We start from the raw sequence: 109,111 nt of genomic DNA, 5'->3' as shown, positions 1-109,111 counted from the left end.
GGCAAGTCAGACTCGCCTGTTTACTTTGTATCTGAACACAGCCTATTGCTATGGTTTCTCAGCAAAAAAGGAGAAAAGTGATGTGTATTTAAGCAATTTTACAGCTGATACCAATCAGAAATCTGAATGCGTCCAGGGTGTTATTATGCTATGCTATTTTAACTTCCTGTTGCCCCTTGAACCTTTAAAAAAAGACAGTTCAAAACGCAAGTAAAATAGAAATAAAATTATGCCTTTAAGTGCTAAATTAAACTATTAAACATGAAGTTGAAAAGGGTTTTGGGGTGTGGAAAAGCACTCAAGACCAAAAAAAACTGTAACGCAACCGTTCTTATACAGGTACTGAACTGAGTCAACTGTTGAAATGAGTAAGCAGTTTTTGGAGACCAAAAGCCTTCTCTGGGGACAAATTCAATACTTCTGAGATGCTGAAAACTCAGAAAAGTCATTCTTACTGAGCTAATTCAGTTTGTCCTTTGACTATGAGGAAAGATAGAGGAAAGGTAGGGGAAAAAATCTACTACATATTAGGCAAGATTAATTACTTTTCACAAAAAGTCTGAAGAACCACCTCAACATATGCAATGCTGGTTGCTTATATTTTAAAAGTCACTCAAATTTTATGCCACGCTTTCCATCACTTCAGAATTTCAACAAATCCTCACAGCTCTGATATTTTTGTTTTACAGCAAAGAAAGGGCTTAAATTGTACTTGATGATCCTAACTGTCTTTTCCAACCTAAATGATTCTATGAAATATTTACTTACCTACATTAACAAACTCTAAGTGAAAAATTGCAGTAAAAGATCCCTTTAGCATTCCAAAAATTTCACCAGAGCAATGAACTCATCGCCTGAACTGGCAATGAGTGCAGTGTCCCACAGATGATTTTGGGGAGAAATCAGCAACACTCTAGCCAGGTTAAATATGAAATCTCTCAGCAACAAGGAAGAGGTAATAAGTAAAATAGAATTAGGGGAAGTGTTTTCAAAGAATGAAGCAGAAACTCATAAAACTACAGTTCTGGGGAAGAGAGGCATCTCATTCCAGTGACCAGTCTCAGCTGAAGTGTGGAGTGACTGCAGCATTTGCAAGTGCAGTGTTTATGGGGCAGTCAGTGCTGTTTGGCATCATTACGTGTGGCAAAACCAGTGAGAAATAACACACAATCAAATCCTGCATTTAAGGACTGCTGCATTGGATAGGAGCAATGAGAGAAACACTCCCAGGTAGCTTTTCACTGCCACCAAGACCCTAGAAGCAGCCAAACACATCTCCTTCTCCGTGAGGAAGACAAGCAGCCGCTGAGCTGTCTTGAACACTTCCTGCCATGTGTTTGCTGTTTAAGGCACAGTGGTGGCCCTAGCAGAAGTCTCAAAGTGGGGCAGATGTACAGCATGAGTAATTTAATAGACAATCTTGATATCAAAGATGCTGGTCAGCGTGAGTTATCAGAGCAAAACCAGCTTCACACAGATCTGCACAGGGTCTGGGTCTCTCACCAGCTCCCAAAGCCCATCCTCACTTAAGGTCCAATTTCTCATATCCTGGAAACCACAGAGCAGTTTCTCTGGATAGAAGCCAAGGCAGGATACCATTTCTTGCTGGCATTAATATACACACAGTATTTTGTTAGGAGAAATATAACCTCTGTGACTGCAGTTCTAGAAGCAGCTGTGAGTTCATCAGTCTCACTGCAGTGCCCTGGAGCGATTTACATAAATTATGAGTGAACCTTGCAGAACCTGAGGGGACAGAGCTGTTGGTGGTGGCTTTGGCCCAGACAGCAGAGGCCAAGGAAGTGCTCATTAATGAGCAGAAGCTTGATGCTGACACTAAGTCCCTCTACACAAAGAGGCCTAAAAGAGCAGGCAGCTTTGCACCTCCTTGCTTTACAAGATAGAAAGAGAGCTCTTCAGAATCCTAATTCAAGCAAATATTAACTCAACCAGGCAACTGCATCTTCCTGTTTCAAAATATTTCTGGACAAATCTCGTTGAAGATGTCCCTGCTTTTGCAGGAGGGTTGAACTAGATGCCCTTTAAAAGTTACTGTCCAACTCAAACTATTCTATGAAATAGGAGTCTCATTAATTTCTAGTTTTCCCCTCCACAAGGTGTATTGGGATTTAATGGGCGCACGGACTCAGCTCGGTTTAGCTCAGTTCTTTCCTCTGAAGTACATGAATCTAAATAATAGGTTTTATTTAGTGTTATCTTTTAGCTTAATGGCTTGAAAAACATGTTTTGGTAAGAAAAAATGCTGTCAGAAAGGGGAATATCAGCTCTCAAGTCCTCTCTAGGTTTTTGTCCATGAAACCTTGCTGAACTCAGACGCAGGGAGCAGCACGACACTGGGTTTAATTCACTGTTGTTCTCTACACACAGCAGAAACCCTGAGTTTCTTTTCCAGGAGTCTCCAAATGGCTCACCCACATTGGTGCTGGCCTCACAAAGCAGCAGTTGAGGCAGTGGAAATATAGAAAGGGCCATGCAATTTTCACAGGGCAAAGCTGGAACACAGAGGGGTCAGAAGCACCCTAGAATGAGTTAGGTGATCTTTTTGAATTGTAGAGATCTTTGTAAACACACGTGTGACCACACTCTGGTTTTAGCAGAATTACAGCTGAGTATTCCTGTTCCTAACTGGGACAGGAGTGAAAAAGTGGGTGTTCGGCCAATCTGCACAGGCAATAGGCATGCAACCAAAACCAGTTTATTATCTCCAGCAGTTCTGGGCAGTACTATCTTTCTCCTTATATTTCTGTGTGGATAACTCAGACGGGAGGCAACCACATTTAGCAGCTCCAGTTTACTAACAAGTCTGACCCACTGAAGCACAATGCCACCCTATCACTTCCAGCACAGCATTTTTTCATCTGTTGCAAGGAGCCTTTACAACAACAGGTATTACATAGTACCAGATATGAGTCACTCCTGCAGTACTCAGTGAGTGCCAGGTCCATTGCCTAGATAATGCCAGCAACTATCCCTTACAGCTCTATTAAACAGGGTCTCCCCACTCACCTGCATGCAGCTTCCAGGACAGCCGGAAAGAACTAGCAGGAAAGCAAAAATCTCTGCAGAATTACATGAGCCCCATCTATTCCTGCCTCTGCACAGCATAGAGGCCTGCATTCAGACCCAGAATTCAGCTCAATCCTCTTGAACTGCCTGCTACCCCTACCCAGAAACACGACTTGGAAAAACAAGCATTCCATGCTCTTGGCTTGGAGGAACCATCGTTTAATTTAGGGATTAGTCACTGTGGGAAGCACAGGGTTGCTGAGCCAACAGGAGTGTCAGCTTCACTCTGAGCTTTACAGCTGCAAGCATCACTCTCGCTTGTTCCACTCTGCCAGCAAGATTGAGAGATAAAGGCTCTTTTCTCTGCTCAACACTCAAGAGAGCCTTAAGAGCAACACTATCAGCAGAAAATCAGCCCTGTGCAGCCAATATTGCAAGATTTGTAGTGATAGAGTCTAAAGGCAGGATGGAGACTGATGTAGATGCTGTGGATACTTTAACAGTCTGTTACAGTCTCCATACAAGCATAGATCTGAGGAGCCATCATCAGAGCCACTGGATTTCCACAGTATCAGCTCAGACTGATCTATCTTGTAGGGGTATCTTTGAATTCTCCCTGGCTTTCCTAAAATGAGCACTGTTTAAGGCCTGCAGCAGGACATTACTTCCAAAACAAAGCAATCACTTTATTCTTATCAATAGCTGTCATGCACCCAAATAGAGCAGATAAGGCACTGCTGCACTTCAAAATCTTCACCAAAAAGAAAGCTGTTTAGGAAGAACACCCCCATTTAAAAACGTCAATGTAGCTTGCAAGCTCAGGCAGAGAGTGTTTTGGCATGAGCTTGAGTTGCATCTGCTATACAGAAGCTCAGGGGCGAAGTCCAGACAAATACTATAAACCACAGCAAAGAGTAAAACTGCCAGGGAGTCCAGCACTTGCTTCCTTCTGTATGAGTGCATTTTTTCCTAGGGCTTGAAAGCTCTGCTTTGCACTGGGCAAAACCATATGCCCCGGGAACATGACAGATTCAAAAGGATCCTCTTGTCAAGAAGATAACTTGCCTTCTGTTCCTACAGTGGTACTGCTAAACTGCATAAAGCAGCAATAGTGTTCTTCTACATCACTGCTCTCCACAATTCCACTCCAGCCACAAACCACTCCAGCCTCTCGGTATCCAAAAGGAGCCAGAAATAACTCCTCTCCAAACAAGCCCCGCAGCACCAAGAGAGTTGCTCTTGCAGCACATTTTACAGGAAAGTTTGACCCCCATCTATCCTGCTGAGTAATCCTACCCCTAAGGAGAGCACTTAACACCCAGCTCTCAGGCTAACCACTCTGCTCCACAGCTCTGTTTATGCTAGGAAAGTGCTAGCACTTCTCAGGGCTCTCCAGGCTCAAGGTGCCTAAGCTGCGCTGCAAACAGTTGTAGAATCATAGAATGGTTTGGGTTGGAAGGGACCATAAAAGTCATCTCGTTCCAACCCCCCTGCCATGTCCCTCAGTGACTCCAAAGCTAAGGCAGCAGCCCTAATATCACCCAGCCACCAGGTCCCCAGCCACCTGGCGGCTGTACCCATCTCCCTGCACAGTCATTGTCACCCTCCGTGACACACTCCACTCTCTGTTGGCTTACCCTCACCGTGCCTGAATTTTTAACGTGGTACCCAGGGTAACGAAAGAAACTGAACCAGACTTGGTCCCACTCACTGAGCAGGAAAAGCTCAGAGTCCCAGGACAGAGACTCAGGCACAGGCCACCACCCAGCCTGCCCCCCCGCCTGCTGCTCCCTCCTTTGGAAGGGAGATCTCTGCTTCGAGGTGAGTGAACAGCTTTGAGTTGCTGGCTTTGAACAGCGCTTCATGCACCGGCACGAAGGCTGCATGACCCACGCAGGGAAGGGATGAGCACTAACAGAGCAGCGGGGATCTGGCAGGAGCAGTGCAGCCGCTTGTTGCAAGGAGCCGGGGCTGCAAAGCGCTGTTGCCACCTGCTGGCACCAACACAGAGCAAACCAGGCTGGCTTCCAAAACCTCAACCTGCGCCAGAGCCATCAGTGCTCCCTGACAGCATGGTCAGCACGGCCAGAGCGCTGGGAGGGCTCTCCGGATCTGCCGCACATGTGAGGAAGGGGGAACAGGGTGGAAGGGCCTGAGCTGCTGCAGGCTGAGCTGCCCCAGCACCCTGCACCAGGCTCATGCCCTCGTCTCAAACATTTACCAGCTGTCCCATGCCCCAAGGACATGTCACAGCAGGCCACATCGCACCGCCCTGCCCAGCTCTCCCAAGGATACCTGCACAGCCTCCCCGACAGCGCTGTCATGAAAAGTTTCTCAAGAGAGGCAGAACAACGTAAATCCGGGTATTTTGAGTAATTCATACAGAAAAATCTATCAGTGGTTGAACCACCCGTGAAGATTTCACAGACCAGAGCATGTAGGATGTAAAGCACTAGCTCTTGAGGTCCTTTCCTCATGGTTTGTTTTGGCCATAGCTAGAGCAAACCTGCACTGGCACTAGGCACTGTCTACTAACCAGAATTCTTTGCTTTTATCACTCCATGGGGCTCCAGCTGAACCTTCCCTGAGAGGAGCATGTACAAAGGGGGGCAGTGGAGCTGGGGAAGGCTCTGGAGCACAAGTTTGGTGAGGAGCAGCTGAGTGAGGAGCAGCTGAGGTAGCCAATGGGAGCTCAAGCAGGACCTTCTCCCTCTTTACAACTCCTTTACAACAGGAGGATGGAGTCAGGTGGGGGGCGGGCTCTGCTCCCAGAGAACAAGGGACAGGACAAGAGGAAATAACCTCAAGTTGTGCCAGGGGAGGTTTAGATTGGATATTTAGGAAAATTTCTTCCCCAAAAGAATGAGCAGGCTGTGGCACAAGCTGCCCAGAGCAGTGGTGAACTCACCATTCCAGAGGGATAGTGTAGATGTGGCACTTGGGGACACGTGGTGGTGCTGAGGGAACAGTGGGACTTGATGGTCTGAGAGGGCTTTTCCAGGCTATAGGATTCCATCATTCTGTGTCTTACCACAACAGAGCAATCATCTCTAGGCCCTGTACCCCAGCTTGTCCCAACCAAAGTGACCAGCTACTGATCCATAAATCATTTCTTCCAGGTGGTGGCCACACCAAAATCCTACACACAGTCTCTCCTGCCCTATCCATGGAGCAACACGCTACGAAGCAGATGTGGAAAAACACCAGCCCACATTTGAAGCCCTCTGTTTCCTGTGCTCCTGAGTCAGCTTTAGCAATTTCAGAAGGAACTGCCATGCTAACCCCACGATAGTCACACCTATGTCACTTATCCTGAAGTGACAAAACAAATTAATTGCTGCTCCTGTGTGTTCAGACTTGGCACATTAATTAACGTGCACTTTTTTTGCTAAGACTGCTGCCCTTCGGCCTCATGCCAACAGTGGCTAAATTAATGACTGTCCATGTGACAAGAGGTGGAGAGCTGAGGCACTGGAGTCAAATGATTATTAACATACACAGGGACTCAGAGAACAGTTCACCCCTTGGTCCTTGCTGCAGTGCAGCCAGAGCAGAACTTCATTCTCCTTCCTTTCCTGCTTCACATGAAGCTTTGATTTCTCTGTCTGTTCATGGATCTCCTAAGTAAAGATGTCATGCTGGAAGAGGTTTGTTTAGGAGACAAGATGGTCTGATTCTGTGGGGCTAGAAGGCTGCAGGTATGAACTCAAAGCTCCAGCAACCCAAGGATCCTACAGGCAAGAGTTTGTGAAAACCTTCCAGTGAGGCACAGATGATTTAAATACAAAACCAGAATCTCATTGCAGGAGTTTTTGATACCTGTACTCTATCAGTTTGATGTTTTCACTCAAGTACCTCCAAGCGCTGGTGGATTTGATCAGCAGCACGGAAACAGAGGGAAGGGAGATGGATGCGGGAGGCAATGCAGGAGGGAATAAGACGAATGTGGGGGAGCTGCTGGCTGCTGCCCAGACTCATCTGTTCATGCAGCAACAGTTCCCAGGGTTGCTCCTCTTGCTACAGCTCACCTGTGCTTCAGAGCAGCACCAGCTCACCATTAGAAGCAGCAGGTTGTGACAAAGGCATTGTTTGTCAGCGCCCGGGAAAAGCTGTGCCTGGTTCGTTCGATGCGGGGAAGAAATGCAGGACCAGCGTTAAAGGTGCCTGGCAAGAGGCTGAGAGAATGGTGTTGTTTGTTTTCTTCCTTCGAAAAACGTGAATCAGTCACTGACACAACAGCACGTGAAGGAAAACCCAACCCCGCAGACGCAGAGCTGACAAGGAGGCCCTGAGGGAACTTCCGTCCCCTGGCCTCCCCTCGTCCCGCTCTGCCGGCTCTCCCGAGGGAGGGCCCGGCGTCCCCCGGCGCGGCGGGGAGGAGACAGCCCCTCACCCTCACGGGCAGGGGAAGAGCTGAGGGCGGGCCTGCCTGGCGTCACCCGGGGGGCTCCCGGGCACAGTCCCGTCAGGGCTGGCGAGAGGAAAGCCCCGTGAGGCTGGGCTGGGAGGACAAAGGCGACTATCCCGCCACCTCCTCCCCCGCCAGTGCGCGGGGACCGAGGGGCCGCCGGGCCGGGCAGCGCCCGCCCCCCGCGCCTCAGGACTCCCCGCCCCAGCCACCCCCGCGCCGCCGCCCTGCCCCGCGGCTCCACCCCGCCTCTGCCGGCGCGGCATTCTGGGTATTGCAGTCCAGGAACTGGGTCCCACTGCCGGGTGGCGCGGGGTGGAAACTACATCTCCCGGCGTGCCTCGCGGCGCGGCCGCCCCCGCCGCCGCGCCGTGTTGTTGCGCCCGGCCCGGCGCTCCCCCGCCGCGCCTGGTGTCGCGGGGCAGCCCGGGGCGGCGGCGGCTCCGTGCGCCAGGGCCCGGCATGGCGCTCCCGACGGCGGCGCGGCGCTGCCCGTAGGTGCGGCGGCGCTCAGGGCCGGCGATGCGCCACAGAGGGACTCTGAGGGTGCCGGGCGGGGCGGGAACCGGGGGGGGCGCGCTGAGTAGCCCATGGTGGCGAGGGAAACGCGGGAGAGGGGAGATCTGTGAGGCGGGACGAGTGGGGAGTATGGGCGGAGGGCAGCTGTGGGGCCGCACCGTGACGGGGGAGGCTGGGTCGGGGCTCTGGAGAGGGCCGGGCCGGGTTGGGGCTCAGCTGCTGCTGGAGTGGAGGGAAGGGCCGCTGAGGAGAACAGAACGGGGAGCAGCGGAGAGGGAGCGGCCGGGGTGGAGCAGCGCTGGGGTTCCTGAAGAGGAAGGTGTGCGCTGAGCTGAGCTCTGCCAGGGGCTGTGCCGGCGACAGTGGCAGCGGAGGAGTGCTCCAGTGAGAAGGTTGCTGAGGAGGAGCTGGAGGAAAGGAGTGTCTGAGGACGATGCTGGGAGTGGTGGTGAGGCAGTAGAACTGTGGGGTTAACGATAATACTGGGGAGCGTGCTGAGGTGATGGTAGGGAAAATGGAGCCTGGGACTTGGTCAGTGTGTTACGTTAGAGTTGGGTTCCTTGACACATCTGGAAGGCATTTCTGTAAAGATTTCAGAAATGTGGTGTGCAAGGAGGGCCTAGCATACTTAGAACGTGTTGGCAGGTTCCAGGAGCGCTTCAGATCAAGGAGTGAAAAAAGATGCAGGTAGCTCTTCTGGGGACTGAGCCAGCTTCCAAGAACCTCACTTGAGAGCTGTGTATTCTTGCTTGTCACAGTTGACCAGTGGAGGAATCATCACTTTCCTGCTGTGCTGCAACATCCTAATCCTCCCTGATTTTGCAAAAACCCCCATCCTGTAGGCATGGCTCACCTGAGAGAATTTGCTAGCCAGGTAAGTGGTGATTAAAAACCCTCTTCAAGGGTTACATAATGGTGTTTGCTCTTTATACAAGGCTTTCAAACAAATAACCAGAAAATCACTTTTTGCCACTCTTTATCTCTCTTGCACAGGTTTCAGCTTACTCCTGTTAGCTGATTGACCTGTGCCTCACTCTGTGCTTGGTGTTGGGCTGATAGTGTTGTGTTGCCAGCCATGCAGAAGGTGAATTCTTCACCCACTATGGAGCTTTTCTCTGGGATTAACTGTGTTCTTTTTAGGGAGACAGGAGTCATTGGCTTTCTGAGTATTTTTGGAAGGGGAAGTCTAGAAATGGGAACAGAAAAACTGTGTATGCGCTGTGCCAGACATACCTTGCTAAAGTGTTCGTGGCATTAGTCTCAGAAAAATGGTGCTTGTAACTTTGCTGCATAAGAGGCAGTGATATTTGATACTGGGTCATAACTCTTCCAAGAGATTTCGGCCTCCGTGGATGTGGTTATGTGATGACATTTTCATAAGAGGAGTGTGGAAGGATGATGCCAGGATTTGGGACTAAAAGCTAAACCATATTAACTTGCATCTTCTTCCCTCTGAATTTGCTTCTGGGTGTGCTTGATTATTGGCAGATATCAATACTAAACACAGGTCTTCTTAAGCCCTGTTTTGGGACTTTTGGGGCATTATTCTGTTCTGCTCCTAGGTGTAAAATTACTAAAAGCTTTAGTGGTTTGAGCTAATGCTTTGTCTGAACCTTTACTGATTTAAAATTGATTTGCAATGCACCTTAGTTTGCATGCTGTCTTTCACATCAACTGTTTCCTCAAAGTGTGTATGGAATGAAATGTAAATATAATGCCTGGCTGAGTCACTGTACAGGGAGAGAAAGGGAAGGATACTGTCTGGTTAGGGCTGAAAACTGAGTAGCTGCAGAGGAGGTTGCTCTGAAGCTTTTTTTGTACACAGCATTCACTCATGAGGCTTATCAGCATTCTAGTGGTCTCAGCTCTGTATTTATTATGGAAATGTTGGGCATTCTCAGACCCTGTCATCCCACGACTCTGTCTGGTCTTGGAATAGGAAACCAATCTGTGTTGTCCATTCCTCCAGTCTTTTCAGGAATCCCTGGTGGAATCTGTATAACTGAGGCTTGCTGGGAGGGCAGCAGGAACTGGCCTGAAATTTTCTTCACTGGGATTTAGGGAGTGGGAGAAACACAGTGGGAGGTGCTGTGAAGAGACTGAGACTTGCACTGGGATGCCAGAGGCTTGACTTGTCTCTGGTTCTCAGTTCTGGTGCTGATGGGCAGAGTTACCTCAGGCCACTGCCCAGGCTGCTCTGCCTCTGGGCTTCCATTTCCCTGCGTCACCTGGTGTCTCCTCTCTTTCCTTGGCTCCCTTGTGCTGTGAACATGCAGCACTGCAGGCCTCTGGTCTTGGTGTGAAGCTCTCTCCGCCAGGTGATGTATTTGTGTTAGTTTATGTTTAAAGCTCTGATCTGAGCTCTGTTTCTAGATTTGCTGCTCCTTACCTGACCTTGGAGAAGCCCTTTAGGTTTTTTTGGCTAAGTAATGCTTCACCTCCTGAAGCAAAAGAATACTGTCTGTGAAGAGAGCTGGCAGTCTCACACAAACAGGTGTGTTTCAGAATGTTGAACACAAGCTTCCCTCTTTTCTATACCCCAAAAATTCAAAACTGTCCCGGGTTTTGGCAGTTGCATAGAGCTGTGCACAGGTTTCATATAGACAGGGAAGCTTTCAGATGGTTCCAGATACAAAGCTGATTTCACCAAAGAGACTTGGTAGCCCAGAGGTGAGTGTTCAGCATGCTTGGTGGGAAGCTGGGGAGCAGAGGAGGTAATGAGGGAAAAAGAGCAGATGAGTTCTGTTGAAACAAACTTCCTTGTTTCACTCTGTTTGGCAGAGCAAAATTATGTTTGTTTGTTTGTTTGGCTGGTTGGAAAGTGATCCAGTCAGAAATAACACTAAATGTGGCTGTAGTTCCACATAGACCCTTTGAAGTGGCCACATTCCTGGTCAGCTTCAGCTCATAAAGTATTGTGGCCTTGGCAATCTTCTGATACAGACCTCTCCCATGTAGAGCAGTGATTCCAATTCCAACCAGCCCCAGATTAAGGAGTTCTCATTTCCAAAAGGGTTTAAGGGTTTTAAGCTGCCCTTAGTGTTTTATGCAACAAATGCAGGCATGATTCTTGCTCTTGAATATTTTGAGAGTAAGATCCAGCTGGACACAGCCCAGAGAGAAGATCTTCAGCTGGTTCAAATGGTGTTTGCTTCTGTTCCCAATATGCAGCTTATCTTTCCAGGCAGTAGCTTTGAAATGAGGGCAGATACTTAGCCTTCTTCTCTAGTACTTATCCAGATCTTCTCAAAGACCGTGGATATCATGTCTCCACAGCTGGAGGTGGCAGAGCTGCCAAACCATTCTTTCCCCATGAAGCAGCTGGTGTTACTGCCAGGCTTGTCTCATAACACACGGCAGTTCCTAATTGCTGATGGCTGCCGTGAGTTGGTCTGTTTTAAAACATGGTATCATCAGTCAGGATGGCAAACCCTCCCACACCTGTCGGGACAGAGCATCCTTCTTTCCTATGCTGGGAGATTGGATCCCTGAGGGCAGAAGGGGAGCACATTACTAGGAAATTGTCATCATCCCTCGCATCCTTACTCCCTTCCTGCACTTACAGCTGGGATGGTACATTGTGTGCTCTCCTTCCAAAGCCTGCCCAGGCCTGCCTGAGCCATCTCGAGTGCCTGACTGACTGCTCTCAGTGGAGGGGAGCAGCAGGAGGCTTTTTGCTTCTGAACTGCTGTGTAACAAGCGTTCAGTCAAGCAAAAAGTTACCATGTAGTGACCATCCCTTAAGGGCTTCACATGCTGTAGTAGAACAGGGAGCCGCTGCTGCTGGCCTGGGGCTCCATTTTTCAGCTCTGATGGGTTCTGTAAATGTGGAAGAAAAATGGGAAGAACCCAAGCTGGTGAGCAGTTGCAAAGGTGACAGGTCCTAATAAGCTGCTTTGGGTTATCTGTGTTAATTTAAGCAAATGTAAAGCATTTCATCTGGATTCTGTTGGTTCCTATTAATGAAGCTTTCCAGGTGTGTTTGTAGCAGTGCAATTCCAGAAGATGGATTTCCAGCCAGGGTGGTTCTCCACAAGATGACTGATACTGAGATAATTCATATTTAGGAGAGAGAGGGGTGGTGCTTGTTACACCTTCACCGTGGTGCTTTGCAGGTGCAGGTATATTGGGGAGAGTCAAACTCATGGAGTGCATCCTTCTCTCTCCTGAGAGAGAGTGCAGTTCTGCAGCTCTCCATTATTGGGGGAACTGCATTTTTGCTGCTCTCTGATGAGTGCTGAGGCTTTTATGCCCTCAGGTCTGAACGTTTTTATCAGCACAGGTCACCGTGTGGTGTCTCAAACTGGATGTTTTTAATGGACAAGGGCTTTTGAACCATGTCCTGCAGACAGGACATCTTGTTTGTTGTGGAAATTCAGAGTTGCTGAAAATGCCACCTGGTAATTTCTTTTGTGGTGTCCACAATGGTAGTTCACAAGGTGTTCTCTTTAGCAGACACTGACCTGCTTGAATTGGGGATGGGCCTGTTTCCTCCTCCCTGTTTACAGAAAGGGAAGAAATTCATCAGCAAACTGTGCTCCTCCAGCAGGGTCCAGAGGCAGTAACTGTGGCTGGAATGACTCTGTACCCCTTGGCCCTGTACTGGCTCCCAGGATTCTTCTGTTGCTGAGTCTGATTTCTGCAGTTTTGGCCAGTGCATCAAGGGATGTTTGTCCTTGGACCCTCCACAGAGTCAAACTCTTGCCCTGTCACCTGCGAACTCCAAAGCATTTCCTGTCAGTACTGGGAAGGTAAATCACTACCTACAAAGGAAGTGTTTCCACCCTAATGGGGGTGGGCCTGGCTCATCTGCCCATCAGATACTTTGTTTTCCTGTGTCCCTGGGGCAAAATTTCTGTCTGCTTGTCAGGAAGCTTTGTCTCCTTCACTGCACCTACCTGAACTTCTTTGTTCTACTGAAAACAGGATAAACCAACATCCAGGTCTGGAAGCTTGTTTACAAAACTGTCCATGATTACACAGCCTGCCACATGAAGTGGTGGTTGTCCCAAAAGCTGCCTGCCACAGCCGGTGCTCTTATGTTTCATGTCTTGATCTGGAGAAATCAGTCCTGATTCTCTGATGTGCCATGGAAAAGCTCCATGGGAGGGGAGGAATGTTTTCTTGAAGGTTTGCTTCCCCGCAGTATTCATGTGGGTAGTGTTTCTTTTCTGAGCTGAGCAGGTGCTTCTAGGAGATGATCCTCTTTCTCTCCCTTCTCCCTGATGTGTGGGAGTGGCTGATGTGTTGATAGGCGTTTTTAGGGTGCAGTAGGTCACTGTGCACAGTAATGTCTGGGGCACTTTCTTGCCCTTTCCTCTGAGTCAGTCAAGAGGTGGAAACTGCTCCTCATGTGTAGTGAACCTGGACCAGTCAGACTGTTCTCCCTGCCTGCAATCATCATTCTCGTGTTGTCCCCTAACATTCCTCAAGCTCAAATCCTCTTCCCTCCACCTCCCTCTCTCCAGACTCTGCTATGTATCTCCAGTTCTTTTTATCTCTGAACATCCCTTCTAGTCTGTTATTTGTTCAAAGCACAGCCTGTTTGGGTGTTGCTATGGATGCAAAGGGATTATTTGGTTATCCTTCTGTATCTTGGGCTAGAGTTTGTGAGAAATCCTGTTGAGTGAGCTGCCTGTAAAGCTCACCTGGGCCTGGCTTATAGCAATGCACAGAAGGCAAACAGCCTGTGATGACAGGCTGGCTTAATCATTAAACAACACCTTGGGCTGCTCAGTGATGGCCTGCTGCTAGAACCTGGTGTGAGATGGAAAAATGCAGCTTCTGTGTTCTCTGATAAAATCTGCCAACTCAAGGCCCTTGTGAGAGAGCACTCTCACTGGGTGACGTGTTGGAGGTGAGATTGAGAAGTTCTGGGTGTGGAAAATTCCTTCTAATGGCTTGGCTACTTCCTAAGGTCAGGCCATATTTTCCAGGGTTTTTTTTCAAACTATTTTAAAAAAAGGGCAGAAAAACTAATCACAAAGAGCATTTTAGTAGCATGAAAAACCTCCTGGTGTGAGGTGGACTGAACTAAATAGCATGAGAAAGTGACTGTGATTTGTTCCCTTTCTTACCCATACTCACCTTAATAAAGAATTAACTGTGCAGCTGCTGTTAAAAAGTCAGTACTTCTCTGTTAGTAACTGCCTAGTTGATGTGCTTATTTAATGAAGGAAATGCTATTTGCCTTTGCATCTGGGTGTGCCAGCCAGAGAAGAGGCTGGTACAGAAAGCAGGTCAGGTAGATGGAGTGTCCATTCTGCTCTTCTGCCTCCTCCTTGCTGCTGACCTTCCAAAAGATGTGAGGCTCCATCTGCAAATGTCTGAGGAGAGCTGGGCTGGGTGCTGCCTGGAAATCAGGCTGCAGCAGAGAAGACAGTAAATGTGAATTCATATTAGTGTAACGTTTCACCCTCCAGACAAGAAGGGAAGGGTGCAGATCTTTCTAATCATTTCCATCTTTGAGTGCAGGAAGGCTAGCTAGGGAAACATTTTTGTGGCTTCTTGCATGTGCCCATTTTCTCATCCAGATCTCCAGGAGAAAGCTGGTTCTGGTACCCCTTACTGGTCTGTATTGAAGTGTGAACAGATGCCTGCTCGTGGAGCACCAGTTGGTGCCTGCAGTTGAGCAGCCCTGTCCCAATGGAGCTGACACTTTCCACAGCAATATTTGCTGACATTCTCATGCTGGGCCTCCCTCCTTTTCCTCCCCCACTGTGGTCTGCAGGGTTGGAAAGCCTGTGGAAAAGGTTTCTTCAGTTCTAATCTTGGATATATTCTGTGCTAAGTTTCCAAGACTGTTTGGAATACATGAGTTTCAAATGCCTTTATCCACATAGTAGGTGCACAGATACGGAGATGAGCTGCTCTGGGGACTTACTGGAATTTTCCCATCTCTGGTTCGTGGTTTAGCACTCCAGGGTGGATCCTGAGGAGCTGTTCACCAAGCTGGAGCGGATCGGCAAGGGCTCCTTCGGTGAAGTGTACAAAGGCATCGACAACCGCAGCAAGGAGGTGGTTGCTATCAAGATCATCGATCTGGAGGAGGCTGAGGATGAGATCGAGGACATTCAGCAGGAGATCACCGTGCTCAGCCAGTGTGACAGTCCCTACATTACCCGGTACTATGGCTCCTACTTGAAGGTAGGACAAACCACGGTGATTCCTTGCCAGAAGTTTGGGAATGGGGAGGGCTCCTCTGAGGGTGCTGCAGTGGTGATGGCACGTGGCACTGCACAGTGATGTGTGAGTGGCAGCAGGAACTGTGGTGGCTCTGTTCACTGCATTGATTTGCACTTAACAGCAGACTGGACTTCAAGGCACTTGCTAAGCACATGGAAATGAGGTACTTTGGGGTACCAAGAGCAGGGTACTTCACTGGAGAGCAAATTATTTGTTGAAGACTGAACTTTCCCTGGTCTGACAGTTCTGGAAAGGAAGTTGGTGGAATACTTTTCCAGAATAGCACAGTCTTAAGGCAGTACCACTGAGGGATTTATGCCTCTGAACTACTTCATCAGAAATGGTGAAAAGAATATGAACTGAGTCTATGGAGGGCTATTAAAACTGCTTCCATTGAGAAGAGGTTTAGGAATCCCTAATGGAAGTAGTGTTGATCAGAAGTGGCCTATTTGTGCTGGCTGCTGGAGATGAATGTAACAGTGGGACGGCAGCAAAGAGTTCCTGAGCTCTTTGTGTCCTGAATATTCCTCCCTTATTTTTCAAAGGCCATCATGCATTTTCTCAGCCTTCTGCTGTAGTTTCATGGACCTGCTGCTTATCTTCTGTCGGGACCCTGTGAACCTCAGCATGGAATCTCTTCTCTGAGTAGCAGGGGTGTTTTGCTGATTGTACCCTTCAAGCTGGCAGCCTGTTAATGAGATCAAAGGCTGCAATGCTCCCCTGCCAGTGCCAAGAAGGACATGTTGGAGAGATGTTAAAGGGCTCCAGTCTGGCAACAGCTTATCTGTGGGCTGGGCAGTCTGGGACACTTGCCCAGGTAAAACTGCAGACTGAGAGTTAGAAATGTGCTGGAGGCATGTCCACCTCTGTAATGTTGTTTTAGCAGAAAAGAGGGAGTTTGGATCTCCTTCCTTAAGCCCCTGAGAGCTGCAGTGTGCAGCATCTCTTGGATTATGTACAGGACTACTCTTGTATCTTGCTGCCTCATGAGTGTTTGACCTTTCTGTCTGCTTTTATTACTATCTCTGCTCTTGATTGCAGGGCACTAAGCTGTGGATAATCATGGAGTACCTGGGAGGAGGTTCAGCCCTGGATTTGGTGAGTAATTGGCAAGTTCTAGACTATGAAAAATACTGACTGAAGACTTGGTTTGTGAAATGCCCACAAGCCAGACACTCACTTGCCACAAACCATCTTTTTGGCAGCCCTGTGCCCGAGGGGTAAGCAGTGCAAGACAGACATGCTGATTATGCTTATCCCAGGACAGAAGGAATGTTTTCATGGAGCTCAGCTGTCCCAGCACTGTTGTCCTGCTGCTGTATGATGGAAAGAACCAGTGAACTGAAGAGTGAGCACAGCCAGTGGTTTTCGAGCAGTGCAAATCTGTGCTTCACCTAGACAGTCATTGTATTGCTCAGTGCTTGCAGAGCTCAGTAAAGAACATGGTCTATGGTTAGGTTACCCCAAATTTTGAGAGAACACAAATGTAGAATTTACCCATAGGCAAAGGCCTGCTGCACTGTATTCTGTCACAGCATTTTTCTCTTCTCTGTGGGACAATAATTCCCATTTTTCCCTACTAATGATGTAGGGAAAACTGCTGAGCCTACAGTGACTTGGAGGAAGGTGTAGTGGGGGGCTGTCATCAGCAGAAGTTATCTGAGTGTCAGAACCTCAGTTACTGCACTGAGAAGGCGGGGCTTGGTTAGAGGAGAACTGATGGAAAGAAGAAGAGCTTTGATTCAGTACTCCACAGCCTGAGAGCTGATGTCTCAGAGGCTGAAATTCAGTACTCACATGCTGGCAGAGAGACCTGAACGAGAGAAACTGTTAAAATGTTCTGTTGGCCAATGTATTTCCAGGCCAAGGAGAGAGATGAACTGCTGTTTGTTTGGAAAGCCTTTAACAGACTGATAAACTAGCAGAAAATCTCCCCAAGGTTTTCCACTAAAGGCCAGGTGCAAATACCAGCATACCATTCTGCTTGTAGCATGTGCATCAGGTATGCAGGAAGGTGCTTCCTGCTGAGTACAACCTGCCTGGCCAAGATTCCCAAGTAACAAACTGAGAGCCTGGAAAAACCAAGGCATCAGTCACCCTCTTTTAAGTCATCTTTCTGCCTTTTATCAGCTGAAACCAGGACCACTGGAGGAGACTTACATAGCAACTATCCTGAGAGAAATCCTAAAGGGTTTGGATTATTTACATTCAGAGAGGAAGATCCACAGAGACATCAAAGGTAAGATTGGATAGCTCAGTTCCCTTTCTTGTAAGCCATGTTAGTAACATAATACTCAGAGGTATTATATTCACCATAATCTGCAAGGTTTCAAAGAATGTTTCTCAGTGCTGCTTTTCTTGTTGAGTTGCTGTTTTTTGAATCTGATGCTTGTCACTGTATCACGATTCATGCTTTTCCTATCTTTAGGGTTTAGAGTAACAGTAAGGATCTGTAGCTCTCCTCTTGGAGTTTGGACAGTCAGGGAGCTAAAGCAAAGCAGTCAAATGAAAGCATGCTTAGATATTAGCTGACTTGTGTCTGGACATTTGCTTTGCTGCTGGACCCCAAGAGTGTGTGTGCTGGTCGTTATGGTTGTAGCTCACAGCAGAAGGGAGCTGTCCTCATGCAGGGTTCACAGCCCCAGAAAATCAGGACAGCTTGTGTCAGCTTATCCTGCTGCTGGTTTTTATAGTCCCTGGCCACGTGCAGTGTAGAGAGAGCTGGCACCTGCCTCTCAAAGAGCAGTGTCCCAGCAAGCCCAGGGCATCAAAGAGCTGCAGGAGGGTGGAGGGACAGTGCTGTGGAGCTGGGACAGTGCTGTGGAGCTCACTGCCCTGACCCACAGCAGGAGGGGGTGTGAGCAGGCAGGGCACAGAAACCTCAGGCAGGGAGATGGGGAGAAAAGATATTGTGTATGTGAGACTGCACATTTCTAGCACTGCAGGATGTGTAGGGGTGTTGGCTGCCACTGGTGGGGAAATGCTGAAAGTTGATAGGGAGGGTTTTAGAATGAAAAGTCCTATGGAAAACCTCCATTCCCACACCTGCACAATGCTACAGTCTTATGAGTGAGTGGGAACTAGTACAAGAGCTCTTTAGAGGGATCTGCTATTTAACCTGTGCTGAATGCTACTCTGGAAAAAAAATCAAGAGCATTAGAGACTGTTTTGCCCTCCCTTTTTTGTGTAACCAGGAATCACATCTAATTGATAGTGTGACCCTTCACATCTGTTTCCTGCTCCTGCCTTAGCCATATTCCCCTTCTGATCCAGCAAAGAGCATGAGCTTGTTCCCTGTTACCCAGTGGAGTTCAAAGCATGGGAATGGGCCTGAGGCTGGAAATGCAGGCTGAGGGTTATCACTGGGGTGGAGGAGGATGGCACAGGAGAGCTCTGCTCAGTATTCAGGTCTGTGTGGGCTGGGAGTGATTCATAGGCCAGCAGACTCAATTGTTTATTTGTGTGTACAGCTGCCAACGTGCTGCTCTCGGAACAAGGAGATGTGAAACTGGCTGACTTTGGGGTGGCTGGACAGCTGACAGACACCCAAATCAAGAGAAACACCTTTGTGGGGACTCCGTTCTGGATGGCACCAGAGGTCATCAAACAGTCTGCTTATGACTTCAAGGTGAGCTGGGAGCACGAGGGTTACTGCTTGGAGCTACTGTACATGAAGTGGTGCCAGGACAGAAACAGGGATTGGAAGTGCTGCTTACTGCAGGAATTATTCTTTTCTGTTATGATGCAGAGTCTCCTAGAGAAGTTGGTGTATTAGACATGAGATGCCTCATCAGATATATGTGATTAGCTGTCCTAAAACTGTGCTTTCATGTTGTAGAATTGCTCCTTCCTGTTCTGTGTTCTTCTCTTTTCCAGGCAGACATCTGGTCCCTTGGGATTACAGCTATTGAACTAGCAAAGGGAGAGCCTCCAAATTCTGACTTGCATCCAATGAGGGTTCTCTTCTTGATCCCCAAAAACAATCCTCCAACACTTGAGGGTCACCACAGCAAGCCCTTCAAGGAGTTTGTGGAAGCCTGCCTCAATAAGGATCCTAGATTTGTGAGTATTGCTGCCCACTTGTGAATTTGGGTTAAGGTAGCAAAGGTCAAAAATTCCTTCAACAAGAAGGTTCCAGAATCCCGTAGAGAGAGAATTGCTGAGCTTACAGGATGGACACATGAGCCTGGCATGAGGGGACGTGGAGGGGCGAGCACTGATCACTTCTCTCTGATGACCAGCAGTAGGATCTAAGGGAATGGCATGAGAATGTGTCAGGGGAGGTTTAGGTTGGATATTCAGAAAAGGCTTTTCCCCCAGAGGGTGGTCAGGCACTGGAACAAGCTCCAAAGGGTCATGGCCCCAAGGCTGCCAAGAGTTCAAGGGGTGTTTGGATAACACTCTCAGGTGCTTTGTGGGGGATTGGCAGCATTGTTGGGGGCTGTCCTGTGCAGGGCCAGGAGTTGATTTGATCACTGTGCATCCCTTCCAGCTCAGGGTATTCTGTGATTCCAGCTGAAGTCAGTGAGTTGCATGTTTAGTGTGCAGAGATGGTTATGTGACCTGCTTTCCTTGTGTGCTCCAGAGGCCAACAGCTAAAGAATTGCTAAAGCACAAGTTCATCACACGCTACACCAAGAAAACCTCATTCCTGATGGAGCTGATCGATCGGTTCAAGCGCTGGAAGTCAGAGGGCCACGGAGAGGACTCCAGTTCTGGTGATTCCGATATGTACGTACATGTTTTGTGTTCAGGGATGCCCCTGCTGGCCCCAGGGCAGCCTGCTGCAAACAGCTCAGGTCCTTTTCCCACCTGAGATCTTATCTTGGAGCTTTCAGGTGTGGGAGCAGTGAGGTCTGCCTGAAGAGCCAGGCTGTTACCTCCTGTTCAGTGGGACTCAGTTCTCTGTTCTGGCCTTAACCTGTGGAGCCTCTTGGACTCAGAGTACTGACACAAAACATTTATTCTGCATGTAACGAGTAGAACAGGGCTCTTGTTGCCTGTATTCATGCAGCTTTCATTAACTACAAGAGCTCCAGGCTGTAGTAACTGTGGCAAGAGCTGTGTTGGTGTGTGTGTGTACTCAGGTAAATCTTTGCACTGCCATACAGGACAGTCATGTTATGGGCCTTGGGTGTGGAAAGGGCACCTCATTGCCAGAATGGTGTCACAGAGCTCTTCACCTCCAGTGGCAGTGACTCAAATTACCAAGGGCTTGGGGAGATTGGTTTATAGCATCTAAGTCTGCCCCTCACATTGTGAGCTTGGCTTGTCTTGAAATTCCCCTAACTTTAACTAGCACTAGAAACTTCTTGAAGCTGGCTGGATCAGAGAGATGAATGTGGTGATTTGGAAACACAGTGTAGTACTGTGCTCAGATCTCTTTGATGCTGGATTTGTGCTGTAGAGACTGAAGTGGTTTCTCTTCAGATTTTTTTCTGGGATGGGGAAAAGCCTGAAGGCTTGTAGCAATATGGCAGTCAGGTGGGGAGAACTTGTGATTCTGGGAAAGTATGGGCAAACCTCCAATGTATGGGGGTGAGGCTTTGTCTTGACTTTCCCCTTTTCATTTGCAGTGATGGAGATGCAGAGGATGGAGACCAGGGTCCAATCTGGACATTCCCACCAACCATTCGCCCCAATTCCTTGAGCAAGCTGCACAAAGGAATGGCTCTTCATGGTTCCCAGAAGGTCTGTGTGCTGTCTGCTCTTTCTGAAGTGGACTGAACTAACAGGAGCTTTTGGGTGTCTTGGGGAAGCCACCAGGCACTCATCCTCTCTCTGAGATTTCCTTCAGTCTGGCACCAAGGGCTCCAGAGTTGCCTCTTCCACATCATCAGGGTACTGTGACTTGTGGCTTTCCCAAGATCTGGTGATGGGGTAGCCATAGAGGTGCTGAATTAACCAAAGGCCTTGTACCTCCTGTGTCCTGGAAGCTTTTGCTGGTGCTTGTAACTTCTTTTGTTGTTGTTTTCCAGCCTACTGAGCCCATCAAGAGGCAACCACGGTCACAGTGTCTCTCCACACTTGTTCACCCAGTTTTTGGGGAGGTGAGTAGAACCTTCTTGATGTCTCTGCTGTTGGAGATGAAGAGGTACCTGGCATAGATAGCTAAAGGGGAAGGATTTGTGGAAGGGAGGTGGTGGTGAGGTGTCTAGTAAGGTTAAGGGACTCTGAAGCATTTGCACCAGTTCAGAGGGCTAGACCATATGTGGGGAAAGTGTGTCCCTGGCATGTCCTCCTGAAAACACTTGTGTTTGGAAGAAAGGCAGATTCTGGTAATCTGTGTTCTGGTAAGGATCTGATAGAGAAGTATCTGTCTCTTACCTGCATCTTAGGCTTGTTGATGCCTGGGCAGCTCCAGACTCTGATGTCCATGGCTGAAGTGCAGTTCCTGTTAGAGCAGAGAGGTACTTGAGCCTATCACTGTGCATGTCCACAGCAGAGTTACTGAGGGGAAGGTGGGGTGAGAGCAGGAATTGGCTTTGCTGGTTACTAGGCCATTTCTTGATCTGTCATTGGTAGAATCCCAAGACGAAGGAGCTCCCCGACACCTCTCTTCTGGAAGGCAGGCAGAGGAAATGGGTTAGAAAACCAGCCCAGTTCCCCTGCCTTGTGGTCTGGATGGGGCTGTGGAGTTGAAGTGAGAGCTGCCATTAACGATAGGATGGTGTCTGTATCAGCAGAGAGGTGACAGCTCACCTTTCCGGCTGGGTGATGTTGTCAGGGAAGAGGAGGATAAGGGGGCTGCTCTTATGAGCTCTGGTTGCTCTTTCCAGCAGAGGGGCGTTGGAAGAAATCAATTAGATGCTGCATGTCAGGGTTCTGTTCTTGAGATGCTGGTGACAGATACCCCTTCTGTGGTCCTGCAGAGTTACTCTTCTGGATCCTGATGGCATGAGAGCTCTCTGAGCAGAGAGCTGGGCTTTCTCCAGGGGCTTAGCTCTTTTCTCAGGTCTACTGCTATGTGGAGGGAGGGTTTGGTGCATGGCAGCAACCAGAGGTCATTGTGAAGATCAGGCTCTTGAGACTGCTCTGCATTGGAAACTGGGAGTTTATCTAACCAGCCTCTTGTGTGCTCCACGGGGCTTGACTTTCAGAGATCAGAGCATGAGGTCCGTGACCTGGCTCTTGTAGGCCTAGAGCTGTGAGAGGAAACCACATTAAACCATATTGTTTTGTGATGCAGTTTGTTTGTGCAGCACAGTCACTGATGTCTGGGTCTCTGTTCAGTGTAGGAGCCTCCTGGGGCAGAGTGCTCAGGGCTGTGACTGTAAATGCATTTTTGTGCTTTTCCTTACTCACCTTGCTGCACCAGTTCCAGGCAGGAAGTGGCTTCTGGGACATTTCATTTCTGCGAGTTTGACTCCCTTGCCCCAGTTTGTTGATCCCCCTTTCCTTTGATTAGACTTTTGCTGGCTCTGCAGATCTCACTGAATGAAATTGGGAGCAGGAAGGGTTCTGTGCAATCTCTGAAATAACCTGGCTTTTGTGTGCAGTAGAGGGGACTTGAAAGAAAACTTCTCCAGGTGAAATCTGCTTCTCTGCTGGTTGCATGTGTTATTCTTTGCTATTGGGAGGAACTGAAAACTTTGTCCTCCTCTCTGTTGTATTATTGCATCTTAAACCAGCAAGGCTTGATGCTCTCTTTTGCTGAAGAGGCTGAACTTTGTGAATGGAAATCTGACAGAGATGTTCTTTGTACTCTTTCCATCTGCCTTCTCTGCATGTGTGTTTTTGGATTTTAATGCTGAAAACAGCCTGTGAGTCATTAACAGATTGGACAACTGCAAATCTGGGAACAGTGTGGGGCAGGGAGGTAAAATGATATTTGGGCCTGGTGAGGTTGAGCCTGAGCTCCTCTGCAGTGGGACAGCTCCTCTGCAGACAGCCCAGCACACACTGCTCCCATCACAGGCTGCTGGGCAGGCTGAGGGCCAGGGGCTTGGCATCAAAGGCTGATGGTAAACTGGCACCTCCCCTGCAGGACACACCCTGTGCTTGTTCTGAGGTGGGCAGCCTTGGGTAGCACACATCAAATCCTTGGCTTTAACATCACAATCATTTTTGGTCTAAGAAATCTGTATCCTTGATGTGTAACTTGCCCTCCACACCCTGACACTTCTGACTGAGCAGAGGTGTGTGGGGGGTGTTCCCACACCCTCAGGTGCCCCACTGAGGGGACAGTGGCTTTTTTTTGGCTGGGAACTGTTTGTTCCCAGCAGGGCACTTGGTGCACAGCAATGACTGCAGCTGGGGATTAGCAGTCACATTGTTCTGCTTTCTGAGAAAAGGTGAGCTCCAACAACAGGAAAGGCTGAGCCTACAACTGAGGCAAAGAACTCTGAGGCTTATGTAAAGCCCTTTAATCAGCAGGGCCTAATGAGAGCTTAATTGAACTGGACAGTGGTAAGCTGGCAGACGTTGCTTGTTCAACAGGATGCTTGATTGTTGTTCAGCTCCTTGTGTGGTGGTGCCCTGGGGAAGGGGCTGTGATATCAGAGCTTGTGGGAAGAAGGTAGGGAACTGCTGCCTGGGGTGGAAATGTAGGATTTCCAACAACAGACTCCTCCAGGCTCAGCACCAGTGACCTGTCAGGCATTCCTTCTCAACAGAGCTGTAGCTATTTCAGACTAACAGCTGGAAATGTGTGCAAGTAGAGGCCTAGATAGAGTGCACTGACCATGAGAGATGTGAACTGGGGTGGGTGCTGTGTGTGGAGGTCTTGGTGTGTCGTGGACTTTCTTCCCCTGCCCCCCTTGGTAAAGCTCTCTTGGAGGCCAAGGGGCTCAGGATCCCTGTGGCAGTTGTCTTCCTTGGCCTCCCAGTCACTAGAAGCAACTCAGGACTCTTTTGTGGTTATTAAAAGTGGTGGTGACTGACTCCTGGCGTTGGGTATATTCTGCCCAGCCTGCCTGTGAGCCTGTGTGTGTGTCTGGGTGCTGGGCTGTCATTAGCAGCAAAGGTGATTGTACTGCCTGAGATACACCTGGAGTTCTTTGTGCTGTTACTACTTACAAGTTTTCAGGGCTGTTGATCCATTTCTTATAACATTTAGTTTGTTTAAGAGTACGTTCTGCTAGGTAAGGGCTTCAATTGCCATTAGTACCTGGAGGCAAATTTGAACCCCAGACATTGGACTTCTACCCTCCTGACCTACAAATGAGCTCTTTTCGGTTCCTTTAAGTGGAATGTGGTGCCCTCCTACACCCTGGTGGAGTCATAATGAGAGGGAAAGGGCCTTAATGTCAGTGCTGCACTTCTCAACCAGTGATTCCTGCAACAGAATGAGGACCTAATGCCCTGTTTGTGGTTACAGCTCAAAGATAAGCACAAGCAGACGGGAGGCAACGTGGGAGCCATGGAGGAGCTGGAGAACGCCTTCAGCTTGGCCGAGGAGTCCTGCCCAGGCATCTCTGACAAACTGATAGCACACATGGTGGAGCGGGTCCAGAGGTGAGTGACAGTCCCCAGTGAGAGCTGGGGCGGCTCCTGTGCCCCGGGGCTGGGCAAAGGTCAGCGCCGAGCAGCCAGGACAGACTGAAGGCAGTGCTGATCACAGCTGCCCTGACAGCTCCTGTGGCACTTCTTTGAACTGCTTTCATTTAGTGGAAACAGTTCCTGTGCCTCAGAAGCCTTTCCTCACACTCACAGGTTTCTTAGTGTAGGTGTTGGTTGTAGGGCACAGGAAGATGCTGCTGTTCACCTTCATCTTGCACACATACCTATGTGCATATGATGTCCTGCTGGTCCCATCACCCAAGCAGCAAGGACTGTGCAAAATCTCACTGGCATCACTTCTGGGATAGAAAGTTTTCTCTTAATAAATATCTCTTTCATTGCAAGGAATGTGCTTTAAAGCACTACATGCAGCTTGTCGCTGCTTGCCCACCTTCAGGTATACTGACAAGAATTATTTATTAAACCAGTGGAGGAATGTAATTTGGTAGAATTTAGTTCTTTGCTGGCTCCACTGCTGGCACCAAGTCCAGTCACATCCATGTGTTGCAGGTACCAACACAGGTAACCTGGTCACAGATTTATCAAGCTTTATTTAACATGAATTTGGCTTTTCTCCCTTTCACAGCAGGCTATCCTAAATCTCACCCTTTCCTTACCAAGAGAGAAACCTAACCTTTGGCTCCTCCCTGCTTAGCAGGCTGGAAGTGTTTTACCATGCCAAAAGAAGCTGTTCTGTGCTCTCACTGCCCCTATAAAGAAAACCCAAACTGTACAGTCTTTAGACCCTTGAACTTAGGCTTTCTAAGCATTTCTTTCTGGTGGGTTAAAGTCTGTGCCTTGTAACTCAAATACTTACTGAATAGAACAGAATCATTAAGGTTGGAAAAGATGTGCAAGATTGAATCCAGCCTTTGACCATCACCAGTGTGTCAGCTAGACCAGAGCACTGAGTGCCACATCCAGCTGTTTCTTGAACGTCTCAAGGGCTGATGACTGCACCATGTCCTGGACAGCACATTCCAATACTTGACAACCCTTTCCATGAAGAAATTCTTCCTGATTCCAAACCTCCACTGGTTGAGGTCATTCCTCCTTGTCCTGTCCCTGTTCTCTGGGAGCAAAGCCCAACCCCACCTGGCTGTCCCCTCCTGTCAGGAGTTGTGCAGAGCCACAGGGTCCCCCCTGAGCCTCCTTTTCTCCAGGCTGAGCTCCTTTCCCAGCTCCCTCAGCTGCTCCTGGTGCTGCATCCCTTCCCCAGCTCTGTTCCCTTCCCTGGACACTCTCCAGCCCCTCGATGTCCTTCTTGTGAGGGCCAGAACTGGACACAGCACTCGAGGTGTGCCCAGCACTGGGGGATGGCCACTGCCCTGGTCCTGCTGCCACACTGCTGCTGGCACAAGGTCAGTGGCTGCCCTTCCAGGCACCTGCACACGCCAGCTCATGTTCAGCTGCTGCTGAGCAGCGTCCCACAGGCCTTTCCTACTGGGCAGCATTCCAGCTGCTTTGCCCCAAACCTGTAGCACTGCAGGGGATTGTTGTGACTGCAGTGCAGTGCACTTGGCCTTGTTGAACCTCACACCATTGGTCTTGGCCCAGCCTGTCCAGATCCGTCTGCAGAGCCTTCTTGTCACCCAGCTTGGTGACATCTGTGAATGTACTTAAGGGGACCCTCAGTCTCCTTGTCCACATCATGGACAGAGACATTGAACTGGCCTAGTCCCAACGCTGAGCCCTGGGGAACCCTCACAGTGATCAGTCCCAGCTGGATTTAACTTCATTCCCCACCACTCTCTGGACTCAGCAGTTTTTAAGCCAGCAGAGTGTGTGCCTGTCCAGGCCATGGGCTGCAGCCCGTCCAGGACAATGCTGTCTGAGACTGTGGAGTGCATGCAGAGCCTTTCCCCAGCCATTAATTGGGTCACTTGGTCACAGGAGATCAGACTGGTCATGCAGGACCCACCTTTCCTAAACCTGTGCTGTCTGGGCCTGACCCCTGGGTTGTCCCCTACGTTCTGCTGTCAAGCAGAGCTGTAGATATTAAGGACCAATTACAATTTGCCATCCTAGAGGGCTGCTGTTTCTACATCGTTGGAGCTTCCAAGCAAATACACCAGGAGACTGTGTAGAACCCTCTTCTGATAATCACTTAAAGCCAGGAAGAGAACACTCATTGTTCTGGCTGACCCAGAGTCACAGAAGGTGTCCTGGGGTACTGTAAAACCTGAGCCTCTGACAGAGCAGGAGCTGCACACAGATGTGTGTGGGTGCCTCAGACAGGTGCTTGTTTCAGCATCATTCACTTCTGTCAGCCTAGAAATGACACTGCTGGATAGGGCAGAAGCACAAGATACTTGTTTTGGGAGGGGCTTGTAAAACCTCAAAGACCTGGTTGCTTTCTTACCATAAAACACTAGTGCTGAAATTTTCTGTTTGGGTTAAAACTGAATGTTGAAAGCCTGAAGAAGTGTCAAACACCCTGGCTTCTTGTTAAAAGTGCTGGTTTTGTCTGTCAGCATTTTATCTAGCAAAAACTGGCAGTGGGAGTGGGGACAGCCCCACCCAGGCTGGCCCCTTCCCCTGCAGCCCTGCTGGTGAGTGTTATTGCAGGTGAGAGCTTCAGGCAGCCAGTGCTGAGCAGTTCACCCCCGTCAATTCTTGCTTGCAGGTTTTCACACAGCCGGAACCACCTGACCTCTGCCCGCTGACACGCACATTCCCTGCTCTCGGTGTCAGGGGGGAAGGATTTTTTCCAGCTTCATAAGAACTACATCTCTAATCCAGACCACCATCTGCCGTTGGATGTGACATTGTGATGGACCCCAGGACATTTCAGAGCCTTCATGTTAGCCGTGTTTCCGTGATAACCCAGGGTGGGGTTTGCAATGCAAGTACAATTCAGACCTTTTGCAGAACCTGAGATGGGTGGTCTAATTGTTTTTACAATGTAATCAATGCAGTTTTTAATTGTTTTCCTACAATGGATGTGTCCATTTTGGCTTGGTTTGATTCACAGCTTGTTTCTGGTAAATGCCTGGCTGCTGGAAAAAGGGAGATTCTCTTCCATTGATATATGTTTCACAGGCAAGTCTGATGGGTTTAGTCTCCTGCCCTTCCTAAAGAAGTGTTTTTGAGCAGTCGTGTGTGAATGCAGGGACGTTGGGAAGCTCTCCAGGCATTTAGGGCCTCTGGAGAGTGAGACCAGCTCTCCAGTTGTTCTGGAGGATCACTTCAAGCCCTTCACACACAGGTAACAACTCTTCCCAGTGCTGCAGCAGCTGAGCTGATACACGGTTGCTCTTTCCCAGCCTGTCAGTTCCTAGGAGGATGGGTTTGCTGATTGTTCTTTTTTTGGCTCTGGGACATCATTTTGTATTAGGCCTTAGCTCATCTACTTCAGGCAGCAGCAGAACTTGCTGTGGGTCTGCAGGGAGCAGAAGGCAAGGTGGGTGTGTTTGCTGTGGGAGCACGTGGAGCTCCTGTCCTTGGCGCTCCTGGCCAGGCTGGGCAGTGCAGGTCTGGGCTGTGCCGGCCCTCGTGGGGCAGAAGGGTTAAAAAGGGGAGTGGGGGAACACAGCAGCTGCAGACACCAGCAGGGCTTTGGTTCACAAGGCACAGGGACACTGCACAGCAGTTTTTGATGCAGCAACCTGTGCCCTACAGGAAGACTGGGTGCCACAGCAGTGTGGAAGGGCTGGGGATTCCCAAAAGCTGCTCTAGGCCTCCCTCTCCTTCTCAACCTTCCCTTTCTGGCTCCTCCTTCTGCCTGGGATCCAGACTCGCTGCAGCCAGGGCTCTGCTCCAGTTGACAGGCTGGGGTGGTGTTTGGTAGCACAGAAAGTAAAGTATCTACTACTGTGTCAGCTGCTTAAGGTATTCCAGCAGAGCCACCCCCAGGAGCTTTGCTTTCTGTATCATACTAGTTTATAAAGCAAATCTTTAATTCAGGTAAGCACACAGATCTTAAATCTACATTTTAAAGGTCTAGAAAAATAGACTTAGGAAAATAACCCCTGATAGCTTAGAGAGCTGCTCTCTAAATGAAAAGATTCCCATGAAGTCAGCAAGAGCTCAGTTACCCAGATCTTTCTGTCTGGGTGTTTGTATGTGGATGATATGGCTCACCCCAGAGCCACTGAAAACAAAGGCAGGAGCTGTTCAGCAGTTTTTTTAATGACAGGCTACTTGGTTAGAAACAAGGCTTGATTTTTGGTACTTAGACCTGCAGATTTTAAGTGCTGGGCTGCAAGTACGTTCCCTGATCCTGGTGTATGGTGTTCCCTTTCCCTAGTGACCATCCTTTGTTTATCCTGATGGATAAATCCAGCCTCAGCAACACTATGAACTTGCACAGTAGAGAAGAGGTGCTGCTGTTGGCTCTCTGGGGCAGAGCAGTGTTCTGTGCTGAGAGCCAGCTCAGAGCCTGCAGTCAGGAAGAACAGAACAAACCCACTTTTCCCTTGGGAGGAGAAGTCAATGCACAGACAGGATGCTTGGAGAGGGGGAAGGCAGAGGCTGCAGGCCAGCACGAGGGCCCCTGCTGCTTTTAGAGGTGCTGTTCACAGCAGTAGCAAACGTGTTGATAAGGTACCTGTGTCGTTACTGCATGCTCTGCAGTGCAACGAAACTTTTTAAAGGAAACAGTCCCCACACCCTTCGTCCAGTATTCAAAGCAAAAATGGGTTTAGTTTTCAAAAACATTGAAAGGGATCTGCCACTTTCAATAAAGTAACAAAACAAATGAGGCTGGTGTAACTGTGTTATTAGGGGAAATGGATTGGTTCCAGCTGCTTTTCTCTGCATTCTTCTTGGTCTTCCCCCACATCTTCCTCATGGATGTGTAACAGACCCCAGAGCCAGAGCCAAGTGCTGTGTGTGCAAAGGGAACAGCTGCAGGTACATCAGTCCTTTCTGCTGCCACTCCAGGAAGGCCACACTATTGGCCAGGGTGTAGCTGTGCACTGGAGCACCCTGCACTGCAGGCTTTTGTGGAGTTTGTTCATTAGCTGCAGTCTTCAGGCTCGACTGGCACCAGGGCATCTCTGCCTTCCTCTGCCTCAGTTTGCAGCTGGGAGGGGGCTGGAGCGGGGCAGGGGCTGCCCGGGGAGGTGGTGGAGCCTCCATCGTTGGTGATAATCCCTGCACAGATGTGGCCCTGCATGGGCAGGGGCTGAACAGGCAATCCTCAGCCTGTGTGAGCCCAGGGACAGGGTGAGCCCTCAGGAGATGCCACTTTGTGTTCAAACCCTTGTCACTGTCCTTCCCTGGGCAGGGACAGGGGGGAAGGGCACAGCTGAGGCTCTGCAATGCTCCTCATCACTGAGGTAAGGCAGCTGCAGTTTTGCTAGGAACAGCAATGGGCTTGGCTTTTCTAGCCTGAGCTGGACACAGACATTTGCGCTCAGCATTCCCAAAGCAAGAAGGGACTTCTGCTGCCTGCTGTCCTTCCAGAGGCTCCTGGTGAGCAGAGGTGCTAAGCTGGGGTTCAGCACAGAAGCAGCTAAAGGATCATTCACTCACCAGCCCACAAACCTTAAGGGAAGACTCTTGCTCACTCCAGCTCCTCAAAGGCAGCTCTGCCACCTGCTCCACACCATCCCCACTGTGCATGGAGAGCACTTGGTGCAGGGTGGGCTGAGATCCAGAGTCGTAGAAAACTACTGAGTGACTTGGCCCTGGGATGGTGGGCCCAGGAATGGGGATGGTGAGCTCAGGAATAAGAGGCTGAGAGAGTTTTATACCAAGATGCTATTTACTTTGAACAGTCATATTCAGCCACGGTATAACATGTCTAATCAATCCACATGGAAACATCTACAACAGATAATTAAAAAAATAATAAATGAAGACACTAATAAATTAAGTACATTTAACTTAGATGGGACAATGTTCTTCGTGACAGCGGTGCCAAGGCTGGATCTGCAGTCACTCCTCTAGGATGCAAATGCCAAGCAAGAAAATCCCTCTGGATTCCCCCTCCCTTCAGCCCTCATCCCACATATGCTTGAGACCACAACTGAACACTCGTGCTGGCCTCTGTCCTTCCCATTGTCCCATGGGATCTCCACATTCCTCCACCCTCACAGCATGCAATACTTTCCTTTTGCTTTCACTGCTTCACTGCACTGTTCCTTCTGTTAGTACTCAAACATTTTTCTATCTAATATAAATCAGAGTCCTCATAGCCCATCACAAGCCACGTCCAACAGCATCTTGTGGCACTTAGCGTATGTCAGTCCTTCTGTGGAGGCACCCAAAGGTGACAGCTTTACAAAAGAGAACAAGCTGCAAACATTTCAGATTTAATACAGAAATTTAATAGAGTCCACAGACACTAATGCTCCATCTGGAATCCAGTGACTTTTACACCTTCATGAGAAACAGAAGATGGATCCCGCCCTGAACTGAAAGAGAAGATCAGGGATTTTCAGAAGTCTTTGCATGACAAAAGCACAAGCAACAGTGACTTTCAGAGGCTTGTTCTCCTACAGTGCTTAAACGCCTTGAAAACATCACCCACACCAGAGTGGAGAGCGTTTGCCATCCCATGCCTTAACTCCTACTACAGGATAAAGAAACTGGAGCTGTGATATGAGAGTAGTGATTGAGTTCAGAGGACAAGCCATGCACCCCCTGCACCGATCCACAACACACCAACACCTCGGCAGCTCAGCAGAGACTCAGTCCTCCTGCTTCCCTGGAAAACTGCTGCCTTGGCAGCTCCTGAGGAGCAGAGCTGTTCTGGGAGAGCTGCAGTGTCTGCTCAGAGTGAGCTCTGTGTGTCCTGTTTGTCTGAGGCAGGCTGATGGTCACACCGGCAGGATGGGTTGTGCCGCCAGCCCTGTGCAGCACCTGGGACAGGGAGCCTGGGAGTCCTGCAGCCACTGCTGCCAGCCAGCTGCACCTCTGGGAGCTGCTGCTTTTCTCCCACGTGTGCTGATCATCAGTCAAAGCGTAGAAAGAAGGTGGTGCCTGCCCTCAGGGCAGGTGAAGGTGTCACTGTACAGGCAGATGGAACAAGAACCCTCCCACGATGTGCGTGCTGCAGCACTGCTGCTGTTGGGTTCTCTCTAAGTAGGCTCAGCTGGAACAGACTTGACCCTCTTCCACACCTCGGGGAATGGCTGTGATCCCTGTCTGCAGCCCCCTCACTCCCATTCCATACCGGGGGGAATGAGCCTCCTGGGTCTTTGCTTTGTCAGCTCCAGAGACTCCTGTTCCCACCTGCCTCTTTTGTTGGTGTTGCCAGCAGAGGTCCAGCTCTGCCCCACATCAGTCTGTGTGAGTGTCCTTCTCCTTGGGCAGCAGCAGGCTCGACCTGGCTGGAGAGCTGGTGGCTCTTTTGATCACCTCCATCCACCTGCCAAGAAAAGACACGACAAATGCTTAACCCTCACTCACAGGTAATCCTGTCCATTGTTATGAGCTGTACCCCTTTCCCAAACCAGCCATTTTCTTTCATTTACAAGTCTTCTGGAAAATTAACTCTTCAAAGGGACAGCTTGAGATGTGGTTGCCTGTCCAAGTGACCAGCCTACAGTGCTCTAAGCTCCAGAGAACTCTCATGAGAGCTCACTGTGTTCTCTCCTCAATGTTATCAAGGATGACAAGCTGACAATAATTATTCATTTTTTTAACAATAAATTAGAAATTAGGAAATAGGTAATGGGCTTGCTCATGTGGAAGAAAGCAAAGCAACAGTGAAAAAAGCAAGACAAATCCACTGTAGATTGGGCATTTTTCCCTTGGAATCCCTACATGAGCCCAGGGCATTAAAGAGCCAAACCTATGGCTCAGGTAGCTGATACCTCAGCTGTTCACCAGTGTGGGGCACCCTCCCAAGGAGGGGGGGCCTGTGACACCTCAGTAAAATCACATTCCAAAACACCCAAGAGGACCCTGCACAGCAGGACCCAGTGCAAGGGTTCCAACCACAGCAGCAAGATTTTGTATGTGGTGCATTTCACACACAGAGGGGACCCTCTGTGGAAGCCCCTAAGAGCAATTAATTGTAATTATAGAGGACAATAATAAAATGTAATTACACAGAACCCTACACTTGTTGCTCTCAGCCTCTTGTTATAACTTCTGCTCCCAGAGATGGAAGATGAAAACCAAAGAACTCTTTACAGAACCTGGAAATGTGACTCCCAAAGAGCTGGTGGAGCTGAGCACCCCACAGCCCTTCCCCTGCCACGTTCCTCCCTGGCTCCAAGGAAGCTCCTGGCACCAAGCACAGCTCACAGCTCACAGCTCTAGGTGTATCCTCAGCTCTCTGCACACAGAGGAGCATTCTGTCAGAGGAGGGATCTCCAAATATCATCAGTGGGGAGAAGGGAATGTAATCCCTGAGAATGTGCTGGAAGATCACTCAGACTAGTAGGAAAAAGAGGATGGGATGACCAACCACTGAGTGAAGAGCAGGATATAAATCGAGACAGAGAAAAGAGAAAATTACCTCTCAAAGGTGTATTTGCTCTCAGCCCTGAAGAAATACACGTGGGACTTGAACTGCAGCTTGAAGACATAATCCTTCTGAATGCCATCCGCCTCCACGGGGCAGCTGACCGTGTAGCCGAGCAGGGGGAGGCTGGCCAGGGGAAAATCATCCTGCAAGAGCCCAAGAGGCCAGCCCTGAGTGCAGGGCACCCCTGCCATGCAGCCTGTGTGCCACAGGGGAGCTTTGCACTCCTGTTCAGGAGACAACAGGACAAATCCTCTGCAAGGCCACCAACTGCTTATAATTAAACCTTCCCCCAACTCCTTTCAATTTTTTTCACAGTTATTTGCTTTTGCTCCTCTGCCCAACACTGCCTCCTGGGCTCCCTCCTCCTTCTCTGCACCCTTTCTATGGTACTTGAAGCACAGATCTGACAAAAAAGGTAAAGTGACCCTCACAAAATAAATGTGCCCTCAAGGCAAGAAGCCAGAATAACCCAATTACTGGGTTAATAAACACAGCTTATTTGGTTAATAAGATGAAAAGATTGCGCTGCACCATGGGCAGAAAAATCCCTGGGGCCTGTCAGGCTGAGCTGAAGCCCAGCACAGAGAGAAGAGGGCAAAGAAGGCCCAAAGGCTGCTGTGTCCCTCACATCCTTTAGTCCCACAAGAAGTGCCCACAGCCTTCCAGAGACCAGCTTCCTTCTGAAATGCCTCTCCTTCCCCTTGTTACTCCCCTTCAAACAGCAGTGATTGCCCCTGGAGCCGAAAGCCAAGGACCCCCAGCTCCCCCCACCACCCTGACCATCCTCCCCTCACCTACACCTGCCCACCTGGTGAGTCTTGTAGAAGAACAAGCAGAAGTTGGTGAAGACGACCCAGAGTTTCTGCCAGCCATTGCTGTTCTTGAACTTCCTCAGCAAATACCCGGAGAGCTGGTTCTGGCACGGAGGGAAAAGAGGGCTCCCATGAGATCACAGGCTCAGTCCTGCTGAGTGAACAGCCCAGCGCTGCCCCTGCTGCTCCCTGGGCTCCAAGGCCTCCCAGGCTCGGTGACAGCCACCAGGGCCCATCCCTTCCAGCCACCCCTTCTTACATGCAGAAAACCCACATGGAACACACTGTGTGAGAAGGGAAATGAGGCAGGAGAGGGAACAGGGACAGCAGAGCTGGGACACAACACGTGGCAGCTACATGAAGCAAGGCCGGCGTGGAAGGGGAATGCAGGGAGGGGAGCACAGGAGTCAGCCAGGACAGGGAGCCTGTGGCGTGGAATGACAGCACAGGAATTGTGTCATTTGAGAAAGAGACAGGATCCATGGCAGATTTACAGAGAGAAGCATTTTTTGAGGCATAAACAGGAGGAAATCCTGTCTTAACAAGGCAATGGTGCACGTCTGCCTCTGAGGACGAGGATCCTCACGTGAGGACATTTTCCTGGGCATCCCATGGCTCCTCCCCACCAGCACAAAATGTGAGAGGCATCTTTACCTGGATCATGCACAAGTAATCAGACAGGGATAGGCTCTGGTTCCGGTACCAACAAACATGGGTGATTGTGTTGGGCCGTTGGGCCTGGCCCAGCAAATAGCGAGGAGGAAGCTCTGGAGAAACAGCAAGAGAGCAGAAAACTGAGCAGAGAAAGGGGGAGAGAAAGAGAAAAAGAGAATGTTAGGTGAGAGGAGTGATGCAAGAAAGGTGGCTGTCAAAGGAAAATGGATTGTGAAAAAAAATGACGGTGTTAGAACATGGAACAGATCAGAGTGAGAGGGAGTGCAAGAACTCACACATTCCATCCCAGAACCTGTAGCAGGGTGGGCTTGTTATCCATGCACAGCACTGTGAACTGGGGTCTTTCCCAAGGAGCCAGCAGGGAAAGGTCTGTCCCCTCCAGAAACCATAAGAGAAGCCAGCTCAAGTGCCCACTGTCTGTACCTCAAGCCCAGGTCACATCTACAGCACTTCCCTTACCAAGCTGGTCCATACAGTTTCTCTATCAGAAAAAGGCAGGAGCTGCAGTGCCCAAACTTTTAACTCCAGTTAAACAAGTGCCTCAAGAGCAGAGCTCGACACAGGCACAGACACATGCTGCAGCCCTCTGCCCCACTGCTTTTGTCAGGTTAGTGACCTCTTTTTTCCCTCCATGTTATGTAGGGAAAAACTTCCCACTTTTGGAAGTCTTCAAGCATGCCAGCCTCGAGGAAGGTTGTCCTTCCTACCCTCCCAAACTGCTGCCTAAAGTAAAACCATAGAGTTGGTGCAAGCAGTGTAAGGAGTGCTGAGCTGATCAGTCTCGAAGTGTGCAGGATTCAGTGCCCAAATGTGCCACCAGTGCTGCCTTACACTGTGAGTAACAGCAAGACCACGGGTACCAGAGGCTCACAGAATCCCTGAAAGGTTTGGGTTGGAAGGGGCCTTAGAGCTCATCTGGTTCCAGCCCCTGCCATGGGCAGGGACACCTCCCACTAGACCAGGCTGCTCACACTCCCACCAACCTGGCCTTGGACAGCTCCCTGGGCACAAAATAAACATCTCTGCTCAGCATGAAATGAAGCTGCCATGAAAAGGCTGTTCAGTCCTGCCAGTGAGGGAAGGGCAGAGAATTCCAACTGAATTCCCTCTTCTTAATTCTGGGTGCAGTACAGCAGCCAGCCAGAACTCAGTACAGCACAGTCTAAAGGAAAATAGCATGAATAGGGAACTCATAATCATAGAGCCATTAAGGTTGGAAAACATCTCCAAGATCATCAAGTCCAACCTTTGACCAAATCCCACTGAACAATTTGGCAAAGTGCCACATCCACAGATTCTTTGAACATTTCTGGGGATAGTGACCCCACCACTGCCCTGGGCAGCCTGTTCCAAAGCTTAACCACTCTTTCTGTGAAGAAATTCTTCCTGATTTCCAGCCTGAACCTCCACTGTGCACCTTGAGGCCGTTCCCTCTCATCCTGTGAGCGGAGCCCAACCCTCCCCATCTGTCCTCTCCTGTCAGGGAGTTGTGCAGAGCCAGAAGGTTCCCCCTGAGCCTCCTTTTCTCCAGGCTGAGCCCCTTCAGCTGCTCCTGGTGCTCCAGACCCTCCCCCAGCTCCACTGTCATTCTCTGGACATGCTGCAGTCCTTCCTGTCATGAGGGGCCCAATGCTGACCCCAGGGTTTGAGGGGCACCAGCAGTGCCCAGCACAGGGGATGCTCAGTCCTCCCCCGAGCAGGGTGACACCAAAGGAGGGATCCAGGATGCCCTGGGTTTGCTTTAACCCTTCCCTGCCCTGCTCCCGCTGCCGAAGCGAAGCCCCGCCGCGCGGAGCACGGACACACGGACAGGACAGAGGGATGGCAGCATGCAGGGGTGGCCCAGCCCAGCTCTCCCTGCACACAGAGCTCTGCCCAGGCCGGGGGAGACGGAGGCCGAGGCAGCAGGGACGGAGCGGGGCCAGCCCGGGTACCTCGACGGCCACACTGTGGTCGGCCATGGAGACGCTGGTGTTGCGGTACCAGCACACGTGCATGGTTGTGTTGGCACGGTGGTGGCTCTGCCTGTCCAAGGAGCTACGGGAGGAGTGAATGTCATCTTCGGACTCCTGCTCTACAGAGACCTCATCAGAGGATCCTGGGGGAGGAGAATTGGGTAGTGGTTTGAGAAAGCTGTGCAATACAAGAAGCAAGAGAAGCTGGGATTCCTGAGCCAGGCGGGTTTCTCTTGCCGCGGTCCAGTTTTAAGTGAGTCAAGCTGAACTGGTTACACAGCTCCTGCGACCACTCTAAGCACATCAGGCTGGGTTTCCTTACCCAGCTCTGCCTAGGGCAGCTGACTCAAGGATCAAAGGATGGTTTGGGTTGGAAGGGACCTTAAAGCTCGTCTGGTTCCACCCCCCTGCCATGGGCAAGGACACCTTCCACTAGAATAACATCACAGAGTGGTTTGGGTCAGTGCTGTGTCAAACAAAAATGACCATACTTCATCTTAAGGAACAGAACAGAGGTCTCCAAGAAAAAATACTCCATGTTTCAGCACAGCCATAACACCATCAGACAGGCACAGGAATACTGGGCTGTAAAAGCTGACCTCCAGAGACACTGCATTTCAGGCAAAAAAATTCACCACATGGTTAAATTGAGAAAAATCTATCTAAAGGGTGACTAAGGACCTTGTAAAACTAACAACTCTGCAATGGGAGCATCTCTGCTGCATTTAAAGCTACCTTGAACATCAGTCTAGGCAGACAAGCTTATCTTTTGATTAAAACCAATTCAATTAATTCTCTGTTATCATATGAATTATAAAAATACGTCATTTATGTCATCAAACTCACAAAAGGAAAAGCAGATAGAACAGGACAACTGCTGCTTTTCCAGGAGGCAGGGGGCACCACTTACTGTTGGAGCGGTTGCACACGGAGTTTTCCAGAAGCATCTCGGATTTCTCAGTGGATTTCTTGGCCATTTCAATTGCCACATTCAGGTCTTCCATCCACTTGCTCATCTCCAGGCGGGTACTGCAAGGGAAGGGAAGCGGGGATGTGCCAGCCCAGAGCTGTGCCCGTGGGCTGAAGGCACAGGGCACTGCCCAAAACAAGGGACAGTATCCCTCCAGCAGATAAATAAAACCAGAATTAGAATTCCTCCACAGCAGGAGCTTTCCAGAGAGGGAACTGACCTCATACAGCCTCCACCTCTACATTCAAGCCTAGAATCAAGACTAAACTAACAATTAAACACTTGGACTTTACAAATAAAACGAACAGAGAGCTGGCAGGGGTCAGGAGAGGAATTCTGGAGATGGGGGATATGAGCCACGATTTTTCTGAAGGATAAATGGCAGCTTGAAGCACAGCCCATCTTTTAAAGGGCATCTGGGATGTACCTGACATCTCAAGCAAGTAAAACCCAGCAAGAGGAAACTTCCTTCCCCTCTCCCAGGATCCACTAAAAGGTGAGACCTTCACAGCCCTTCAAGGTGTATCTGTATCCATGGGGATGCAGCAGTGCAAGGTTTGGCTTTATACACAGCCACAACATTTCTTTGTTTTGGTAACCATCTCTTTTTTCTGAAAGTTTTTAATTTAGACTGAAAATTCCACACATGGTCTAAGCCTAGCAGCAATTTTTATTTTTGACAGATAACCTTTGAGCTATTTTACAGTATGACAAGGTAAAAATTCTATTTATTTTTCCAAATTTAAGAATCTTTCAAGCACCCTATGACTCACAGCTGCTGAGAAATGGTTGAGCTTAAAAAAAATTGCATTCTCAGGTGTTAGGTTGGAATTTAAAAAAATACATCTGCATACAAAAGGTATTGGCTCCTGTGCCATTACACACCTAATCTATACTGTAGTGGTTATTTCTCAAGAACAGGTCATCAAGCAGTAAAACTCTGTGATTTAAGGTTGAGATTTACTGCTCCCACCCTGCATTGTTGGTATTCCTGATTCCAGCTGCCTTTTCATAGCAGACCTGCAGAAAGACAAAAACTCCCAAAGCTGGTCCTACACCAGGTATAGGAGAAATCCCAATTACAAAAAGGCACTAAACTCACTGCACAGGGATCATTTAGGCTGAAAAAGGATTGTTTTTATTTCCAAGTCAGCCTTTAATTTTTCCTCTTCCCAGCTTCCTCCATGAGATTCTGCAGATCTCCCCTCCTCACAGCAATTCTCATGTTCTGAATTTTAATTCTTTTAAGTCTCTAAAATCTTTGTATGTTTAGATTTTGTCTCCTGAAGTGTTTTGAAGGATGACACTGGCAACTCCCAATAAACAAACACGATGGCAGCCTTATTGCTGCTGTTTGTGTTTTGGGTCACACAGAAACACAGTCCCAGGCTGGGTTGGGTGGGAAGGGTGAGAGCTCAGCTCATCCCAGCCCATGAGGGCAGGGACACATTCCCTGTCCCAGGCTGCTCCCAGCCCCATCCAACCTTGGACACTTCCAGGGATGGGGCAGCCACAGCTCCTCTGGGTAACCTCATCACCTTCACAGGTAAAATTCCTTCCCAATGTCCCATCTGGCAGTGTGAAGCCATTCCCCCTTGTCCTGTCCCTACAGGCCCTTGTCCAAAGTCTTTTTCCATCTTCTTTGTTGGCTCCTTCAGGCACTGCAAGGCCACAGTGAGGTCACCCCAGAGCTTCTCCTCTCCAGGCTGAACAATCCCAGCTGTCCCAGCCTTTCCTCCCAGCAGAGCTGCTCCATCCCTCTGATCATCCTGGGGCCTCCTCTGGGCTCTCTCCAGCAGCTCCACGTCCTCCCTGTGCTGGGCCCAGGGCTGGGGCAGCTCTGCAGGTGGGGTCTCACCTGAGTGGGGCAGAGGGGCAGAATCCCAATCCCTTTCCTGCTGCCCACGCTGGGGATCAGCCCAGGATAAACTACTCCTTCCCAAAATCCAGCACTGCAAAAGGAGTTGTGAAGAGCCCTGGGCTTATTTTGAAGTCCAGAGGATGCACAAAACACCCCTCTGGCTCTGCACCACTTGAGCAGTAACTTTCTGGAGAAGGAACCCATCAAAGCCACAGGAAAACTAGGAAATTAGGATTACCTGGCTGCCACCACTATGGTTTTCTGAGCAGAATAGATTGTGAAGCAGTGTGGGACAGACCATTCATTCTCACTCTCCTCCACCTGCAGGAAAAGAAAAGATTTTTCTCATCAGTGCTCAATCACCAATAAAACACCAAAACCGTCCTGTGCTGGCTGGGACTGCAGCCAAACAGGATTCCAGCCCGGCTGCAGGAAGTGCAGAACAGCAGCTCTTTGATGAACACCACCTACTTTCAATCTATTTTGGCTCTATACAAAATCTAGGGTGTGTTTCTACTGCAGGGGCACAGCACCACTTCCACCAGGGCGAGGAGAGGAAGGGGTTGGAGCAGATTTGGCTCCTCACTTACCGGAGGGTCGAGCACTATCAGCTGCAAACCAAAGACAGAAAGAACAATCCTGTTAGAAAAGGTGTGGGGAGGCAGGAGGACCGACTGCATGCCCACGTGTGTGCTGGGGGACAAAACACCAGCATAAATAAATCCCTATTTCCAGACCAGCCTCTCACAGCAGTGTGAAAATGAATGGGCAGCAGGGTGTGCTTCAGCTACTCTGCTAATGTGGAAGGAACAGACTCATCACCTGCAGATAAAGAAAGCTCTGTTTAACACACATCAAGGTCCAGTTGCTGCTGAGACCGGCCTTGGAGCATTTTGTGGCTTTGGTCCTTGTGCCCTGAAGGAATTCCTCCACCTGCCTTAGGCAAAGCCATCTCATTAACCCTGTGATGCAACATGGAACACTTACCAACATGCCATGCAGGGAGAGGTGTCCGTGGATTTTGAACTGATTTGTCCCTGTGACCCCTTTGCTTGTGTACAGCAACATATCTGAGAACTGGAAAGGCAGGAAGAGAACAATCAGAGTTCTGAAAGCAGCAGGCAGGGCCAAGGATTTTTTGACATCTCCTTTAAAAATCTGTTGTTTAAAGGCCACTGTAGATGCATGAAAAATGTCATTTCTCAGTCAGTTTGGCCAAATACCCTTCAAAGCTCTCTTTTGTTTACTTATAAGAGAGGAAATTAAATTTTAAAATTCTGTTAAATCTCTGTGCCATTAAGGAACCAAGCTGCCCAGAGAGTAGTGCCACAGCCACGCCCTCTAAAAACATTGCTTAGAGTGAGTTTTCAGTCTCAGGTGCTGATTTTCAATACAAGCACATGAAAACACACTTCCCCAACAACTTTATCTTGAAGACTCTGGGTTTATAAATGTCAGAAGCAACACCCACCAGAAAGAACATCCGCTGCTGTAAGCCCTTCTTAGTGAGCTTGTACAAGCAACCTTCCCGGATAAACTCCTGCAGGGGAAAAGAAAAAGGTAATGTTTGATCTTTCCTGACTCGAGGGAATTGTATTTTCATCCCAGAGGACACACAGATGTTGATTAGTGCTCAGCAATGATCCCTAGCAGATTTCTTAGAGGCCCGATGACACTTTCCTTCCTTTTTAGTGACATGAATCATCTCCTTGCTGCAGCCAGCATTTAAATCAGTGAAGGAGGAGAAGGGAAAGGAGCAGGGTTCCTGTTGGACACCAGCAGTTCACCTATCACACTTACATCCCACTGCAGTGACTGCCACAGCATCCCCAAAGCACAGGCAATGCTCCTGTATTTATGCCCAGTACATCTATCAAAAACAAAGAAACAAAACCAGGCAGGAACTGCCCAAACTCCTGTGATACAGAGGCACCCACACCAGTTCAGCCCAGTGCTGTGGCTCTTGCCATCCCTGTGTTCTCTGAGCTGGCACCAGGCAGACACAGGCAGAGCTGGGAGTGGATTTCCAGCAGGACACCCCAGTTCCCTCTCGGAGCACCACACCCCAGAGTTCCCAGCACCTGCACTGGACACACCAAACTGCAGCCAGAGCTTCAGCAGAAGCATTTCTGATCTATTCCTCAGAATAACACCAAGGTGATGACCCCATCACCCATGGCATTCACTAAGAGACAGTGACATGAAGCCTTTACATTGTCCCATAGAGCAGAGGGACAGCGATGGCAAATTCCTTGGAAATAAAACCAATAAAGGCTCTAAAAACTAAACAGAGGCACTTACCCTGCCAGGTGCTGTGAGATTGTCTATCCCAATCAGGTCGTGCTGCAGCTCTGTGAGCTTCTGGAAGTTTTCCAGGCGGATGAGGCTGTGCTGCAGCTGGGAGGTCATTTCTGTGACCTCCTTCAGAGCGCCTGTGGGGAGAACAGCACCAGTGGGACCAGGGCAGAGCAGCCCAGGCCTCCCATTGCACCCCTGGAAAACTGAACCTGAGATCTAGATCTGAAATTTAGAGCCAATTTTAGAACAGAATGTTCATGTGGAAGGGACCTACAATGATCACCCAGCTGCCAGCTTTTTAAAGTGTGTTTTAGAGGAGGGTAAATGGAGCAAGCGACTTCACAGCATTTCCTGTGCTTCTGGAGATCATTGTGTATCTCAGATTTTGCTTAAATAAAAAGTATTTACCATGTAGCTGAAAGTAAATGAAAAAAAAAATCAAATCAAACTATTTCTGCCGAAGATTACTTTGTCATGAATGGAATTTACTACACATGCCTCTGATGCTACAAAAGAAGCATTTTTTGGTCACATTTTTACATCCAAGTGACAAAAAGGTTGTAAAAAAACCTACTGGTTTTTTTTTTTTTGGTTGAAGCATTGGGATGCCTCATGAGAAAACCACTTCCTGGAATGCCAGGAAAAAGCAGCACTTACATTGAATTTGGGGACATAATTGAACATAAGTGAACCTAAGCGTTCAAGGCCAGGCTGGACAGGGCTCTGAGCATCCTGGTCTAGTAAAAGCATCCCTGACCAAGGAGAATGAGATGAGTTTAAAGGTCCCCTCAACCCAAACCATTCTGAGATTCTGCAGCTCCTGTCCTGCCAGGGCACAGGCAGTTGGATGTCCTGGGAAGGGGCTGCCAGCAGGGCTGGGCTGGGCTCTCACTCACTGCGGCAGTCGGCGAAGTCGCGGTGCTCTGCTGTGTAGTGCTTGCACAGCCTCCCCAGGATCAGCTTGTAGTGCATCAGCCTCTGGATGGGTTTGAGCAGAAAGGTGTTGAGGGGCAGGTAGCAAACCTTCTGCAGCTCAAACTCCTTATAAACCATCTCCAGCTTCTTGAGGCGTTTGGTTGCTTTCTCCAGTTCCGTCAGGACCTCGTCGTGCTTCTGCAGGTAACTGGTGAACTCCTGTGGGGTTGCACAAAAGGTTACTTGGGTCAAAGGAAAGCAGACTTGCAGTCTTACACAACCAAAGGAAGTGGCAGGCAGCTCCCAGTCAAGGGCAAAATAGGTGTCTGGGTGGTGTTGTGCCTGTGCCTGCTGGGAATTCCAAATGCTAGAGGAAATAGCAGCCCCACACTGCTGCACTCCCATTCACGCCACTGGTTTTAATTAAATAATTACTGCACTACTACAGCATTAATGTAACTGTCCCAGAGAGGCACTCTGCTCCAAATAAAGTTGACTTCATTGCAGAAGAAATTATTCTGTCTTTAAAAAATAAGTATATTTTTAAATTAAATAACCTTGTGAATCAAGGTCTCAATAGGGGAGCTGAATAAATAATTTTTCTTTGTTTTCTGCTGAATAATCAACAAACACCTTTTCTCAAGGTCAATGTAGGTGGCTAAATAAGCAGCAGTGATACAAAACCTCCCTGCCATTATTTTACAATGTTTTTTAAAAATTGTTTCTCAATAATAACTGTTTGCAAGTTACTTCAGGAGTGACTGAAAAAGAATAGGTTTGGGTGGGATATTGGAAAGAAATTCTTCCCTGTGAGGGATACTAGATATCAGATACTAGAATCTGATAGTTCATTAAACATTGTTAGGAACCTTTTGCCTGTAATGGTGGAACTGTATAAAGAAGCTACAACCACAGGAGCCCAGCCCTGCCTGAAGATGCCTGACTGGAACTTTGGACTGTGAGTTAAGATGCCATGATAAGATAAAGGGAATGCTATTATTCAATAATTGTGGGTAGAGAGAGAAGTAAACAAGGCAGAGGGAAAAGAATGCACACCCAAGAGAGCCAAACCCAGCAGAAAATCATTCCTGGCTGGGTTTGGGTGGGGGAGGCCATAGCCCAAGAGGCCAGGATTGCACAGAACCCCCAAACAAAGGGGACAGGAGGAGAGTTCTGGGTGCTGGCACAACCTCTGGTCAGAGGCAGTGAACACCCATCCTCCCCTTACACAAACTGCATCAGTTGTAAACCCCCAGCCCCAGGAAGGAGACAGACATGGGATGTGCATGTGGGAGGCAGCTGAGGGGGTGCCATAATCCATCAAAGACCCCCCAAAGAGCTCCCCAGGCTTATTCCTGGGGCCTTGCACCACAGAACTGCATGTGATGCAAAGTGATTCGGTCTGCTGCAACAGACTGTGTGAAACCTGTCCCCACTCCAGGGGAGGTACCTGGGCATTCCACCTGGCCTGAGCAGGAATTAATCCATTGGATTCTGTGCGTTTTGGGGGATCCTCACCACCAAGACCAGCTGGACAGGATCATGAGATGCTGGTGGGATGCATGGAGTGCTGATATTTTCTTTAATCTGTCTCTGTCTCTCTTTTCTGTCCCCCCATCCATTTTCTGTTTCTTTCTCTTCCTTCTTCTCTCTGCTATTTACTATTAAATAAAGCCCATACTGTTGACTTTGGCATATGGTCTCATTTGCACTGTAATTAAAGCAGAGGCATTTCTAATAATTTTAAGAACCAGCCCTTAACAGGTGCTGAGGCCCTGGCACAGGTGCCCAGAGAAGCTGTGGCTGCCACTGGATCCCTGGCAGTGTCCAAGGCCAGGCTGGACAGGGCTTGGAGCATCCTGGTGTCCCTGCCCATGGCAGGGGGGTGGGATGGGATGGGCTTTAAGGTCACTTCCAACCCAAACCCTCCTGAGATTCTGTGATTAATGGAAGTATTAACGCTGAGCTCTGATCCTTGGCAAAACAAAACAAAACACCCCAATAATTCCCAAATTCCCCACCTTGAGTCCTGCACGTACCTTCAGAGCACGCATGTTCCTGAGCATGACATCTCCAATGCGCTGGTGATCCCCCTTCACCTGAGCATTGCTCCTGCCCTCCCTGCAACACACAGCAGGAAAAAAGAGGGCAGCATACACAGGGGATCAAGAAATCTCTGTTTTCTCCCTCCATCTTCCCTGGCCTAATTCAGAACATAATCTTTAGCCATTTGACATTCCTATTCCACTGTTCAGACTGAAAACTTGGTACATTAGATATGGATGCTGCACAGAACAGCAAACACAAAGACGTGCTTAAAAAACTGAGAAAGGACTAGAAAGGAACTTGTGTGAATGTCTTTTTGAGAGTTTTACATTTCAGACCACCACATAAATGTCATAACATGACCCCGCCTGATTTTGTGAATTTGTTTTTGTTCATACTTTGTTTACATTGACCATCTCCTTTTGAAAGGTAGTTATATCTTCATTGTAGTAATATATAACATGTCAGAGTAGGAGAAAATAATACAAAGTTTAAAAGACTAAAAACATCATCTGTGAAATAAACTGCATTGCAAGAACCAAACTCCCACCTTGATCACAGAAATGTTTCCTAGATTTTCACCTGGAGATTCATTAACTGGAAGGTGTGGGAAAAGCACACCCCTCATCTTTTTGATCTTGTGCTCCTTCTTGTTTCTAAGGCTTGAGAGACCCATCAGATTATATCAACAATTGACAATCTTAAAGGTGTTTCCCAACCTAAACTATTGTGTGATTACAAAACCCTCAGTCTGGTGCACAGGTCCTACAACTACAGGATATAATATACAAGGCAAAGCTTGGCAAATGGGCTTAGTGCAACGTAGTTTGTACTTTTTTAGGAGCTTTAATTTCAAAGATTTCTCCTTGCTTCTACTGATGTGGAAATACCAACTGTAGTCTGGTTTTGACGTGAGGATATAAAAAAAGGTCCCTGTGCTTGCTTACCAGAGTGAGAGCCTTTGTTCAATCTCCTTCAGAAAGCCTCGATGGAACTCATAGATGGGGTCTATGTTGGAGAAGAGCAGTGTCATCAGCCCCTCTGGCATGGCATTCTCCTTGATCACGGCACTGCGGAACCACTGCCAGAAAACCAGAAATCCCCATCAATGCCTCTGCTTCAGAAATTCACTGCTAGTATGAAAATTCCTGCCCCTGCAGTGATGGAGGAGGAGAAAGTATGCACAGGGAAAGAGCAGGAAGGAAGGAGAAATATTTAGGGAAGACGTAATTTGTGACAAATGAAAAGATGGGATATTTTTTTTCCTTGCTGAATATGAGGAAGATGGGGCCCATGGCTGGTTCTGGGCACAAGCTGGTTTCTGAATGCAATGATGGGATGGTTGGGGACAGCTGTGTGACAGTCAGTTACCCCGTGGCTGCCCCAGCTGCTGCCACCTCCACGCAGACAAAACTGCTCTCATTGACCTGGCGCCCTGTGCAAGTTACTCAGCTGCAGAGATCCCGGTGCAGGTCACATTCCACACTCTGTGGCTTCTGCTCCCCGCTCTCTGGCAGGGACGGGGACATTACAAAAATCCTCTGAGACTTTCCTGTGTTCCCCCTTCTTTTAGGAGAAGTGCTGGGAAGCCTGTAGGAGGAATTGGAGTGAGAGGGTGCTCAATGAGCTTGCAGAGAACACCTCCACTGAGGCCATGCAGTGTTAAGGGACTCAAGCTTTGCTTTGATGAAATTAAAACAACAGCTTTCAAAAAGGCAACATTGTGAGGGCTGGAGATTAACCAGGTGGAACTACAGCAGTATCACCTTCAAAGCAGAGCTCTAGTCAGGAGAGATATTGTAAGATTACATTTTCCTTGTACAACAAAGCTGTAAAGCTCCTGTGAAATGTAACCAATTTAACAGTGCTCACACATGGAGCTCATGAACAAAAAAGCTCTTTTAGAAGCACATGAACTAGAAATTCATGCTGCCCTCCAAACCAGGACTCACTTGTCTATTCTAGGTGAAAGGAGGAGGAAGAAACAGAAGCAACAAAACAAGAAAAGAGTCTTGAAACCCCCATGGGTTCCATGTCCTTTGCAACTGTCATCTGCTCACAGATTCAAAGGTCCAAGGCTAAAAGATTCCCAAGGAAAATCGTGGCGAAGACAGCCAGGTTATAAGCAGAGCTGGTAGATATCATTGAAACTGAATGCAAAATGTTCTTAGGCTTTCCTTGTTAAGTTTTCAGACCAAAAAGTTTGCCTAAAGCCATCAGGATGGCACAGGACATAGCTGCTGGAGCAAATGAAGGAAGTCCAGAGAAGGTATCTGCTCTCCCACAGAAGGAACAAGGAAGGGGACAGCTACCTGGCTCATGGATTATGCTACATCCAAATTTTTCCAACCTAACAATCACAAATCTGTTAAAAAAAGGGAAAAGAAAGCAAGTCAAGCCCACTTACCACTGTAATGACCTCCAGGTCCTTTAAATAGGTGCGCTCTGTGGCAAGGATCTCCTTTGCTATGAAGTACGCCTTGTCGGTGGGGTAGCGCTGAAAGGACACAGCCACCAGTGAGCACTGAAACACAAACCTCTATTCCCCACTGGGCAGCAGCTCAAACCTTGCATCCTCTTCACTGAAACACAAACCTCTATTCCCCACTGGGCAGCAGCTCAAACATTGCATCCTCTTCACTGAAACACAAACCTCTATTCCCCACTGGGCAGCAGCTCAAACCTTGCATCCTCTTCACTGAAACACAAACCTCTATTCCCCACTGGGCAGCAGCTCAAACCTTGCATCCTCTTCACTGAAACACAAACCTCTATTCCCCATTGGGCAGCAGCTCAAACCTTGCATCCTCTTCACTGAAACACAAACCTCTATTCCCCACTGGGCAGCAGCTCAAACCTTGCATCCTCTTCACTGAAACACAAACCTCTATTCCCCACTGGGCAGCAGCTCAAACCTTGCATCCTCTTCACTGAAACACAAACCTCTATTCCCCATTGGGCAGCAGCTCAAACCTTGCATCCTCTTCACTGAAACACAAACCTCTATTCCCCACTGGGCCTCACTCAAACCTTGCATCTACTTCCCTGCTCTGTGCAAAGGGAGCAGCTCATTACTAACAGGACATCTCTTCGTTCAGCATCACATTCCCCCAGACTGACTTGAATATAAAATATTCTTTATATTGCAGGAGTATTAAAAAATAATGGCAATTATTTGTCAATTGTCATAGCATCACAGATGGTTTAGGTTAGAAGGGACCTTAAAGTTTATCTCATTCCGACCCCCTGCCATGGGCAGGGACACCTTCCACGACACCAGGGTGCTCCAAGCCCTGTCCAGCCTGGCCTTGGACACTTCCAGTACATGAACTTCCATTTCAAATCAAAGGAACACTTTACAAAAATATGGAAACACTTAATCCAAGATTCCTAGATTTTAAACACTTCTCTAACCAAACACAGCCCAACAGATCTGCAAACAGTCCTATTCCAAAACTGTTTATTTCCACTTACAGCTTTCACTCAAGCTGATCCTTTGAAGACCATATTAATTAGTTAAGAAAAAAAGAAAAATCAAACCAGAGCAGTTTTTGGCTGCATGACTGCTCTAGGCTGCTCTTTAAAGAGAAAACAGAATGGATATGGAAGAATAAAGGAATTAAATGGTGGTAAGAGATGTTGTGCAGTTGCAACACAAAATCAGAGTTAGCCTGAAAACATATATTACTAAAAATCATGTAATATTAAGGAATCAGTCACTCTTCAAGGCAAGGGACTGCTTTGTCTCCTTAGCTCCTATGCTGTGCTGTAGTGTCAAATGCCACTGAGTTATGTCAAAATTTGTTCTCCCCCATCTCTGCCCCTCCTGAGGAAAACACTGCTTTGAAAAGTCTTTCTTCTGTTTCCTTGTATGTTCTGAGTGAATTAAAAATTCTCTTTATAGAGTCACTTTGAGATGCCTCCAGTGCTGTCAGCACTCTGGGTGTTTCCCAGTCCTCCAGCTCAATGTTGCCTGTGGAGGAGACATTCTCCTGGTTGCTCAGTAACCTCTCTATTGAGCCCAGAGAATCCCTAGAGGTGTGTCTCCTCAAATAATTAATTTTGAGACACTGTCTAGTCTCTTTTCAGGTTATTTTATGTTAGATATTGTAGTTGCACACGTCAGCCCCTCCCTGGAGGAACAGAGGACACAGTCCTACTCACTCCACAGCCACCCCCTTAACTTCAGTCTACCTGTCTCAGGTACACGGTGTCAGGCAAAGTCCTGCCTAATGTTGTTTTTTTTCCTTGGGCTATTTACCTGACTGCAGTCTCCTATGCTGTGGAACCTCAGTGGGCATCCTTCATAAGCAGCCTCTTCCCAAAGGGAACAACAGCATTTTTCTGGCCTCCCTGGAGCCCACGGTGACATTTTAGCAGCCTTTATCTCAGCCTCAGCAGTTCCTCACATGACAGGAGAGTTTCTGCTATCAGGGGTGTTTTTACACAGCTCTGGGTACATCCCCTTCTGGACTGTGTACAGGATCTTATTGCACTTCTTTAAAATCTTACAGAGCATGAAGCTGTGTGAAAACATGTGACCATGACTTCTACACAGGCAGGTAACTTTTTCCCCAATGGGGGAACTTTTTTAAAATCTGAAAACACACCGTGGTCATAACCTGTTGCTTCTCACAGCCTGCATGGATCATGTTTTTCTCCACCTCTGAACACTTCTGCAGGTTTCTGCTTCAGCTGACTGTGGGCTAACCTGGGGCACAAGAGGGCTTTTATTTTCCCAGGCATCTTCACTTCCTTCCTCCCTCCCCAGCACACCAGCCCTTTCTGTTTATACTCAGAAGTTCCTGCTCTTTCCAAACTGCTCCCTGTGGAATTTAGTGCCCCTAACTTGCTTTTTTTTCTGTCCTGCACCAGTCCTAAGAGCATCCCTTGTGCTGAGTGCTGGCAGCAGCAGGGCAGACCCTGCACCAGAGGAGTGGAAAGGCTGTCAGTGCACAGGGGCCCTGCCAAACACCTTCACCACTGCTCAGGCTCTGCAAGGGGAAAGGAAACCAGCTCATGCCTCAAAAGCAAACACAAGAACTCTCTGAGGTGGCAGTCTCCTCCTAGAGTCCAAAGAAAATGTTTCTACAACCACAGCAGGCATCAAGGCAAATATTGCCACTTGGAAAAACTGAGGTTTCACCACATAATGTACAAACAATCCCACCTGGAAACCTTCAGCACTCACCAGATGCAGCAACCCCAGCTTGTGGGGTGTGAACAGCTCTACTCTGAACTTGTAATGGACAGAAAAGTTTAACTTTTCATTTCAAACACCAGGCTTCAGGAGTGTTAAAAATAACTCTGAGTGGGGGAACTCCCCCAAAAAGCCAAGCTTCAATGCCCTTTCTTAAGTGGGTTGCCACGATTAACCTTTATTAGAAAAGGAACAGGGAGAAATCTACCAGTAAGATGAAAGAAAAGCACAGTGATTTAAAATAGAAAAGAAAAAAATTCATCTTTCTCAAGTTATCAGTACTGGACCAGCAGCACCATGGCAGCAAAAAGCAGACAGCACACATTGTGAGGACTGGAGAGTTTGCAGAATATGCCCTGATTAACCAGGTGGAACTACAGCAGAATCAACTTCAAATAACAGCTCTAGTCAGGAGAGAGATTGTAGGATTACATTTTCCTTGTACAACAAAGCTGTAAAGCTTCTGTGAAATGTAACCAACTTAACACTGGTTTCCTCCTGCATCTGTTTCACTTAAAACAATGTCTCTGAATAGACATCAAAGCCTTGGAATACTCAGGAGTTGATCAAACTTAAGATCAATACAAGAAAAAGAAGTTTCCTTCTAAGGAGTCTCACTTTCTTATATAAATTAGTTTCAGCCTGAAGGAGAACACAAGCTGCCAAAACACCAGACCTTGCAGAATGTGGCAGAAAGGGTTGGGCTTCATGTTTAAGCCAGCCAACACTGTCTTTGCTCATTATTTCCAAGCTATAAGGATAAATGAGAGGAGTTACTTTAAAAATAACTATGGAAACTAATAGTAGAGTGATCAGCCAAAGCTATAAACTCCCTCAAAAAGTCTAAATGAGACAGGGAAGCTGCCAGTCGGGTGGGTTGTCTGCAGCTCAGCTGCCAGTTAGTGGTTAAAGCTTCCTCTCTCTGGCAGGCACTTGCACCACGTCCACACCGTGGGTGTTTCTCAGCATCACAGAAGGGCCTGGAGGTGCCCAGGAACGTGGTGAAGACACCAAAGAGCAGAGGCCTGTGACCTTCTTGCCTGAGGATCCTGATCCTGACAGAGGTAACACAACCAGGACACTGGATGGGGCATGCAGAAGAGCAGAAGAAAAGACCACACAAAGTGGTTTCTTCTTTGTGGCTGCATGGAAAACTGCAGATCCCAGTGTGGCCACTGACTCCACGTGGAACTGAATTTGGACAGTGGAGCCTTCCTTGCACTGTGATGGAAGATCCTGGATCCTTCTCAAGCACCAGAGCCAACAAACCTCTGCAGGCAAGGCAAGGAGAGCAGAGAGTTTTCCAGAAAAATGGTCATGGAACTCTGCTGTTAGGTGGACTTCCTTACCCTACTGGAAGAAATGCAGCAAATCCTGAGCTCAGCATGGGGGGAGGACAATCCCACATCATGTGGGGGAGTCCCTGGTTAAAGCAACCAGTCCTCAGTGGCAGGCAGGAAGAAAGCAGCCCAGGCATGGAGCAGTACCTAGACATAAGCACCCCTGAAAGATCCAAAGCTGTTCCTGGCTTGAGACTCACTGCACCTGCAAAAGCCAGGGGCATTTTTGTCCCTCTCTTTCCAGAAAAGGAGACTCAAGCTTCTGCAAGGCCAGAGCACTGTCCACCTCTCTCCAGACAGCAGGGTCAGCTGTGGAGAGGACAACTTCAACACGGCCAGCTCTGCTGACCAAGCCCATGAAGAAATGACTGGGAGAGAATTCACACTGAGCTCAGGACCTCCACAGTTCAAGGGGAACACCTCAGCACCCCTGTAAAGGTCCTGTTATGGTCTGAAAGCATGACCTGGAGGAACAACATATGGTGAGATGGACCAATGAGACTGTGACGAGACTGCATAGGAAGGAAGGAACCCAGGAAACAAACACCTTATACCTTAACAAATAAGGATCTCTGAGGAACAATGTGCCCAGCTCCCCACTCCTTGCAGATCCACCTGAAAACAAACTATATGACTAGGGTCATCATCCAGATATTCCCTGATTTTTGTTAGGCTTGGTGTTGTGATCACTTCCCTAGGGAACCTTCCAGGGATCAGGGGGAAGAAGAACCTTTCCCTAACATCCACCCTGAACTTGTTTCCATTCTGAGGTACAAAAGGTGAATTTTGAACACAGTTCCCTGACACACTGCTCCTGCTAAATCAGAGGGAGGTGGTCCCAGTGGCCACCCCAAGAAGACACAAGAAGATGCCAGGAGGGCACCAGGGACTCCTGCCACAACAGCACAACACATCCGACCAACCTTCAGCACTGCAGTTTTACCACAGCCACCACAGATTACAGCACAACCAGCACCCAGCTCCTCCTGGCACCCTCCGTGCCCAGCACAGCTCCCACATGTTCCCATCCTTCTCCAGCCCTGACCTTACCTTCCTTTTCATTTCATCGTCCTCCTCTACCCTGGCGCCGCCGGCGTCGCTGAGGACGGGGCTCAGCAGAGGGGACGAGCCCTGGGGGGCTGCACTGGAGTTCACCTGGAAGGCCGGGGCCAGGCCCAGGGGACCCTTCAGCACCACGGAGGAGAGCTGGGGGTGCTCCACAGGGACGCCTGCAGGGGAAGACAGCAAGGAAATGGAGTGGAAAAGGAGAGAAAATTATTTCAAAGGTAGTGCAAGTAAGGAGATTATCCACTGTTATAGCAAACCAGAATTGTAATCATATATTATTTTTAAAAAGCAAAAAGGCATACAAATCCCAAGACTTCAGTGTGTATCTCAAAGTAAAGGGAGTGTTCCCTGCATCCCAGAGGTGAGAGGGCAGTGCAGTAAGGACAGACACAGGGACAACCACAGCTAAGGGAAGGATAAACTGCTTATTTCAAGGAAAAAGCACTGCTGAGTAGCAGCACAGTTCACAACACGGGGTTATACTGCAGGGACAGGAATACAGCTTTTAATTTTTGCTTTTCAATACAAGAGTTACTTTTCAACACAGGGAAAAGCTCGGACAAATTATTCCATGATGACAAAATATGTTAGAAATACATTCAGAAGGTAGGGAATCTCCAAAATTGGTCCAAAGGGAAAGGAAAGCCTATTGCTATACAAAGAGGGAACACGGGAAAAAAATAATTCCTGGCTTTTCTAAGTATACAAACAGAATAATCTCAAGGAAAATACTGAATATTTTGTAGCACTGAGTATTAAGTGGATGGACACAATGCACAGTTAAACCTATTAGAAGCATCAGGTACCACTTTGCTTTAGATTATTAAACATATTTTAAAAGAAATTATTATTATTATTTTGTGGACCTTTTAGAAATTTCTGACACATCACAGCAAATTTAAGCCTCCTTTTTCAGCATGTACACCCTCCTCAGGGGTGAAAATGACAACTCAAGATCAGCTCTTTTGGGCCAAAGGAAGGTGACAGACACAATATGCCCACAGAATTCCTCCTAAGTCACATACTATTTTTCTGATATTTCCTGTGACAAATTATTTTTCTCAGATCAGGTAACTAAGCAGGTATCAGCACTTAAGCAACTACAACTTAACCACCCTCCCAAGCCTCCTCAGCAGGATTTGCTGTGTCACAAGTGCTGAACCACCCGCCCAAAGACAAATGGGGAAATCACCAGCCAACCCCGAACTGCCAAATCATCATTTCCCAGACTACTTAGAAATCATTGCAAAAGGCTTTTAAAAAAACCCATCCCTCACAGATCTCCAGAACCTCCTCACACCATCAGGGGTGCTGCAGGAGGAGCTGGGGATTCGCAGCTGCTCAGGCTGGGGAAGCACACCCAGGGCGAGGCAGCCCCAGCCTGTAATTCCACATGGACAAACGCAGGAAGCTAAACAGAGCTGCACTCGGTCACCTGGAAGAGATTCAGATCATCCAGGCTGCTGAGTTAACTATTTGTACACTAGTCCAGCACCAACTCTGGAGCAGAGTTTTGCTTCTCCCTGAGCATTTTGTCCATTCATATTGCTTTTAATATCACCCCAGGAAAGCAACAGTGAAAAAAGCATTTGTTTCAGCTATCCAGGAACAGGATTCAAGATTGCTCTTACGTGCTAGGAATGCTGAAAAAACAGCTTCCAAAAAAATGACTTTGCAGGGGTGAGGGGCTTCTTTAAGTCCTTGGAATTTAACACGAAGTAGCAACAAATTCCAGAATCCGTAACTTGAATTGCTTCCAGACAGCCTGAAAGCTCAGACACAGGGGGAGCAAATGGGATATAACTTTCTCTAAACCACCCTGCTTTTTGAGGCAGGTTGTTCTACCTTTTATCTCCTCCGACAGAAGACGGCCAGTAAATTAATTGCAAACATTGAATCCGAAAGCAAGAACCCCTCCCCAAAGCCAGAGTGCCTGATGGAAATGAGAGGCACATTCACAGAATCCCAGAATGGTTTGGGTGGCAAGGGACCTTAAAGCCCACCCAGTCCCACCCCTGCCATGGGCAGGGACACTTTTTACTACCCCAGGGTGCTCCAAGCCCCGTCCAACCTGGCCTTGGACACTGCCAGGGATGGGGCAGCCACTGGGCAATCTGCCAGGGCCCCATCACCCTCACAAGGAAGAATTTACTCCATCTAAAACTTCCCTCCTTCAGCTTAAGTCCATTCCCTCTTATCCTGTCACTTCCTTTTTTTTTCTTTCCCTAGGAGAGGCTGTAAGTCGTCACAGAGCAGCTCAAGTTCGCTTTTTGGCTAACATTTGTTTAATTAAATATTTGATCTAAGCTCAGTGTGGTGGTGTCTTGGCAGATGATAGTACAAGTGAGGACTGAAATTTTCATTCTCATAACCCAAGTCTTCTCCACCAGATCAGCACAGGAGGACTCCAGGCAGGCAGGTAGGATGGGCAGCAATTCCTCATTCTTATAGAGAAGGATGGTAAAGGGAGAAGCCATTTCAACTGCTGATCAATGTAGAAAACTCCTAATTAGGTAGAAATATTGATGTGAAGATCAAAATATGTGAATGATTCCCTTTGAGATCAAACCTTGGTGCTCCATGGTCTTCCCTTGCCCACAGGCAGCATCCTCCAGTTACATTAAAAGGGATTATTCTTTCAGAGGGATATTCCTGTGTTTCAGTGTTCTGCATGAAGTGGAAATTCGTTCTCTACAAGTCACACAAACATCCCAAACTGGTGTCTGTAAATGCTGTGAGCACAAGCCAGGCCTCCATGCAAGGACATGGGAATTCAACACTGCAGCCCAGACAGTCAGACATGGCTGCATCCTGTACACAACAATTTCTGCTTCCACATCACACACAAATGCACTTAAGGCAACACCCAAAAATGCATGAGCTCGATGAAATATTCCACATACTCAAAGATCTTCAAGTATACTAATAATTCTTAGTTACAGTACATAGTTAGAAACTTATCCTTAAGCAAACAAACCAGAGTTTCATAAAGACCCGCATACACCTAGCAGAAATAAAAAATATAAACTAATCAATAAAACTTTGCAAAATCTCTGTAGTATGCAAGAGCACCGCTACAGAATCTGGTGAGAATGCTGAGGGTATCCTCCACAGCTACTGTGTAATATTGATTATGTAGAAGTAGGCTCCATCTGATTTTCACTGAGATAACAAGAAGAATAATAAGATAACAAGCTTTTGGCATCACTTCCCAGTTATTTTTTTCAGCAGGTATTTCCATTCTTCAGTCCAAATTCAATTCCTACACAGAAAGCCAGATTTGAGATTACAGGCTGTCCAAGACAAAAAATACAGGTTCTGTAAGCTTCGTGCCTGGGTGTTTAAAATAATTCAAAGACAGACAACTAAAATAGTACCCCAATAATATTGAGCATTATGGGATGGACAAAAGCTATATGAGAGTCAAATGTCAGCAACAGCTCCTTATTAAATGGAGTGTCTCTTGCATGTCACAGAAAACCTTTAGAGATACAACTTTATTATTACATCATTGCTGTTGCTACTGCTCCAAAAGCTGGGATTATTTCAGGCTAAAGCCCTGCAGAGGCTGACCAGAGGACAATGGGAGCCTGCTCTGAGCCTCCCTTCCACCCAGTGCCCTGCTGAACCCATCACATGCACTGACCAAATTATTATTTCTAGAGTGAAAGTACACAGTATTACTTCTAGAATGAAGTCATTAGCAAGTTGATGTACTACAAATAAAATCCTGGATATTTTCTCTATCTCCCTTATTTAAAACATCACAACTAGCAGATTTTCCCTCTGCAAATCTTCCCTTTAAAAAGATGAGAAATATTTGGGAGACAAGAGAACCTTGAAAATTATCTAAGAGCCTAAAGAACCTACGCAGGAGCCTTTAAATTCAAAGATCTCTTTTTTCTCCTCAAACAGGTACAGGTGAAACATTACAGCACATTTACAGCACTTGGCATGTGCCCCAGTGCTGGGTACCTGTGAGGTCACATCTACACGTGGTACTACCAGGATGCTAAGGTTGGCCCTGGTTTTATGGTGACACCCATAAAACAGCTGAAACAACCCCACCCTTCTTTTGTCACCTTTCCACCTTGTAAAAGCCCTTTGCAGGGAAGAGGATTTACCTAAACATTTCCCACAGACACCTGAAGGAGAATCTGCCAGGTAGAAAACATACAATTGCAAAAAAGGACAATCTTCCAATAAAAACAGATACATAGGAAAGACAGTTCAAGGGATATACCCAGTTTAAAAGAAAAGGTCTCCACAATAAATATATTGCCTACAAAGAAATCTGAGCTTCTAGTCCCATTTGTACCCCAAGCAAAAGATCTACACAAACCAGGAATTTGAAACCCACACACCAGTGTTTGCCTACTGTGCTCTGTTTTCAACAAAGTGCTACAGAGGGAAAACTGTGGAGAAAGCTGGGAATAAAACTATAAGATGCCTTGGCTAGGAGAACAAATATTTATTCTATTTCAAAGGTAAGGGTAATGAAAATAAAGCTAAAAAGCCCATGTTGTCATTTATATCAAAGTTTTCCTTGTTTTATTGCATAAACAATTAAAATTATGAATTAGTACAAATCTGTAGGTTCATAATTGGCAATCTGAACAGACACAAAGATACTCAAAACCCCAACATATAATTCAATAAACATTTACCATATAAAAGATAAAGTTCAAGAGATCAATTAAAAAATTCCAGCTCTCTTTGAATGTAAAATATTCCTGGCAAGAGTAGCACCTATGGAACTGGGCAGTCCCTCTAACCAAGGCACACGTACCCCTGTATGTACCGATAATCAGGAATTTTGTGATTCCAGCAATTGTGGGACATTATGACTTCTGAAAATGGACAGAAACCCTTCCCACAGACCAGGTTCAAATTATCATGCTCCAAATTTGAACATGCAAACCTCCAGCTCACCCCCTGGAGTAATCCTATGGGAGCCCATGAGCAGGTAATTAATTAAGAGGATTTTATGATGCATTTGGAACTGTGAAGTGTCCCCATCTTCAGACAGAGAATGTATATGTACAGCCATACATATACACACAGCCCTTGTGACAAGTGAGGGACAAGTTAGAGTCCCTAAAAATGACAGGCAATGACAGCTAAAGGACTACATTGAGACCTGTGATTACACTCATTCACTACTGAGTAATTATGGCTTAGAGCATTTTGCAAAATGACAATAATGGGAATGACTTACCGACAGGTTTGCACCAAAAAATCACAAAATTATAACAACTTTTATTAGTGTCTTCACAAAATCTTACCCCTAGCAAGACTTGCAACTAGACAAAATCTACCACCACCACCACCACCAAAAAAAAAAAAAACCAAAACAACCAAAAACAAACCCAAGTAAAACCACCCAATGTCAAACCATAACCAAGCCACCAAAAAAACCAAAATAAAAATCCCTTAAACAAAATCATCTATGACCACAATACAAATAAGCACAGGAGAAAGGAGATCAATACTTGGTATTATCCAGATTATTCAGCAACTCTGAAATTTACTGGAAATTAAAGTGAAAGTTGAGGGTAGATTGATATATCACCCTATTCCACCCTAAGATAACATATGGCACGTCCTGGGAATATACAGCATGTATTATTACTTTACTAATGAATACTTTAAAATTACAAAGTCTATGCACAACAGATAACACAGGTTAGTAAACTTAACAAAGTTTAACCAGCTGGTGGCTAGGTCAGAGAATATTCCATGACCCATGTTTTGTGCAAATTAAGTTTCATTAACTGCATAGGTGATGAAGAAAAAAGCTCTGGTGTAGCGCTTTACATTTAATAAATGTGTTTAAGCACCAGAAGGGTTGTATAGAGAAGTACAGGTGGGGATTAAATTGCTCACTCAGAACACTCATTTTGCTTTCTCTCAGTTCATTGCAATGTTCAGTGGAGCACTGCAGAGAGCTGAGCCCAGCAGCCTGACTCCCTGGGAAAAGCCACTGGTACTGGCACACATCCTACAGCTGCCTGTGTTTGCTGAAACAGAACAGAGATGTGGAAGGATGGAAAAGATTCCTGCTTCACTGGAGCCCTGGCACTCTCCCTGTGAAGAGCCAGCGCTGCAGCAGCTGCTGGGGGCACTGTGGGGAGCAGAACACACCTGGAAACCCCTGTGGTTCTCCTGCTGGAAAAACACAGCACTAAAACTGTGCACTGGCTAGAAATGTTCGTACCTGTGTGTGTCCCCAGCTCCCCACAGGGCGGGAGGCACAAAGCAAATGTGCAAGGATGCACCTGCAGAGGTGTGTGCTGGGAGGAGGGGGGGACAACCACTTGCTGGCCACAGACTCACAAAGTCAAAATTACATCTAATTTTTATCTGCTCTACCACAGCTCCTCAAATGCTGCTTTCTTGCATGTGTTACTCGACAAAGATCTTCTTGATCTTGTCATTTTTCTTAAGTCATTTCCCCTGTTTTCCATGCCATGTGGTTCCCACAGCAGAGGTCACTGCCTATAGGGTCTGTGAGGCTCCTGGCTCTCACACTGCCACCTCGCCACTTATCCTCATGAAAGGAAAGCTTTTATTCTCAGGAAACAAACAGAAATCAGTACCAGGAACTACGTTTTAGTATCAACACTGTAATAAGAAAATAAGACAAACCCCAGGGAATAATGCTGGAAGTTAAGCAGCATTGCCAGGACTCAGGACACACCACATTGCTCTCCAGCTCACCACTCCCCTCACGCTACACAAAAGTAAATGAAGGGGACAGAGCAAGGAAAGACACCCCTTGGCTCATCTTCTACCACTCAGGAGACAGTCAGGGGAGGAGAGCTGCAATAACCCACACATGGTGCTCGAGCTCCCTGAGAAGTTCTGAGCTGCCACATTCCCTGGAGGGCAACTGGTCTTCTCTCCACCTCTACCAGAAAGTGAATCTGAACTTATGTCTCTGAAGGAAATGAAGAAGAACCTTGGCTCACAGCTTTCTTGTTATAATAAAAACTCTACTTATGAACCAAATTTTCTGCTCTTTTGTGTCTGTCTGGGAAACTTTGAACAAAACAACACAGCTCAGCATACAAAGGTATCCTCAGAAGCCATTTGGCTTTGGAAATCAAGTGAAGGACAAAAGGAAACCATGACAGCTCTATGCTATCACTCACAGCACAGATACAACTAACAGGGGCACAGCAGCAGCTCTGAACTCTCATTCTGTACCTAAAACCTTCATCTCAACAGATCTGTACCAGGGTCAAAGCTCCCCTCACCTCTTCCTCACCTGTGGATCCACACAACTTGCCCTAAGATAAAAGACTGCAATCCCAGTCACTACCATTCCTTTGGAAAACAGGAGGGGCACTACATTAAGAATCTTATTGCTTTCTCTAAAAACAAACAAACAAACAGAGAATCCCTGAGAGTTAGAACTGCCAATAAAAGATCTGCATAGATTAAAATACAGAAAGAAAAACATTGAAGATACCTTTTCAAGCTAACTATGGTGCAAGAAGGCAAATTGGCAAGCCTGTACATTGAAAATACAGGCAGCTTTTTCACAAGATCTTTTGAAAACTAGGAGAATTTAGTTGGATTTATTCCCTATTCTAACACATTTAAAGGAATGCTTGTGATTGAGGCACAGGACATGAAACAGAGGCAGTTATACGTAATAGCTGAATCCTGATTCTCTTTTAAAAAGATCAAAGACACCACCAGCCTTTCTCTACATCTTTATCTATATACTTGTCCCTGATGCTACCACCTGTTACAGAGTTTGCAGACAGAATTCTTTTTGTTGGTTTTTCTTTTTTTTTCCTTAGGTTACATAGTTCATTCTGGGAAGAAATCAGACAAATCACCTAAAAATGTACTTAAAGGCACCAGCTCTCTACACCACTGCAGACTTCCTCCAAGTCCTGTTTCAAAATGTCACACCACACACCCACAGCCCACAACATCATCTCCACAGGCCTGAATAAAGTCCCACAAGAGCCAGAATACACATTCAACAAGAAAGAAATAAAACAGAAGCAAGATATAGCAAAAAAAGAGCACTTTGTAGTGCATTACTGGAGGTCTGAGCTAATACTTGGTCCTCAAAGTGCTTTGTCTTTCTGTGCTGCTGGCAAAGGGGAGAGGTTTCTCATAGGACAGCACACATTGCACTCAAGCACAGGATAAAAGCAAGCACTGTGCAGAACAGTTATACCTTGGAAAAGCTAACCTGGAAGAAATGGGTGACTAAAGGAGGTTTTACCTCCTTGAGTTCTGCCTCATATACTCAAAAGTATTCCATCAAAGTTCTAGTTATCAGAATTTTGAGAAATAATAGTATTTTTAAATGTTTGAGTAAACGATTAAGGTCTTTAATGATATATCAAGACCTTATTTAAACTGATAGCATTAATATTGACCATAAAGTTATGTTTATAACTAAGCTGCTTATTTTGGAGACACAAACTGTATTAGTACTGCACTCTCTCTGCAAACTGAAACTCTGAAAATGGGGCAGAGGGGAACCCCAAAACCAAGTGGCTGAATGAGATAATGCTTTCCATCCCAAGATTTGGATAAGGTGTAATGGATTTCCTATTCTTGCTTGTATATTGTCTAAAAAACACTCTTACAGGCTGAAGCTCAGAATTTCCCCCCCACAATCCATGGCAGTTGGGAAGTACATTTCATAACTTTTCTTGTTTTGCCTCAATAAATGTTGCTAAATTAAATGTGACCAGTTAAGCAACAATTCAATTGTCTTTTCCATTACACTTACCAACTTATAGCTCAAGACTCACATCAAAGTTACCTGTCTAAAAAATTTACAAAAGCCCTGAAGCTCTAACTTTTGTCTATATTATTTACCTCTCCTAACAACTCCATTTCTCAGAAAAATTACAGTATTTTTCTGAATGCAGTCCATATTTTAAAGAAAAAGTTAAAGCTAACACCACATTTACCACCAGCTGTCGTCCACAGATACAGGACATTTTTCTGAATTAATTTGTGAATATTTTTATGCAGAGTGATTAAAATGGAGAAAGAAGGGAAACGTGATGGGGATTAAGTGCTTTTATAGTCTCTGTATGTCTCCAAACTGCTGCAAAACATTTGCTGCTGGACTGCTGAAGACACCTGGAAGTCAGCAAATAAGCTTTTCTTCACAAGAAGTTTGGAAACTGCTATTTCCATTTGGTTGCATACACATTCCCTCTTCCAAACTACCTTCCAGAGGTAGGTATAGTCTATTTATTCTTCAAAGCATACCACAGATGAGTTGCATAGGTTGGTATTTTTAAAACTGTCCTTCAGAGATGATTTGAAGATTGTTTGGGTTTTTTTGAGTATGGAAACAAAAACAAACCCAAAATGAGGATCTTGCTACAGTGCTGGAAAACAGACAATTTAGTGGATGCAGCTGCTGGTTAACAAGCATGTGCAAAAGTGACTGTTTTATTTGGATTTTGGAGGAGCAGCATATTATATGAGACTCTTACAGGTATGTTTACAGCCGAAAAAATCCTTCAGTATACTGTAAGTTGTGATGTCTGCATGAGCCAGTTGCTACTTAAAATTCTCTGAAATCAGTGTTTTTTCCTAAATGTAGTATTTGCCAACATCGTAGCCTGTTATAACCCATTCTGGACGTAGTGTGATGCACAGGAACACAGCACCAAAACATGGATGATTTGAAGGACACTGAAGAGGAATGCTAATTAAAAAAAAAATCAACTATGTTATGTGATTTAAAATCCAGCCACTGGATTGACTGATATCTCACTCTATTGACTTCCAAGCCTGGAAAGCACAGAGGGATCCATCACAAAAATCAAGACAATCAATTGATTTGTGACTTCTCTGTCCAGTCTTCTTGCGTGAGGTTTTTTAGATTATTCTGAAAGTCAAAGGCGCAGCTGTCCCCCGCGGTTTGGGCGAAGGGGTTGCTAAAGAAGAGGTTCACATCCAGGGGCGCGGCCGTCCCCGAGTCCCAGGAGTCGGTGTCGGTGCTGGAGGAGTCCTCGGTGGCGGTGGGCGGGCAGCTGAGCTGCTCCAGCTGGTCGATGATGTCGGTGAACTGCAGGGCGGAGCTGGACTCGGAGCGCACGGAGTAGGCGGGGAAGTTGAGCATGGAGCTGGCCTCGGAGTGGTTGGCAGAGCCGAAGGTGTGCAGGGAGCAGGGCCCGTTCAGCGGCAGGTTGTTGAGGGAGCTGCTCTCGGAGCGGTTGTTGATGAGGGAGCTGGTTTCCGAGGGGCTCAGCAGGCTCTGCATCCTGCTCGCCTGCGCCTTCACCTCAAACAGCTCCGAGGTGTCCGATGGCCTCTCGTTGCCGTTGAAATCGCTCCCCTCCTCAAACTCAAACTCCTCTTCCATGTTCATATCCACGGCCTCGGTTGAGTACCTGTCAGGGCTCGACTGAGCAGAGACCGAGTTCTGCTGGAGGGCATCTGCGGTTAAAGCAGCTGACTCTGATAGACACTTAGAAAACTCAGAACCCTTTAATTCTAACCCACTGTACACATAGGAAAATGCCTCTGAGCCCCCAGCAAAAAAGGACATTTCTGCTGGGTCATCATCAATAAACTCCTCTGACACCTGTAACGGGGAATTTGCCAGTGTGAAAAGAGGGGCACCTCGGCTGCCATGCTGCTGCTCTTTTCCAGCAATGAGTACACCTGTGGTAAAGTCATCCTCATCATTGTCATTTTTACAACCAGCAACCCTGCTCTCCTTACTACTCCTCTCTACATCTACGCCTACACCGCAACCACTCTCAACAACAGGACAAGACGGGTCACAGTTTCCTGCAACACTACCAAACCCAACACCTTGGAGCACAGGAGATCCAGGCTGCTGCATCAGCTTCCTCCCCGCTTCTTCCCCTGGTGCTGCAGTGGTTTTGTCTGCAATCCTCGTGTACGGTGCTCGGGGGTCCAAGGAGGGAGGGCCGGGCTCAGCAAACGCGGGCAGGATCGACGCGGGACTGGCCAAGGAGTGAACCGAGTGGAAGGGGGCTGCTGTGGAGGCAGGAGACCCTGGAGCTCTCAAGCCCTCAGTGAATGGGACACTCTAAAAGGGAAAAAAAAAGTAGAAACATAGCACATAAAAATGTTTTTGGAATACATAAAAACAAATGTAACATCCAGTTACATCCATATACAGAAGGAATATACGCTCCAGAGGAGCTCACTTTACAGCTGACACTGTACAGAACCTGATCCAGCATCCCATGTAAAAGGCAAGGGTTCTTTCCTTAATTCTGATAACTGGATGGAAAGTTAAAGCATATATTTTATAGCTGAACAAGTACCCACAAAGAAAAATAACAAAATGACAGCGAAATTCCGTGATGCTTCCTTAACCTCTCCCATGTAACACATGTAGGTTTAGTGAAATGATTGTTACTTGCTGTGTCCTGCAGAAGGCATCTTCCAACAGCTTTGAGACTGCCAGAGAGCAGTCAGAGAGTACCTGGAGATAAACTAATCCTCTGAAATAGCAACATACTAGAAAGTCCAACACATCCTTTTCGGTTTAGTGGAACTCTGAGTAAAATATTACTTCACGCTCAGCTGGCTACAACTATCAAATTAGTTACACCAACAAAAAGAACCGTGCTGCCAGACAGAGAGCAAACAGTGGCAGCAGTTCTGGGGAGTTGCCTCCTTCAGTACCACCTCAAGAAGCTGTTTGTCCCTGCCCACACCACCCAGAGAGCTGCAGAACTGACCTGCTTTGGCACGCCTGTGCTGGAGGTGCGAGTGGATGCTCTGACCTTGCTGTGCCTCCTGTGGAACAGAGCAGCCTGTCAGCATCCAGCACATGCAGCAGCCTCATTCCTCCCCCCATCACTCCTGGCCAGGCCAGCAGCCAAGAGAAACAGCTCCAGCTCTGTTTTATCATGTTTTGTTAATAGCTAGTTCAAGTTTTAAAAGGTCAAAGGAGTTGTCAATTAAATGATGCAAGCCTAAGAAATGTACAAAAGGGGAATAAAGCAAGATCCAGATCATTCACAGAATCAGAGAATCATTAAGATCGGGAAAGGCCTCTAAGATCATCAAATCCAACTGTTCCCCCAACACTAACCCATGGCCCCAAGTGCTTTATCTCCACATTTTTTTAACATCTCCAGGGACAGTGACTCCAACACCTCCCTGGGCAGCCTGTGCCAGTGCCTGACCAACCTTTCAGTAAAGAAATTTCTCCCAGTATCCACCCTAAACTTCTCATGGCACAACTTGGAGCTGTTTCCTCTTGTGCTCTTGTATTGTTACGTGGGAGAAGAGACTGACCTCCACCTGGCTGGTGGGGATCTCTTGGTACCACTGAAGGAGACTTCAACAACAACTTGGGGCTGAATACTAACTGAAGACTAAACTGCACATTTTAGTTTAACTCCATCCTTTGTATTTTTATAAACATCTGCAGAAGAATGCCTTCAGAACCAGAATGAGCTAATCTGCAAGAATTGTACAAATTTTTATGAATTTGGTCAACCATATAAAATTTTGTATGTTAGACTCCAAAAAGTGGTATCCTGCATTACACTCATGGTTAGATTCATTCTATGTCAATAACTAAATAGAAAATCAAATTTTCAAATAGAAAAAGGAGCTCAACTGGAGTCTGAGACATTAACAATATTTATGAATGGTAGATTAATGCAAATTTTTAAAAATTTCTTTTAAATCCCTATAATCTTTAGGATTAGGAATAAGAGTTTTCCACATGTGGTTTGGATTAGGATCTGGAATAGGAGGAGTTTCTCACATTTAGACTGGACAGCTTTAGAGCCAAGTAAGGAAAAAACAATTTTATCACAAAAATACATATTCTTAATTTGTATATTTATATGTTTAGAAACAACTGAGTATTTAAGGTCACAGCTTCAAACTTGCAGATTCCAAGTTCCATTGCGTGCTCTGCCACTGGCTGATTGCAGAGCTGCAGTGGCACAGACAGGTCCTCACTGACACCATGGAACCTTCAGTATGTGCTGAACGTTCAGACAGCTAAGCCACATTGTCCACAGACATCAAAATGTGGTACCAAAACTTTCCTAAGCTTCTTACATCATCATAAAATAATAATAAATTTTTTTACATTTTAGTTTAGCTACCTTGAATTTGATAACTGAGAATGAGCCTGTCTCCAAGCAGCATTAAAAAACTGAAATTTAGGCAATAAGGGCACAGTGAAAATCTCAGCTGTTTTGCCTTACAAAGCTTTTTCATCTTACCTTTCATATGGGGTTCTCTTCATCCCACTGTCCTTAATATAATCCACTAGCTGCTTCTGTGTTCGTCCACTGTGAACCCACAGAAGTACAAAGGTTATCAAACACAGGGGATGAGCATTTAGAGAGGGAATGTCTTTACAATGCTTCCTTTTGATCTCATTTTCTAGGATTCAATGAGTGTGTTGTGTTTCTCCCTACCTGTATCTGAAGGAGGACCCTCTGGTGAAGAACACCGCTTTAGCCTTTGGCTTTGGCTGGTCAAAGAGCCTAAAGAACGTGTGATACTCAACACAGATTTTCCAGAAGTTTTTACACTCATCCCTACTTCCCAAAAGAAACTCCAATGTATCTTGATATGGGCCCTGGGGAAAAAAAAAAAAAAAGTTCAGTAATACCTGCAATGACAGAAAGGAGAAAAGGAAGGCACAAATGCATGCCAACAAAAAAGCTGAACTCCAGCAAGATGCAGGATTTTGCTAAGTCACTTCTCATCTGCCTTAAAACAATGGGAGTGATTCTGAATGCAGTAAAAAGTTATTTAACAGCTGTCAAAAATGTTTGCTTACCTTGAAACTGTAAAAGTATTTAAAAAGCACTTGACTTCAGAAACATGCTCAATATAACCCACCTTTAGAAATTTCAAAGAAATTTAAATATTTAAGTGAAATAGCTATTTTAAAATACTATTCCTTTTTTAGGAGTTCTGATGCTTGTCTCCTGGAAACTTAGACAAAACTGGAAAATACTGCAGGTCAGAGTACAGTTATCATATGAAATTTCTGAGGGTTTCTTTGTGATACACATTTGTACGTGAGCAGACAGTGTGTCCTGTCTCAGGTATCCTTGATATATCAAATTATATTATGTCCAAAGTTGTTTTTTCCCTCTATTTTAATGTAAATACTGAATGCAATCTATTCATTCAGCATGGAAACAATAATTTTGATGACATCTGCAATCACAAACATCTACCATAAATCAGCTAAGTATGGAAAATAACACTGATGCTACAGAGATGTGTAGAAAAGATGAAGAAAAAGTAATCACACCATCCTAAAAATTAAGCTACAACAACACAGTTTCAGCCACCTATTCCTACCTGAGGTGTATCAGATAATTCTCATTTGAATCAAGAAAGTGGATGCAACTTTTTCAAAGTAGAAGTACTGAGACTGGGTGCACCAAACACTTGGGTCTAGTAATTTTTTTCTCTCTAATTTTTAATTTTTAAATTTTTTTCACACATTCATGTGTGTGTAAATTTGTGTCAAGGACAAGCTAATATTGAAACACAAAACCTAAAGATCCTAAGTTGAGATGAGAAAGGAAAGGTTTACACTTGAATGATGCAGCCAAACCTGCCCACTGAGCCTGTTTTATAAAATCACAAACTCCAGAAATGTTCATAATAAAACAAAGCACAGGTATTTCTTTTAACACTGACCAGTCTATAGCACAATAAAAGTTACACAGACCTCTGGGTGGAGCTTAATAAGGAATCTTTTCCTCTTGAAGCTCAGTTTACGGACCTTGGACCAGTTGAAGGTATTGATTTTCGTGTTACCCTGAATTAAAATGAGAATGATCAAATGTTAGAAAAGTTTCAGAAAAGCAGAGTACCAAACAAAATTCTGTTGTGGGTATATAGACGTGTATGTGGACACATCCAGCTGGATTTTTAGTTCTGGTGACAATACTCCCTTTAAACAAGAGAGGCCACCAAGCAGTCTGACAGGAACTGCAGGACTGCAGTGGCTGATGCACCTCCAACAGGAGCTGCCCCACAGCAACCAAAGAACAGGTAAGACACATCAGGCTGAGCACCCAAACTGAAATATTTCAGTAAATCACCTGCCTCTGTGTTCTGGGAAGAGAAGGACCCTATCACTGCATTCAGAAAGAGGACTCTGAGCACTGAGTCACTTCTTTAATACAACAAACATAGTAACACTGATTGGTCCAGTCATTCCAATCAATCAATCTATACAATAAGAGCAACAATATCCCAGCAAAAATCCAGTGGGATACTAGAAGAAGAGAAAGCAAACAAAAATTCCAGGATGACAGACTAGTCCCAGGGCTGTTCCAAATGAATTGATGATTTTCTCTGTTCACACACCTAACTTCAAACAAAGCCCCTCTACTTCCCTGTCACTTGGTTTTGATGCTCTGCACAAGAACAAGCTGCACCAAACAGTATTTTGGGGGCTTAAATGACACCCCTTGACCACAGAACATGTTACATTTTCAACACATCAGAGACACCTAAAGCTAAAATGAGAGACTTAGTCCAAGACGTGCCAAAGGACAGACAGCCTGCCACCCCTGCCATACCTGGAACACCAGCACACCCATGTGTGAAACTGCCAGGTTGATCTTGGTGCCCTCACGGTCGGAGGCGAGGTGGAATCTGATGCCATACATCTCCAGTTTCCGGGCAATTTCAAGCACTTGAAAGTCAGATTCAGCAGGAGTTTGACCCCTATCATGAGGAAGAAAAAGAAAGTTTTAGGAACAATCTGATTCTACAACGCTGCCAACATGGCTAACACACTTAAGTCTGAACTCTGGCACTAAATGAGAATTTTGTGTCTCATCTAATTGGGTGGTTTCACTCCAAGTCATGTGTTACACTGAAAGTTCTGTAATGACACAGCTGATGGCCAATGTCAAGTGCATCCCAAGAGAGATGATGAGAGAGATATTAATTAGCTCTGAGTTTTTTGAGTTGGAAACGATAAAGTTGAACAAATCCAAATTCAATCCACAGTGCTCCTCCTGCTTGCTTGTGTACACACTAGCATTAACTAAGATAAGAAGTGAGAGCTGGTAGAGTTGCACAGCCAGCAGAACAGAAACAATGCAAATATTGCAACAGAATGACCCTTCTCAGGTCAGGTTTTGGGACCACAAAATTATTATTCTATTACTACTAGGTGCAACACAGTCCCCCAGCTTTTGGCTGGATAATTCCCTCCCTGACAAGGAATCCAGAGAAGGATCTTTAAAATGAAACCTCACCTGCTGTCAAAATCTGCTGTCTAAAAACAAGAGGAAGCTGTACACAGACAGGACAAACTGCTCTGTAAGGCTGCACCAGGTCCAAAACAGCAACACAGAGACTGCTCATGACTCTGGCACAGTTTCAGCCCTCACTGACTGCTCCCCAGGTTAGCTGACATCAAACCACTATCATTTTGCTCTCCTGCATGAAAACAGTCCTTTTTTTTCCTCAATCCCTTTGTTTTTTTCCAGGAGAGGGAGTGTATTAGATTGTAGTGCATTTTCAGCAGGTACTTGTACTGCCAAGAGCTTTTCCCTCTAAGTCAAAATACTCTATAAGTTCATGGGTCCTGACAAGGAGTTAAAGGTCCTCCAAGAACAAGCAAATGGTGCTGTGGAAATGAAGCAGAATCATTAGGCTGAAATCATTAAGGCTGAAAAAGACATTGATGATGATCAGGTCCAGCTACTGCAGCTGATCATGCCCCAGTTACACTACAAAGCAAAAAGTCTTTATCACAGACATAAGCATGTCACCCAAGTGGGCCTCTGAACTACAAACACCCTGCAAGAAAACACTACTACCCAGTTTTAGGTAGAACATGGTCCAGGAGAACCAGGAAAAGCAGGAGAACCTTCTCCTGTGCCAACCCTTAGGAACTCCACCGCAGAGCTGCCTCCAGATCTGGGGTCCTCAACATAAGTGGACACTCCAGAAGATGAAGCAAGACCAGAGGAGGGCACAGAGATGCTCCAAGGGCTGGAGCCCCTCTGCTCTGGAGCCAGGCTGGGAGAGCTGGGGGTGTTCACCTGGAGAAGAGAAGGCTCTGGGGAGAGTTCACTGTGGCCTTTCAGTTCCTAACAAGGGCTTTTAAAAAAGAGGGAGAGGGTTTTTTTATATGGACAGAAGGTGACTGGACATGGGGGAATGGTTTTAAACTAAAAGAGATGAGATTATGATTACATTAGCAGAATTGTTCCCTGTGAGGGTGGGGAGGCCTGGCACAGATTGTCCAGAGGAGCTGTGGCTGCCCCATCCCTGGAGGTGTCAAAGGCCAGGCTGGACAGGGCTTGGAGCAGTCAGGGACAGTGGAAGCTGTCCCTGCCCATGGCAGCAGATCAAAGCAAGATTAACTTTAAGGTCCCTTCCATCCCAACCCACTCTGGAGTTCTGTGAAACACCAGCAGCACAGGACCTGCTGGGGCACTCAGAGCAGTGAGGCTGCATCAGCCACAGCTGGATAAACTGACCCCCTGCATCACTACTGATAATGATGAGAAATAATAAATACCAAATTACTTCCATGTGTAAGTTCACTAGGATAAATGTAATGACACAAGGAAGACACAGGTGCTAAAAAATTATTATTCTATTTACAAACAACAACTGCTGAAACCAGATTCCTGCACACACAGAGCAAATTTTACAGGCCTTTTTTCCAAGAAGAAAATACTCTTCCTTCCATAAATCTGCATTTCATTTTATTAAAACAGATGACAAACTATTTTTAGCATTACCTATTTTTGTGTACTATGCAGTGCCAACTATAACATCAGTACTAAATAAATTCTCCTGTTCCCTTGACTGGCTTTTCTAGTCATACTCCTTAAAAATACCTCCTCCTACCTACCTAGAGTCATGTCTTAGATTAAATTGTTTAGCAACATGTAGATATTTTTAAAATACAATAGAGAATACTGAAGTGAATGATTACTATATTTGAATTTAACAGAACTAGGGATGATGACAATACATATTAACTCCAAGCAGGAACTGTCTCTACAATTCAGAATACACTTATGAAACTTATTTCATATGCTACAGCTTTAAAAATAGAAGTTGTTAGAAAAAGCAGTGCTTCTTTTATACTTACTGAAATTCTCTTTAGTGTAAAACACACAGATACACAAAATGCCCTGAGAAAGTAAGGCTGAATGCACACACATTTGACAACAGCATTTCAACAGTGTACTGTTGCCTTGTTCATTCTGGAGGGGAAAACAAAGAATCTAAAACACTACAGCAGGAAATCACAAATTTATTTTGCCAGCTGCAGAAGGCAGGGATTCAGTGACATTCCTGACTTTACAAGCTCAGTCCATAATCCACCCTTATCCAAACGTCAGTATTATGTGACCCTGTAATAAAAAGGGAAGAGGCACAAAACCCTGATTTCAAATGGAAACAGAAATGCCAAGCTACAGAGAGAGTCTTGTAGCTGCATTTCTAGCAGAGTTACAACTACGTGTACTAGTTATGTCTAAGAGCTTCTTCAACTGGTAAAGCAGATTTCCCCTTACTGAAAGGAGTAACACTGGAGTAAGTGCTTTTAATATTGGCTTCAACTGTTGTTTCCATTTCCACAACAGATTCCTTAACTGCGTCAGAAAAGCTGGAGTACCATGGTTCCTATTTATTAAATATATACAAGACAAAAGAGGTAGATCATAAATCCTGCTTTTGGCCAGAGCTTCCTGAGTTACACTCTGAGAGCGCTGTGTGTAACTCCCACCCACGCTAATTCCTGCTATAATTCTTCTGAATACAGCAACATTAAGAATGAAAGCAGGCCTTTGTCTTTTAAAAAGGGTGCTGAGCTTGGGAAGGAGGGTTGGAAGGGAAGGAAGGCAAAACCAAAAAATGGCAACTAGAAAATTGGAGCTCTATAGTACTAAAAATTCCTTATGAACAGTCTGGTGTAACTGATGTAGAACCACTGACTGTTATTTCATGTATCATTAGATATCACCCACAGCACATCTCAGAAAAACAAATCAAAATAAGATACCAGCCAATTTTAAGAGTGTTCACTTGCCCACAACCTGGCTGTACCCAGCAGAGAAGGCTGAGCCTGGTGTGGAGGAGCTGGGAGCAGAGCCAGGCAGCTCTGGCTGTACCACAGACAGGTACAAAGAGAGGCAGAAACAGAAATTGCCCTCAGATGCTGCCTGCAGGCTTAGCTGCACAGCCCAGCCCTAAAACAATCTGCTCTAATTTTGTTCAGGCATTAAGCAGATAAATCTACTTAATCTTCCCCAGGTCAGTGGACGACACACTAATATCAGTATTTCCAGCAAAAACTGCTGTCAGTGCAATAGGTGGTAGTGTAGAGGTTCCTTACAACCATCCAGCTACACAAATATTGGTTGTGATACAATATTCCCATGGCAATGGACTCAAATTAAATGCTGTCAAGTGTTAGGTGATTTACAGAGCACTTAAACCCAGTCATTAATACTGAACTTTCAAGATGAAGTGTCAAGCGGGAGTTTTTCTAATTTGCAGGCAATTTAAAGAATTTAAATTCATGGAGAACTAAGCGAACAAGTTGTGAAAAGACGTGAGGGATAACAGTAAATGTAAATATAAATCTATTTAATCTTCTACTTCTTTGCTGATTTATGTATGTACAGACAAAGAAACCGCAGACATGTGAACACAGGCAGAATGTGTCATGTTGGATCCTGCACTCACCTTGCAGCAAGTATTCTACTACTCACAGCAAGGCAGAAAACATTGTATTTTGAGTGTCTGGGTGTCAGGAATTAACTGCACCAGCACCAATACACCATCTACAAGATATACAGCTTTTATTTTTAATAAACTATAGAAATAAAATACGTTAATTCAGGCTCTTGCTGAAGCTGTAACTAATGTGCTGCACCAAAAATTTAACTTATCTTGTTTATCACTACTACATTTGAAAAACATAGAAACCATATTCCTATGTTTTTGTACATAAAAGAAAGTATTTACAAATGTAAAAGGAAAATATGTTTAATAGAAAATAAGCATTTAATTGCCATCTTTCCAATTACAACATTCTCCACTGACAGAATGGATTGGAAAAGTAAGTTCTGTTTTTTCTGTTTTGAGGGTGATGACATTCAACCACTTCTAATAGCTACAGTGAAACAATTAAAAAGAAAGAAAAATGGAAACAGGCAGAGAGCAAGTGCCACAGAAACAATCTGGAGGAGATGAGCCATCCTGCTGGAAATGGGTTTCTCTTCCTGGACATCTGATTTGTACAAGAAATCTCTGTCAGGAGCAATCATCAGCGGAAGAATCACAGAATCCCAGCATGGTTTGGATGGGAAGGGACCTTAAAGATCATCCAGTGCCACCCCCTGCCATGGGCAAGGACACCTTCCACTAGCCCAGGCTGCTCCAAGCCCCATCCAACCTGGCCTCAAAAATATTAGTCTGCTAAAGGTAAGGGGGGGGGGGGAATAATAAGGTAAATTAAAGGAAATAAAAAATTAAAATAAATGGAAAAAGTAAAAATATGATACACCAGGATGAGAGAGAAACATTTTTGTCTGTCCAACTGCACTGTGCACAGGAAAAAGCCAAATGCCCAGGTCCCTGCTCCTAGGAACAGAAATGAGGAAAAATGTCTACACTGAGAAAACTTGAAACCCTCCTCAGCTGCTGAAGATGGGAAAGAGTCAATATTCCCTGAGCAAGGGAAGAGGGAAGGGATGTGTGTGCTGGTTTGGGCTGGAGTTCATTTTCCTCCCAGTAGCTGGTACTGGGCTGAGATTTCTATTTGAACTGGGAACACGCTGATAACCCAGGGGTGTTTTCCTTATTGCCCAGCAAAGCTCACGCAGAGCCCAGGCCTTTTCTGCTCCACACACAGCTCCAGCAGGGAGGGGCTGGCAGGGAGCACAGCCAGGACAGCTGATCCCAAGTGACCCCAAGGATATTCCATCCCATATGGTGCTCAGCATACAAACCTGGGGGAAGGGGGAGGAAGGGAGGACCTTTGGAGTGGTGCTCTTGTTTGCCCAAGTCACTGCTACCCATGATGGGATCCTGCTTTCCTGAGGATGCCTCAACACCTGCCTGCCAGTGGGAAGTAAGGAAAGAATCCCTGGTTTTGCTTTGCATGTGTGTGTGGCTTTTGCTTTTATTTAAATTGTCTGTACCTCAAGGTGAGAATTTTCCCACTTTCACCCTTCCACATCTGTCCCCCAAGCCACCAAGGGGGAGCCAGCAGCAGCTGGGGCTGAGCTGGGGTTAAACCATGGAAGCCACAGTTAAATTTAAGACTGCACTGCTTGAGAAATGACATGTCTCTAACCAAAATGTTTCCAAAGACACGGGGGAAATTTGAAATGTGCCTTCAAGGTACCCAGGTATTGCTAATAATCAAAGGTAACCTTTTCTAATTTCGTGCCTCTGAGCATGGCTTGTATGTACACTTCTAAAACACTGCCTTAAAATAAGATTGACAATCATTTTAATAATATGGCTGTATGAAATGCAATTCTCATTAAACTACTTCTGGAAATTATATTTATGAAGCAAGGAATCTTCACCTATTAACCTTCCTCTGATTCCTTTCTGATAGGCAAAAATAGAAACTTTCCTTACTGTAACCAATGACTAGAAGTAACTTGTTTTAAAAAAAAAGCTCAAATCTATTTAACAAAACTACCAGTCCCTGTCTCAGAAGACAAGTCACAACCCTTCCATCACCAGAAGCAAACCAGGGAAATTCCCCACAAACAGAAGCACCTCAACAGAATCCTGGTGTGTGACTAACACTGGCCTGTTCTGTCCATGCTCTGGGGGTACTTAGACCTAAAAATCCCACATTTCACCTCAAATTTGAGAGCCATCAGCCTACCCAGCATGGTGTCATCAAAACCTTGCCTGACCCATTTGTAGCTTGAGACTCCACAGCACCTTGCAGTAGCATCAGTGTTGCTACAAGTTCTGTGAAAATTATGTTCCCCCTTTTAATTTGCTTTGAAATTACAAATTATTTCAGCACTTTTCTTCAGACAAGAGAAAAATAATGAAATGAATGGTTTCCTTCCTCCACCTACCTTCTCCCAAGGTGAGGAACCCTAGCATATGTTTTAATGTACTTCAGAATTACTTTAAATTACTTAAAAACATTTCTTTTGTTTCTTCATCATTTCCACATGCACCTCAAAGGTTCAAAAGCAGAAAAAAGTAACCACCTGATTTCCTGAAGAATCAACAAAGCTGAAATTTCATCCTCAGCAATAATTTCAGAACAAGTTAAAATGACTGATCATAAATAGCAAATAGTTAATTACCAAAATTCCCAGGAACTAATTTTCCAAAACTACAGGATGTGTCTTTAAACACATATGCTGCCCTGAAAAACCTTTGCTTTGTCTTAAAAGAAAATCAGTCAGCAACAATCCACGAGTCCACAGGGAGCAAAGGGAAATCTAAGTTTGGATTAAAACACAGAACCATGCACAATAAAATGCCAGTGGACATTCACAATTTATAAAAGATCTTCAAATTGCTAAATCCTAACATGCAAGATCTTGAAAATTACAGAAAAATAAGTTCCTGCAGTTCCTGACTCCATGTTGGAACTAATTTTATATTTGTGGCAGAGTTTCTCTGTCACCAATAATCTTCCCTTATTTCAAAAATACCCAGCTGTAAGATAAGGTATTGCATGAATTCTGATGGAAGTTATTTCTTCCCCACTCCCTTCATCCTTCTCCATCTCCCTTATACTTAATGTGTAGCAAAAAAATATGATGCAATTGATTTCTAATTTTTTAGACAAAAGCAAAAGCTCTGCATATGCTGGAAAAACTGAGCTTAAACTTCGTAGGATGGAAATTCTGAAGAATTATTTTGCCTAAACCCATTATTACATGTAAGCTTTCTCTGGCACCTTATTAAAGGCACACTGCAAAAATCACTTGAGAAAAACTACTGCCCAACAACTCCATCCTGACTGTGTAATTATTGCTGCACCAAACTTTTCTTGCTCAAGGTAAATTGTGTTTAATTTACACTCTCTTAAGGTCATCACGTCACTGCTCAACCTCCCACAGGCAAGGCCATCTGCTGCCCAGGGGTTACCTTAGTGCTTTATATTAATCCTCACTTACACATGCTTCCTGTGGAACTCCAGGATCTTCCCTTCAAGCTTTTCCTGGTTTGGCAAATACTGGTTTGTTTTAAGGTGTTCTCGATCTTCGGATTCATCAAAATCTCCTATTTCAGCTACGACAGAAAACAAAACAATGTCAGAGTAAAAAGAAACAATGGAAAAGGAACAGTGACAGAAAATACTTGGTAAGGAATTACAAAGAGCCTTTAAGTGCTTCAAATTTGTGCATGATTCTTTGTATACAGCTTCATTTCACCAAACTCTCATTTATCCCAAGCTGACTTCCTGGGGATTACAGTAGTATTTGAACATTGTCTGGAAAATTTAGACTCCTTAAGGGTGAAAGATGTGAGATTTGCAGAAGATCTGTGAGGTGGTCTGAACATTTCTTCTTTACAGATACTTTATACCAAATAGCATATTTCAATTTATTTTTCACCACATATATGTAAAATAGTAATAGACAAGTCTACTCAGGAAGATGGCAAATTACATCTGGAATTTTGGTCTCCCCTTCACATATCCATGTCTTTCATATGCAATATTGTGAATTTAGGAAGATTTACAGAAGAAAAACGCATTATTGTAAAGTGCAGAACAGCTTCCACCTGATACAACACAGAACGATCAGAAGTCTTTGGCTTGGAATGCAAAAGCTCAAGGCAGGCAGAACATGTGGCAAATGTATCTAAAAATTACAAGTTGAATAAATAAATTTTAAGAAGTTGTTCACTATTTCTGATTAAAAAAAAAAAAGACGTTGCAATATTAAATTCAAAACCAAAAGGTTTTAAAAGATAAAAGTACACGTGTTGTCCTAAAAGCTTCCCAAAAACTAAGCTGAGCAGCTCATTTCTGTGAAGGATGCCAAAAATATAAGCAAATTCAAACATCAGACAAATAGAAGGGCAACCAAACACAGATGCAGAGTCAGTCTGTGATGGTGTGTGTGCAGTGATTATGGGATGGATGCAGCAAAGGAAGAGTTGCTCTGTGTCTGAGGGCATCTGCCACCAGCTACTGTCAGAGAAAGGAATGGACTTGTTCTTAACAAGAACACAGCAAATCCTGTTCAAAATCTAGCCAGCACATGCAAGAACGAGTAAAAAATACTGAAAGGTGCTTTTGTAAAATAATTTCTGTTGAAAATAAACCTGTTCTTTCTCACAGCCCCTTTTGCAGAACAGCAGGATCTGGCTAAGCAAGGCCTGACAGTGAGATTCTCTCATCAGCTCCACAGAGCTGGAAAACCCTGAGCAGGTTTTAATGGTGCTACTCACTGATGGCACACACACAGGATAGATTTGCTCTTCCAATAAAATCACCAGAAGTAACACTATTACAACTCCATTATTACATTGCATTGCAGAATTAGAGAACAAATAACTACTTAGAGTGCACATGTGAAGAAGCATCATTGATGAGCAGAGAGCTACCAAAGGCCCTGTCTGCAGGTCAAGCTGCAGACCTCAGAACACTTCAGCTGCTGCCCCAGCAATTTGGTGTCTGAACTCACTCAAGGTTTCCAACCCCCTTGTCTCAAAGGCCACATTTTAGGTCTTTAAGCATGTACAGACTGAGCCAGCAGCAGTGTGGAGTGCTTCCAAATCAATTGCTTCCCATTTCCATTTGCAGTCCCAGCGAGGAGGAGCTGCTGACAGCCCCGCTGCAGAACCTGTTCCAGCATGGTTCTGAGCTGTATTCCAGCCCAGATCCTGTACAGCCATCCCCTCCCAGGCACAGGGAAAGTGAGAATTGAAGCCAAGAGAGCACCTAGACAGGTGGGAACAGTTGTCTGGAAGATGGGGAGTGCTGGCAACAGAGCTTGCAGAGCCAGGGAAACAAACAGCAAGGGGCTGGGTTTGTACTACTCCCCTGAAGCCAAATTAACCTCATACACAAGCACCAGCTGCTCCTCCCCACACCAGCCCTGATGACCATCCCAGGGTTAAAAACCAGCATATTTACAGTGTGTGGAGAAGGAAATACTGTGAGGCAGAGACTTCCTTTAGTTACCAAAAGCTTCTACGTGTGATTTATTGTGTGTTAGCACCGGCACCATGAGCAGTGTCAGCCCGGCTGGGATACTCACACTGCAGAAGGTGGGACACCAGCAGAGCAGCCGTGTTGTCACTGCAGGTCAGTCTCTCCTCTGCCAGGTCCCTCTTGATTTGCAATGCAAACAGGTACCTGGAGGAGAGGTGCAAGGGCTGGAGTTACACAGACCGTCCTGACACATGAGAGCACAACAGAACAACTGAGCAGGAGGTTGTAAAAGCAGCTTCTCCTGATCCTTCTGCTCTCCAAAGAGCAACACAACAGCCTGGCTGCCAAGAGGTTCAAACCAAACCAAAATAACCTGTGACTACTCCAGTGCAATTTATCAGCACAAGAAGACTCACAGGAACAAGGAAGGAGAAGGAAAACCATGTTTTAAGCAGGCTTTGTCTGTGCAGTGGCAGCAGCTGTCACTTTTAACTGGAAAGAGACTTCAAGAACACTCAAGTGATCTGAACACTCAAGTCATCTTATCTATTAGAAAAAAAGATGGAAGAACATCACTGATTCCAGTGTTTTGTTAGGAAAACGGGTAAGCATTTCTGTTAGCACTCAAGCAATCTACTCAGCAGTTGTATTTTCCACAACTATATTAGCAGCCTACAAAGACAGTAAGAAGTTCAATTTACTTTTCTTACACTGCTGTATTAGTTCAACTAAAATATTTCCCATTCAGTTGTTAAAGAGGAATCATTTCTGTTTAACAGTTTTGTATGCTGTTCCTTCTACTTGGAAGAAGATACAGTAAGGACTCCAGTAAACAGGAACAACTCACTGCTATATACCCTCAAACTGACAGACTGATCCTTTTTCTTTAGTGAATTACACCCTGAGAGATAGCAATAAGACTTTTTTAAAGAAGAATTTATTTTAGAACTTTATTCCTGAGGTAAAAGATACTAGAAGTTATACATTTTGAATGATAAGGGATTTTTTAAATTTTTAAATACTGTAAGTGTGTACTAAAGGCTTCTCGAAAGCTCTGCTCTCTGCATGTCTGATGAGCTCTCCCAGTTTCTTCAGTACACTCACAATAGAGAATAAAGTATCATTAACAACATCGTTAACTACCCAGATGCTCTAAGTGCAGACCGTAAATACTCAATAAATAGGCAAAATACAACTCCTCCTCTAAAAAGCTGTATTCCTAATGAATTTCCTATATGAAACAGCAGTTAATATAAGAAAACTTGGTGCAAAGGAAATATTTCTCTTTACAAGAGACAATGGCAACAGTTGTCATGCTGGTTTGTTCTTAAATACATCTGAAGGATAATAAGGAATGTCTCTAAGAGGAATTCCAATTAAAAGCAGTGAAACTGAAAAGCACTAGATGAGCTCTTTAAACACCAACACTTGGGTAATGTCCTTGTTAGAAGCACAGACTTCAAACCAGGCCCCCAGGTGATAACAGGTGGACAAGGCTGCTTAACTGACCACAGAGCAATTAGCAATGTGCAAAAATAACCCATGGTGAGCATGCTTAAAATTGTGAACAGTTCAGTGTGTTTGCAAGTGTGAAGTGTGATTGGAAGTTTAAATCACTTACTAAAATATGTACTGATTATTTTATATTTATTTTTTACAGACATTGTTTATAAACTATATATAGTGTATATATATATAGTATTTTCTGTATACTCTGACCCCCTTGACACCATGATGCTGGAACTCCCTAACCTGTGCTGTTTTCTGTTTGGAAAAGCATTTTTTCTGGTAACATTCATCTGCCAACAGGTCTGCTGAAACTGTAACACTCACTGTAAGTGTTCTTTCACTCATCTTCCACCTCAGTTTTGCTTGGAAGCAGCTGTGCTGCCTTCCTACTTTTTTAATTCAGTACATAAAGCAAGTCCAGTAGTTCTAAAAATACTTTACCTCGTATATTCTTCTTGCAGCTGACCCGGGTCTGGAGGGAAAAACTTTACAGCCAGACGAAGCATTGTGGTCTTTGGTCCTAGAAGAAAAGTTGGTCATTTCCCAAAAAAACCCCGGTGTTCTTTATAAACACATGCATATTCTGTTTGCCAACAGGCACAGAAAACAACACAAAGGAAGTCTAGCCAGATTTCAGCCACAGCAGGCTCTGGTGTAGATTGTTCATGTCAAGTGAGATAAAGCAGCTGTTTTCCAGAGGAACTTGGATACCACTGACAAGGTGAGTCTGCAGGCTGAATGCTGGAAAAAAATTCATGTAAGGTGAAATCTGTAATACCCCAAAGCAGCTACATGGGTGCAGAAAAGGCCATCAGAGGTGACCCAGGGACAGGGTCCTGGAAGGGGAGCAGAAGGGAGGCACAGGCTCCCAACAGCCACCTCCAGCAGCAGCACTGATGCCAGCAGGCTCCCCATGGAGATAAAAGGGTGTTTGCAGCCTGCTCCCAGCGTGCCTGGTTAATACCCATTTCCTCCCATTCTCAACACTATTCTTGTACAGCTCAGTAACAGGCAGAAAACTAATTTAATTTTCAAAATCAAACAGAACCCTTGGTCACTATTGGGAGCAGTCCATAATGCTCTAAATTAACAGTTGCAGCATCAAACTCAGCCTGTGGAACCACAATCCCTGCTTCACCTGGATTTCTGAAGGAATTACTGTGGGCTACAGGAGTCTCTCCCCATGCCAGGACGGGGCACCACTGTTTTCCCATTGTTTTCCCTGCCTGGAAGCAAATGAGGCCAAGTATTGCAGAGGCAGGCAAAGCCCTGGGCAGGCTGTGCTTACAGGAGCCTGCTGAGCATCCCCCTGATGGCCACAGGCACCCTCTGCACCAGGGCCAGGCAGTGCCCCCGGGACTCCCTGTGCCACTGCTGTTTCAAAGTAAACTTAGCCAAATTTAAAATAAATCAAACTTGCAGGAGCACAAGCAGCCTGCTTTAATTTATTTTAAGCACCAAGATCTCTTAAAGCTTAATGAAGTCCAGTTTAACCCCATCAGCCCCAAAGGACACTGATTTCTTCTCTCTAGAATACCTCATTCCCACAGGCCAAACATTTCTTCACTCATCCTCTCATTTGCTAAGGAGAGAATAACAAACTTTGCTTTTTGACAAGTAGCTGGGAGAACTCACAGACTATCATAGCTGTGACAAGAGCAGCTCCCAGCCTCCAATTCCAGAATAACCAAAGGTTTGGTGAACAAAAAAAACCTAAAATCCACATCCCAATTACAGTGTAGTATCTAGAAATGAAAGGAGGCTGGAAATAACACCTGTAATGACACAGAAAGCCCACACTTGGCAGGGACTAAGGATTCTACAGTGCTTGAGACAGACCAAGTGAGAAAAATAGTTTTAATGATTCCAGTTAAAAGACCAAAACTTTACATCAAATTTCTGAAAACACTCTGAGCCTCTGGAAGACCTTCACAAGGTTCAGAACAGTCCTTCACATTACTGATGCCAATCAAGGGAAAGTATTAATGTGGGAACAATTTTGGAAGTGTTTCAAGCATGACTTACATCAAATGGTAATAAATATAAAAAATTAAAAACCTAATACTGCACATTTGCTTCTGTAGCACAAGCCTCCTCTTTTTGTTTAGCCAGTCTTCTCTATCCTCTATGAATAAGTTCCACTCAAATCAGGAAAAGAAACATTTGCCCAGTCTTAACCAAGATGCAGAATTTATTATAAGAAGCCAAGTCTGAGCAAAAGCAAGAAACAAAAAGGATGTGAGGAAGAATTACCCAGGCAGGAATGGTGAATACAATACTATATTATATAAAGTGGCAGCACCTCACAGAAGGTACCCAAATGTCAACCTGATACCATGTGCCTGTTAGGAAGCTGAAAATTTGGATCCAAACTCCTTCCCATCTGGAGTGGTTCAGTATTAAAACTGATTGCATTCATTTAAAATTGATTAAAAACCCCAAACCTTATCACACAAGGTGAAGTTCAATGGATGTCACAAAGCCAAAACTAACTGGGAGTAAACCAAGAACTTTTGTTTTTAGAGGGGATGTCAAAGACTCAGAAGTGCCTGTCTGCAGGTACACAGCAATAACCAGCAACATCAACCAATGAGTTTGAGCAAGATCAACTTAAAGCCCATAAAATCTAAGTTCCCCTGTTGCTGGACTAAAAGTTAGAAGTTTAACTTTAAAATCATTATATTCTACAGAAAAAAAAACCCAAAAAACAACCCAACCAACCAAAATCTCCAATATATAGAAAACAGGACATTTCAGTCAATTTAAAATTGATTTCAGAACATGAACATTTGCCAGACAACTGACTGGTAGCTCTTACAGACTAATATTAACAAAAAAACTAAATAAATCTTTCAGTTTCACCGGCAACACAACAGTGGTGGTAGACTGTAAAGCAGCCATAAATTTTAATACATCCCCATGATTTTGGACCATTTTGTAACAATATTTGTATCATCAGGGAACACTGTGGTCTAAGGTCAGGTTTCCACTATTTATATAGTGTAGGAGAGGATACAGAAGGAGTAACCAAGCAGCTCTGCAGAACTATGATCCAGCAGATCTTCTGACTGGGACACAATTCCTGCTAGCCAGGAGCATATAAAAAGATGACACTCACAACATCATTTTGGCAGGGAAAATAGAGCAAAAATATTCTGTACTCTCCTAAGGGAGCCTTGTTTTATAGATGATTTGGCTCTTCTGCAATGTTCACATAAGTCAAAAATCATGACCTTAAAGTTCGAAAATTAGCTAGAATTGATGATTTCATATTTTCCGGCAGTCAATTTTAGACAGAAGTGCAGCTAAAAGCTACTTCCCAGTACTCATTTTCAACATATTTCAATCAAGATTTGGAAAGGAGTAGGAATCCACCACACCCTCCTGATCTTGTTCTTCCACAAAACCTCTGCAGTCAGAACCACAAAACAAACAAATTGCTTAACTGTGTTCTACAGAGAAAAAAACAGAAAGCTGAATCTAATCTTTCAGCATCTGAAGAACCAACCAGCATCTGCATTCTTCAACTATTTGGGGCCTTTAAAGTGCCTGTCACACACCACCCCTCACAGCCCAGGCAGAGGCTCTGACACTGCAGCCACCACCCAGGTGGGACATCCCCACCTCTGCTCTTCCAGGGAAGCTGCTCCTGAGCACCTGGGAAAAGCTGACATGGGAATCAGCCAAAATGTTCCTTTTTCTTCTCACGGTAGGACAACACAACCTCCAAAAGCTAACACAGCAAGTGTTATATTTCACTTTAACACCAGCTGACCCAACCTACCCAGATATTTATCAGAGAAAGAACCCTGCCCACAGGAAGTTTCCATTGCACTCACCACATATTACCTATTAAAATGTCAGGTTAGCATGCCCCAGCAGGAACCACTATCACCCCTGCCATGTGTGTTTTACAGTGAAGCACAACCAGTAAATCAAGTAGTAATTGTGAAAGCAACCCACATAAAGAAGATGCAAATTAAGGAAAAACTTCCTTTTGAAAACTACTTACTCCGTACTTGTTTAATAACAGGTTTCATAGGTTCCAGCCAAATCTGAAAGTGAAGAGAAAAAAAATACAAACTTACATTCTTATTTAATATAATATGAAAACATCAAAAGTAAATTCAAATTAAGCAGTAATTGATGAGTAGCATTTCTTCCTGAATGCAGTAACTCCTTTGCTTTACAAAAAGTGTACTTATCTATTTGAATTGACATTTCTTATGCATCAATAGAAAAGCCACTGATCTGTGCTTAAAGCTCATCTGGACAGAAGAAGAGCCAGGTCAGCAAAAGCAGAGCCTCAGTGGCAGGAGGGCAGGAGTCATGCCAAAACCCACAGTCTGACAGGAGCCAGGCTGCAGGATTGCAGTAAGTCTGCAAAACATGAAAAGGTCCAATGCTTTTTTTCCCTTCCATGCTATTTCTGTCGCTCTTACCTACCTATTTAAGGGGGTTTACTCAATATTAACTTCCCACCATTTTTTCTCTTTTATCAAGAACATTTTAAAAGAAATACTACTGTTATAGTAAAAGGAGCATCCATAAAGGTAATGCAAAATATTCTGGAAGCTCAACCTTTTATTTTCCCCACTCTTCCAAACAAAAAAATTGCTACAAGACAATTCTGTTTGTCCTTACTAGTTACTGCTCTGTTTGTGAGACAGCTGAGGATTTTAAGAACCTTACTGGCTGCAGGAACAGTTTGGACACCATGCACAAGAAACAGAAACTAAACAAGCTTTAGTGTATTTCCTCAGCTTGAGAGCAGCATGGATTAGTGCCATTAGCATTCCCTGTGTTCTCAGTCATATTCTCTCCACATTAGTCTTAAAACCAAGAAAAGTAATTTAAAAAAAAGTTGAAAAAACCAAAACAAAACTAAATGAAAGGAAAGTTTGGGGTACATTTTCTAATTTAGAAGCCACATTGTCCTCTTTGCAAGGTACAGGATAAGTGACTAGGAGGCTTAAAGGTGTCAGCATTGATCTAGATCAATGATTTAAAAAGCTTGCAGGCCTGTGTGCCTGCTGAGGTTTGTGTTGATTAGAAAGAGCTTTGTAATGGCTCTTCAGGAAAATTAATTGAAGACTGAATTAACTGAGGATAAATATGAACAAAACCAAAAATTACACAGCATAATTTGATTTTATAAGTGCTCTGCAGAGTACACTTTGAGTTCATGTTTCTCCTTTCAGAGGAAAGGAGGATTTTATTTCTGTCTCTGCAAGTAGGAACATCAGCAGCTATTTAACTGTTTTATACAATTTCTGAGATTTAACAAGAAGCAGGATCTGATTCCTCCCTTCTGCTTTAACAGCTCTTGTCATTTCTGGTGAGTGAAACAGATTTACAAGAATCCAAGAGATAATCCCACAGGAGACTACAGGAAACTGCAGCAGACTGAGAAATTTTTGTCACTCAAGGAACTGCATTCACCAAATCTTTTTATTGTACCAGATTTATCAGGGAACTGTACGCACCCAATATGACTGGATATTCTGGAACTCAAGTCCAAAGTAGTCTGATTCAATCAAATTCAGATGCTTGTAAACTTCTGTCAATAATGTCTGGCCGTAACATTTTGACTAAGGAAGGAATAAAAAAAAATTTACAGTGAGATTAATAAGAATAAACAAGAATAAGTTTACAGCAAAAACAAATGGCATCTTTATAAACTGGAGAAAAGATTTTTCACCTTGTTCATGTCACTGTAACACACAAACATCTAAAATACAGGCACAACTCCATACCAAAACCCTTCATAGAACCAGAGGAACTGAAGCTGGAAGGGGCCACTGGAGGTCACCTACACGCAGCCTCCTGCTCGCAGCAGGGTCAGCAGAGGGCTGAGGAGAGCAGCTGCGGGCTATTTGCAGCTCCCTCAGTAAACCCCACGTTTGTTTGTGTAGCTGAGTGCTGTGGCCTCCTCAGGAGCTGCCAGATCCCTGCTCCACAGTCCCCTCACTCCTTCTCCCACCGGGAGCCCCAGGGCCACACACAGCCTTTGCACCACCGGGCTGGAAACGCCTGCGGCCAGCAGGGAACCTCCCCTCACTCCACACTAGCTGGGGAATCCTTTCAGTGACTCTCCCTCAAGAAATACATTCACTGACCCTTTCTGAGAGCCGAGTTAGGGGCAAAGCCACAAACATCAGCAGAAAGCAGCTACAGCAACACAGGAGAGCACAGGAAGCTTCCACAGTGCACCCTGGGGTACTGCTTCAATCACCCAGCTCGCTCTCAGCATCCCTCACCCTGTGACTGCAGCAGGTGCCAGGAGAAAACCAGCATTCATGAACCCACACACCAGTCCATCTGCAGCACTCGGGAAAGAATCCAAAAGGCTGCCACAGCCCATTCCAGCTGCACACAAAAGCTGCCACCACACTGCCCTGGGCTGTGACACAGCCCCGCAGCTGAGGGGACAGGCTGTGGCAGCACTCTGAGTTATCCAGCAGAACACACCCCTGGTGGCAGTGGTGATGCCACCAGGGGTTTATTTGTTTATTTTGTTTATTTTATGATGGAAGACTCCATGACTCTCCCATCAAAGCAGGCATGGAGTTTGGTAATGACTCTACACGCTCAGAGTAACCTCCTTCAAAAGTATTAGGCATGATAATAAATTATCGCAGAATCACAGGAGTGTTTGGGTAGGAATGGACCTTAAAACTCATCTTGTTCCACCCCTTCCACTACTCCAGGTTGCTCCAAGCCCCATCCAGCCTGGCCTTGGACACTGCCAGGGATCCAGGGGCAGCCACAGCTCCTCTGGGCACCCTGTGCCAGATCCTCACCACCCTCACATGGAAGAACTTCTTCCCAACATTTAATCTAAATCTACCCTTCTTCATTTTAAAGCCAAATTAGTGACAAAATTAGAATAATTTAATACAATGTAAATTAAAATAGCTGACAGCAAGAATGTGCTATTCTAGGCTTAAAAGACAAAAAACAGGGTGATCATTGGGGAAATAGTTTCACATGACTGAGGTGCATAAAAAATTTGAAAGTAATTGCTTCTTACAGGAAAAATATATAAACTGTCTATGTTTTTAGAATTGTGCAAATGCCTCTATAATATCTAAAAAAAAAAACAACCCAAATTTCATACAGAAAACGTCTGACAGCCCTGCAGTGCTGCAAATCTGAAATAGCTTTGTATCTGCAGTGGTGTGAGCAAAGCTGACTGAAGCCAACCCTGTAACCTCAGAGAAAAGCACAGAAGCAGGACAGAGAACGACACAAGATGGGCTTGTGCCTCTCACTCAGGCTTTCACCAGCCATGGTTCCTGTAAGAGCAACCACAGCTTCAGTGAGGTGAATTCCTCTGGTGCAAACACAAACCATTTTAAAAGTTTCTTGGTATCACACTGGCTTGGGCCATTAATGCTGAAGGCCTCAAATAAAACTGCAAGTCAGGAGAAATGACCCAGTTCTCAGTGACTGCAGATGGTACAGAGATGCCAGGCTGAGTGCTGACATGGTACATGAACCTGAGTACTCATCTCTTCTTCTGAACAAGTTTTGTGATGTCTAAAAAGGCATTTTCTTAGTAAGAATACAGTGGAACTTATTTAGCCAAAATCTGTGCTTGCTGAAGACTCTGTGTGTATGAGTTTTGGTTATTAAATGGTGACAATGAAATAAGGAATGACACAGGTAATGGCAAGCCACATCTCCAGTAAATGACATTCTTTCTGTGCTGTCTCCTGTATATTTCCCATGCAGGTTACAGACTCAGCCACAGGAGACATATGCCTGGAGAAATGCATTTTGGAAGTTAAGTTTTGTAATTCCAATTCAAACACATTTCTTGCTATGGACTTGTGCATAAATCTTCAAATAGTAACAGAAGAAAATATCCTCAAATATAGTCGGACCCTTGTTTTTTAAGGTCCATACCCACACATCTGTTATTGTACACCTCCTTTTCCCAGAGAACCAAGAAGGGAACACTTTTCAGCCAGCAATGTTTGTGGGGAGACAGCAATAGCCTGACCAACCTCATGTGCAGAAGATGGGACATGCACCTTGCCTTTTCACAGACAGATCTACAAACCTTCAAAAGCCTCTGAACAGGACGTGTCCTGTGACCCAGATCCCTGATTTCTCATTCATGAAACGAGAAGTGATTCTGCTCCCAACCACCTTCTCTTAGGACTGATGCACTTGCATTAACTCATGTAAGATGCCTGCTAACAATCAGACAAGTTTTACAGCCAAACCCTGTGCTGCACTGATCAAGGAATCTGTGCAGGGCTAGTTCCATACAGGCATTAAAATTATCCCAACTGGATTCTAACACACAGCTTTCTTCCATTTAAACTGAGCCACGTCTCTTGGCTCTGTCAAGTTCCGTGCCTGAAGACAATTTAGCTGCCTTCATATCTCCCAAAAAAAGAGGCTGCATGGCACAGATCCCTGGCACTCCTCTCCTTCCACTGTCAAGTCCATGCTCCTTCAAGAGAAACTGGAGATGAAGAAATTTAGATGGTTGGAACTGGAAGCACTTGGCAACTGATTAAATTATAAAGGTGCCATCCAAATGTCAAAAGTGTAAAGTAATTTTGCTTGGGCTGTAATTTTGGGTGCCATTTACAATGAAAAGCTAAGAAAAACCCTAGTTTAAGCTCAGTATAGTTATGCATCCTTGAAAGGATAAATGTCACATTTAGAAAGAACAGTATTCATTTTTTTTTAATAAAAATGGGGTTCAAAGGCTTGAGACAGAACACAGTCTTTGATTATTATGCCTCAAATTCCTTGGGAAAACTCCTCCTAGAACTATTTGGTTCCTCAGTTGTTTATTACATTTATAACCATCCTTTCCAAAGAGCTGAACATTTTGAAGTAGGCAGAAATGAAAGTAACATAGTGGGCAGTTCCATGTCATTGCTTAATTTGCATAAAAGCAGCACAAAGCAAAATATTTGAAGTAATTTCTTAATTACTGTAATTTTGACATCCGGGCAAGTAGCAGCATGAATGCATTTCATAAAGGTCCTGCTTTCAATACAAATTCACAACACGGCATACTTTCCATTCCAAACTTCTCAATTACTCTTTATTTTCTGCCCAGACAATGACTACTGATACTACTGAATTATTTCATATAAAGGGAAAGAAAGAAGAAAAAACAGGGAAAAAAACCTAAACAGGCAGCTAATAACAGCTTTCCTCAGTGACACAGCTCTAACTGTACTGCAGATAATTTTAACAGGTCATCATTAGAAGACTGTTCAGTAGAATAGATTTATTTCAAATTGATTTCTACAGGGAGATCAAGCTTGAACAGTTCCCTCAGAGCTGTGCAAGGGCCAGCAGGGTACCCTGACAGGCAGCAATGGCATGGGGAGCCCTGTGTGGCAAGGGAAGCTGCACCTTCAGACCCTGCTCAGTGCTGAGACAGCATCAAACAGGAACAAACATCCCCAGCTGAAGTTTCTTGCCCCAAGGGGATATCTGTATTTTTTACTTTATCAGAAGAATAAATGTATTTAATACCAGGAATGCTTAGGACAGAGGAATGAAATAGAAATATCTTTTTAAAAAGTAATAACAGCATGTATTTTTGTTTTATAGAACCAGATAATCACAGGATGGATTGGGTGGGAAAGGACCTTAAAGTTCATCTCGTTCCAGCTCCTGCCATGGGCAGGGACACTTTGCACTATCCAGGTTGCTCCAACCCCCGTCCAATCTGGCCTTGGACATTTCCAGGGATGGGGCAGACACAGTTGCTCTGGTCAACCTGTGCCAGGGCCTCACCACCCTCACAGGGAATAATTTCTTCCCAATGTCCCATCTAATTCTGCCCTCTGGCAGTGGGAGCCATTCCCCCTTGTCTGTCCCTCCATCCCTTGTCCCCAGTCCCTCTCCAGCTCTCCTGGAGCCCCTTTAGGCACTGGCAGGGGCTCTGAGCTCTCCCTGGAGCCTTCTCTTCTCCAGCTGAACACCCCCAGCTCTCCCAGCCTGGCTCCAGAGGGGCTCCAGCCCTTGGAGCATCTCTGTGGCCTCCTCCAGACTCTCTCCAGCAGATCCTTGTCCTTCTGATGGGGTCTCACCAGAGCAGAGCAGAGGGGGAGAATCAAGCCAAGTATTATTTGCTATTTTCTCAAAGATCAACCCCTACATGGCAGATCCCCCTTCTGCCATAATGTCTGAGCTCAGGAAGAGAGAAAAACAAACTCATAGCCTAGGATTCTCAGTAGACTATAGCTCAATATTCAAAATCAATGCTTCCTCCATACCTCCCAAACTTGTCTTCCAGAATATCTTAACTTTCTGCTTTCACATATTTTAATTTAAAAACCAAAACCCCCACTATTTTCATAAGGAGTAATATTCCCATCTTCCAAAACCGGTAAGCTGCCCTTGCTCCAACTTTCCAAAAAAGAAATCCACTTTTGGCAGAAGATAAGCTGGAAGGGAAAATCAGACCAAATGTCAAGAGTGTGGAAAAAGAAGAGTTATAGAGCTGAGGTATAGAATGGAAACTCTTGTGCAGCCAGAGCCACTGTACCAGCAAACACCTTGGATTTTTGTGTCACAGAAATCTGAAACTGCCAGGAGACCAAATCCTCTAGCTAATAGTCGATGTGCATGAGAGGCAGAAGTTTAGATTTGACATCACCACTCACAAGCAGCAAACACAGAGTACTCTGTGAATGGCCAAGGCAAACTAAACTGATTTAAATAAAGGCCACTTCAATGTGGATTTTTATTGGTTTTTATCCTTCAGGGCATTTTACAAGTCTTCCTAATGAAAAAGTGATTTTTCATTCTTTGGCAAATTAAAAAAAACAGACAATTTGCAACTAAACATAGACTTGTTATTTCCTTTCTTAATCAGAAATATGCAAACATTTTGGTGAGTTCATAGCTCTGTTTATCTCCAACCCTTTTGTAATCTGTTAGATCTCTGTCCAAATGAAGCGTGAGACAGAAAAAACACCCTCAAAACTCCCTGTTAATAATCATCATTAATGCCACATATAAACAAAACTGCATTTCTGAATAGAGGGTGGACATTAGAATCTTAATAGAAAGAAGGAAATAATCTAAGATGGCAAGGAATACCAGTCATTAACTTTGAGATTCATGGCTGAAACAAGATGACCTTACAGCTCCATATCTAGTATTCAATCTGCAGACTGGAAAAGCAAGAAACAACTGCCTTCTTTTTCAGTACTTTATTAGTTTTCTCAATTTTGATTTGAACTAGTAACTCCAATGAAAATATTCCCTGATTCCCCACAAAAACAAGCACCGGGTCATAACTCTGTCAAACACTTTTTTCATGTGCTCAGCCAAATTGCTTAAAAACTATTTTATTTTGATCACCTGAACATTTAACAATAACTTTAAGCTTCATATTTTTCAATTTTTCTTTTAGCTCTTTGTGAAGAAAATGGTACTTTAAATACATTTATTTTATCCACCCTTCTGTACTGACAGGTTCCACCTACAGGTTACTTTACTAAGGCCAACCAAGAATAGTTGCAGAGCATTTAACAGCTTACAGAGCACAAGATGCAGCTTCATTATCACAAAATGAGATAAAGCGCACTTTCATCCTAAAAGCTCTTCTTTATTAAAAAGAAGAAGTTATTATGTTGCAGAAAGAAGAATTATTGTGTTACACTATTTCCACACAGCATTGAAATACTATTTACACAACCATGGAAGCTGCAAATTCACATAAAAATCTCAGAGCTATTTTAAGTTCCATTATTACACTCCATACTGGGCATTTTTTAAAAAAAAAAAAAAATTCTAAGACTCCCTCCCCATGATTTTTTTTTGTCCTAAGATTTCAGTGGTTGGTTTTGATGTGGGTTTCTCAGGGTTTTTTTAAGCAGAATCCACAGCCAGACAAATTATTCTAGAAATGGAAGCCTCTGGCTCATTTAATTAGGGCTAGCTTTAAAATTATGATCATTTAAAGGATCATTTAAGGCAGTGTCAAAGCACTCCCTGCCAAATGAACCAGCTCTACCCAACAAACAAGCTTTTCCAGAGTGGCTAGACTTGCTGGATGCCTGAAAGTAGGAAAACAACAATTGGTTGACATGGGAAAACATTCCCAAAAGGAAAGGAATTACGTGAATTAGACTGGAAAATGTATACTTAGGTAGAGAGCATGCAGAGGCAAAAAATGGTCCTAAGTTTTTAGAAATGGTGCTGTGCTGAAATACCTGGACCACTTGGAATAAAAACTGCTGTAGACTACTCGGGGAAGAAAGAAGTCACATAAATGAACACTGTGGGCCACAGCCTTGGACAGAGTTTCACAGGTACTGCTGGATGATTTGCACCAGAGTTCCTGCTTGTTAATAATTGGATATCCAGGTGACAACAGTGACAGTATCACAGAGAGGAGATGCTCTGGGGTAGCTGATCCCAAGTTCAGGTTCATAACAGAAAGACTAAGCACCTCCTTTGTTCAGACAAGCAAACAAAGAGAAGGAACTACAAGTCAGGAGACTGATCTCAGCTTTTCTCCTTTGAACTTTGTTACTTGCACAAGCCCTTGACCTTCCTACAGCCATTCCCCTTGGACAGGTCTGGCCACTCCACACACAGATTGTAGGTACTTCATTTCATATGCATGTATATGCATATAAATAAAACTCTAAATTTTTGAGTCATTTTAAACACAAAAAATACTTTATTTTCCTCTACTCATAGAAAAAATCCCCCACCTCACTAAAACTGCAAGTCTTTCTCCATTAATTATGCTTTTGCCTCAAAACCATCATCCATGTGCACATTCACCAGATTTGATCTGGGCTTTCATAGAATTACAGAACGGTTTAGGTTGGAAGTGACTTGAAAGCTCATCTCATTCCACCCCCTGCCATGGCCAGGGACACCTCCCACTATCCCAGGTTAATCCAAGCCCCATCCAAGCTGGCCTTGGGCACTGCCAGGGCTGGGGCAGCCACAGCTGCTCTGGGCACCCTGTGCCAGGGCCTGCCCACCCTCACAGGGAACAATTTCTTCTCCATATCTCATCTAACCCTGCCCTCTGGCAGTGTGCAGCCATTTCCCCTTGTGCTGTCACTCCAGAACTTTGTCCCAAGTCCCTCTCCAGCTTTCTTGGAGCCCCTCTAGATGCTCCAATATACACAATAAGGTCTCCCCGGAGATTTTCCTTCTCCAGGCTGCACAATCTCAATTCTTCTATCCTAGGAGAGGTGTTACAGCACCCAAGTACTGTACTTCCCCTGGAGGTGTTGGGCTACTCCAGGCTGACACTTTGAGGAAATCTGACCAAAAGAAACAGTTTAAAATATCTAGAAGACAGTTATGACAGACTCTTTGCACAAAAGACAAATACAAATGGGGTATTTTTACAGAAAAGGCCAAAACTCCCTTTTGTTTTGTGCAGAACAGAAATCGCACCAGCTGTTCTAACATCACTCCCCACTGTACTTTGAGCAGAGCTCGATAACATGGTGATGGGTTAATAAATACCTACAAGCCAGATTAGATAAGGCCAAGCTTTTCTACCTTCCCCCCTGCCAGCAGGAGTTTCCTACACCACTGGCTTCAGGCTATCTGCCTGAGATGTAGGCTGAGAGCACAGCAACACTTTTCCTTCATTATTTCAGCTGAAGACATGTCAGACAGCCCTAACAGAGTCTTTACAAAGCTTTGGGGGTTTCCCCTTTTCTAAATCTTGTTTTTATTAATGAATGACTGCTCTGTCAGAGAGAGGGGCCTCTCCTCCTCCCATATCCAGCACTCCAGGCTTGAACAGTAAATCTCTCACACTAGGCACTGCCACCATGGCACACCTTTTAAATATTCAATGTACACGGTCTGTCTTGTACCCAAGCAGGCAGCAGTGCCCTTTCCAAACATGAATTTGGTTGCAAGGAGAAAGGGCTGACACACAGGTGTGCTTTTGCAACCCTGCTTAGCTAAATGCACATCCCTGAGTCTGTGCTGCTCTGAACCCTGAGAGTACCATGACACTCCATCCTTGCTCAATTCCAAGTCCCTTTTTCCAGCAGGCACAGCCCTAAAAATTCTCTGATCTGCCTCTTAGCACACTGAACTTCTGTAGCTGTCTTTAGCTGCCCGTGGGTTGATTCTTGCTTTGGTTTTGGGCTTTTTTCCCTTTCAGGCTCCATATATTTTATAGAATTACGCATCTGTGGGCCCAACCTTGAATGTCACCCACACCCAAAAAAGGTTTAAAAGTTTTCCAATGGACTTCTTATTTTGGGGTTTTTTTCTGGAATACAGCATTTCCTACAGCCATTTTGGCTGAAAGGTACAAGACTTTGATTTCAGCTGATTTTCACTATCCTACATCACTAAATGATGAAAACAGAAATTAACACCTGCCTAGCCATACAAACTGTTATGAATTCAATCCACTACATTAATATTTCAAGGACTGTAATACACTTGATCACCATTTTCCTAAATGGTTTCTGTGTTCTAAGACATGTGCATATAATCAACTTTTTGTACAGGGATATTCAGACTGTTTTTTCTTTACTGCAGTACAACTCAATTTTCTTTATATATAATATAAAACCTAAGGTCAAGAGAACTGTAAAATAATAATTTTGGCTTATACAATTTAAGTGCACATTTTTCCTAAAAAAAAAAAAAAAAAAACAAAAAAAAAAAACAAAAAACAAAAAACAAAAAAAACACTCGAATGACCAAAACACACTCTAAATGTCTGTCAATAAAATGGCTGTGGTTTCACCTTTCCCCACCCAATACCACATTCCTACATAGCATCAAAAAAGTCAAACTTCCAAACACAAAATAACAGGCCTAAAAAATATATATAGTGGAATCAAACGGTACACAAAATGCAGAGCTTTAGTTACCTTCTTTTTAAACCCTACAATAATTGCAAATTTAAAATAGTGAATTACTAACTTTCTCTTCTGAGGTCAGATAAAAATAAGTCGTAAGGCAGCTTATTTGCCATATTTAGGAGGCTCAAACCGAAGCAATGACAAACATCTGGCTATGATTCTTTCTGGAATTTTGACTATTTCTTCCTGGCTAGGGAAGAAAAACACTGAGCTGACCAACAGCACCTCGATTCCTCCAGCACAGCACTTAATAGGATTCAGCAGCAGACTATTCCTTGACTCCTCACATATTTAAGCTGTTAATACTTTCACAGCACAGAGGGGAAAGCCTCCCTGAAAGGAAGGTCTGAGCAGGCACAGGAGAGCAGGGAGAGGCAGGAGTGCAGCCAGGCCAGAGCCCTGAGCTCTGCCTGGGGCTCCTCACAGCACACAGCGAGAGCTCTGCAGTGCCCACAGCACCTTCCCAGCTTTCAAACACGTATTCCTCACTCAAAACTGCTCAATAACAGCACTTAAAAGTTGCATCATTTCTGTATTATCCCCATGAAAGTTCCTGGGGGCACTAATGCTACCAAAAGGCTGCTACTGAGAGCAGCATTTTGCCACGTGCACGAGTGGGAAACACTTTCTCCAAACAACAGGAAAGATATTGCAGTGGGATTGCTTCCTCTGCAATCCCCAAATCCTCCTGCAGCCCCAGCACAGCTCCTGATCTCACAGCCTCCAATGGCTGCTCAAAAACTATGGGCATCCAAGGGGAAGCCACTTTCATGGCACCTTTTCCATCACAGGTAACTGCAAACTGCACAGAAACCAGAAGAACCAGATTTACTTATTCCATTCTAAACACAGAGATGGACAGTAGCTCTGCATTTTTATTAATGCAATTTATAAATTTCAGTAAGCCGAGGAAATGCCCAGCAAAGACAGTATAACTATCAGAGTAATCACTAAGTACACATTTTCAGCTTAGTATAAAATAAGCCACTTTGGTTTTGTAATAGTGTAATAGTTTTGCAGGGTACTTCAATGAACACCAAAGCAGACAAGAGCAGTGAGAGGACACTAATTAATAAGAAAATAAGGGGGGAATTACAGTGTAATCTTATCTAACTAGCCTGTTCTCAAGAATGACAGTGGAGGGGAGCATCTCTCTGCTAGGAGTCCACCAGTGTCAGAGGGAGAGGGACGCCTCAGAAGTGTGGCAGGGATGCAGAACGTCATTACCTCATTACATTAAAAAAAATTTAAAAAGAAGTCTTCTCAGAACAACCCAACAAAGATTAGCACACAAGAAAAAAATTCCAGTTTAAATTTTCCCTTAGAGAGGAGCAGGCAGGCAGACCCTCTGATAAAATGTACAAATGTTTTTGACTCCCAAATTTCATTTGACATCCAAGCAGAGGGAGCAGAGGAAGTACATGCCACTGAAGAAGCATCAAATTCTCCCCAAACAATTCGGTAAACTTGAAGTGTAATAATATAAACTATTTTTTCTGGAGCACTTCCTCATAGCATAGAGCATAATTCATGTAAAAGAATTTCCTAAATGACACGTATTTCCTACATAAGAAACAACACACAGACCAAATATTAAACATCATATGATGGCAGCAATTCCAATAAATGTCATTTTGGTGAATTCAACCAAGCCCAGACCCTTCTGCTTAAGAGTCTGCCACATTTTTGTGCTGATCAAAAGCCTCCAAGTTTAATCTCTTCAGAAAATCTGGAAAGCTGGCAGAACTTCTACTGTAAAACCCTGATGACTTTGAACTGTGCCCACAGTCTGAACTAAATTGAATTAGCCAATCATTCATCTTGTAGACTGCAAAACCACCCTTTGGACAGACTTAGTGTGGAGAGAAGAGGCCAGGTACCCCATGAAATGGCACATGCAAGATTTGAGCTGACTAAACCAGTTGGCTGTAAAAAGGGAGAAAAAAACAACTCATTAAAATAATGAATATTGCAGCCTAGCTTTGAATGGATATGTTTCATTCTCTCTTCTGTTTTGGAAGGGAAAGGAGAAACCATAAATAGCCCATTTTCAGTTTTTTTAAACTCTAGAAAACATTGAGTATTTCTCCATCCCCTACAGATTCACAGAAGAAAGGCTCTGCCCAACATACTTTAAAGAATAATTCCCTCTTAGTAATTAATAAAATTCCTACTTAGAAATCAAACCTTATGAAACAGATGGGGAAAATGGACAGAGACAGTGGACTTAAAAGGTGGTAGAATGTAGCTATGTGGAACTTTCAGCAAACTGCTCCAGGTACACCAATAACACAAAGAAATACTGCTCTTTCCCATTTTGTTCCCTCTCCAACTATTACATTACTCTGTCAGTCTCTTTTCTTGCTCTTTGGCAAGTTAAGATGTCAAGTGGGCTACCAAGGAGGGCAACCATCAACTCCTGCCAGGAGAGAAGCAGCTGTTTTAAACACATCTTGGAGAAAGGAAGGGATGACAAGGCAAAGCTGCATGGATTAAGTCATTACTATGGCTACTCTGTTTATCCCATATGGTTAAAAATGCTTCTGTGGCTCATTGGAGGCAATAAACAGGGCTAGTGCATTGTGTTCCCCACCACACTGCACAGGGAAGGGTCTCTCCAGCAGCTGATCCTACACTCACTCTGTCCTTCCATTGACACACCATTTTTCCCAGTAAAAAGTCACTTTTACCATCATTCTTACAGAGAGAAGAGAAAATAATTTGAATAGGGGGGAAAAAACCCCAAACTACCTTTTGCCATCACCTACATCTCCCCAGGCAGGCAGTGCCAAAACCCTCTGGGAAAGGCTTGTGTCCCACTGCACTGACAAACTATTGCTGATATGAATCAAACACAAACCACACAGTCCTGCTTTCACATCTAGTGACAAAAACTACAAAAGCAAAGAGAGGTAGCAAGTGACATGGCAATCTGAACCTCCACTCCTCTAGGACTGCTTGGCCACCAGCTTCTCTAACTGCTTTTAGAAAAATTACTGTGCTAGCACACACCACCTATTCAGCAATGTCACTGCCTTTTCCTAATTCCTGCCCTCAATCCCAAGTGAAAAATTCCCACTTTCCATAAGAAACAGCAGTCAGCAGTTCCTGCTATCCCAACAGCTCACCAAAGCAATCAGACAGAGGGTCACAGTTTAATACCTCATGCCTGTTTTCTATCATTTGCTACCTTATTTAGCCAAAGCTGAGAGGCAATGGAGCAGTGTTAGCTGGACTGCATTTCCACAGCTGCTGACTCGGGACCTTTCTGTGCTCAGTGCTCTGAAGCTGACCCAAGGCTGACCCCTTTTCCTCAGCACTCACAGCGTCAGGCATGAGGTTTGGAGGTTTTTCAGTTCCAACTGATCTCATAAAGAAAAGTAGCACAATATTAATTATGGCCTGAGCATACTAGTGCTTGAATTCAGGTGTTTCTGTGGGTGCCATAATCAGAGAGAGCTTTCTAGATAAAAGAACTAAGATAGCTCCAAATTATGGGAAACATGTACAACACAACCAGCTGAAAGCCCCATAAACCAGGCCTTGCACTGACTTTCAAAATTACAGAGCTGAGGGTGTTGCTTGGGGTGGTTTTTTTTTCCTTTTTGAATCAAAACACAAAAGCACCATCTACATCATCTTGGAAAAATAAATAAAATTTTCCTTCAAAAGAATCAAAGTCAGCGGATTTTCTAAAAAAATATTCTAACATAATGTAAAGGGAAAAAAGAGGCTTTTGTGCTCTGTGTGGTACATGAGGGATGGGTGGGTTTGCAGTACCAGACACTGTGTGCTCAAGTGGAAGGATACAGGCACAGCCTCACTCTTAAAAAAACCAAAACAAACAGATTTCGTGTCTTATACTTGAACAGCTGGACAGAATCTGTAGAAAACATCCCCAAATCCACTATTTCTTCTGAGTTCCACAGACATCTTTTTCTCTCTATTTGAAAAACTCTTTTTAAGTCTATGCAACAAACTAAGGCTCCAAGTGCTAATTATGAATTACTGATTATAGTTTGATATTGATGTAGAATATCTGATAGCTGAGTATCTTCACTAGAACACAGTGGTTTTCTAACAACAGATCTCAGGTGAACTAGAATTAACTCTGAGGTTAATGCTGAAAATGTAACAAGAATTGGAAGAAAAAAGATTGTTTAAAAGCAGAATTGCCCTAATTTGTGCATGGCTTCTATGTCTTATGGCAGATTTCCCCAGCATACTTTAAAATAAACATTTTCAGAAACACTGAACTGACACTGCTTTGGTGCATCCCTCCTGAAGTGTGTTGGCAAGAAAAGACTTTCAAATAGGAGCAAGTTTACTTGGACAGGATACAAACCATTAAAATAATTAATATAAATCAGTAACTAAGGCAAAGCTCTTCTGCTCTCCCAGCCGCCAAATTGACAAAGCTGCATGTGGCTGAGGAAGCAACATTTTGGCAGATGTCTGGTGTTCCCCCAAAACAAACAACAAATAAAGACTCTCCTTACAGAATGTGCTTGTATTTGAAGTCTATTAAAAACACAAAACATCTGTTACACTTAAAAGATTAAAAAAAACAAGCCATGCAACTGATATCAGTACTTGAAAGCAGGTAAAATCCCAACAGGAGTCTTCATTCAGATACTGCCTCAAAATGTCCCAGCCCTCTACAGAGGCACATCCTTGTGAGTTTTAAACTAGCAGAGGCTCAGTGTACTTGAAGTCAGGTTTAAATCCCTCTCACCTCAATGTCAAGTACTTCCACCGTGTTGTCCAACATCTTTATTTTGACGGGGAGGTCGCGCTCGTGCGCTTTGGCAGGCGACGATGCCATGGCCGTGAGGAGGTTCTGTCCTGGCTCCAGGGTACTCACTCCTGAGCTCTTCTGGGCCCCCAAACGAGAGCCCGGCGTCTGCAGGATCCTGTACGTTCCCTCTATCTCTCCCATCTTCCAACAGCAAGCAGAGTCTGGAGAAACATGGAAGAAAATAGAGGGTTAGGGTTAAAGCCTGAAAGATTTTCCACTGACATTCTGTATGAAAATACTACCCACTGAAGGACTGTCACAAAATCCTTATTTAACACTCTTTATCCCACTAGCAAAATCAGTAACAAGGTTAATGAAACTCTGGACAGGGCTTGGAGCAACCTGGTCTAGTGGAAGGTGTCCCTGCCCATGGGAGAGGTTGGAACTGGATGAGCTTTAGGGTCCCTTCCAACCCAAACCATTCTATAATGACTAAAATCCTACAACCAGGAAGGAAAAGTAGGAAAAAACCCCTAACCCTTCTGAAGCATGGTTAAGAAATGGGATTTCTTAACCCATAAGGCACAAACCTGTGCCTTCTGCCCTCTCAGCAGGAACATTCTATTTCTGATGAGTTTTTCTGCTGATGAGCCCCCTACCACCAGCAGCACGAACACTGATGGCAGTGAGGGGTAAGGCAGGTACCTCTCCCCAGTACCCAACCACCCCATGACTGCACACCGAGATAATGAGAACTATTAACTCCCTGCATCCCCAAAATTATGATTTACACAAAACCTTAACTGCTGGCAGCTCAGCACCTTCATCAGGCACTGAGACAAGGTAGCAGTTCCTCACCTCACTAGCAAATTTGTGCTGTACCCAGACTAAATCTGTGGGCAAAAATCTGTTCCAGAGATGACTCTAGTGAACGTAGGCTGACTCCTACAGCGTGAGTCTTGCTGTCACGGCTCGGTGGCAGCCGTGCAGAGCAAATGTTTAATCTGACACGGGGAAAATGTCCCATGCAGCTCTCCCATGCCATCAGTGGTGATACTTGCACAGGGAATCACAGTGGGGTCTACACGAAGGTGAGGTGTGGGAAATCAGGGCACAGAAAGCTCTCAAAACCTTGTGCATACAGGTCCAGACATGGAAATGAATACAGGGTTTGATTTGGGACCCTGGAAAAGGCTTCCCAATTTAGAGACCAGAAGCAAGACTGTGGATGTGTAGTTTAAGCAGAAGCCTGTTCAACTAGGTAATAGAAAGTTTTAGAGTAGAAAAGTTTTACTGGATAATCTGTTACAAAGGTAGTAAAAAGTTTTAAGGTAGTACTGCAAGTTTGTGTGTCATTACACGATTGGCTAAGAAAATCCACGCTGCAGCAAAATGTGTAAAACAAAACAATTAGCAATTGGTGTAAAGACACTAACAAACTTTGTGGCAGTAGTTTATTGGCTAATAAATCTTTAAAAGGCATTGTAGCTAGAGATCTCTGACGAATAATGTGAAGGCGTCCTCACCCTTCCATGAGACGGCAGAAGAGCAATAAATCATCCTTTTAAAACATCTCTCAGTGGTCCCATCTCTCGAATATTCCGATAGTGAGGCCTGTGTGCTCAGAATGCAGCACAGCCTCTGCCCCAAGCCCACTGCTGGCACCGAGTATTTGGTGCAAGGCACCCAGCAGGGACATTCAGGGAGGCTCCCTGGGCCTTTTGGGTGAGGTACCCAAACACCACACTGCATCTCAACAGTCCAGAGTGTGTGGGTACTGCAGTGGGACAGCCTTCACACGGCTTCACATCCAAGGGAGTGACAGGTTATTGCTTTGTAATAAACGTGCTTTGTCAGAAAAGTAGAGAGGCAGCTCGTGGAAACGCTCCTTTGTCTCTCTGTGCTCAGAGCAGGCAGGCAGCCTGCTCCAAGGATTTGAATGAAGCCAGCCCTATATGTCCTTACAAATTAGTTGGGCGTGGTTTATGTTTCAATTCTCACACACATCAAGACTGGTCAAATGTTTTCCTAGCTCGCAACCCAGTGCATTTTAACATTTTGGGGGTTTTACTTTTATACTTGTAGATCTCTGTAGAGATAAACTTATCCCAGAAGGACAGATATGCCTCCCCACCTAATTACACCCACCACAAGACTTGTGTGGCCTCTGAGCCCCTGCAGAGCCCTGCCCCAGCAGCACAGCTCAGACCACCCAGAGGCACTGCCAGCCTCCCAGCTGACAAGGAGCAACAAGAAAGTGTGACAATCACAGAATCATTACTACTGGAAAAGTCTCTGACACCATCAAGTCCAACCCCTAACCCAGCACTGCCAACACCACCACTAAACTATGTCCCCAAGTGCCCCAGCCACATGTTTGAACGCTTCCAGGGATGGGGACTCCACCACTGCCCTAGGAAACCTGTTCCAATTCCTGACAAACTTTTCAGTAAAGAAATTTTCCCTGATATTGAATCTAAATATGCCCTGACACAGCTTGAGGCCATTTCCTCTTGTCCTGCCCCTTGTTCCCTGGGGGCAGAGCCTGACCCCCTCGGCTGCCCCCTCCTGTCAGGGGTTTACAGAGAGCAAGAAGGTTCCCCTGAGCCTCCTGTTCTCCAGCTGAGCCTCCCCAGCTGTGCCTCATCTGACTCCAGACCCTTCCTCAGATCCACTGCCCTTCTCTGGACACGCACCAGGGACCCAAAACCAAACCCAGGATGCAGGATGAGCTTAACCTTAAAAGAGGGCACACACTGCCCAGTGCCCAACCTCCCAGCTTTGGGTGACAGAAACAATCAAAAAGTTTATTTTCTTGGGGTGCTTTGTGCATATTCCTTGGCTGAACTTCTTGGTTTGTGTGGCCACAGAGCCAAGGAGAAAAACTTTTAGGTCATAAAATTTGAAACCACCCCTAATAACAAAATTCAGCAGAAAGAGATACCTCTAATTTCTAATCTTAGAGAAACCAGAGCTTGATCTGGTAATCTATATCCCCTTGATATTGTGTCCCTTATCAGGTAATTGCATGGTAAATTTTTGCTGCTGGCATTCAGGAGCCTGTGAGCACCTGGAGCTGCCCAGGATGGGTCATACTCCTCACAGGGCTCTTTATGAGCCACCCACTCCTAAAGTCAGTGCTCCAGGAGCGTCCATTCCCTGCTGAGTAAACAGCTCCTGGAAGAGACACACACCGCAGTTACTCAAAAGGAAAAAAATGCAAGCGCCAGCAGCCGAGGCAGCACAAGGAACAGCCCTGCAGCAGAGACCTCAGAGCCTCCCCTCCAGCTGCAGCCAGCTGCTTCCCCAAGGCAGGCAGGCCACCCAAGGCCACATCGTGAGGAGCTCCTGGGCACTCTCCAGCTTTGGGCACCAGCCAGGAGAGCCCAAAGTCACATCAAACAGAAATTGCACATGTCAAAGTCCCTCCCCACAGGTGGTAACAGGAAAAGTGAACTCAGTGGGGCTTGATCTCATGTCCTACTGATGACATGTTCCTAAAAATATTTATGCCGGCCAACATTCAGATTTTACACCAGCCAATGTTCAGATTTGAAAGGCCAAACAAGCACTAAGCAGAAGACGTGGTGTGCAGAAGCAAGCATGATGCCCACAAGAGCAGCAGCCTGCTGTGCCAGCTGGGAGCATCTCCCCCATGCCACAGCCTGTTCCCTCCCAAGGCACCCCACTAATGCCACCAGAGCTATTAACAATCCCCAAACAGCCTGCCCTGCTCCCACTGCCTTCAACACCCACTGTGTGAGGAGTGCTAACCAAGCCCAGCACTATTTCCAGTTCCACCACCAGCCACATATCATGTTTTATGTCCTCTAACTACATATGACATTTCTGGACAAAAACCATAGTGCCACGGATCAGGAAACACTTCCGTTCAAGGGGCTGGCTACACTAAAGGAGGAGGAAAATGAACCAGTGAAGCCTGAGACAGGCTGCAAGCTGTGAGAATACAGAATTTCTACAGGCAGAGCATCCCACAGCACCAGGAGTCTCCAGCTGTGGGTGAGCCACAACAAGATCTCAATAATGCAAAACTAAAATGCAATATTACCACAACATTAGCGTTCTGGGATAAAAAAAATCTTCCTTGCATTGCCTCTCCCTGAACTTCTTTGCGCCCAGTGTTTATCCTGATAATTTCCTACAAACTGGGACCAGGCACCAAAGCTAAATCTGCTCCCTGAAGCACAGTGACTGAATGAGTGTTGCTCTCAGCCCTAAATGAAGCAGCAAACAAAACAAAATTTACAAAATTTGGGTGGCTGTGTATAATCCTTTTTTTTTTTTACTTTTTGTACCAGGTACTTTTTGAAATAGCTTTTAAGTCATCATGCGTTTCATCATCTACTTGGATGGAATAAACTCATTTTGCAGAAGCAAGACACTGTTTTCAGCTACCAGCAAATCTGGAAAGGCAGCTTATACCTGAGGATATGCAACATCATAGAAACATAGAGTAGTTCGGGTTTGAAGGGGCCTTAAACTCCACTTTGTTCTGACCCCCTGCCATAGGCAGGGACACTTCCACCAGACCAGTTTCCTTCAAGCCCCATTCAGTCTGGCTTTGCACACTTGGATGATTCCAACAGCTTCCAAAGGAGCTCCCCTGAGCACAGTGCCTTGGACAGTGGCAGGACCCGTGTTCCATCCCTCACCCCTGCAGAAGGCAGGGCTGAGGTAAGGGCGTTTCCCAGTTGCCGAGTGTGAGCAGGGTGGTCCCTGCCTTCCGTGGGAATGGATGACTACACACGGAGTACAAAAAAGCAAACTTTCCTCTTTTAACTTTCTCACTAAGCCATCGCCACCCATAAGCATGACTAATTGAGCTGACACCAAATGATGCGGCAGCAATGAAGAGGGACGGAGATTCCGATCGCCCAGGTGTGAGAGGAGCGATGTGTCTCCCTGCAGCCCGGACCTCACGCTCCCCCACGCCCCCGTCCCTCCTCACGGCCCCGAAGGCTTCACGGCTGTCCCCGCAGAGCCGCACGGGGCTCGGAGGGCGCTGGATGGGCGGGGACAGCGGGGAATGTCCGCAGCCGCTCCCTGCCAGGTGAGCGGGGCCGCAGGACCCCGCCAGCCCGGGCCCCGCACGGAGGCGGGTGCGGGGCACGGGGCGGGCCGGGCGCGGCTGCTGCACGCTCCCAGCCCGAGAGAGAGGGCAAAGCCGCCCAGGCCAGACCTGCGGCAGCCCACGGCGAAGGAGCTCTCTGAGCCCCGGGGAAGCCGCTCCCCAGGCCCCGGCAGCCCCGGGACGCTTCGGCGAGCCCGAGCCCTCGGCCCGGGGCTGGCAGAGCGTGGGCCGCAGACCCCGTTCGCTTCCCCGCCCGGCTCCCACACGAGCGGCCGGCCCGGGGCCGCGGCGCCCGGCAGCGGCGGAAGCGCGGCCGCGCAGGCGGGGCGGGCCGGCCACCGGCCTGGGCGCCGCTCCGGCCCCCTCAGCTCCCGCCCCGCGCCCGCTCCCCGCGCTCCGGCCGCCGGTTCGGGCCCGGCCCGGTTCGCGGCCCGCAGCCACCGCCCCGCGCTCACCTCCAGGCCGGGCCCGCTCCGCCGCCGCCCGCGCTCACACCGGCCCGCGCCGGCCCCGCCCCGCCCCGCCCCGCCCGCCTGTGGGCAGCGGGGCCGGGCCGCGCCGGCCCCACCCTGCGGGCGGGTAACGGGGCCCGGGCCGGCCCGCGGGGCCTCGGCTCCGCGCACCGAGCTCATCGCGGGGAGCGGCGCGGCCAGACACGGAGCGATCCCTGCCGCTGCCCCACGGCCCGGCCGGCTCCGCAGAGCTTGGAGGATTGCTTTATAACAAAGCCAAACCTAAAGTGTGGTCTTCCAGCACGAGGAAGGCTTTAGAAGGATATTTCCATCCGAGGAAGGCTTTAGAAGGATATTTCCACCCGAAGCTGAAGGGCAGCCAGCTCCCAGGCTGCTGCACCCCAAAGAGAGGCACATGGAATCCCCCGGTGCACAGCCCAGACATCCATCCCGCACACCCCACAGATCTCGTTTGCTCAGGAAACGCTGCCCTGGGGGACAACACCATGCCAATAACCAGCCCCAGGCCAAGGAATGAACATTTCAGGCCTTCACTTAGTTAAATTTTTCACATATAGATTTTAAGTGGGGATAGAAACAGACTCAGCGCTGCAGAACAGGAGAAAATGTGGGTGCTGCACAAAGGCATTGGGGAGTGTTGTTGGCCAAAGCAGCTGAAGACTACAAATGCAGCAGCATCATCCTCCTCCCTCCCCAGACGGCAAGCCCATCCCTCACTGACACAGACAAGAACAAAACACTGTAGGAAATTCAGCACAGGACAAACAGATCTTTGCACCGTCTGGATTTCATCAGTTCTAAAGCCGAGGCCAAGGCTGGCAGATAACAGGACAGCCAGGCAAAGAGCTCTTCCTGAAAAGGGCCACCTTCGACAAGCCCTGAGTCACCCAGAGCTCACCACTGTCTGCTCTTCAAGACAAGAAGCAACAGGAATGAGAGAAATCCTTGGGTTTCTCTAGATATGGATTGTTGGCCGATAGCATGAGAAATGCAAGGAGCCATCTTGTCTCTGAGAACTTGACCTTTTCACAGCAATATGAAAAGCAAAATACTAGCCTAGCATATGACTTTTGGTAATAAAAAACACATAAATTATGCAGAACAGCCCTTTCAAACAGAAGCAGCTTCATAACTCTCACTCACCGAAAGGCAACTTGCAATTTTAATGAGTAATTCCTGCCTAGCAGCATTCTCATCTATTCTAAAGAACAAAAGACACAAGGTTTGAAAATATATGTCCCATGATTTGTTCTCCTTAAAAAGTGATGTGGAGCTGAAGAATCTCATGGATACAGAAAAAATATATAAATAAGAAAGTTGTAAAAGTGTGCCCAACATTTTAGACAACCCCATTCATAAGATCAATTGTGATTTCAGTCAAGTGAAGTGCTTTCATTACTGACAGGCTGTTTCAGTATGCTATTTGCATGGCTTTTTATTTGCAACTTAACTGCTAATACAGTTTCACATCCTTCAAAGTGCAGACACTTCAGAGTCATCTTCATTTCAATCACTTTCTTTAACATCTAAAAAGAGCACTAAAGTTTTCTTGGGCAAAAAAGCAGCTGCCATTAAGTCAGAGAACAATCTGATGTGATCACTTTAAAGCCACATACCACCACACTCAGGGGAGGAAACAAAAATTACAGATGTGGCAGCATCTTTAGAAACTGCTGCTCTTTAAGCTTCACTCAAGAGTCCTGACTTTACTGCTTACCCAAAACACAAGTCATTTACTGAACTGAAACAATGCAGTAAGGAAAAGACACAAAGTCCAGTGTGTTTAACTGTCCTCACCCTGAGCATCTCTGTTTCTGCATGCAGCTCATTTCTGACTTGTCTACCCACACAAACAAAACAAAATTCTTCTCCATCATATCAGAGAATTCCAGAATAGTTTGGGATGGAAAGGACCTTAAAGGCCATCCAGTTTCAACTTCTCTGCCCTGGGCAGACACCACCTCCCCCTATCCCAGATTGCTCCAAGCCCCATCCAGCCTGGCCTTGGACACTTCCAGGGATGGAGAAGCCACAGGGTGCAATTAGGAAGGGCCATATCAGGTTGAACCTCTGTTCTACACACTCAATCATTTAATAAATCCTCAGCAACTGTGACAAAAAACATGCTTGAGATGTGGCATTTGGTGATTTTGAAAACTAAAAGAGGGAGTGGATGGTTATCTCTACCAGACTCAGCAGCATGTTCTTCACAGTATCCACAAGACATCTGAGTTTCTGTAACACCCATGAAATCAAACTTTTCAGCCATCCAGACAGTGTTTGAAGCCTTTACAGGAGGAGGAGGAAGTTTAGAGACCAAAACTAGAAGAATAATTTCATCACACATGAAAGCCAGCTGTTGCTGTTGGAAGGATGCAGTGTCAGGACAAAATACAACTTTCTCCTTTTGAGATAAAAACTGGTAACAAGGTGTAACTCTCTCACTCAGGTAATAAAAGAGATAATCTGCATCATGTTCTCCTCTTGGCCTGAGCAGGACAATTAGAATTACCCTTTCACTACACTATAATATCATCCTTTTCTTTAATCACTCTCTGGATGAGGGTTGAGGAAGTCCTTCAAAGCAGACTTCTTATCCAAGCAAGATAACAGCTGGAAAAGCTTCTTTTTATTCAGATCCTTCACCATGACAAAGAGAAAGTCTGCAGACTGAAAAATTACACCTATTGATGATTTTGTCAGCACATATTTTCCAAATACTCACTACAAAGCTCTGTCTCTCAGAGGTCTCCATCTCATAGCAACAAGGCAAGCAGTTTCAATGCTTACACTGCATCTTCCCTTCTGTCTACAGCACCAAGTAGGCATAGCTGAGAGCAAAAATATTTACAACCATTTAAGCCTGCATTTTATACCATGTATACCAAACCAACTGGGCCACATGTCACCAGTTCACTTCTCCAGTGTGTTGTACTGGGACTCCACCGTGACAACACACATGGGCATGCCAAGGATGAGAAGAGGAAGATGGATTAGTATGGGTTTCATTGCAGGTGGGTCACTGAAAGCACCAGAATCCCTTTTGTGGCAGTTCACACACCTTTGACTGCCACAGTTCACTGCCACTGTCCTGCTTTGGTTCAAGCCAGAGCGTTGGATGACAACTCTCTCATCTGTTGCCCTACCTGGAGATATTCAACAATTTGCTGTAGGCATCATTAACCTAAGCCTAAGCACAGTGTCACTTAGGACTAACTGGAAGGGCTGAGAGCTTTCTCCACAAGACAATCACTCTTTCTTCCATCACTCTTGAGAACCTGGTGACACTGCACCACCTGCAGAGCACCTCAGAGTCCACCAGCGGAAAAACTCGCTTTTCCACAACTGTGTCCACATGTTAGATGAAATGTCATGACAATTAGTGACCACCCTGGCCATGTTTCTGGTCTGGAAGTGTTTCAGCCCTGAAGAGTCCAGCCAAGTACTGCCATGGCCTGTGCAGCAGAACCAGAGATCAATTATCTTGTCTTGCTGACCCAGCCTCTGGGTTGCCTTCCACATCACCTTAGACATCTCAACAGGGACTAATCTGCATGGATCAACAAGTCACTCCTCAGCCTGCCTCATCACTGATTAACCAGTTCTCTACCCAACAGTCACAAAGAGCATAAGTTTGTTTCTTAAATAGGAAAATCAAGCCAATTTCAGCAATTCTAGTCAGGTGGTGCTCTGTACTAACCACCAGTACCCATCAGTACCCCAGATTGTAGAAAAGCTGGAAAGAGTGAAATCATAAAATCTGACCAATCCACCAGCTGTCATTAGCAAATGACAGAAGACTCAAGTCAAGGTGAACAGGAATTGCTGGATAAGCAGAGATATGATCCACATGATGAGCACAAAGATTGAACGACACAGCCATACCTGTACATGCCATTTACCAGAATTACTCTCTTGCTCCAGGCTCACTTTCTGTTAAGATTGACCTGAAAGCATAAGAGAAATGCTGTTCTTCAACAGCAATGAATGAAGATGCTTCCAAAAGGGCCAGAATGCACTTTGTTCTGGTGGCAGAGATGGAATGGCAAAGGCATTCAGCAGTAGCTGTTCCTTGCTAAACCAACTGATTTCCATGCTACTGATACTTGTAGACTCTGTGACTGAGATTTTACACTTCCAGTCTTAAATAATTCTACCCACCACAATCATGCTCTAGATCTTCTCCCAGAAAAATATCTTTGAGTTTCTCAGATTGTTCCCCTTTGGAGTAATTTTCAAGAGCCCTTTGACACACACTGCAACTTCTAATTACACAGGCCTTTATAAAGCATACAGTCCACCAGCCTTAGACAGTGACCTGAAATTAAACCCTCATTATTAACCAATTCTTTAGAACAGGCCTGGGTACTACGTATGTACAGGAAAAACTTCCGCTAACAGAAAAAACCCAAGAGGCTGCAATCCCTTTTTGAAGTCACCTATTTTGACTTTCATAATTATATCTCTATTTTAACTTGGCTCTCATAGTGAAGGTGGCAATTAGAGCAAGTAAATTAAGCACAGCATATGTTCATACCTGCACACACACAGACGCACTCACTCAGCAGCTTCTCTCAGTCTGACTAGAGAACTTGTCCAAGCACGTCCTCCCTGCCCAGAAGGTTCAGTCTGGAGCCAGCAGCAGTTCTGAAGCCACAGCACAAAAATCAAGAACCTAGACAAGCTACAAAGTGCAACAAAATGGAGCTGCTGAGCCACAACACTGGAACAGAAGTCTAGGCAAAATCTGACAGCTGTGTCTGCCGTGTTCTTATCCACAGGTAAAAGCTGAGACAGACAATCACTTATTGCCCCCACGTGGTACATCGATCCTATTGCACAAAAGCACTAACATGTCCAGAATTCCTCTAAATTTGCTTTAAATTAAATCCAAAGGTTTTTTGATAGATGTTAGTTCTGTGACTGTAACAGCCTAAACATTAAGCTGCTATCAAATGCTCTTTTCTGTAATTATATTGATTTATTCCTCTCTCACAGTTTATAATGTCTGCCCAGTGAGGGTAAGCAAGCATGTCTGAAGCAGCAAGGCCTGAAAACCAGCCCCTAATAAAACTGGGAGTGCCAGAAAGCTCACCCTGCCTTTTTTTTTTTTTTTAAT

The 109,111-nt window shown here is 45.6% G+C and overlaps 2 protein-coding genes across 3 annotated transcripts; one reads left to right on the top strand and one right to left on the bottom strand.

Annotated features, from left to right (window-relative positions):
- The first annotated feature begins 7,774 nt into the window (after positions 1 to 7,774).
- Positions 7,775 to 29,342, top strand: STK25 (serine/threonine kinase 25). 2 transcript variants are annotated; one of them, XM_063408489.1, is made up of 12 exons: positions 7,775 to 7,933; positions 8,713 to 8,828; positions 14,870 to 15,100; positions 16,181 to 16,237; positions 17,270 to 17,378; positions 18,610 to 18,767; positions 19,016 to 19,201; positions 19,725 to 19,870; positions 20,716 to 20,830; positions 21,118 to 21,189; positions 24,459 to 24,595; positions 27,267 to 29,342. In XM_063408489.1, exons 2-12 carry the CDS (start codon positions 8,799 to 8,801, stop codon positions 27,304 to 27,306), a joined length of 1,281 nt encoding a protein of 426 aa, XP_063264559.1. In that variant the 5' UTR covers positions 7,775 to 7,933; positions 8,713 to 8,798; the 3' UTR covers positions 27,307 to 29,342. The 2 variants fall into 2 exon arrangements, with proteins under 2 accessions (XP_063264559.1, XP_063264560.1); XM_063408490.1 differs by having other exon boundaries at positions 7,777 to 7,929.
- A 989-nt stretch (positions 29,343 to 30,331) lies between these two features.
- FARP2 (FERM, ARH/RhoGEF and pleckstrin domain protein 2) lies at positions 30,332 to 104,080 on the bottom strand. Its single transcript, XM_063408488.1, has 27 exons — positions 103,975 to 104,080; positions 98,425 to 98,648; positions 84,318 to 84,422; positions 82,844 to 82,886; positions 79,273 to 79,351; positions 77,429 to 77,526; positions 75,335 to 75,449; positions 67,766 to 67,913; positions 66,907 to 66,996; positions 65,630 to 65,793; positions 65,432 to 65,500; positions 63,923 to 63,980; positions 63,021 to 63,261; positions 52,188 to 52,366; positions 47,005 to 47,094; positions 45,545 to 45,678; positions 44,591 to 44,672; positions 42,533 to 42,770; positions 41,640 to 41,770; positions 40,810 to 40,878; positions 40,326 to 40,415; positions 39,577 to 39,659; positions 37,418 to 37,536; positions 36,487 to 36,650; positions 33,874 to 33,981; positions 33,057 to 33,208; positions 30,332 to 31,958 (listed from the first exon to the last, which is right to left on the bottom strand). The coding sequence occupies exons 2-27, from the start codon at positions 98,626 to 98,628 to the stop codon at positions 31,871 to 31,873; spliced, it is 3,141 nt and encodes a 1,046-aa protein (XP_063264558.1). The 5' UTR covers positions 98,629 to 98,648; positions 103,975 to 104,080; the 3' UTR covers positions 30,332 to 31,870.
- Between the last annotated feature and the right edge of the window lie 5,031 nt (positions 104,081 to 109,111).

The sequence above is a fragment of the Prinia subflava genome, chromosome 11, assembly GCF_021018805.1.
Source record: "Prinia subflava isolate CZ2003 ecotype Zambia chromosome 11, Cam_Psub_1.2, whole genome shotgun sequence".
Taxonomy (NCBI): Eukaryota; Metazoa; Chordata; class Aves; order Passeriformes; family Cisticolidae; genus Prinia; species Prinia subflava.
The sequence above is the reverse complement of the archived record's forward strand: the minus strand, read 5'-3'. Positions and strand labels throughout refer to the sequence as shown.

Excerpts from the sequence above, each read along its gene's own strand:
- STK25 (XM_063408489.1), top strand. The coding sequence starts at position 8,799 with ATGGCTCACCTGAGAGAATTTGCTAGCCAG. Across the intron at positions 19,202-19,724 it reads TCAATAAGGATCCTAGATTT|AGGCCAACAGCTAAAGAATT; the intron begins GTGAGTATTGCT and ends TGTGTGCTCCAG. Across the intron at positions 20,831-21,117 it reads CTCTTCATGGTTCCCAGAAG|CCTACTGAGCCCATCAAGAG; the intron begins GTCTGTGTGCTG and ends GTTGTTTTCCAG.
- FARP2 (XM_063408488.1), bottom strand. The coding sequence starts at position 98,628 with ATGGGAGAGATAGAGGGAACGTACAGGATCCTGCAGACGCCGGGCTCT. Across the intron at positions 84,423-98,424 it reads TGGAAGTACTTGACATTGAG|TCAAAATGTTACGGCCAGAC; the intron begins GTGAGAGGGATT and ends TTCCTTCCTTAG. Across the intron at positions 37,537-39,576 it reads ACCATAGTGGTGGCAGCCAG|TACCCGCCTGGAGATGAGCA; the intron begins GTAATCCTAATT and ends CTTCCCTTGCAG.